This window comes from Falco punctatus (assembly GCF_963210335.1).
Source record: "Falco punctatus genome assembly, chromosome: 1".
NCBI classification, from domain to species: Eukaryota; Metazoa; Chordata; class Aves; order Falconiformes; family Falconidae; genus Falco; species Falco punctatus.
This window is the reverse complement of record NC_137580.1, coordinates 55,700,151-55,844,329: the sequence shown is the minus strand read 5'-3', so window position 1 is coordinate 55,844,329 and position 144,179 is coordinate 55,700,151. Positions and strand designations below refer to the sequence as shown.

Here is a 144,179-nt window from a genome sequence, read left to right as displayed (position 1 = left end):
CACTAGGACACAAGCCCACCATACGCATGTCCCCCAACCTTTAAACCCAGTGGACTTCATATCAGGTGGAATGGCCCTAATCACGAATCACATATTTCCTTTCTAACCTGGTGGAGCCAGATGGGGAGCCTCGAGCCAGCAAAATGCTTTCCTGCCCGCCATGTTCTCTTTCTCCTTTGCCTTTTTCCTGCAACTGTGCAACACCTCACTTCTTCCCAGTGGCCATCTCTCCCTATTTTGTGGAGGGAAAAAAAAAAAAAAAAGACCTCAGAGACAGACTCCTCTCTCTACCTTGGATGATCTGCATCCTTATTAAAACCTCCAGGGAGCAACCTGAAGAGTGGAAAATGCAGATGTCCCAAGGGCAACATGGGTATGAAGAAATGTGACAACTCACATTCCTTGCTTGGGAGTTTTGATTTTAATATATGAGGAACGTAAACTATAGCAGGACTGGGAAAGGGTTATAAAATTTATTGACTTGAGTGATGCATCCAGTGTGAGACAGCTGAGAGCAGTAGAGGTGTTTGTGCCAAGTCTAAACACAGCACTCACACCTGTGTACGTTGGCTAGTGCACTGGCAGGCAGGATGAATTGCAGGAAGACTTAGCTCCTTTGTTCCCACAACTGTTAGGAAATGGTCTCTACCAAAAATCAGTATTGCTGAAATTCAGACTCCAAGTCTGGGCTACTGAGTGACTCTTACCCAGGCATTCAGCATCCTCAACAGGTGATGGGTCCTGATCTCTTGTGGGAAATTCAGTACCCTGCAGGTTGTCTGTTTTTTTGGTTCACAATCACTGCCCACAGCAACAGATCTCAGCTACGCAGCATCAGCCTGCCTGGCAAAACTGGATCCATCACACTGCTTCTGTTAGCTGGAGCCTGGTAAATCGCTCAAGTGACCTCAACAGAGTATGAGTTCGGTAGTTGTGAGCTAACTCGATGAAGGGCATTATTTTATAAATAGTCTGTATTGTTTTAAATATTCAAACATCTGTAACTCGGTCAGTCTGTTTCTGCAGGTAATAACCAGTTCAGTGTGTTCCAGAAATACTTTTTGCAGTAAAATCCACTAATACTTTTATTCTGCAGTCCAGTGTGACAAGACAATGTGCATGGTCAGCAATAACTCTTCACGATGGTTAATCCATCATATGCTGTTGATATTGTGTTTATTACTGACTATTTATAGTAACTTCTTTGTCCTTGATAGGGCATACTCCATTTTAGCAAATAGATGCACAAGTGATTTTTTTGATAGATCTGGTGGAAAGTTTTCATCTGAGATAATTTTTTTTTCTGACAAGTCTGCCTATTTGTTCAAAACAGAGATACAAATCCCCACTCCATCTGAACAAACAGCAATACAACCTGGGTGATGGAAAACTGAAGATGAATTAGAGTTTCAACAGTCATAAAAACTTTTGAGGAACTGGAAAATCTTTCCCTCTTTTACCTCAGTATGTCCTAGAATGTGCTTAACTGGGCCACATTTACAAAAACCGAAACAAAACAGAAAACCCCCAAACACTGGTGGACAACAATTTTGGTGCAGGCATAGGCACAAGTAGATAAGATGACCAGAAAGAATCAAATGACGAGGCTGGGCTGTTTTCAATTTCAAGAATACGAAGCTGACTTAAGCTGCTGTGTCTCAGGTTTCAGTTACCTTGGATTACTGAAAAAGCATTGCATAGCTTTGTATTACTCAGAAGTATGGAGACGAGGAGATCGTGCTATTCTCTATACTTTTGAATACAAATACAAAGAACTGGGTCAATGCTTTAATCACAGGAGTGCTTGTATTACTTTGCTTATCCCTTTTCTCATGCAGTGGGCATTTTATAAAGTTACATTCCATTATTAAGGAATTTGAACTGAAATCAAATAGCAAGGAAAAATAAAGATAAGATTTTTGGTCAGTCCAAAATGTTTCTTTCATACCAATCAATCTGATACTAGACAAATATTTCTATAACATCAGAGCAATTAGACTGAATAAACTATTTTCATTATTTTCTTTTTAAGTCAGCTGTTCTTCAGATCAATTTCTAATAAACAGCAAGCAGAGAAAATAATTTTCTACCTCATTTGGATCCTGGTCCATCCCCTATCAAAGTCAATAGAAATCCTTTCACTAGATTCAGTAGTGTTAGGGTAGAGCTTTTATTGTTTGCTATGAAAAATAAGAACAGATTAATTCCTGAGGGGTGGTGGATACTATTTCAACTATTCATGAACTCTACACCAAACACAATAAAACAGTTATCAGCACATACCCCAAAAATATTAAAACTTTTGCACAAGGAGTCAGTGAACTTTGGAAAACTGCACGAGAGGAAGGGAAGTTTGTCCCTTTATCTTTCACTTGCTAATTAGTCTGGTTGGTGGATAGCCTGGGACCAAGCCTTAGGATTTTTATACTTGTGATGACTCATGATAGTCTTGTAACCCTGCCATACTGGATCATTTTGTTCAGGCACCATTAGGCATGTGCAAAGAGATGCTGTAATCAAGATATATCTGGTTTCGTTGTATAAAGCAATCATTCATTGTCATAACGGATGGAAGAGATGCCTAGGGGGTTCAGTGAGCTGGTACACTACGCCAAGAAGACACCCGAAGAGTCTCTGCTGGCCGGTACTTCTCAGGCTCCAGTTGCTGTACTCCAACTCCTGGTGTTTTTCCCTTTAGGATTTTATAACTTTCTGTGTTTTTCCTGATGACTCTGCTACAGGCTTCCTCACAGCTCTTTCTCACAACATTGAATTTCCTCAACCATCTACATTAAAGTTTTGTAGCATGGCTGGTCAGAGCTAGGCGTTGGTCCATTCAGATGAGCTAATGGGGAGGTGAGTATGCTACAACCAAAAACATTAGATGCCCGTGGGTGCAAAGGACATTTGATAATTTTTTGCCATTCCGTCTCTTCTTCTGCAGTCCTTTATCTCCCCATTCTGTCACTACACTGCTTTCATCCACTGTCCTCCCTCGGCCCACTGATGCCCTTCTCCCTACCCAACCTTCCCCAGAAAGATGTTCTTGGCAGGGTCCTGCATTATGCCGGGGAGTGATGTGCCAGCAGCAAACCGAGAAGCAAGAAGCATGCCAGCCACCTCCCATCTCTTCTCCTCCCCTCCTCTGGTGGGTGGCACTGGGAAGCTATTTAGGCAGTACCATCCCTGCTCTGGGATGGACAGGAGTGGAAACAAAGCCAGAAGTTCATGGCTAGGCTGGGCCCCCAGATACCAGATCGTTTGGTATTGTTCAGTGTGCATTTACATTTTATTGTTCGATATACAACAGAAATGCTGCTATGACAGCAATGCCTCACTCACCACACATTCCTACAGCTGCATCCTCATTATAAGTAAATCAATATATTCTGATAACTCTGGTGAAGCCATACCACCTACACTGTCTGAGTCCAGCTCATCATTAATAGGGAGCGCTGCTCACGTAGGCTGAACTCCACGGTGATGCAGAATGTACAGTTCCATCCACAGGTTCCTGCAGTAAGGGGAATTACTCTTTCCTCCAAGTCCAATAACACTAAACACCATTCCAGTGCTCAGGATGGGAAAGCAGTGCAAAAAAAAAGATTGGATTTTACTCTGAGTTACATTGCAGTAAACTTGGAGTAGGGTCATTAGCAAATATCAGTGGGTGGATCATAGGAATATTTAGACCTGAGATGTCTGGCCAACATCACATTGCTGGGCAACAGCAAGGTTTAGGTTTAAAAGCAGAAAGAAAGACAGGTTTCAACTTTCTGTGGAATGTAAAATAGCTGTGACATGCCTAACAAAGAATAGTTTGTGTTAACAAAATTGCTTTCACATTTTTAATGAAAAAACTTGAAAGCAGATTCCTTCTGGTTCAGACAAACATTAATCAGTAGAAGCAGGTACTTGTAAATAAATTAAGTGATGCCATAGCCTCCTCTACACCTTTTTCTCTTCACAAGCAGAAAAATCACAATATACCTTAGGGAAAATGGTCTTATTTGGTGTTGGAATCTAAAGAGGTCCTTGGTAAGAAATAAATACAAATCAGAAGTAGAAGAAAATGCTTGTCTCTAATGAAAAGAGGGAGACAGTTTGATTGGTTTGTGATTCTTAGCATCTACTCGATGCTAAAATTGAGGTCACTGTTGTGATGGGGATCAGTCAGTTTCTAATCTATTTCTTTAGTGCAGCATTACAAATTCATCAGAAATTTATAGGGGAAAGTCCAACAGAGTTTGAGGCTTGGGCAGCATTCTTTATTCAGTACCCAACTTTCTCTTCATGAGATGCATATTTAGTGCAGCAGTTCTATTTTTATCCACTGAAGAACACTGCTTGGATCCAAAACCTTTTCCTTGCTAAAGCTCTGAAAGGTCTTTTGGAGATGTTTACCCTAGAGCAAGTCCATACATATCCTTAAGGGAATCATGAAGTATGCCCTTATTTACTATTAAAGCTATTTTTGTGAACTGTCAATGCAATGCAAAGATTTACAACCATAGTGAGTAAACTCTGCTTACTGATCCCATGAATCATGCCTGTAAAATCACTTCCCCAAGTAATGTTTAATGCACAAAGTACATACAAGTAAAAATTAATTATTTAACCTGATGATTCTTGCTGTTTTGGTGAATGCCAGCCTTGATTTCTTCCTTTAGGTTTTATTTTTTTCTTCACATGAATCTTAAAAATAATGCACCATATGCACACCTTCTCTGTACAGCACATAGGGCAGCAAAACCACACTGTTTCCAGCAGTGTGGGCTCAGAGACTGGGCATTACGTGCTGGGCTACCCCTGGCTGCATAGTCGCAGGTAGCTCCTCTATGCTAACAACAAAATATTACATTATATGGTTGGAGGAAGTGGGTGCAGGGAAGGAGGGAAACTGAGAACACATTTCCGTTGCAGTATTCTGTCTGTCTGCTGCAGTGGATTGTATTAGGTGTGGATGTGGATGAAAGGATTTCATTGAATGCTCCTTTATGAGTGTTGTCGCTTTAATAGAGGGCATAAATATTTCAGTTTTAGTTAAGAAAGGAGTTTTGATCATTGGCTAATAAGCCAGTCATGCTTCTTGAATAATGGGAGGGTAAGAGGAAAAAGGATTTTGGGTAGAGAATAAAACACCCTTTATAAACATCCAAGACTCTTAAGGTTTCAACCCATATCCCCTTTAGGACCTAAGGCACCATGTGAGTAGTTTACAGTCTCTGCCATCACCACCATGGTTTTCACATGCAAAATGGAAGAATGGATTGAAACTTTACTGTACAACCAGAGCCCTTGTTGCTCTTCATGTGTTTATTTTTGTTTATTGTAGAAAAAAAATGCAGTTCTGTTAAACTATTTTAACAATGAGCATAATAGTCCATTTTTAGAAAAAAGAAATTGGTTTTCCACATGCATTTCCACTGACTTAAGAAAGGAAGATGACAGAATCACATCACAGATGTTGTGTGGAAGGGACATCAGAGAGGCACATTGTCCAGCCTCTCCCTTAAAGCATTACTATCCCCAGCACTGAGTTACGTCGGCCATGGATTTGTCTAGCCAGGTCTTGCAAACTTCCAAGTAGGTCCACATCATCCATGGACAACCTGTTCTAGTGCTGCACCATGCTCCTGGGAAAGTTTCTCCTGATGTCCAACGTGAACCTCCCAACCTCCCAATTTGTGCCTATTGCCTCTTGTGCCACCAGTCACAGCTGAGGAGAGTTTGGCTTCGCATTTTTCGATCTGTCCTTCAGAAAGCTGTAGACTACTATTAGGTTGTTCCTTGACATTCTTTTTGTCAGACTATGTTGCCTCCACTTCTCTTCATGGGACATGTGCTGTAGGCCTGCAAATACATCTTCTGTCTTCTAATGTCAAAATAATTCTCAATGTTTTGTTGAGAACATTTTGTTATTGGCAAAACTGCCAATAACATGACTAAACACCTGAGATGAAGCATAAGGGTTTAACATCAGGGCCTGTACGCTGTACAGAAATATCCAAAGAGTTCTAACTTGTTGAGTCTAACCTTACCACATTTTAGTGAACACTTAAAATTGGATTGTCTGCTTTTTTTGTGGGAAGCAGTCATATGACAGAAAAGATTGTTGGGTGAATAAAAAGCAAGAACTATGGCAGACATAGAAAATGTTCAGATCAACACAAAGAGCGATCCTCTGTCCTAAGAGGCATTATGAGAAGACTTCAGTTTTATCAGCTTGTAGATAGCAACATGGAAGCCACTGGGAACATTATAGTGATTCTACAACTGCTTAATTATAGCAGACAATAAATGAAGTGTTATTTGGCTCCCTTTACAAGTGGAAAGGGGAAAACTTAACATGGAACTTGCTATATACAGTATGCTGTTTCTGTAATTTCACAGCAGGACAATCAGAGACCACTTAAAACCACAAAGTTGTGGAAAACCTCCGTGCTTCTAAAGCACATATCACTCACTGGGGCCATTTTATACTGAAGGTAATGTAAAACTGTATGAAAGCATATGCTAAACTTCTGTATCGTTCAACAAATTTTGCACTGTGTATTGTCTTCTGTTTCAGAAAACAGCTGTAAGAAGTTCAGCTGTAATCAGCAAGATATAAAATTCCTGAAGATTCTAAAAAATTATGAACTCAACCCAGACGTTACTTGTACTCAAGACAAGGCATCTGGGGTCTTTCACATTACAAGTGGGACTTTAACACATACAAAAAACCAGACGTGTGCTTGAGTTTTGAAAATGAAGCCTGCACATTCAAAACTTGTAGAGTTCAAATTTCCATATAACCCTGGTGAGGCTATCTAGCAACTCTAGTCATAAACAGAAGACCAGTACACATGAATTCTGATCCAGTAAGTATATAAGTATTTTGCACAGAATACATTGGAAGACATCAAGAGTCTGCCATGTGATATAATTTCTTATTATGCTGCAGGAGAGGTAGGTCTGATTCAGTTAAGGAAAAGAACAGCCCCAAGTGTCCCCCTCCAAATATAACCATTACAGGATGGAGTAAATGCGTGGCATTACTACTTCCATGACGATACTCTGAGCACGGGTAAGTGGCAAAAGATTTTGGCAGATAACAACCATACTGAATACTGAGTTTGGCTTAGCATAAGGGACTGAATGTTTTTGAGCATTTAGGAATGGCTTGTTTAGCTTGCTGGCCGTTGTGAGCCTATTTATTGTGAGCTTAGATGCCTAACTCTGAATATGGATTCTGCTAAAAGTTAAATACCAGAGCTATTTGGAGTAGTCCACCCCCTCCATGTATTCCCTCACCAATTTTAAGGAAAACACCTCAAGTACCCCCACTTACCACAGGAAAAAGTCAGATATGTATATGATCAGAGCAATAATGGATTTATTTGCCTTCTCCAAGTGGGATCAACAGAAGGCTGCCCAACAGGTAGCCCTAAACAGTTAGTTAAATGGTACACTTCTGCTTATATTCCCTTTTTATCCCTTTTTTGCTTCTCAAGTTCTTCCATCTACCACTCTCACCCATTCCAAAATAAACAGTCTGTCCCTATTTACTCTCTCCTGTTGTCCCTAATTTTGGTACTTTACAGTATTTGTGATTTGGCTGCACTGGTAATTTCTACCTCCACCAGCAATTCTTTTCAGTTAGTGACCCCCTTTTGCTATCAACCATATTTCCCATTTCTGCTACTTCTTGTTATATGTAGCCATGTCAGAATTAGATGTCTACATATACATTACCCCCTTTTTGCTCCCTGTAGTATCTTACAATTTCTTATGTTATTTGTTAGTGTGGCTGCCTGCCAAGGCTGGCCACCTGTGCGTATACCCTAACAAGTACTAGGCTTGTCTGTGTTGTGAATCTAGTATATTTTAGGTACATTCCTTACTGCAGTGGAAGATTAATCCCTATTACATGAGCAGAGTTGTTATCTCTCACTGTTGGTTAGCATGCCAGGAATATTGCTGCCTTCATACTACCTTTTGGATATAAGATGTTGGTGCACGCACCGTAAGGAAGTTTCTGATGGAGACAAGAAGGTTATATAATCCCAAGCTGCTGTGATATGTTCAAATGAAGTTAAAGTTACTTTAAGCTGATTTTCCATATCGGGCCAGTTTACTAATTCATATTTAGCAGAAGATGATATTCAACGGTCCGTTGACTTTGCTTCTAAATCTCTTCCAGATCTGTCCAGATTGATAAAAAAGCTCTTAGGTTAGTCTGGGGAGTTAAAAAATTAACTGAGACCTGTATTTGGCTGCAAATAATCAGTTTCTTGGTTTTTATTAAAAAAGAAATTTAATAACAATAGAAAAAGATTAGCAGCTGTCTCTGCCCTCATTGAACTCTCTCTGTTTGGAAAACTACTGCTGCTGGCTTTGGCTCCTCATAATCGACTGTATGCTTTCATTCATTGAAGCTTTGGGGCTCTGTCACCCCAAAACCTCTTCCCTGAATGCTGGAATGCCCATCAGAAGTCAGTTCCGATGCCCAGCTCCATGATGAGGACTCCACCTAAATTACATGGATCACTGGTAGCGTATATATATATATATATATATATATATATATATCTCATACATATACACATATTTTTCTGCAGCAGATGACTAATGTAAATGGCTTGAATTATTCCATCTGAATTCAGTTAATTCAACCCAGATGGTGAATTCTTAAGACTCTTGTCTTCAAGGACAGAGAGCTTCTGAACAGATTGTATGTGACAATGGAAATCAATTCATGTTCAAAGAGTTTCTATTATTTGTCAAAAGGAATTATATCAAACATGTCATGTCAGCTTTTTACTGTAAAACTTTTTACTCTAAAATTGTTATTTTTTACAAATTGATTGACCAAAAGATCTACTTAGGTATTTCAAGCAAGCTCTACCAGTGGTAAAACCCTTCTGGAGACAGCTTGTAATATCAGATTAATTTCCATGGGGATGATTTTACTTCTTATCACTTTTTATCAAAAGATACATACTTTTATATTGTAACAAAATCCAGCCCTTGGTTAGCAAAGAGAAGTATGCTCAGAAGAAGGAAGAATCAAGTGGGTAACTCAGGCCATATCTGCATCGTGGGATATGGGAACCCTGCCCAGCTCTCGGGCTGTGAGAGATGACCTTCAGGCTTCCTGACTCCGTGCCAGGATGCAACCTGAGCGTACATCCCCTGCATCTGCACACCTTGATTTCTGCAGGGGCTGGCCAGGAGGGATCTGCCAAGTGCCCTGATGGGTACCTGACCTGAGCCATCAGGGATCTCAATGGCACATCAGGGTCATCTGACCTGAAGCCTGAAGAGATGTTTCTCTCCCATTCCTGTGCTCCCTTCCAGCAAGCAATTTAAGTATATGAATGCTTCCTCTCTATTCTGAAATACCTATAAACATCAAATAGCTGTGGATTGCTGAACTAGTTTTCTGTATAAACATCTCCCATCTCTTTGTCAGCTGTGACAACGTAACGTTCCCTCAAAGGGAAGAAGGATATTGTCCTATGCAGGGAGAAGAAACTCAGGAATGTTATCTGGTTCATAGTGGAAAATTTCTAACATGATTTTGATTGGTTTGGTTATAAATTGTCAAAAGATTTGATTAAATGCTTTGGGTATCTGCTCTCAATTTAAACAATTTGTTTGTTTGGATTTTAGTGGAAAATCCATGTTAAATAGTCACCTGTTTCTGTAGACTAAAACCTTATCAACACTTCATTATTTTAAAGAATAACTGAGAAAAAATCAGGCATGATAATTAATAAAAATATAATATTTAATAATATTATTTTAGAGAAAACCAGAACCCAACAATACTGATATCCTCTGCTGAGACATGCTTCTTGATGAGAAAATGAAGTTCTTTTTTTATAAGCCTATTTATACTGACAATATTTGAACACGGCTCATTTAATAAAAGCAAACATTGAAATCAATCATTAAAACTCAGTTTTTCTCACCAAGACCCATGTCTGGAAAATTATAATCTACTGTAGGATAATTCTGCAGACAATATATAATGTAAAGAATGTCATTATTGTTACAATAACTCTTTATAGAAGTATTTAAAAGACAGTTGCGTTTGTCAGTAGTTACTTTGTCCCCTTTCGCTACGAGGTAAAAGAGCCAGGTTCAGAAATATAAAAAATGGCATATATACATAATTATTCATCCTGCCTGAAGTTGCAACAGAAGTGATACATAGCAGCTAGTTTATACTCTTCTGTAGTGGAAATTGATGGAAAGAACATTTAATGTGGATAATTAGATTGATTTGCCATTTTCAATATCTTGACTGATTTTTTAATCTTTGCAGTAATTATATGAAATAAATGACAAGCTGATAAAAATAGTGCTTAAGGCAGGACCAAGTAAACAAATAAAAGCTACTTCAAGGAGAGAAAAATTGTTTACGAAACATAACTGTTTTTTAATTCAAAATTATTTTGCTATCTAATCATTCGTCCAGAATAATCAGGCTATTGAATTCTGCTCTTCTTCTGTTGTTTTCACAGTTGTTTTTTAATGCAAAGCCGATGAAGGCATGTGCTTATCTTGCAGGGGATTAACAAAAATATAACAAAAGGTAAAAAGGAGTAATTTCTGTAGTCATTGCATTTTGCTCAATAGAGAAAAATTAAGTTACTCAAAAATCCTATATAATTTGTGGTGCGTATCACAGGAGTAGTTTGTGTCACCACATAATAATAACTACATAATAGGTAATGCTCTGGTATTGTGATGTTGTAACTGTCAGCTTTTACATAACTCCTGGTTTGTTCCGTGTGTTGCTCCAAGTCATGAATTATTGGTGCTAAAAAAAATTATAAATTATTTTCTGGATATTAGCAAAGCAGAACACATACCAAAATTCCTTTTTCTTCTCTCTCTCTCTCTCTCTCTCCTTTTTTTTTCTGCTGAGGAAATGGCATAGCAGGAACCAATCTAATACTTATGCAGAACAGCATCTATTTTTAGTAAAGCAGTTTTCACTAGATATAATTTGGGCATTCTGAGTAGAATATGTGAACCATTGCAAATTTAACTCCTCTGGGTTAGAAAATAAAGCGCATAGTGTATGTGACTAAGGTGATTTTCTAACTTCAGCATCTGACCTTGGTTTTGATCTCTTGTTGCGAGATCACAGATTATAACAGACTCCTGTATAAGCAAACAAACATGATATCCAGGTATATACCCTATACAGCAAGGATACACATAGATAAACCAAGTGACCCAAGGTAATGCAAATTCATGTAACCTGTTTTCATTAGGATAGATTGGCCCCAAACATCTGTGCATGGAGGAGGCATCCCAGCATCCCAGTATTCCACATTTGTTTTTTCCATTCCCAAATATAGTGCAAAGGAAGTGACTTTTGTTTGTCCATTGTGGGTTCAGCCTATTAACTCTTATCTATTTATTTGCCTGTATACGTAGAATTTTCATATGAAGCCTGTGAAAGTAGTATCTAAGCAACAACCTGAACATTTCGGCTTTGTCCTGAGGACTCTATTCAGCATGTAGAATGGAGCATAAATGTAGGCAAGTTGTAATGGCTATGGGAAGTTTAACCACTATATTATCTTACCTTGGTTTGTGCTAAGCTGCTGTAAGCAGCGTGTTATTTAAGTGGTTACTATTTTGTGCTTGAAACAGCACTCCCACTGTTGTTACCACTAATGAAACTACCTCAGAGATGCTAACCTAGAGAAATGTTAGGAGAAAAATGATACTAGAAGCAAAATCACACAGGAAAAAAATAAAAATAAAAAAAATCAATGCTGTACTGCGTTACAGTCGCTGTGTCTGGTGGCAGGCACATGTGGGATTTACCAGGATTTACATTTTCAGATATTTAAAGCAGGTTGATAAGTTTTGAGAGCTTATGATATTATTTTAATTTTATTTTATTTATATATATATTTGAAGGGCCTGCTGTATTTTTTTACCTGTAAGCTAATGTGTTTCTTGGAAAGCTTCTCGAGAATTCCTATTCATTCATGCCCCTTCCCCACCAACACTTCAGACAGCAGGGTCCGCTACCATGGCAGGTTTGGTTCTCTCAGCTAGGCGGCTTGTGTATGAAAACCAGCTCTTTTGGCTGGCCACATATTGTGAGAAAGTTATTTGGCAGACATGTCTTGAATTTTTACCAATTGTGATAAAAAATACCAGGAAAAGTTTTTGAAAGATGAAATGAAAAGAACTACTGACACTGATGTGTGAGACAGAGTTTTCTGTTGTTGGATTCAGTTGCCACTGTTTTTGAAGGGAAGACAAATCCTGCAGTCTCAGCCAGGCAAGCAGCAAAACAATTCCCTACCTATAAAACTCATCTGTATTAGAAAAGTCATACTGGTTGTATTGCAACTTTGATAGTGGTTCCACAATTCTTGCTGCAAAATGTGGGTACATCAGATGTGAAATACTTTCAGTTTAGAGAAGGACTGGACTATCATATTCAAAACATTACCGTAGGCTAAAGAAAAGCTGAAGTTTAACTATATTAAAAGTTAGGGCATGAACTTAAGGGCTTAAAGCAAGAATTTCTTCTGCAAACAGTGGGTCTTCTGTTGGAAATGACAGAGTAGTAGAAATACTTGCTTTTCTGTTAACTCATTGCATGCCAACAGATAAAGATAAGATGCCAATGTATTGTTGCCATGAAAAAAAAAATGGAGGTTTTATCTGTGAGGGGAATCTAAAAGACTTCGTTTGATGTCTTTGCCTGTAATAACAAGCAACTAGAACTGATGTCCTGCGAATTTTCACCTGACAAATTCCCAGTCACTACATGGCTCTGGGACATCAATGAATCTTTGGACTCTCCTTTTTAACCCTTACAATACAAATAGTAATTTTCTACATATACTGTGAAGTATTTTGTAGTTTTGTGGTGTCAGAGTGGTACAGATGTACACATGTGCATCAGAATTGAATGCTCATGACATAGTTTTTTGCAAAATTTTCTGAGACAGAAAGCAAGGTGTTTATGAACGTCCAAAATTTTCATGGCTACGATGTCACCCTTGCATGTGGGATTACAAAAAATACATTTCAGCAAAGCAGAGAAACTTAAGGATAGTTAACAGAAATAAAGTTTGGAAAATTAATCTTGATTATCTTGGCAAGAGTCCATTTTTTTACTGTTCCTGATAATGACTTTGTATATATTGACAAACTTGGATTATAGCTATATGCTATAATAGCAATGAATACTTTTACAGAAGAGGTTTGATTCAGAATTATTGCCCATACTTGAATGTCCTGCACTTGTATGCCCAGATTAATAATGAAAATTTGGATATTGTTTCAATTATCCGAAGGTAAGCAAGTTACTAGTAATTCTCATTTAATTTGAAATAGATTGTTATTGGTTTTGCTCTCATACACTCTTTGAGTCCCTTTTATTATTTTCCATCTCTTTGAACAGGAAAAAAACCAAACCACTTAAAAGATATGTGTTAAAACTGATGTTCATACTAGATAGCCAAAGACTGTGGATATTGTGTTACTAATAAATTACTGCACTGATGCATAATGAAGGTTGCTGCACCACAGCAAGAAAGCAGTAGCAAGGGGATGCCCCAATAATCTAGATAAATACTGCTCAAGATACCTGGCTAAAAAGGAGAAAAGAAATTACTCAGGAAAAAAAAAAGTGGCACAAAATTTAATTGGTACAGGACAGGAAAATACCAAGGAATAAAAAAAAAAATATAAAAGGATGACAATTTTTTCTTACCTTATTTCCTTCCTAGCAACTGTATGCCAACATAACTCTATTTTAGGATTAAAAAAAAATGCCTACTTTTTTCACCAATAAATTCTATTTTAAGAATTTTTTCTTTTCAGATTTTTTCTGTTTTCTCTGCTAATTTTCTGTTTGCTTCTTAATGTCTCATTTATTCTCCTGTGCTGTTGCCATATTTCTTTCCTTCTTTACTATTTCATTCTTTCCTTCTTTGTCTGTCTTCTCAGTCTCTTTCCCTTACTCCATGTTTTTTTTTTTTTTGGCTGGCCTCCATAGAAAATACTGCAGTATATTTTTTCGTACTACTCTTGCCAGTAAAACACTATCCTTGACAAAGAGAAAAAATAAGCTGCTGCTCTGGAGGTGGCTAGAAAACTGGCATAATACCAGTGAACATAATCCAAGCCTGGCATGGGACAGACTAGATGACCTAAAAACTTTTCTTTATATTGAACTTCAAGGTTTTTGTGGAAGTAGTAAGGGAAAGGGACAGATTCCAAAATATTAAAATCTGTCATGATGTTTTAATTGTGAAGGGCTTAAGGGACTCCAGAGATACTCTGTCCTAAAACACACGTCACTGTCAGCGTTTATTTTGCATTTCATCTTGTTTTAAATTAAATAACAAGATGCCTACTTTAACTGCTTCAGCTCAACCCTTTACTTTTGCTAAGCAGATGAGAAGAGTCTCTGTGCCAGGGCCAGAGGCAGCCACTCTGAAGCAGGCTTTCCTCTGGAAGAGAGCAGCGTAAGATGTGGGGCAGCATTATAGTGCAATGCACATGGGTGAGCCTTCGGGCAGCACGTGTAAGGTGGAGGAAGGGCAATGTCAAAGATAAGGCAGAACCCAGAGAAGTTAATAGCTTGGGTACTGTAGCACATCCATGTATTTGCTCGCCTTCCTTGCCTGCCTGTTGTCAGGCTTAGCTGCACGTGCCAAGCACTGACTTCCAACACTGTAGAGCTGTGCAGAGGGGTCTGAGGGGTTTCTTCTTGCCTTTGTTTTGTGGATCCATGACTTACCTAGCCTTCAAGGAAAACTACCTATGCATGTTTGGGTATGTGCATTTAATAATTTCAATTCTTTTTTCCAATATTTTGAAATATACGCTTGTGAAAGACTGCAGAGATATGCCATATTTAGTAGAAAACAAAATATCCTCTCTCATCCAAGGTCACACTGCATCAGTCCCTCGGGAGACATCAAGCTTACTTATAAATACAAAAGCCAGATAAATACATGCTAGAAGCCACCACTGACACTGGCAGGTTAAACAGTCTTATGTAAGTTCAACAGACCTTCAGACACAGTAATGTAACATCTTATTTTTCTTCCTTCTTGTTCAGCTATCCATCTCTCCGTAACTGAAACATAAAACAACCATTTGATTAAGAACTATTATTAATAGAAAATCAAGACTAGAAACTGTGCAAAAATAAACCTAACAGCACTTGAAAAAGAGAAGGATTCATCCCAGATTTGGAGCTAGTTTGCATTGCCATTTCTAACACATAGGACTGAGCCTTTTATTCTCATATCTTGCTGTAAGTCTTTGCCAGCCTGCTTATATTCCCCAAATAGCTTCTGCTTCACTACATTTCCATCTGTACAGAAAGGGCATGGACATAAACACTGATAAACAGTGAATGAAATCTTCCCTACCTCCCAGCTAAGGCAGGATACTGGCAGGCCATATTTTTCTTTTCAGAAAGTATTATGCTAGGGATTGAGTCTTTTATTGTGATTTAAGAGGGATTTTTACCAGGAAGCTGGCAGCATCAAGCGTTTTTTGCTAGATGTTGTGCTGCTCTATGATATATAGGTGTGTGTCTTTTGGCTGCTGTAACAACCTTCCTCAAAACTAACAAAGTACCATCAACAATATCTTCACCATTTAATCTCTGCAGTAGATTAAAGTAGATTTTAGTCTTGCATATTTTTTTTTGCCTGAGTTTTCCCTTGATTAAAAACAAGATGGAAGATTGTCACATATATGCCTGTGTAAAGGAGGGAATGTAAGAGCTATACTCTCCTCCGTGTACCAGTCGCACCAGGAAGATATCATCTGGCTGTAAGTACAAAACAGATTTAATGGGAATGTTATTTCCCATGTTAAATAAGCAAGAAATACTTGGAAGGCTAGGGTTTGGTGGGATCCTGACTTCTTTCTGCCTATACCATTACTATACTGGTAACAACTGGTAGAAATTTATCTGAGCCTGTTGAACAATTAACAGAGTTATGACCCCCATCCATCTACAGCAGAAATCAAGGTCCTAAATAAGCATAACTTTAGGGCAACACATATGTAAGGTGTGGCTAGGGAATTATAACTCCTGGCAATAACAATTTGATACAGTTTTAGAAATTGGTAGAAATAGATGAGTCACTGAAAACAACACTTTGCATCTGTATTTCTGTTTTCTATGGGAGGAAATTTTCAGTATGGAATCCTTCCAATGAAGTACATATGTATCACATATCAGAATCAAGCTGCTGCAAGTGATAAGAATAATAAGGAAATAAGGGTTGTCTATATAGTATGTTGAAATAAATACCATATTGTTTTTAGCAAGCATTAGTGCAAACCGCAGGCACATCTACTGATGAAAAAAGGGTACATATATGTCCTAGAAAATTACAGTTAAATTACTTAGAACAGAAAAATGTTTTTCTATAACTAAATTAATATCACCATAGCTAAGCTCACATAATTCTTATTAATATCAATAGGAATCTGATGCCTAGAAAGAAGATAATAGAAATCGTATGTACTTATAAGAAGCAGATTTGCAGCTGATTAATTAATAAAAAAGATTAAAGTTGCTTTTATCCTCTGATCCTACACAACACACTTGCAAATGCATATACAGTCTGTGCCTTGCATTTTCATAAGTCAGAATCTATTCCTGAGTCCTGAACCCTCTTGTAATGTAGTTTCATGGTAGGAAACTAGGCAGAAGGGCAAATAATGTTCTCTTCCATCTAACTATTTCCCTTTCACTTCCAGGGTGTTCATCAGAGCCGCTTAAGTCTGCAGGTGCTTCCCCAGACATTCATCAGAGCCATGTTCAGACCAGCCGTCAAAGAGCCCCCATGGTGAGTGGTGGAGGCAGCTGTGGGAACGCGTGCCAGAACATGTTGGGGCTGTCTGTGAGAATGGGAAGACCGGGCAAAACTGCAGTTAACACAGTGCTTGAGAAAATTATTTTCTTTGTAACTGTAATAAAGGAAAAAAACCACGCTGGGGAGCAGACTGCAAGAAAGAATTGTATCCTTTCATGATAGATCCATGAATATGAAAAATATCTGGACGTCAACTCTGATTTTGAATGAAAATGAAAATGCAAGTGATTGGAGAGGATAAGAGTGATAGTTATGGTGAAGGTTTTAAATTGTCTGAAAGATAGATGCCTGAACTGCTGTTGTCATGACCTTGTGATGGAACACAAAGGAAAAGACCATAAGCACTTTAGACATATTATCTTAGCGCTGTACATTTTTCAAAACCATGGTGACTATAAATCCACATACCAAAAATCAATGTGGATCAACCTACCCTTTTGATGTGATTTGTAGTTATAGGGGGTATCCAAATCTCATTTAAACAGAGCTCTGGCATGCAAACATTGCCTTAGTTTGTCTGAACATGATGTCCTTCTGCGGCTGCACAAGAACAGAGTGCTCAAAAAGCACATTACAGCATGTCATGTGGAGGTTTGACAGTGTGGACCATGCCACTTTTTGATGTCCTACAGGACTTCTGTCACATACTGTTGAATCTTCAGACTGTTGGAGCCAAAGAACTCAGGAGTCATCAAAATGCTTTAAGGGATAAAGAAATCTCCTCACCCCCTCAAGGAAACTTTGCAAGCCTCACTGTTTGGTGAAGTGCCATACAAAGTAATCCCAGAGTAAGAGCATTAGAGGGTTTCTGTGGAGGTTTTTGACTTGGACTTCCTGCGTGTATGTCGTGAAACAGCAGTCTGTTCTAAAAAGGGAGAAATTTCTTATTTTCTTCTGGGACAACTGTCTGTCCTTTCTTGGTTCCTCCTGCTTTTCAAGTTCAAAAGGAGGTGGGGACACAGAGGAAGGATTTGCCCTTCTTACAAACATTTCCTCCAATTCTTGAAGTAAAGAAGAAAGGAAAATAGCATTTTCCCCTGTTGCTCCTATAGAAGGTCTCCTGACACTTCCATAGAAAAGTGGGAGGTCCCTGAAACTTTAAGGAGAGGGGCAGGTAGTAAGAGGAGAGTGACAGGAGAGAAAAGTGCAGAATGGGGGAATAGGTAAGGCAGGAACCAGAGAAAATTTAGAACGAATCTTACTGCCCATCTATCATGCATCCTTCTCTTGGTTACCATCTTTCACCATTCATCCATCACTTGCTAACTAGTTATTTACTTTACTGATATACTAAGCATGCATGCAGGATCTACTCATTGGACAAAACATATTCAGTTCATATTGTTACCTTTAACAGCCATATTTGGTCTTTAATTGGCTTGCCTGTTCTCTTTTATACTGTACAACATATGTACAATAACTAAACTTTTAATTTTTAAAGTGTTTATAAAGTATCCTACACTAGGGGAAAAAAAAAAGAAATGGACAGAAAGAGGAAAGATAAAATGGAGTGATTTAATCAGAAAAGCTGGAAGACAAATTCCATCCAAAATACAGATTTAATTGCTGGATACTAATCCCCATGGCCAAATCTATGATAAAATATACCTGATTGATAAAATGTTCATGATTCTGTGGAGGAAAAGGGGCTCACAGAGTCTGGCCATTTCTGCTAAATGAATAAAGAAATGCAGTTATTGATGCATACAAAGCAAAGGAAACTTTTTGCAGATTTCTGGAGTAGGGGTAGGGTTCCTTCTATTGGAACAACTGATCCCTGTTTGTTGGCATCTCACTAAATACTAATTAAATTCAGTTTTTATTTTTTATAAAATCTTTTTTCTGTACTATCTTAAAAGCTCTCAAAATGTGGGAAATTGCACTGCAATTACAAGAATATCTAAATATAGTGAAGACAACTTTGTTTCCTAGTTTATCAAAACATTTCTTTTTATAACAAGAATAAGGAAGATGTACCCATATGTAGTACTTTTCTATCTGATTTTCTAGATCTTCATTTAATGAGATCTGATAAAGAAATCGGACTGAAAGGGGCTATTATTCTGTTTACGTGTTAAACTTCTGCTTTTAAGAAGAGACTGTGGATTGGCTTGGTGTCCTTTTTTTTTTTTTTTTTTTTGTGTCTCCCAAATGTCTTTGTAAGAGGAGATCAGGCAAACTGGGTCAGTTAGGATTTTTAAGTTAAACACCCCTGGAAGTACATTACCTTAGCTTCATTTAATAGCTGTTTGGATTTGTATTACTGTATAAAATATCCCCACCACTTAGTGATACGATGTTGTTTTAGATGTGTTATGTTGATAGCATTCTGGACCATGCCTAAATTAATCCTGACCCTGCATTTGTAGTTTTGAAGAGCTGGTCTAGGTGGGTTTTGTAATTAGACCCTCCCAGGTAGCAGGAAGCTAGAGCTTTGGCTCCTTAGTTAGCAGCTGTGTTCCCAGCTGGGTGTGTTTATTATAAATTAAAAAGACTCCTCAAATTTCCATTCTCGGCATGACCATGCTTGGCTTCTGTCTCAGTTTCTGGACGTCACTGAAGATAAACATTAAAGGCGGTCTGAATGCTGCCTCATAAAGATTTGGTTGACATAATGTACCATAATGATATATTTCTAATCAGGCTATTTAGTGCTATCAAAGGATCTTTTAAAAAATGAATCATGTCTTGTCATTTGAATATAAATGTAACCTAACTCAGACAACTCTCTGTATAACGAGCCTATGCAATATAGCCACTGAATATGAAATGAAATATTTGCCTAAAGCATGCAGGTGATAACAAAACAATGGAGCCTTGTTGACCCGTGGCGAGAGTGATTTTATTGCTCATTTGAAGAAAAAATGACTTGTATTTCAATCTCATTATAAAAAATGGAAAATGCGCTCTATGGCATTATGCACTACAGTGCACAACATTTTATTGTCTCAGACCCAATTTGGAAGGTTTAAGGGAGATTTAAGGAGTACATAGGCCCAGTACTGGTTCTTAACATGGGAGGATATCATCATTAATAACTAAAGATCAGACATACACCTCTACAAAAGCAAGACATGGAAAAATGGCATTTAAATTAGTTTTTCCTAATGTCTCTAGAGTATATTTTTGTAGAGTTGGAGGTTTTTGTTTCAGGTTATATTATTAGGTTTTCAAAAAATATTCCTTTCCACTCTCCCATCTATTTAATTCTCTAACAGGCAATCTTTCCCTCTGCACCTCCTAGCACTTTCACTGCTTTTTTGCATGATTCATTGAGCTTTTTGTCTCACATATTTCATCCAAGTGTAACAAATCCCCTCAAGCCAGCATTGGTCTAGAAAAGGCTGAGGATGAGAAAGCAGTTATTTCATACCAGAGTTAAAGTCTTTATTGTTCTGCATTATAATAACTACGAATTTGTCTACTTAGATTTTTTTTTTAAAAAAATAAAACCAACCCAAACTTCTAGTTGAGATACACTCTAGATTTCTCAGGAAAAATCCTATCAGGGTAAGTAAGAGTTTTGTAGCTAATATCAGGGGGGCTAGGTTTTCACTCAAATTCTTTGCTTTTTAAGTCTCTAAGGGAAAAATCTCTGTTCTGCAGTCCTATTCTGCTGCATTCTCCTTTTTTGTCTCCACATGGTCATTCTTAGAGATCAGTGGGACACAGAGTTCCATGCTATTGAAAGCAATCACTTTATTCTCTAGGAATATGCCTCCCAATGACTAGGTAGTCAATCAACTATTTAGGAAGTATTATTACCCATCAGTATGAAAATGTATTTGATGCACTGCTCTATCAGGAATACCTCTGGTCCACCACATAATTTATTACCTCTCCTCAACAGTAGGCTTCTCTTGCCAGTGTGCATCCTGATGTATGTCCTGAGCCTATTATCACTACTGAACTAATACAAGTAACACTAAGCATAAGAAAACTATACTGGGAAGCTTTCAAGAAGACCAAAGGTGTTTTGTCTCTACCCTCTTCCAGATACAAGAGTTTAAAGGTGTTAATTCTTTGGTCATGAGACCATTAAGATGTTGTGTTATGTGCTCCTAGGTAGGCTGCTCTCAACGACAGATATTATGAATATGAATTTGACACTATCAACAAATTTTCTTTCAATTTAGTAAAAATGCATGGATGGCAGTCACCCTCTCTACTCCATCTGAAACAGCCTGTATGATTAGCTAGCTATGTAGTAGAAAGTTGACTATATGCTACAGCATAATGCCTAAAGGATGAATAAACTGGTTGAGAACATATTTCTTCCACACGTACAAAGTTTGGCCACACTCATTCCTTGTTTAATATTACTGAAAAAGGTGTGCTTTTTCTCCCAGATAGAAACACGATACCGTAGGACAAATTATTCTCTGATATACATGCAATGCAGTCTCTCTGGGCTAAATAATTAGGATATGCTCCTTTATCATATTGTGCCTTAGCACAATTCTATTTTTCTATCATGCATCTTAGAAATAAGATATATTTCACTTCGGAAAGGTGAAGTTGCTCTTGTGTGTGCAAGAAAAACCTGTCATCAGCTTGGCAGAAAGGAATTAAACCAAGAAAAAGCATGTAAGTATTCATGTAGATCACAGTCTGAAAAAATAATCCACAAAATTATACTGAAGTTTTTTTCTGCTTCCTTCTTCAATTCAGTTACAAAAGGTGTTTGCAGTAATTTTTGCACAACACTAAACCACATAAGAAATAAAGTTAGTTTTAGGTTAACGTAGGCAACTGCAAAATTTTAAAAACCCTCTGAACTACTCTGAATTAATGGTACCCTTGAAGAACTGCATACCATATTGTGATGGGTTGACCTTGGCTGGACACCAGGTGCCCACCAAGCCGCTTTAGCACTCCCTCCTCAGCAGAATGGGAGAGAAAATAAGATGGAAAAAACCCACGTGGGTCAAGATAAAGGCAGTTTAATGAACCAACAGCAAAAGTTGCATGTGCAGAAGCAAAGGAAAACAAAACTTCCCATCAGCAGACTATGTTCAGCTACGTCCTGGGAAGCTAGGCTTCAGTACGCATAGCGGTTGCTTCAGAAGACAGACATCATAAATAACAAATGCCTCCTTTTTCTCTTCCTTTCATTTAGTTTTTATATCTGAGCAGACATCATACAGATGTCTGTATAGCAAAAATAGATGGGAGAAGTGAAGAATTATCCAATAGATTCTTCTGCATAGAGTTGCCACAGTTGTTGCTACAGTACCCTTTGTTACCCAAGTGGTGCAAACGTCCCACAATAGAACTGAGGACCTTACTTAATAATTTTACATTACAAAAAGCTCTGAGATGATAAAAGCCTCTTCCACCTGTTGTGAGGAAGATAGATCTTATATTCAGCTAAGGTGATGGTTTCAACTTTTTTTGATTAGCATCCCCTGCAAAGTAGTATGACCTATTACATAGTAAACTTCAACCTCATAGCATTAATTCTGCTTACCTTAGTCACCTTTTGGTGACCCTAAGAGCTGACAGAATACAGACTGCCAACCACAAGTTTAAGATGCATTTGCAACATACACAACAAATAAATAAATAAAGGTTTTTTTAAAAAAAAGTCAGTTTGAAGATCTGAACGTTTTGTGGAGTTTAGGAATATGATCCTTCAACTCCCAATTTCCAGCAGATGGAAAAATGAGCGACATCTGTAGCATTTCATAATTTATAATATGAAATGTACTTCATAAAACTGAAACCAATGTTAGGACAAGGTTTATTATTGAAATCCAAAATTAGTTGGCCATGTTCTTAATTCTGTTTAAACACTTTATGTATACTTTATGTATAGGTATTTATATTACATTTATTACCTACTGGAAGCAGCGAGTACCTTTAGTATACTCAATAATTGTATGGAAATCTCTTTGTATTCCCTAGTACCTCAATCCATTGGATTTTAATTATTAGTTCCTGAAATGTGTTGGTTTGATGTTTAATAGGGCACATCTCTGTTTCACCTCTATTTTTTCTTTCAATCTCAGGTTTATGCTTGATATACTCTATACTTACATCTCCATATTTGTGTGGTTTGTCATTCCCAGTCATATTTGTGCTAAAAATGTTTTGAAACTTATTACGTAGAAAATAGCGGCTGCGTTTTATCTCCACATACATCTAGCTTCATTTCTTCCACTTGAGTCTTGCAAACCTATGACTAGATTAAGAAAATCTCCCATTACTCTTACAGCTCTCTTGACCTTTCCATATGCCTTCTCATTTACTCAGTCATTTCACACTCAAGCTGTTGTTTCTGGAGAAGGCAAAATATAGAATATTCCCGTAACTAGTTTATTTTCTGACACCAATTCAAATCCAACCCCAAATGACACTGCAGCCTGAGGAATGACCAGGTTGCCACTGTTCTCTGCTCAAGGAGCAAGCAAATCGATGCCTGTGCAAAGAGCTGCTGTGGGAAAAGATGCAGAAGGGAAGCCTTTGCCCCCCTCCCCCTTCCCCCCGCCTTCTCTCATAGTGGGGAGTGGACCAGATGGAAGGAAAACACAAACATCTCCTCTCCGCATTGAATTTGCTGGCTGATTTAAGCTGGTATTACAACATTCTTTTACCTTTCTCCAGGTTCTCTACCCCTAAGTAAAAGGGGATGGAGTAGTCTCATTCCTAAAGGCTGTTGCTCATGAAGAAGATGCAGGCTTCCCGTTTCACAGACTTCCCATTTCACATTTCTGCTGGCTTCATCTAATCTGTATCTTTTATTGTTAATAGCCCAGTTAATGTAATCTTCGAGCTAGATTTAAGTTATGCCTGTAATATCCTACTTCTCTGCATATGACTAGCTCTCTCATTCTCCTACCTACTTCGTTAGATTTCTATTTTTGCATAGGCACTTTAACAGCCTTTTATTATTGATCTTATGTTACTGTATATTATTTTCTGTAAATTCCCCATTAATCTCCTACACAGCACTTTTCCACCACAAAAAAAAATAATAATGTTTTCCTGTTAGCATTTACTCCATCTTTTTGTTTTCATCTTTCCTATGTACATATTTGTTAGAGAGGGCACATTCAGGAAAAGATCTCGGTTTGCTTGAATCAGTTCAGCTGTCTATAAGATACTGCCTTATTGATGATAAGGTGTTCTTATAACAGTAGAATACCAAAAAATCCCTGGGTTACTGATGCATTCAAATAATTTCTAGAAGTCTTTCCTCCCTCATTCAATATATTATATCAGAAAGTGTCAGCAGGAATTGAAGGAGTAATTCACAGTAGACAGGGCAGTTGCGTGACCTTTAATATCTTAAATATATATATATATATATATAATACAATTGCCTATTTTGATATAAAACCCTTGTAACAGTGAAGTAGTTATGTACAGGTCATTAACAGCATTTTACATCCCATACATTAGTATAAAGAATATATGTATTTTTATATATGCCTGTTAATATGATTGTTCTTTACCAAAAAAAAAAAAAAAAGTCTGTCAATGGCAACATAGAACAGCTATAAACTATCAACATGACTAAGAGAAAATAATGCGGTAAAGCATCTCAACTGAAATATGCCTTTTATGGTGTTATGTGTTCATGTGTCTGGTTTTGCCTGTTTTCCCTAACAGCTGTGAAAATCCTGACTTTTTTTTTATTATTATTATTTATTGTCTTCTCAGACATGGGAGGCAGTCATCTCTAAATTCTTTTGGGCAGCCACCACTAAAAATTTTACCTTATTCTTTTTCTTTTATGGCTTTTGTTAATACTAGTTTGATAGCGCCAACAATTTCGTTGGCTGCAAAATCAAATGTACATTGTTATTAGTACCTACTATCGACTTTTGCATTCACGTGTGTTAATTTCTGTGCTATTCTTTGGAGTCCTGTCACTTTAATAAATTTTCTTTTAAAGCTATCATTCATTAATCATTATAATACCATCTTCAGCTTGCTTTTGTGAATGCAGTCCCCTGCATGACAAAGAAATTCTGTCTTTATATTCTGATTTGGTTCTTCAGTGGAACATCAGGAAGAAAATATCAAGTACACAAAGAAAGAAGAAAAAATATATGGAAGTTACAAACATTCATATTTTACTGTGCTATTTCATCTCTTGCAGAATTAAATGAGTAGACAGTAAGCTCTAAAGCATTATTATTTTATGCTCTATATAAATATTTTTCCATACTTTAAGAAACATCTTTATATAACTGACACAGAAGCAAAGACTTAGTGTACCCTCTGATCCTGCATTGCATGTGAATACTTTTACATTGATTGGTACTCTCATCATAGCCAAAGATTGCAGAAGTGTTTATATGTCCCGTGCCAAATGGTGTTGAAGCACTTATCTCCTGTTTAGGCACTTCACTCATATTAATTTCAGTGAATCAGGATAGGTTCTTGTATATTCTATTATAAATCTGGCCTTAAGTATTTCACTTAGCCAACAGGAATGTTGACATACAATATGGCAAGTTAGGATATTACCAGAAACAGGAGATTTCTTGGTTTTGTGTATTTAAAAACTCAAGTACAATCTTATACTGAAAAAGTATTGTGTATTTTATTTTCTTTGATATTTTCTCCCTTAATGAGGAAGGAAAAGATGGTTACAATCGTCCATTCCAATATTAGATAACCTACAGCAAAAACGAGAAATCTATACTGAGTTTAGTGGAGCCATAATTTGTACTACTGTAGGGAGTTCCTGAAATAAACACTGCTGCATTAATTTCTGTGTGCTAGGCTGTAGATATATACCCACTCAGACATTAAGTGCCTACTTATCAGAACTCCTGAATACCAAAAACACAAGCTGAAGCCAAAGGGAGCTGTGATTATGTAGAGTCTACCAAAATACAAGAAAATCAAAATCTTCATTGACAGAACAATTACAGTCAGATTGTAGCTGCTCCAGGACAAGTCTGTACCACTACACCCATGCCCTATCGGCACCTGAGGTTTCTGGATTTGATTTAACTTAGGCTCACAAAGAAGTGGTGGCAAGAGAATATGAGATTCCCTGTTCCAATGACAGCAAAAAGGCGCATGATTACATAAAATCTGTTGCTATACCAAGTGACCATATTATACGCTTTAATATTCAGGAGCCGGGTGTTAATGAAATATAACCTAACTTCACTATAATGAAACAATACGGTACCAGATATATACATGTGTTCAGTTGAGCTGTTAATTTTAGCAGGCTTTGGGAAATTGCTGCTTGAGAATAAAAAAGAAATGAGCAGCTGAGCAGAACATCAATACGCAGTACTTCTATGGAGATCACTTCACATTGATCAGCATTCAAAAAATGTTTTTGAAAAAGATAAATGAATGAAGAAGGAAAAAAATAGTACATTCAAATGCTAAGTACAGCCCACACTGAGAAAAGTAAGAAAAAAGTCATTGTCATACTCAGGATACACGCATAACTTTTCAGGCCATTAGGCCTAATTAACAGCAAGATAATAGATTGTTGCTATGGGGGTGTTCATATGCAGAATACGCTAAATGTAGAGTTTAATACATTGCAGTTAGAATTTAGTTAAATTTAGGTTAGTGTAACTTCACATAGAAGACACATTTCTGCTCTGAAATGGAGCTATGAGCCTAAGTTATTTGGGAATGCTAATTCTGAGTGTAATCTTGATGGAAAAGAAATTGTGCATTTTTTTTTTATGGAACAAATCCAATAACATAAAATATCAAATTATTCTCATGTATGTTTGGATAAAATAGTATAATTGAAATATTTTAAATGAAGCTAGACTGGCTTATAATTTCTGGGATTGTTCTTTCTTTTATTTTTGCTTTGGTATTGTAGCATAGTGTAGGGAACACTCCAAACAGCTACAGTATGAAAGAACAGGCTGTATTTTAACTTTTGTAAATTACTCTGGACCCAAAGAACTCATCAGGTAAAGCTAATGCAGCTGTTGCTATGAATAATTTAAACAAACCACTTCAGCCACAGTATGACAGAGCTGACTTCACAGTGGTAACCTACGTAAATACTGTCAGAAAATGGATACACTAGCTATTGGTGACTGAAGCTTCCCGTCCTTGGGAAGCAAAGCTTGCTAAATTCTTTCTTGATTAACCCGACTGTCAAAATTTCTCACCAAACCTTTCTTTCCTGAGAATGCACCATCTTTGAAATCTTAATAACAACTTCCTATGTTTCAACTTGGATTAGAGCAATGAATTACTATGGACGGTACAGAAGAAAGTTCCCATAGACTCAGAATCCAGCATGCAGACTTATTTCTTCCGATTTCAGTCCAAGCAGTGTACCTAAATAATCTATAATACTAACCTAAATGCATGCAATGTTGTTCAGGTCCTGAATGTACAAATTCCCACAGCACTGATTTTACACGTACAAATGCTTCCATTTAACTTTGAGAATTACATAAAAACATTTCTAAATTCCTGTAGAACAGAGATCCAATCATATTGGAATAATGCAATGTTATATATAAATACCTTTAAGATTCAAAAAAGATGAATCTTGGGACTAGAAGGAAAATGTAGTATGGAGAAGAGCTAACAAGGAACAAACATAACATACATATTGAAGTGATGACTGTTGGATCGAATATTGACAAGCTCAGTCTTTAGAAAAGCCATTTCTTCGGAGTGATGCTTTGTTGACAACAGAGAATAAGATATAAAGGAACAAGTAAGATCTAAGAATTCTTAACAGGAAAATATTAATAACTAGCAAAATGACAGAAATTACTACCAAAAAGGGGAGAGGATGATGAAAGTGGCCAAAACTTCTAAAGCTTACTGAGCCAGAGTACAGCAGTGTTAGAAATATGATTCTGCTGGCAGTTTGTCACACTCTTGTCTACAATTTTAATGTCATTCTCCAAGGCTGATTAATTTTTGAAAGACAACATAATCATCTTAAATGCTTATTAGGTGATTTCTGTAATTATTGCATACTCACTCATAGTAATCATCTGGAACTTTTGCAGCATGATGAACTACTCTTCTTGCCTGATCTTGCAATTCAGGACAAAGGGACAATTCCCTTTGACTTCACTGTGAGTCTGCCAGAAGAATCTTCTTACTAAAAAAAGTTCACCTAATTTACCCACTTGCTGGGATGACAAAATTTTTGTCATTCTCTCTCTAAGAACCTCAAATGAAGTGTCCAGTTTCAGTGTTTGTTCTTCTCCTATGAATTATCCTCTACTTTGTTGTTAATTTCCAGTAGAAATATAGGATGTATTTTACACTTTAATTTGAAAAGTGATTATGTATCCTTCATTTCATGTTATTCAATGACATTAAATAAATGGTAGGAATCACCTTGGATCGTATTAGTGATTTTTTTTTTTTTTTTAATAATGCTGAAGTGTGTTTTTAAAACAATTCTCTTGTGAAGGAAACTCTAACTGGCACCTCTCTCCTTCTCAGAAACTCTAAACACTACATTTAACAGTTTTTACCAAGTACAATTTCATAAGAGATTACTGAAGCATTTTTAAAATGTAAAAAAGGTTACCTTTTGCCAAGTATATCAATTCAAAACCTGACTAAGCAATAAGCCAAGTAAATGTATTAATCCCTGATATTCTAATTTCCATTTGAGAACTGGACATTCTGAGCAGCAGTAAATGTATACTTTTATTTACATGATTTTTTCATAAGGATACCCTGGTAGGGTCTGGATGATCTTCCTGACCCTTTTCTCTGTTGTTTCCCCCTCTCTCAGCATGACTCTCTCAGGTAAGTCTGCATGTATCAGGTAGCCTAGTTGAAACAGCACACTGGCTGATTCCAGGGCACGGACTACAGTGCAAAGAAGTTTTTTTTGCTGAGGAACATGTCCTGCCTGTGCCCCTCCAGGCTGCTTTCCAAGGGGGTGGTGGTGTTGCCTGCTGCTTACACCAGTATCCCTACCTAACGGAACTGCCAAAATAAATTTGGCGTCTCTTACATGATGTCTTCAGCCCTGTCTCAAAACACTCCCACAGATAAGGAAACAGATCATGACAGATTTACATCTGCATTTTTTCTCTCTGCTTTAAACATCAGAAACCCTCACCTAGCAGAAGCTTAGGGATATTTACTTATGTACTTGCAGATTTACTTATTTTCATTGTCCTGGCCTTAGACTTTACTCAAATGGCGCTGCGGGAGGCTGTTGGCACTACACATCATGTAGGCATGTGAGAAGATGCTTCTTACCCCACAGAACACAAATATGTTCTCTTTGCCCATTCTTATGAAAAATTACCTTTGGAGATTATATGAGCTTTTTTTGCCAACTGAAACAAAGGTTGGGCCTAGCATATACTTACTTATTCACAGAGGAAACCATGAGCTGACCAAGTAATAGGCAGGAAACAGGAGCTTAATACAGAAATGCCTGCAAGTATTTGGCATATTTCACACATTTCAAGTTCTTCAGGCAATGGCTGTTTAACCTAGAAAGAATGAAGCACTGATTCTCCCTTCTTTCCCTGAAAATCCTGAGAAGAAATTTCTTATTTCCCTGAGTGATAAGTTAACAATTATTTTATGCATGCCTTCCATGCAACCTGCCAAACTTAGGCAAACCTATGTGGTAAATGATCTCACTCTAACATTTGTCTAGCTGTGTATCCTTAGATTACATATCATTACAAACACAAGTCACTATAGGGAAGGTTTAAGATACAGTTATGCTGCAGCCATGGGCTTCTGAAAATGAGAAAGAAATGCAAATGCCCCCTTGCTAATAGCACTGCACTAGGTATGGCAGTAGCTCAGTGCTACTCATCAGTGCGATGCTGCAGTGTCACAGCCGTGCAGTCCTCTGGCACGCACTGTCTTAGACATGGGCGAACTGTTATGCCATATTACACAGAAGAGGGTGGACATGAAATCTGTCCTCTTAAAAATCAGTAGAAACACTTCAGCTGCATCCTCAGGAGTGCCAATATCCCCTACAGGCAAGAACAAAACAATAAAAACTGTCTCCTCTTGTGTCTCAAGGATTTGAACCTAAAGAAATACGACAAAATGGTCAATAAACGACGATGCCCTGCTTTCTTGTTCCCCAGCAGTTTTGATGATTTTTCTGACCTTTAAGAGTATTTTCAAACAAAATAACCAAGGAAAGAGAATTTAACTTAGTTTCTTACAGTCATAGCCATTTTCAAAACTATTAATTGGTTTCAGTAAGTGGTCAAGAAGGGGCACTGCAGAAATCTTTCCTGCACATTTGTTCTCTGTTACAAGCCCTTTCGCTCCCACATAATTCTTGTTTGAACCACAAACTATCTAGCTTTCTAGAAGTCTTTGCTCAGTCTTTCCAACACTCCCTACCCAACAGGTGGATGGTGGACGTGCCTTCCCTAGCATTAGCCATGTAAAAGCTAGGAGTTCTCTCTAAACATAGATTTAGGGTTTGTCTATAGCAAATTGAGGGAGGAAAGGAGCACTGTAGACTGATTCATCCCACCTTGAAAGAGGTGCCTAAGGTAGGTGGGATGAAGTGCTGTAGAGACGTCTGTGTGACTGCTTTAAAAGTGAGAAGTCTATGCGAGTGTTTTAAAGAAGGTGACTAAGCTTTGGATGACTGGTCGTCCTGATCACCACACACTAGTGAGGAGGTAACAGACTGCAGCTGTATCTGCCTGCAAACTGACCACTTTTCCCCCCAGTCCTGAAGTGACCCTTGTTTAAGTGAAGAACAAGTTGGGCTCCTGCCCCTATGTAGCAGAATTAAGGGTTGAAACCTTAACTTATAAAGGATTATAAAAAACAGAGCTAAAGTGTTCTCATGCATGAACCACCCAGCACAACAGTCACACTTGGATCTGGCACTGGTATTCGGAGAAATGCAGTCAGGTTTAGGCCTCAATTTTTACTGGCAAGAGCAATCGTACTTTTCTCATCCAACACATGGGCACAAGTCTGTGCTCTAATACATTCCAGCAGCACAGCCTGAAAGTACATGCATCAGAAATCTGGATGCAGGTGAGCTGTGCTCCTGCTAAAAACAAATAAGTAAAAATTAAAAAAATCTACTGCTTAAATAGAGTACAAATTTTGTTGCTTCACGGCCAAGGATCCAGATGCTAACACATTCCAAAGCAAAATCTGTGCCTGGCATCTGGATCCTAATGGCAGCTGACTTTCTTTTCTGCTCTGAATCACCCCAATTCCATTGTCAGCCTAGAGAGCATGCCAAACTTCTCCAAGAATCAAGATCCTGTGTGCCATGCCCCAGCGAAGCAGCAGGACACCCAATACAGCATTCCTGCCCCACCGGGACCTGTTAGGTTTGTACCACCAGCACAGTGCAACACTGGTTTCTTTTGTGCCCTCGATTAACTCCCCCCCCCCCTTCCCTCACGGTAAAGGCAAGCTGGTACAGGGATGACGGTGAAAAATGCTGCCATGTGCATCCTGCTGGATGCCACTTTTGGAAGCAGGACCGTTACCTTACACCTGCAAGCGCCGATCGGAGCGACAGTATCAGCGAGGCTGAGGGATTTGGGGGAGGCTGGGAGGTTTTTAAAGGCGGGTGGGGTGGGGGGTGTGTGAATCCAAAACGAACCAAGAAAGACACCCAGCCGAGGCGAGGGGAGGAGCCGAGGTAGGGGCTTGGCTCTTCCCTGTCGGCCCGGCAGCGCGGCAGCGCTGTGCCAAGTGGCAGCCGGCGGTGGCGGCCCCCCGGCCTCAGGCCAGCGCGGCTGCGGCCCCCGCGCCCCCGCCGGGCGGAGCGAGCGGCCGGGCCAGGCGGAGCGGGGGCAGCGCTCGGCGCGGGTCGGGTCGGGTCGCTCCGGGCCATCCCAGCCCAGAGCCCAGAGCCCCCCGGCCACAGCCCAGCCCGCCCCGTCCCGGCGAGGGGGCGCGGCGGGGCAGGTGAGGGCCGGAGCCGCGCCCCGGTGCCGTGCCGCCCGCCGCCGTGCCGGAGTGCGGCGGGAGCAGCGATTCCGTCCAGGCGCTTCCGGGCGCGCCGGGGGAAGGAGAAGGAGGAGGAGGAGGAGGAGGAGGAGGAGGAGGAGAAGGAGGGTAGGGGTGGGGTGGGTGGAGGGGAGGGAGGGAGGGAGGGAGGGAGGGAGGCCGGCTTTTTTAGGAGGGAGACCCTCCTTCGCGGCCGCCCGCTCGCAGCCATGGCTTTGAAGGAGGCGGGCGGCAGCATCCTGCCCATCAGCGACATGGTGTCGGGGCCGTCGGGCTCGCCGTTCCCCGAGGTGGTGGAGCTGAACGTGGGGGGCCAGGTGTACGTGACGAGGCACTCCACGCTGCTCAGCGTCCCGGACAGCACGCTGGCCACCATGTTCTCCCCCTGCCGGGGCGGCCCGGCGGCGGCCCGCCAGCTGCCCAGGGACAGCCGAGCGCGCTTCTTCATCGACCGCGACGGCTTCCTCTTCAGGTACGTGCTGGATTACCTGCGGGACAAGCAGCTGGCGCTGCCCGAGCACTTCCCCGAGAAGGAGCGGCTCCTGCGGGAGGCCGAGTACTTCCAGCTGGGCGACCTGGTGAAGCTGCTTTCGCCCAAGGTCACCAAGCAGAGCTCGCTCAACGACGAGGGCTGCCAGAGCGACCTGGAGGACAGCAACTCACAGGGCAGCAGCGACCGGCTGCAGCGGGCGGCGCTGGACAAGCGCTCGGGCTTCCTCACCGTGGGTTACCGCGGCTCCTACACCACCGTGCGGGACAACCAGGCGGACGCCAAGTTCCGCCGCGTCGCCCGCATCATGGTGTGCGGCAGGATCGCCCTGGCCAAGGAGGTCTTCGGGGAGACCCTCAACGAGAGCCGCGACCCCGACCGCCCCCCCGAGAAGTACACCTCCCGCTTCTACCTCAAATTCACCTACCTGGAGCAAGCCTTCGACCGGCTGTCCGAGGCGGGCTTCCACATGGTGGCTTGCAACTCCACCGGCACGGCCGCCTTTATCAACCAGTACAGGGACGACAAGATCTGGAGCAGCTACACCGAGTACATCTTCTTCAGTAAGTGCTGCCCGCGCCCCTGCCCCCCGCCCCCCATCCCCGGGGGGCGCATGTTACAAGTACACCTTCACCCTCGCACTCCAGCCCTTGCTGTCCCAAAGCAACATGTAGCTGGAGAGAAATTGGGGCTGCCCCCTTTCCCCCGTCATTTGGCGCTGCTGTCACCGCCAGAGTTCACATTCTACTTCGCGCATTGGGGGGGCGGGACAGGGCTGCCTTATGCCCGGTCCGGAGCGCGGCGCGGGAGCAGCTCCCCCAGCTCCTTGGAGCAATCGGGGCTGCTCCCACCTTTCGGTGGCGAGTGTGCCGCGGGGACAGCCAGCGCCCCCGCACCGCCTGCCCCGCGCCGGGGTCTCGCGGGGGGGCGGCCCGCTGGTGCCGGATCGGGGGCTGCGGCGGCGGGGGGGTCCCAGCCCCGCTGGCCGGGCGGGAGGCGCGGGCGCGGCGCTGGCTCCGCCGCCGCCGTTGCGGCGCTCCCAGAGGTTGCAACGGCGGAGCCCGGAGCAAGGAAGGGGTTTAGTATTTCATCCCTGCGTTTCCTTCCCAAGTGAGAGCACTGCGCTTGGGCACGGTCTCCGTGAGGGAAGGGGCAGCGAGGGCACGGCCAACTTCCCGAGGCGCAAGAAAGAATCTGGCTCGAAGGGGGAAAATAACAAGGAAATTAACCACTCCGTAGCCAGGGCATAGCTCCTAAGCAACTTCGCTTGCTGGCTGTGGGTAGCCTTAAAGGTTTCAGGTCACTTGCACATGGGAAAATCGAGCGATGACGAATGAGTTCCAGTCTGGCAGAGTGTGTAGTGCTATGTAGGGCACTGGCAGGGCAGCGGTTTCAGGTAATGAAACCGTAGCTGGATGGAGAACGCCAGCCCCTGGCAGAGATTTGTCTTTGAAAGGCAGAGGCAGCCTTAAACGTTACAGACGCGTTTGAGAGCCGGGTGAGCCTGTGGAAGAGCGGTGTTTTCCATTCGCTCCTTTCTGCTCCTGCCTCTGTGTGGTCTCAGCTCCCTGAGCGCAGGAGGGAGCCTTTGGTCGAGCATCTGCCTGCCTCTGCGGTGATGGGAGATGCAGCCTCTAACTAACTTCGCCAGCAGGGCAGCTGAACAGGAGCAACCTGTTTTGTGTGCAAAACTGGACCTAGGCACAGTATGGAATAGACGAGGGAAATGTGAGTGGTTTCCTACTCAGAGGAGAAATTAATTCAATAGTTTGCGTTGCTGTATATTATATAGGTGGTGACCACCCTTTGCTGAGCAGGCTTAGGTACTTCAAATCAATCTTCAAAACTACAGTAAAACAGTTTTTGAAGATCCATTGCATAATTTACCAATGATCATTTTTCACTAGGATATATAAAAACTGAGCTGTGGAGGAGCTTTACATTCTTCTGGTGGACTTTTGTCAAGTATATAACATGATTATTGAATCTCCTTTCTGAGAAAAATAGGTGTACTGATTTTCTAAATAGCAGAAATTCCTTATTGTTATTATCAAGACTATGAAATAGTCTGTTCTGTTTGCTCAGAAATAGATTTGTAGGTGCATAATTACTGGTGTGCATTTGTGATGCTCATAATGTTTTGGGTTATTTTTTATGCGTGCATTATGATGAGGTTGCTGTATACAACAGTGCTCTAATTCAGATCAGTGTTCCAAATTAATCCCTCGTGTAATACCACTGATTTATATGGAATAATGCCAGGGATGAATTGAATGTTATACATCATGATTTTTGTTTTGATTTTTAGTCTTCCAGCTTATGATGATACAAAAAGTGAAACAGTTGGTTAATTACTTAAACTGATATAGTTAACTGAAAATTTATGGTTTTGTTTAATGTGTGGTGGTGATTGTTTTTTTTTTTTTTTTAACTTCTGAGTGTAAAAAATTGTAGAAAGTAGGCTGAAAAGATGAGTAGCATATTTTAATTTTGGTTGCTTGTTATGCATTTAGCAACCTTGTTTAGCAATTTTATACATTTTTGTATGTAGATTTTTCTGAAATATAACAACACAGAGACAAAACTTAAAGAATCACCAAAATGGGAAGAGAAACAAGCAAAACACAATGCATGAAATAATGCTTTAGTATTTTTTTGGGGGGGCGTTGTTTGTTTTGTTTAAAATGACTAAATGTCCACTTGATGGAGACTGTTGATGAAACAATACTTTACTATTATTAAATGCTCTGGGTGGATTGGGTGCTTGTCATTGCTTTGCTGGACTGCTGCACAAGAATCCATTGAAGGGAGAACAAACCTTGGAAGCTTTAGTGCTCTGTACCAGGGGTGAGAAGAGTGGTCATGGTTACTTGGCTGTAGGCTCTCCAGTAGCATTAGCCAGGACTGTACTCCTTCCTCACTCACAAACAGAACTTAATACACAAAGAGAAGAGCAGTCAATTTATTTCTTGCCACATGTCCCCATGAACCCCAGAAAGGAGGCAGTTTTGGTTGAGATTTGCTGATTTCAGCAGCTCTCATGGAGAGTGTCCAACCCTGGAGTGTGCCTCAGAGACACAAGACAAAAATATCAAGACAAAAAACTTCTTGGAACTTCTGGTTTTGGCTAGTGCCTGAGACTTAGTTCAGTGCTAGCAGAGAAGAAACCTAGTTCTGTGTTCCACTGGAAAAAGCCCTAGCAGCATTTGCATTTGTTACTCACAGTATGAGCATCTGCAACCAGCAATGGTATTAGGCGTTGGTCTGTAATTCGATAGCAGCCACACAAACTTCTTTCACCATTTTCTCCTGAGGACTTGTGGACAGTGCTGTTTTCTAGCAGTGGTAGACAGCAAAGTGGTTGGAAAAATATATGAGGATACATACATTCTGCTCATTTCCTTAGGTCATGAGTAGCTACATGAGTTTCTCACTGGGAGCTACTAAGGAATGTTTGATGGCCAAGGGTTTAATCTATGGTTTGTAGAACAGATGTCAAGTCTGTTTCTAGCGTCTCTCAAACTTCAGTAGGTATTTTGGGTTGAAATGACCGTCTATTGCTTTTTTTAAAAAATTGAAATTACTTTAAATTCTTAAACATTGCAGCAAATGAAATTCACCTTGGATGCTACATATCTATTGAATTAATTTATGGATTGCTTAATACCTAGGGATGGATTAGTTGTTGCAAACTAATTCTGATTGAAGAAACAAAAGTAATTTGAAACTGCTTACCAGGAAATAATGCTTCAGCTTTTGGCAACATGTCCTGACAAATACAGAGACAGACTTTCCTCCTTTGTATGCATAATTCTTATGAAAAACATTAGGTTCTTTTCCCCCTGTGGCGTGCAAACTATCATGTATGCAATGACAGTTTAATTTGTCTACACAATTTCTACATGGCCAGAATTTAACTTGCACATTGCATTGGTAGCTCAATTCCGAAACGTGCTCATAGATCTGTTCCATGTGTCTGTTACAAATCCTGTCTGTTAATGGTCAATAAAAGGAGTAAATTTTTATATAGTAGTGAAAAGACTCTACCAGAGAGTAACACAAACTTTTCCTTCTCTGCTCACACCCTTGATAGCTTGGCTCCATGCTATTGGTGCTCTCGCCTTAGTACACGTGAGGATGACTTGGGTCAGTTAACATGAAAAGCGTATGCAGGTTGGGAAAGAGGCATAAACTCTTTTGCTGCTTACTGTCCAGCTGCCATAGAGGACTGCTGATTAATAATTAATAACCTGTTGGTGTGCAATAGGTGATGGTCTTCACAAAAGTTGCTTCTATCTGGAGACAGGAGACCAGAAGCCAGGATAACTTGCTTCATGTGGCTGCAGGCAAAGTAATATGTCTTCTGATAGCTTTGTGAGGAAAGGGTGTGATTTACGTTTTTAAACTTTTGTCTTTTGGTTTTGGTTTTTTTTTTTTTTGTGGTTCACTGTGTCTCTCAGTACTGTTATGTAATGCAGGATTGCCTGTGCTTGCTATTACTATTTTTTTTTCTTCTGTAGAATCTAATTGGTCTTAATGGATTTTACATTTAACATCTGCTACGCAATCTGACTTACGGGTGTTGAGAGCATCGTGCTCAGCTGGAAGCTTTCTGTGCTGAACTGACATCTTTATTGTAAGAAGAATGCAGTAATATTTCACGAAAAAACTTCTACATGTATTTTGTTTTGACATTTCTGTTTCACATGTGACAATTTCTGTTTCCTTGTATCTTGTTTTTGTTTGGAACAGGTGATGTTTGCATGAATTTATGGTGCTTATTTTCCACTTGAAGTCACAGCTCTCTGAGACTATATTGGTTGCTGTGGAAATTGTCATAAGCGAGTGATAATAATTTTGTAATCAGTGGGGAATAAGCAGTTGGAAGCAATGAACTTTTAGGAAACAATATGGTATTTTGAAAAAACAAAACAAAACCCAACCCCCCTAAACTCAAAACAACCGCACCACCCACCCTGCAAAAAAACCCAAACAACTCACAACAACAACAAAACTAAACTGACATGGTTTGTGTCTTTGCAATAAAAAGGAGAAGAAAACAGAAGGTAACACTTGAAGCATGGGGAACAAACATGTATGTACAATACCTTGAGATGTTAGGTGCTCTTTGAAAGGCAAATCCAGTTCAACATCCCAGTGGGGCAAGGAGGGGATGGCAGGTCAGCAGGTAAATCTAAACTGCTCTTCTGAGGGCAAAGTGGGTATGAGACCCATCCTGTAGGTGGTTTCTGTGACCACTCCAAGCTGCTCTCCATCCATTACTGCTTATCTGGTAAATGTTATGTGGAGTGTGTCTGTGCTATGCTGAAACGTGCTAGGCTGAAGAGAGAAAGGAGACCAAAAGTAAAACAAGGGTATTGCTTCTCTATGGCATGTTAAGGTAAAGTTGGACAATTTACTTTGAGCCTGAACTAGAGCCTCAAAGATTAGAGTACAAATTTTTGGTGGTACAGGCAGATATGAAGGATTAAACCAGTATCACAAGCACAATATAGAAAAGCTTCAGGTTTCTGACCCTATCAAAATCTAGGAATGTTGATTCTGGTAGGACTATTGAGCAAAGCCCCCACCCAAATCTCTCAGAGAGATTTGGTGGACAGTCGTGTGACTTGGGAAAACTGACATAAAACTTCAAGATATTCTGCCTTATGATTCCAGCTCAATTTTACATGAATTCCAGCTCAACAGTTTTAAAATAAATAAATAATAGGCTACTGTTTATCTTGTCATTCTTCCAAAATAAATGTCCCTGGATGTAAAGGGGTGAATCAAAGTGTGCAGTCATAAATCACTAATATGAGAAAATCTTTCTTGTGCCACCACTTGATGCAACGTGAGATAATCTAGACTACTGAAACTGGTATTCTGATTTTAGTCATCATTTCAACCAACAGAGTCTATTTGAGAATGATTTTGAAATGTGAGATTAAAAAGAAGTTTGAACAAATATGTCTTTTAAATAACAAAATAATGAAAGCAATCTGCGTTCCACCACAGCCAGTGTAAAGGCACTGCTACAGTGAAAAACTGTGTCAGGAGCCTTCTGATCTTTCTTACACTTCAATAGAAACATACAAGACTCAATACAATGATTTGTGATCAGATATTAATAATTATATCCAGTTTATTGTCTTTGTACCATAAAATAATATTTTTAAGTACTGTAGAGCAACTTCAGTATTTGGAGCTAAGGATGGGAATTGTGCAGTGTTTTAAAAGTAAAATTGGAGGTTAACTTAGAAAATCAACTATCTTGGATATTATATACCAAGATCGATACTAGATAACCAATAAGCACCTTGATATAAGCAGCTGTTATTTCTGATGTCAGGAAATGGAAACACACAGGTTTTGTTATTATCCCAGACTTGTACTGCTTGTGGGTTACTTGGGAACAAAGTAACGGTGTTGGGGAAGCTGACTTTGCTGGATTTGTAATATTTTGCAACAAAACTGCTTCTTGGTGTCAGATAACTTCATACATTTTCAAGGATTTATGACAGTAGTTGCAGGGAAATGTTTGCTTTTCCACAGTACGATGAGCAAATCGTATTTTATTTTTTCTTTATTGTCAACATGAACTTCTAGTTATCTACTGTTCAAGTGCAGAATTTATGCATACCAAACTTTTCTGTATAATATTGTTCCAGGCACATGATTTAAAATTAAAACATTACTGCTAATAAAATATATTTTGCAATATATTTGCTTTCTCAGCATGATATGGCTGGTCTTTCACTGCTGGTTTTCTCCTTTGCAGCAAATACCACATTTATTATACTGTGATGAGAATTTGTGTGGCAAACAAAAATTCTCTAAGCATTGCACCAAGAGGGAGTTCATCATTTCTCACATTATCCTCTTTCTGCCACAGTTCCACATTTAAATGTAGCTCTCCAGAAATGAAAAACTGCCTAGGCAGCTCTCACAGATGTCAAAAGTAATATACTTTGGGCAGGAGGAGAAACGTGGCAGAAAGAAAGGCCCTCTTGTTGGTCTTGCTGAACATCATTGTGGCCTGAACAAAGTGACCAAAAGTAATTTGTTATGTTTTGGTGTGTTACCAGTTTAAGGGTGAGAGCTTTGGTGAGACTGATACCTAGATGGGCAAACGAGGAAAGTGTGTGAGGTGGTGTGCATCCATATACCTTGGGAACCTCGGCTGCTCGAGGCTGGTGTGGTGCCTGGTGTAGCTGGCAGCCAGCTTTGCATTGCCCTACATTGTCTCAGCAGCTAGGTGTATCCTGGGTGTTGCTGCTGGAGAAACAAATAGCACAGCCATGCTCTGGATTTCCCCTCTGATTTTCTGTCTCCAGTTTTGGATTACTTTACTGCCAGTGTCAGGGAAGAAGCCTGTTACAGAGCTGAGGCGACCAAGGTCATGTCTGCAGGGCTTTTCCACGCCACAGACCGATTATTTGGTCGGTGGTTACTTCACTTGATTTAACTGTTGGAAAAAGCTGGAGTCACAATACTAGCTAACATCTTAACCTGGCAAGCAGATGCTATTTTTATATCCAAGGATGATTTTATTTCGTTTCTGCTTTCAAGATCTTTATTTCGTAAAGCAGGTGGAGTATTAATGGTACTCAAAGCATGGCTCTTTTATAAACTGAGCCACTGGAAGTCCGGTGGAAAAAACCCTAAAAAAAATTACCAGGCAAATTTCATTTGGCTTTAGCAAATCAAATGCTTCATGATGGACTTCCTGGGGAGGTCGTTCACTCCAGCTTGATAAAACTGAATGTTCTTTTTGAGAAGAGGTAATTTATACTCTACTTGAAATTCATATATTGTCTAAATGTTAGGAGAAAAAGGTGGTATGACTAAAATGAAATTCTCAGTAGAGTTTAAGTTCTGTTCTTTAAATGATTTTTATGATTTTTATTTTTAAATTAGTAATGGCCATTGTACGTTTAGCTTTTGCCTCATGTAAATTCAGAATTTATTTCTTCTCTTTTTTTTCTTTGACCTAAATAGGATTAATCATATAAATAGGGACTAACAATGTGTGAAACTCACACTCAAGTCCCATTCACAGCTGCAAGGCAGACCTTCACTGGGACTAAAGCAGCAAATAGTCTTGGGCTAATCTTTCACATAAAAGTGAAATTCAAATTACATGAGTGATTATTTGGTTTCATAACTTGTTTCTAGTACAGGAGGTAAGCAGTGATGTTTTGTAATTTTCATGGCACTTGCAGAAACTAATACTGTTCCATTTTGGTTGCGTTTTATCAAATTGTGGTAACAAAACTTGTCATTTGTTATATTTTGACAGCTTAGCTTCAGAAGACATATTTAAATGAAAGAGTACATCTTGCTGCAAGGTATCACTCCACTTGTATTATCACAACTAAATATTTTCAGGACTTGACCACACATGCAAAAATCACGGTGGTGTTAATGAGAGGTTCACGTTTCTGGCAGCAAGGTGATTACAATGCTGTAGAAATGATTATGCATATATTATTTCTACTTTATGGAATGACTTCTGTTTTGATACTGTCTTTCCCAAAGTTGCTCAAAACGGGATTAAAAGATAGGGAACAGTGTGTTTACCCATTCTTTGCCCTGTGGGGTTTGCCTAGCCATAAGCACTATTAGGATTGCTCTTGGTTACAGCTGGTGCAATGATTCCCATCAGCATTTTGTAGCTGAGAGTAGCTGGGTCAAAATTTAGTGGCACCCTTTCTCATTGTCCCCTATACGCCTGAACCCTATGGCAGGGTCTCTGAGCAAAGGAGGTGCAGAGGCAGGGGTGGCTGCCTCAGGGGGACTGCCACCGCCTCTGGGCTGTGTGCACGTCAGGTTTGCTTTGTACTGCTCGAGTCGCATACCCTGTGCCTGACCTGTTTTCTCTTCCAGTGACATGCACTTCGTGAATAAAGAAAACTAGAGTGGCTTAGAGAGTAAAAGAATAATTGCACTTCCTTATGAAGGGAGTACTACAACACTTTAAAATAAATACTGTGAATAACTCAATCACAAGTGCAAGTGCACAGAGCGACAATAACTAATGCATTGAAGTAGATATACTGCATATCTCTTTGTGGGGAGAAGGAGTGGGCTGAGAAACTGCAGGGAGAAATCAACACCATCATTAACTTTTATTAATGAAATTAAATATTTCAGGTCTTCACTTGGCCTACGTTCAGTTTTATTGTACTTAATACATACAGAGTTGTTCTCTTTGCGTTAGCAGAAAGATATGATTCAGGAACAAAATCAGTCAGTATATCTTATTTTTTATATAAGCAAACAACAATAACCTTCAGTTGCATTTTTATCTTTTCTCTTTCATCCTTACTGGATTTTACCCTTTAGTAGTAATAACAAATATTCCCAAAGAGAGAAGAGTTAGTGCTCAGGGACTCCTGTCACATTTTGTTGTAAACAGCCTCCTGCAACATAAGTTAATAGTGAAATTGTTTTATATTTTATTGAACATAGATGGTTAGAGGTTCTTGTAAGGATTATAACTATGTCAGTGCATTCCACAGAGGTTATTAAGTGTACTATCTTTCCAAAGGCTTTTTATCAGTGAGTATTTTATACATCTCAGGTATCTGTGAAGCTCTTTATATTTGTTTAATAATAGGAAAAAAGGCCCAGAATTGCATATATACATGATTATATAAATAAATCGTATGCAAAATAGTTACTTTCATAACCTCTTACTAACAGTTTAATTAAACCAGACCTTTTATCTCATCTGTTACTCAAATCCCCATTAAAACTGCCATACCTGCAGAACTATAAGAGTAATGACAAATGTCTATTTTGTGTATATAGAAGCATTCTCTCACACTTCTGGTTTTTAATCCAGGGTTCTTTCATTCTCATTGAAACTCATGAATACAAAATAATATGAAAATCAACTACAAAAGGGTTGGAAGGCAGAGAAAATAAGTCAGTAAAATGTAGTGCCAACAAATTAATCAGTGCAATGTGTAGATAATACAGTGGAGAAAGACTAAAACTAAACAACGCTTTTTGCTAGTTTTTCTTAATAAACACATTTTCTTCCCATTTCTTCTCACAGTCACCCATTTACAGCCATCACTTCTCAGTATTGTTCTCTTCGGACAGCTGTTACTATTTCTGCTGTTAATGCCTACTGTGGCTTTTGAGCTGGTTTGAAACAAAGCGAAGGCAAGCCTACTCTTGCCTTTCCACCTATTTTTGTCTCTTTTGGGTGTTTGGGAATATAAATATCACTCATTTGGTTCTTCTAAAAATACCAGTATACAGCCTTATAAAAGTGTGATCAATATGGCTGAAACTATGTGGACTTCAGGGAAAAAAAAAACCCAACAAAATAATTAAGCTGTTTATGATGCAAGATAGAATGGGATTGGTGTTCAAGAAAGGTTGTATCTGTCATCTCTTACTTCCATTCCACTTACCCATTCAAAGTACACCTTCTTCGGAAGAGGGACTGTCAGCATCTGTATGGGTAGATAAGCCTTATCACGTTAAAAACAGTAAACCAAAATTATATAAGGAATATAACTAGGACCACTGCAATTTTTAATTTTCTGTTAGCAGTCCCCCATAAAGCTGTGCTTATTTACCTGTTATAGTGTTGTCATAGGTCACTGATCTTCACGCTGTCGGTTTCTGATCTTCACGCTGTTGGTTTGTCTCTGGGGATGTAATAAATGAATATAACGTTTCTCGATGTTATAGACAGAGGTAGATAAAGTCTGTGTGGTTTTGCTCCCCAAAAACCATCTGAGGTAACAGATAGCAATATCCTTTGTCTTCAGAATAATCCTCCAATTCTTTAGGATAGGAGGCACAGACTTCAGAAATGTCTCGTTTATTCAGTATGTGATACTTTGAGGGCTATTGAAATTTTTGAAGCTGTACCTCTTAACCTCCTAAGTTTGTATCTTCCTATGAGTTCTAACTGCCTAGTGGTCCAGCCTCCAGTCGTAACAATACTCACATTTTTATTCCTCTCCTTTCAGCGTTCACTTTTTCCACCTGCAGCTGAAGTAGTTTGGTGTCTAAATTAGTGGAATTATGCCCCTAAATAATTGCATCTGTGATCACATTTAATTACAGGAAGAAGAATGCGCTCACGGTAGAGGAGATTAGGTTAAATGCTGTCTGTCTAATCAGATCCCCAGTGACTGACTTCTGGCAGTGCTTTCTTCCTAAATCCCACTGCTGCGGATGCGATGAATAAAAGCTACACAGCCTGTGCGAGTCTGTGTCTTCAGAAGGAGGTTTTGCTTTTCCGATTTGAGCCGTACGACACGGACTTAGGAGCAAGGCTGGAGATCGTTCACCGCCGCCAACCACAGGTGCCAGCCTCCTGGTGCCTTTGGGTGGCCCTGGCTTGACGGGGCAAGGCAGGGCTGTGGTGAGCTGGAGGCCGGCCCTGCCGTGGCCTTGGGAGCTGCTGGCCCCAGGGTGGCGGTGGCTAAAATGGGGTCCTGGACAGGGTTGGGGGAGCCCCAGGGGGTCTCTCTTGGCCAGTATCACCTGGTGTGGTGTCCCCTTGGGGCCTAGCACTGTGGTGGCTGTGTCTGCTTTCTGTGAATACCAACAAATAAGCCAAGAGCTGTGTCCTCCGAGGAGCTCTGGCCTGGTGCCAGGATCTTGGCTGTGCTCCAGGGCCTCAAAACACCACAGCAATGATGCGGAGTAGGGTTCTTCACAATTTTGTGAACTTTTTATAACATAAAATACACGAGAAATAACTCTCAAGTTATTTTTATGTAGAAACAGCAAGGGGTTCTTTGTCAAAGACACCAGTAAGGGAAGAGTTGCATCTGACTAATACTCATTCAGTGGCATGGCACACTATTTGTGTTTCTGCAACCATGCTGCTGAAGTACTGTAAATTTAGTAGTAATCTTCAATTTAATACAGTTAATCTAAATGTTCTTTACATTTGGCTGTAAAATACAGAGGGGAAAAAAAGCACCTGTTACGAGCAATTAGTAACCTGTGGAAAAAAATTGGAAAAAAAATTGCCTTTTAAAATATTTTATTTATAATAAATATTAATGATGTGACTGTATGCAAGCCTTTCTATATTGTCACACTTATGATGCGTAAAAGGTATGAAGGAACTTGGGAGGGTTGCTTAGCAGCACTTTCAGAAAACAGTTCAAATATTCTGAAGTTCAAATATTCTGAAGAAGATACATGGTTTTTATATATTTTAATATATGTTTTGCAGTCAGGGTTATCCTCGATCATCAATGGTGAGGCTACTAGCAAAAATGGTTATCCTTTTTAATGAACCATATAATGAATCACATTTGAGAATAATATGAGTCTAAAATTGACCTCCAAATCAATGCTTGCAATCTTGAATGTGTTTTCAGAAAATCCAACCAAGTTCAATGAAAATTTCCATCTGCACTTTGACTACCTGGCAAGCAGTAGGGATAGACAAATTTAAATTTAGGCTCAGGGTTTGGAAAATTTAGTTCTTATCACCTCCATGACTGGCAATAAAATGCACTTGTTTCTCTTCTTTTTTATCCTGTGGTTATATTAGAGGTTTAGCAATAGAGAAATCAATGTTTTACCAAAGTTCACCTTGATTTCTAGTAGTGGTTAGCTCTCAGTCATTAATTTGCTTAATTAATTCTATTTATAACAGTGAAAACAATAGTGATAAAAGCTATTTACTGTATTGAGCAGTCCTGTAGCGAGAATATAGCAAGTTACTATGTAATTACTGCTGGTTCAAGAGTGGGTTGTCATAATTTCTGGTCAAGAAGGTGTGTGGTGTTAGACTGTGGATCAGTAAATTAAGACTATTAAATGTTACATGTGATAGCCATATAACACTCTCAGCTTTTAAGCTTCTTATTAGATTTATAAGTTCCTTGATAAAAGGAAAAACATTCTCCCCATTAAGACAGTCAGGCATTGGAACAGGCTGCACAGCAATGCTGTGCATGTTGTACATCCTTGGAGGTTTTCAGAATTTATCTGCATCAAGCCCCAATAACCTGGTCTGACCTCATAACTGACCATGCTTTTGAGCAGGAGGTTGGACTAGAGACCACCTAAATTATTTGGTGATTCTCATCTCTGGTGTGATTTAAGTTGGCATTGCCTATTTGAAATCACTACTCAGGAAAGGAAGAGTAAACTCCTGCAGGTAAATGAAGTAGATGCTAGAGAGCTATATATTCTGATTGTTTTGAAAATCACAAGGTTCAATACCTCAATCTTATGTTATCTTTTTACTTACTTTAGTGTGTCCTACTTGTAGTCAGAATTGAAACAAATGCTTCAGGAGAAAGTTTCTTACAGGACTTTCTGGCCCAAATTCAAAGCCATAGAATGTTAAATAGGCCACAGTTAAGAAAGTGTCTGAAAAAATATTCAAAATGAATTTTGGATAGCACTGCGGCTGTTGATCACATGTTGCCTGAAGAAAGAAATCTCAAGAATTTTAGCTAATCAGCTCTGTTTAAACCTTTAAACATTTTTATTGTCTTTAGATAGATTCTGGTAGTATCTGTCACAAAGGTTACAGACCACCTTGGATTTCTTCAGGTTTTTCTTCATTTTGTTATTTTTCATCAGTATTGAGTTCCTTTAATGTGACATATTTTTTTGCTTGATTTTTTCAGCCTCTGTGTTTTTCCCCTAGCATAGCTTGAATCAATTTACGTAGCAACTGCAAAAATGCTGAACAGGATTTTTCTTTTAGCCTGGAAAACTTGAAAAATAATAACCATAAAGCAATCACAAACAATGCTGAGTTACTTTTTAGTAATACATTGCAGAATGAATGCATAGCATAATGGCAAGGTAGATAATTGTTAGGATATTTAAACAATTTGGGTTTTTTTCCTTCTTGACATTTTAATGTAAGAGTGGAACATGGGGCACTAGTAACTATGATTATATTTAAAATGCTGGATGTTCCTCTTGCTTTTCTCATGTTACTGAAAGGATTGCAAAAGTGATGTGTCTGGAGACTGCTGTTAAAATTCTCTTATGACAACAAACTAAACCAGGGTATTAGTTGCACTGATTGACACCTAATAGATAAATATACGTATATAAAGAAGACAATAAAAAGATCTTGAGACAGGTCTTATGTCAGTTGTGGGTTTTTAAACACTTTTGATGTCAATGAAATTATGTCAGTTACTCCTGGTAATATGTTTTCTTCTCTGAAGTTATTCTCCTGGGCAGGACGTGCTTTATTAAGGTACAGTGTAGTTCCACTGGCATTCATGGTGATGGAGAGATTGGGCAGATTGGTACTGATAGCCCTGTTATGAGTTCACCTACATCCACTTAGAGAAGATTTGGATGTCTTGATGGTGTTAACTTATGTCCACATTAAACACAATACAAAACTTATGTGACATTGTATTCAAAACACTGTGTCTTGGCTGTATTTTGCTTCTGGGAAAGTGGTGGAGATGGATTTGCTAAAGAGGGGAGGAAGGGATCATGGGGAACAGCAGCCACAGGGTTTCAGCACATCCGTTGTCTTCCTAAGCTGGTGTGGTGACCTAGAAGCAGTGGATCATGGTATTGGCATATCACAATTGTCATTATTTTGTACATTTTTAGGAAGTTAAACAAATACCTCAGTGATCTGTGGCAATTATTATAATGTTTAGAATGTTGAAATTGTTTGTTTTGTGGTATGTCTTGCAATATAAAAGAATTCCTGAATTATTTTACACAAACTAAGAACTGTTTGTTCCATCTTGGTTCAAAGCTTCTTGAAGTCTTTGCATTCAGTTCAGTGATTTAATATGCATATGTAAAGATCCAGTGTCTATACAGTTACCAAAATATTGATTTAGTAATCATTCTATGTAGTGCTAAATCCTACATCAAATACATAAGAATTATGTTATCAAATATAGAAGATTACACTAAAGTAACTTTGCTTTTTGTGTATTGTTCTTTCTGAGTTGTACTTTTTAAATAGGATTTTCCCTCCACATTATTTCTTTTAAGAATGTGATGTACCAATCCTTATTGGATAGGAAAGTAGTCCCACTGCCACATAAGGCTATTTTCTCTTTACTGTCTTGTTCTCCAGATTAACAGTGTTTCTCCAGCATTATTGGAGACAAAAATGACCATCTGTTTATCAGGTTTAGAATCCTGCTATAGGGACTTTCAAAGTCATTGATACAGCTTGTATTCTAAACAGGGTTTTGTTGTGGTGAAGACGATATGGAGTATCTGCACCAGCCAAATAGTATATAACACTGTCTTGCTACAGTTCTGGAAAGTAGGCTGGAGTGTTATTTGAGTACTTAAACCCCTTGATTAACACAGTGGTAATACAGAGATTACAACAAGTTGTAGAAATAATAAATAGTATAAAGGTGTTTATAATCACTGATCTTTATGACAGCTCTGCAAGTTTTGTAAAATAACATATCTATGCTCCACTGGCTCACGTCACGTGTACTTCATCTGTACAAAGTTGGTTGAAGCAAAACAGGTCAGATCCTTTGCATGTCCATTGAGCCATTGTAGGTAAATGCATAGGACACAAAACAATGGAAACTTGGGGCTGTATGGACAGGAGTGTTCTTGGAAGACAAGAGAAAATCTTCAACTAGTACAGATGCAGAGGCAAAACTCCGAAGTTCCTGATTTTCTGGTCCTGCAGACTGTTAGGCTGCAGTGCTTTCCACATAATGTGGATTAGAGAATAAAATCTTGATAGTATAAATTTGCAATAAAATATGTGGTAATTAAGAAAAAGATCTTTTCTACGAAGAGATTTCTGTCATTAAATACCGTAGAATTTAATTTTATTTTCACCGAGTTGCTCCAAATGAGGCTGCTAGGACTAAGGTTACTGCTGAGCCTGTCTGACATGATACAATACAATCCTATGGAAGCCATAGGAAGTCTATCAAGTCAGGGAGTTTCCTGTAAAAGGGAGGGTTGATGTATGTTTTCTTAAAGCAGAATGATAAATGTTATGTATATGATGTGTAGGTGTTCAAAATGTTTGATGGAAGCTGATAGAATTTCATCTGCCATGTTGCAACACTCTTTATCTTTTTTTTCTTCCCCCCCCCTCCTCTTTCTTTGTTATATTGATTTTCCACACTAGATGGCAGTGCCTTAGCACTAGTGCATGAATGGGGAATTGATTTAATTTGTCCAAGGGGGAAGAAATCCTTCTGTTTCATGTTTGTTTTTACATACATAGCTCAAGGAATTGCAGATAGCAGACTGGATTATGATTAGCCACATATGGATGGGCAAAGGAAGATGCCAATTATTTCCCCTCTTCCTTTGTACAAATGAAAATCTATTCCAGTTGATCGAACCAGGCTTACATTGGCTATAGGTGGGATGAACTGGGGCTCTCTCTCTCTGTGCTGTCTCCAAAGAATTGTGTTTATAGAAACTTCACATGAAACGCTGTATTAAGTTAGAGCTGAGAGTGCATCCAGACTCTGAGCAGATTGCCTCACAGTTTTGAGCCATATGTTGTCTATACTGAGAAGTCAGTGAGAGAAAACACAGGCTTCCTTCTCTTTCCAAGAAAACTGGGTTCTGGAGATGTGGGGATGGAGATCTGAGAGGTGCTGGGGTGCACCTAGATATTGCTGTGCTAGAGCTACAAGACAGCCAGGGTGCATATATGCACCTGTGAGCTGGGATGCACTTCTGGACTTAGTGTTAGGTGAAAGACTGGAAATTTACTACTTTGAAGGTTTTAACTATGCAAAAAGTCTGTGAAGCTCTGATGGTGAGGACTGGGGAGATCATGGTTAGAAACAAATGGGCTCTGGAAGTATATATGTAGCAGTAAAAGGTGAAAGGTAAAAGCTGGAAGCATGGAGTTGAAACTCAACTTGAAATTAAGATACAATGTTTGAAATATATGGATGAGGTCCTTAAAAACACAGGGTTATTAAAGCAAACACACACCCTCCTCCCTTTTTTAATTTGTTTTTTGAGTCTCTAGTGTTCATATTTTCAATCTGGTATTCAAAAGCTTGAAAGAAAACCTCCACTTAATCTTGTGAGAGGAGGAAACAGGAGTTTGAAAAACAGCAAATGTGAATAGACTCTGCAGTTAAAATAAAAGAAATGGTCACATAACATTATCAAGAGAAATTAAATACCTTAAAAGACAAGTAACAGTAGGGGGAAAAAAATAGGCCTGACATAGGAATGAATGATTGTATGAGAAACAGCTGAAAGGAAGAAGGTATAAACAAGCCTGAATAAAAGATGTCAGGTAGTTAAGAACTGCTCAAAGAAAAATTTTCTTAATGTAAAATTCCAGAAGAGTTTCTTCATTGTTGAGTTTGTTCAAAAATAAGATCATTGTTTCAAGTTTCAGTCCAATTTATACTTAACAGGAGATAAACTTGATGCAATACCTTTATCTTGCTTACTGAAGCTAAAGATTCAAAAATCAGGAAAGCTCTTGCCTGAGGCTGGGAAGAATACTGCCATGAATACATTTTCTTAAAGAAATTTTAACTAAACTTTGTGTCTCCTGGGACCTCACTGCATGCAGCTTTTGCCTTATTTATTCAGTTTTATTTTATTTTTTGCTACATCCCTACTGAATGAGCTGGATAAAACCAAATTGAAATACAAGAAAACAAATTTTCTTTCACTGTTTTTTACTGGTTCTGCTGTAATAGCTGAAATTTTATTAATACTGCTGGAAGGAAGGAAGGCCAAAAGAAATGTTTACCTATCTTCTACCACAACATTCAGAGAAACAGAACCCTTTTGCAAAATATGCCGCTGTCATTTGCTGTCATTTTTTGCATGTCACAGAAAGTGATAGTCCTGCCTATAATTTATGACATAATTCTGCCAGAGAAGAAGATGCAGATGGCTTGCTATAAAAATGCAATGTGAATTATATTTGATAGTACCACTTAGACAATTCCTTATTAGTTAGGGGAAGCAACAAATGGTGCCAAGTTGGGTTTTGTCAGGAATTTGGTGCTGGAGAGTGAGCCTCATGCCTTGGGCAGTTATGTGGGAGGTAGAAGTTGCCAGTTCTTTAAATCAGAGAGAACAAATGATTGAATATAGACCTCCCACCTCCCAGATGAATTTTCTAATCATCAGATTAGGTTGTCAGGGGAAATACCTATTCACTTTGCAACAATGATTTTTTTTTTTCTGAATTTGAATATAAATATCTTGCCTTGAAGGTTTTCATAAAACAGAAACTTGTTTTCCAATTAGGTTTCTTCACATCAGTGTGAAGAAAGCTTGAGACAGAGTTGTTTGAGGAAAAAGGTATGAGGTGTCTTGAGAAAAAATGAATATTTATATGGACAATATTATGCAGAAATTTGAACTTGGGGAGGTTTGTTTTTGGGTTTGGAAGGGTTGTTTTTTATGTTTTGTCTTGGTTTGGTTCTCTTTCATCCTGTGGTTAGATGAAAAACTGGGATATTCCCTTTGTACAGGTCTTTGAGAAGTCTGAGAAAAGGAAGTCATATGAAGAGTAAGTGAATTCCTTCCAGAGTTTTAGTGTTCCTGATCACACAGTTTCACAGACTAGATGATGTATTTGGAGATACAGGGGCCCATTGGGTACCCCAGTGCTAGGTTTATCGTTAACATAACAGCATTTTCAGGGACTCCTCTAACCAGTCTGTGTAGTATGCAGATCAGATTCCAGTTAAGAAGAAGAAAGATAATTTGTAAACTTTTAATGTAAGTACCAAAGGAACATGACATCTATATTTTAAAAATAATTGGGGAGTCTCATTAAAATTAGATTATCTCATCAGTAGTGCTGTAGCTGTTTTCACTTTTTTTAACAGCCGTGCCCAGCACTTTGGGAAGCAAGAGGAACCCTCTTTTTCATCGTGCAAGCTAAGAGCAACTTGCTCTAATAGGAGATTTTTGTCTTGCATGGCATTTCTGATTAGATCTCAAAAACGAATGACAGGATGCTTCAAAGCACACAAATGACTTGTCTTTACGCATATCCATGATTTAATTGTAAGCGGTAGGTCTGCCTTCAAGAATCAGCTTTGTACGCGTAAGGACTACCCTTGCTAACACCCATAATTCCAAATTAATTTCTTCAAAAAGGCATTGTGCTCTTCCAGACTATTTTCTTGGGTTTACTGTGGCTGTGTTTTTGAAAAACAAAACCAAACGAAATGTCATGACTGTCCAGTTTTGACAATCTGGCATTCATAAAGAAAACATTGAAGGTGTGTTCTCGTTAGACAGTGTTGCTTAGCGGTTTGTACTACTGCTTCCCCTCCCCCATATTTTGTTTGCCTTCTCCTGATTCTGAAATGACATCTCCACAACAAGAACAACAAAGTTGCTACTGTTGCTAAATTAATGTTAGCATTCCTCATTGCAGCTTTTATACTGTTCACTTACTAGTCAAGTTCTGCAGATTGCACTTGAATTACTCCAGCCATCACCTGGAAGATAGCCTTCTGACTCACTGTACTTGGGAAAAGCATCCAATCATAAATTCAGTTTTGAATGGCTTTTCTTGTCATAGATACTTGTCATGTTAAGAAGGAGGGTTTCCTCCAACACTTTATATTTGACCAGCCTGTCAGTTTCCCAAGAAAGAAGAGACCCTCGTGTCCGACCAGCCTGTCCACTACCTGCGTTTTGACAGCCCACTGTATTGGAGGGTGATTCGACCAACCTGTTTGGGGACCCCTGCTGACAGCATCACTGAGTCAAATCCCTTGTAACAACTCAGATCTCTGGAGATTTATACAAAATGAACTTCACGTGAAGATTTTTTATTCTACAAAATACAAGGTAGTGACAGAATAAGGTTCAGAGATTGCTGGTGAGAATTTAAAAAAAATAATAAGATTGCAAGATATATCTTAATTACAAGATATATATCTATATTATATCTATCTATCTACATATATATATTATAAAATACTTAATTATAAGATACTTATGAATACTTATAAGATTTTTTAAAAAATAAGATTGCAAAGCAAGCTTTAAAATAATACACTTAGTAACAGCTGGCAGGGGTTAGTCATAGAATAAAGTTCTACCCAATAGGCTTCCCTATGGGGAAGAGGACAGGTTCAGCTCGTCGACTGATCCCAGAAGTGACGATGGAATCTTCCCTAACTTATCCCATCAGCTGTCCACTTTTTATACTTCATAGTACATTGCATATTCATTGTCATACACCGGAATGGTTACAAGTTCCTTTCTTCTAATGTAAATTAGTACATGTCCTCAGATAGCACTATTGAAGTTTTTCACTAACTACGCATGCTCTCCATGTGGGGTTTTGCCCTCTTTCAGGGGGGCTATTTGAGTTGGAGGTCGCGATCTCCCACTACAATTACCTTTGTCCTACTTTCAATGTATGGGGGTTTGCAACACCTTATCCCTTGTGGTCAGAACTTCCTTGCTTGAATGCTTCTTTCTTAGCTTCTCTCCTTCCAAAGACTGAGTCCCCTCCCTTTGTTCATCAATATTGAAAACTTTAGAGAGTGGGTCATCTTGACCTAACCTTGTGACCCTAAATCGGAAATGTGGCAGTTTGGGAGTTGCAGCCCTGGAGCTGTCCATTTCCTTTGCATTTAGGTGGAGCTTGAGTGACTCTAGTCATACATGGTTTTGTTACTGATTGGTATCATGTGCCCAGTGAGGTATGGTAGTGCCTTGGGGGTGGGTAACTTTGGGGTGGAGGTGTGCATTAGTATTACAATGAGATTATTTCATCTGAGGAAAGTAATTTTGCCACAATGGTTGGCTCAGCAGTGGACATCTTCTCATATATTCTTCATGCAACAGCTGCTATACAGCTTCCTACAGGGAGCACAACAGAGCCTGGCTGCTGTGTCTCTACTCTGCTTCTCCCTCCGTCACTCCTATCAGCATGTGCTGAGCTGGCAGGGTGTGTTGCTTAGGGAGCTGTGGTAACGTATGTTCTGTGCATGCCAACCATCCTGAAAGAGATAGCTGTATTTTATCCTAAAAATCTTTCTGTAATACTATGCTTCTATTAGGTCCCAGTTTTCTCTAATTCCCTCCCACAATTTCCCACAATACTCTTGCAAAATACTCGTTAAGCACTCCTGTTATCCTCACAGTTTTTGCCTTTTTCTTCCTTACTTGGACCTATACAGCTGGTTTTTGTTTGGCTTTTTGTTTCCCTTTTACCATCATAGAAGCATAGAATGGGTTGAGTTGGAAGGGGTCTTAAAGATCATCACCTAGTTCCAACCCCCCTGCCATGGGCAGGGACATCTTCCACTAGGCCAGGCTGCTCAAAGCCCCATCCAGCCTGGCCTTGAACACTGCCAGGGATGGGGCATCCACAGCTGCTCTGGGCAACCTGTTCCAGTGTCTCACCACCCTCACAGTAAAGAATTTTTGCCTAATATCTAATCTAAATCTACCTTCTTTCAGTTTAAAGCCATCCCCCCTTGTCCTATCACTACAGACCCTTGTAAAAAGTCCCTCTCCAGCTTTCTTGTAAGTACCCTTTAGGCACTGGAAGGCAGCGATAAGGTCCCCTAGGGTCTTCTCTTCTCCAGGCTGAGCAACCCCAACTCTCTCAGCCTGTCTTCAGAGGAGAGGTGCTCCAGCCCTCTCTCTGTCTCCTTCCTCTGGACCTGCTCCAACAGGTCCATGTCTTTCTTATGTTGGGGGGCCCAGAGCTGAAAACTGCCCCACCTGAGGTGGGGTCTCACCAGAGCAGAGCAGAGGGGGAGAGTCGCCTCCCTCAACCTTATGCCCACATTTCTTTTGATGCAGCCCTGGATGCAGCTGGCACTCTGGGCTGCAAATTCACATTGCCGGCCCATGTTGATCATCTTCCTATTTAGAGGCTTAAAATGAATCAATTATCCTTTCCACTGTAATACCATTTTTCTTTTACCTTTCTTTTCTCAGTTTTGATTTTTGTGTGCATTTTGAGTTTTTTTTCTGTTACTATTAATGTCCACCAGTGTTTTGCCCTTGCTCTTTCTTATCCTGTTCTTTAATTACCTTGAAGGTTTTATTTGACTTAAAAATCTTCCTTATACAATTGCTTCTAAATGGAACACATTGTTCTATCAGCAATCGAAGACTGTGTACTCGTGGTTTTTTTTTTTTAATATGTAGTTCACTCTATTGCATTTTATTTAATTTTGAGCAAAGTTAAAACCTTTAAAGGACAGCAGCTTTTGTTGCTTCTTCATTGTCTTTGTTTTCTGATCTCCATCCTGCTAGACACATGGAAAACATCTGGTTCCTGTTCCCTTGTTTCCATTCCTTAATTATTACTTCCTAGGGTCACATGCTCTACCAAATCAATGCAAGTTTGTTGGGTGGCATAATAGAGATAAGAGGTTGGTATTTTCTTTATAAAATGCCATGGTTTCTTTTTTTTTCCTTTTTCTTTCAATTCATGTGTTATAAAATTGGGGCTGAAATATGTAATTTCACTGTTTAACTCTTCCTTATTCTACTGCATTCACAAGTACAATTCTGCAACATACTCAAATCCATCACTTCCATTAACTACTTTTGGTTGCTGCCATAGATTAAAATCCTCAGTCCAGCTGAAAAGTCAAGGTGGCTGCTGGAGAGAAGTTTCAGATGCAAGCAGAGAAGTGAGAAACTTCTGCTACAATCTGCAGAGCTTCTGTGAATATGTTCTGCTGGGGGATCTATAACAATAGCCAAATTAGCGTTTTTCACGCTATCATTTTAACTGCCCTGGATTAATCACAGAGCCAGTATGCTTAGCTGGCGGTACATGCAGATCCCTTGCTGTGTACATGAGGACAATTTCAAATGGATGCAGCCTCTTTTCTAAAAAAGACCCCTCAAGATGTCTGAGTTTGCACCAACCCATCTCTCTGGTGAATGGCAGATGGTCGCAGCAGGTCCAGCAAGGCGACTGTTTGGCCCTCTGATTTCCCGTGCTTTCTGTGGCGACTCCTGTCGTTTAGAAATCAACATTTAGGTGTCCTTTTATTATTTAGCCACTTCCTATTTCCTTCACATGTAAAGCAGTTATGTCACCTTTCTATGTGAAGACCTGAGCATTGACAGGATATATGGTTCAAATGCTGGTATACCTGGTAAACCGTGGCTGACCTTGTAGCTCACAAGTAGTAAAGCTTTATGCATTTTTTTTTCCTTAACACAGAAACACACAAAAACACGCAAAAGACTAAATAACAACTAAGAAGATTTTAGAGTCTGTATTTTTGCCCATTTTGTTGTTCATTCCAGTTTTTAAACTTTCTGCTAAAGCTTCACCATGATTTGTGTATATATACTATCTAATAATAGCAGCAAAGGTAGTGAAGTAGATTTATGTCCTTCCCGCTGTTAAGAGGCAATAACTTATAAAACTGAAATGCAATATTTTCTGTGCTAATATTACTACATGCTTATGCAATTATTTTTCTTCTCTTTAAGAAGCCTCTAAGAAATTAAAGGGAAAATGGCCAGTTTTACCTAACTTGATTTTTTTTTTTATTTTTAAAAAGCACAAAAAATGCTATCCTAAAAATTATTGTCCACCAGCTATTTTTATTCCCCATCCTGTAATCTATAGACTGGATATTCCAGTTTTAGGTGTGTAATTTTAGCATTGCCTCACTGTCATTTTAACTTTGCTAAATGTAATATTAAAGTGAATGTTTTAGAAAATACTGTTCTCTACAAAGACGGCAAGGGAATTAGGAAGCACTAAAATTCAAGAGGAATTGTTTGAGGGGGAAGGGAACATCATATTCAATCATGCCATTTCTTAAGAAGTCAACAACAAAAGACAGTGGATATTTATCTGGAATGATCACAGCACTGTATACAGACAGGAGGCAAAATCAGAACTGGCATTTTAATTTAAATATCCAAAATTGCTGGACCTGAGGAACCCAGTTACCACTACTAAAATTATTCTTTTCCGTACTTCAGAAGCTCATTACTGACAGTCTTAAGTTTGAGATGCTGAGTGTTGTCGTTGGCTGCACAGCTCACACTTCGCCACTGCTTCTCCATTTTTGACGTTCGGATACAGTTGGTAGCTTGAGGTGATGCTGTTTATCCTGGGGCTGGCATGGGCAAAGTGAGCTGCTGTCCTCAGCAATAAACTGAGGTGCTTTTTTTGAGTCAAAAAATCAGATCAGACATAGGAGGCTGAAAAGAGGAACAAGATGATGTGAGAGAAAACTTCTCCATTTTTTAAGTGAATAAGGATGATTCATTTGGTCAACCGGTGGTACAAACCCCAGAACAAAATGTTTTCACACCTGCATTCCTGTTGGACTTGATGGACAAGCCTAATATTTTATCATTTCAGAGTTTAGTGTCCTCGGTTTCCTATTTGACATTTAAAGTATCAGTTGAACTCAATGTCACAAAGTGGAACATCCACCCTAAAACTTTCAGTTCCACTAGCTTCTTCAATCCACACCTTTTAGTACTAATCGCTATTTATTTACTGTATCAGGGAGACCAATTGAAAATCCCTCAAAACAGCTACACATTTTTGTTTGACACAATGAAGAGGCAAAATCCCAATTTCTGCCTGTTCTTCCCAAAGCACATCACACTTTTCTCTCCATTTGCAAACCATGTTTCATATATTTTTCCTCTTGTTTGTTTACATTTTTTAAATCATTTGGGTTGGGGGTAATGTTAATTTTTATTTGAAGTATTTTTAGGCAGAGGTTGCTGAATTTTTACTCTGAGTTCATAATTCATTCCATGGCTGGAGGGTGGAACTTGTTTCCGAGTATGATGGGTTTTGGAAAAGGAAATAAAAAATGTTACCTCTCTTCCTTCCAGCTTACAAAAGATTTTGTGTTTTCCTAGTGGTGGACTTGGCAATGTTAGGTTAATGGTTGGACTCAATGATCTTAAAGGCCTAAATGATTCTATGATTCTATGAGTTTAAAATAAGATTTTCTTGCAAGTGAAAATGGAGTGCATAAAAAACCAAAAAACCCAACAAACTGCTTATTAGGTTTCCATAGTAACATGTATAGAATATTTGCAAAAGTTTGATTTTATTACACGTTGTCTGGTATGAATAGATCAGTTTGGCATCCTGAGTTTTGCTTCATATTTTACCGGGTTCTGACTTGTCATGGCAATATAGACAGCAAACAGTGTGATGTGCAGATGAAGGCAGTAGTATTTGGTGGCAGACTGTATAGACAATTTAACTTCTTATTGTCATAAAAGTTTTATTCATCTACTATGATTATTGAATGGAAAAGCCTGGTGAAGAAAGCCACAACCTTTAGCTTTGTTTTGTTACAGACCCCTTAAGAAAACATAAGCATCATATATAAGGTATGAAATCCTATTTCTGTTCCTTAACTATTGGTGTTGCATGTCTTTATGTTTCAAAATTGCCAATATGTGTTGCCTGTTTGGTGACATAAGGATACATCTCATTGATGTTCTGTTCTCTGGGAGTGAAGTCTCTGAAAAGTAATACCTGTGGGGATGGTGTAATTCCTGGAAATACAGCAGCGGGCTGCAAACCTGCACATTTGTAATTGCTTAAGTAGTTCTGCTGAGGAGTATGAAGGATTGGATCCAGCTAAGGTCTGATGAGGAATCAGTCTCAGTCTGATGCATTTTTTACGTATTTTAAAGCGTATGTAAATTGATGTGATACAATAATTTTATTTCTGTGAACTAAAATGGAATTGATCACACTCATTATGATGTGGTCTGCAAAAATTAGAGATTCTTAGTTCTTTCTAGTGTGGCTGCGTAGGAGTGCCGTGACAGTGCCTTTATTTCTCTTATCACAGGATCAGTTTCCTTCCTGCAGGTTAGTAGTGAACCTTAATTTTTGTAAGATTTTGTGAATCTTCTTTTATAGGAAGGGTAAGGTAACTCAAATATTATCCAAACATTTCATTAAAGAACAAAATACAATTGATAATCAAATATCACAAAAAACTGGGTGAGGTGGATTATTTCCTCTCTCAGTCTTCATTTAGGAGTACATTCTTTATCTTAAGACCAAGGGTAAAGATAAAATAACAGATTTCCTCAAGTAACCCTTTGAGACATCTTTAGCTTTCTGTTTTATTGTCCTCTCTGTGCAACTTTCAGTTGTACTGGTTGGCTTGTAGGAAAGTAGGACATAAGCACGCGAGTGACATTCCAGATGCTAATGATCCAGTACTTTGCCTTAATAAGTAAATGTGCATCATCCTGTTAATACATCTGTATAAATGTAAAACCTAACATTTTGCTCACTATCACTACTTTTATTGGTTAGAAACCACTTTAAAATGTCCAGCCTTCGCTTTAGTCAGAGTCAATTTATTCTTTTTGTTATGTGCTGATACTGCTTCAGTTTAAAAGGTCTTCTTGTTCCATTATAAAGAACAATCAATTTTTTTCTGTGTGTTGGTTTGCTAAAGGTGAACAAGATAGGGTTTTGTCATGTACTGTTATTTGATAGTATTGCCATTCCTCTGATCTTTCTAGTAGCTTAATTTTCTACATCTGATCCTGTTTAACTGTACATTTTCTGAAGAAAGGTATACTTGTATATTCAATGAGATTGTATCATTGCTGTGGCATTTACACATTTCAGGATAACTCATTATTTTCACAAAACCATATCATGCAGACATTAGTTTACCCAATTAAGATAACTGTATCTTTCTCTTCGTTTTCTCCAACTGAGAAATTTCTTGTCATTAGCCTAGCAATCAGTTCACTTGGTAGTATTACAATTCACCCCATTATATTTCACACTACCTCGATTCTTCTTTCATGATATTCTGATCTTAGCTTATTGACTTGTCTGAATCCTCTGTTGTCTAGAAGGTTTTCTTAATTTCTCCTTTTTCTGTTTGGTTTTGTTTATAAGCTGTTGTGTATTTTTGCAACCACGTCGCAACCACGCTGCAATGCTCACAATCTAGAGATCCAGGATAAGTATGGCCAGAGTGAATGCAAAGCTGCTTTATTTTTTTTTTATTATTTCCTTTCTATAAACTATTTCTTTGACATGTGGTTCTAGTGGTTACTTGAGTGAGGTAGTCCAGATACTTCTTCACATTGATTTAGATCCCGCCTTGTTTGTCGTATTGTGCAGATGCTTCAACAGTCAGTCTTCATTGGTTTCTTGGCATTATTTTTACAATATATACCATGTAAAACTTTTATTATTTTTTTTTTTCTCTATAGACAGTGTATTGGGGAATAGAGGCCTTTAAAAATAACTTTTGGACATCTGTTATATATATAGCTGATCTCAACACCTGACAAGATTACAAAAGGAATTTTGGGAGGAAGGACTCCATAAAAGGCAACACAAAATCACTGACTGGAGTTTTTTGGTTGTGCAGCAGAACATCAATATGTTGCCATACACAGGCTCTACTCTTTGTGGTATGTTTATTCCACCAGCAGATAATACGGACAGGTGGGACAGCTGACATTCTGATTAATCTCACTTTATTTTACGCAGAATTAAAAGCAACTGTAGATAAGAGCAGCCGACTGGGGGATTTCAGAAGTTTATTTTTGACTATTCTGGTGCATAAACTGCTGAGCACTCTGTAGCTATAAAATCTCCTTGCTCTTTGAAATTGCCAAAGCTACTTTAGAAACTATGTAAAAGGTGCTTTTAAAAAGAATTAAATACTCTAATACAAAATTCCTTACAATGTGATCATCATAAAAATCAGAGACAAAATCAGCATTTTTCAAATTTTCAGTGCATTTTTTTTTTTCCTCAGGAAACATTGTTTTCCATTTTTGAGTCTTTCAGTACAGTAAAACCCCTGTTCTTCTATCTCAGGTGTTAACAGAAGGGGAAGAGGAGCCATGATGAATGCCAAAATGAGCTGTAGGTAAAATTAGGCTGAGAATAAAAGAACAGCAAACACTTAGTGGCATTTATCACAACTTGCTATTTAAAAATAATGTTAGATATGGAAATCTTATGGTAACTACAGTTTATTGCTTTTCCAAGAGAACTCCTTGGTTATACAATTGAAAAAATCTAGAAATTGAGCAGAGTGGCCTACTATGCATCTGCATTACATTTGATTTTCAGTCCGTTACCAAATAATGTGCTTTGTCACAAAGAAAACCTCTCATCTTGTTGTGTATTAAAAGGTGTAGAGTGGTTATGTTAGGGTCAGTGATGTTCAAAAGTGGAAGAAACAGCTGCGTCACACTTTCACCCTTTCCTACTCAAAACAGTGTTTCTTGTATTTTAAAAATCTAAAAAGTACCCAAGACTTTTCTATAGAGGACTTTTTTTATTTTTTTTAAATACTGGGTTATCTATGGGACCATAATATATCATGCAGTTCGACTTAGAATCTCAGCATAAACTGAACTCATACATAAGCATTTCCCCAATTCTTTGTGCTTTTTCCAATTTTTATATGTGTATTTGTGTATTACTGGTAACTAAGAATCTTGCATCATATTATTACACATAGCTTGAATAATTTGTAACATTTATGCTTTCCATGATTTAATATTTGCTGCTCTGTGGATTGCCTTGTCCTTTAGCTTAATATAAAATTACTTTAATTATATCTTGAACTCTACTTGTTCCTCTTACTTGAAGCTAAAGATACCCATTAGAAAGGAATGCTACATTTCCAACAAAAATTGAGCAACAAATTTGATACCTGCTGTGAGTGTTCAGAGAACTGCTCCCAGCTGTGATATTAATATTGCATTGTTTATCAGGAAGGTAACTTGCTGAGTTATTTCAAGTTAAAGGCCGGGGTTATCTCCCACTGAGATAACAGTAGCATATTTCTTTGTACAAAAGTATCGGTCTAATTATGTTTTTAACTGTGCTACTAACTACGGTAGCCAGACTTCAGGGTCAAAATGCTTTTACATTGTACATTTGGCCCTAAATTATCCTCATTTAAAAATGTAAATTTTTTACATAATAGCTTGTTGCCTTGGTTGTGAATTTTATTGATACTGAACTTTAATGTAGTGATTAAAGAAAATTAGTGGCACTAAATTCTTAAACATTTGAATGTTTTAATAGCAAAGTATTTTTTTTGTGTGTGTTAATGAATGGTACAAATTATATGATTTATTAAATATGAGTAATTTTAAGAAGTTACAAATTTAGCATGTGTTAGAGTGAAAAGAGTGTTCTAGGTTGCAGTCTGTCATAATTTTACATTTTGTAGAAGTATATAAAAATTACATTAAAAAAATATTTAGTGAGTTAGACAGTAAATTCAGCAATATTCTTCAGTCATATTGTTTGTTTGATGTTCCCACAGTTTGTAGTAAAAATATTTCTAGATCCTTTAACTGAAGCTAAACAGATAGGTTGCCAGCATAGTTTGTTCTCCACTGGAGACAATGGTAGTATAATATTATAAGGAGGTGTAACAGCAATTAGTTGTAGAATAATGAAGCTGGGTTAATTAGCATTGATAATATACAGCTGTGGGCTGGCTTCAGGGTTGTCGGGTTGGCCGATGTAGATAAGGTGCAGCTGTGGCTGGTTCTGTTAAGTGGTTGAGAGCAGCTGAGGAGGAAGTGAAGGGAGGAAGAAGCAGAGAGAAGAGAGAACACAGGCCCTGGGTGAGGAGGGATGAGGAAAAGGCAGCAGAGGGACTGTATGAAGAGTGTGCTGGTATGAGATGGTAAAAGATCTTGTTGCAGCTTGATAGTTTGGAGAGTGCTGCGACAATTGGTCTTATTTGTCTTGGTGGTTATTAGTAATAAGGTTTTAAACTTCTGTAGTCCCTCACACTTGAAGGTTTTTGTGCACCTTAAATATATGATTTAGTGCTCACATCTTTCTAGGACATGTGGGATTAGCATTTCCTTTAAAAATAGTTTAATGAAATCAGAGAAGAAAATACAAATCTGCAAGGCATTTTCAAGTGCTATGCTAAGCATGTGAGTAGCTGGAAATTGTAGTGCTTTGCAGAATTAAAACTAATGTGAGGAATTGCATGAATAAATTTAAGTGTTTGAAATAGAAGAAAAGGAGTGTAGAAAGCAAATAATTTGTCAGTTCAATGCAAACTAGTTCTCCATGCTGAGCTTATGTAAAAAATTGTTAACAAACAGGAAGTAGCAAGATAGCAGGCTAAGGCAACATCCATAACACTGGGTGAAAGTTTGTTATGAAAAATGTTACCTTAGTCTTTAAACTGAATAAGCAGTTAATGCACTGAAGATCTGGACATTTGAACCCCATTCAACAAACAGCATATGGCAAGGGAAAAGTTTCCTGTGCTGGTTGTAGCCACAGTTACAGGTGACCTGTTTAATAAATGGACTCAGTTCATCCAGATACAGTCAGTTCTTGATTATCCGAGGACTAATGATTCAGTCTCAGGGTTAAGTCTGCCACTGATGTGGAGACACCGGAGCTGGCTCTGCACGAGCCAGTTTCATTTCGGGAGGAGTGCAGGCATGGCCGGGCTGAGCGCACAATATGTTGTTGACTGCTTGCCGGGTGCCATCTGGGGGATCTCCCTGCTCCATGCTCATCAGCAGTGCTACCCTTTTTCCACTGCACCCTTGCTGTGTGTTCTTATGTCCAAATCTTACATGCATCTTGTATTATGTGTGGGTTTGGGTTACCCAGGTTATCCAACCGCTTCAGAGTCTGGAAGTGTATAATCAAGAGTTGGTTGTTGCCAGCTGTTTCCTCTTTACATTTTTTATGTACCAGTTTTCTAGGAAACTATATTAAAAGTAGGAATAAAATTAAAAATGCTAATTTTAAAGTTATAACTTATATGTGACTTGAAAATTAGGCTTACTGCTGCGTTTTAGTAATAGGATTCATTATCTCTTCTAGGGGCAAAAAGACATTCCTACTACTAACTTAGACATTTTGCTTGCCTTGGGCTCTTGGTGCACAGTGAATTTAAACCATTCCTGCAGTGTAATTCTTCTGCACAAAATTGATAAGACCATCTACTTCAGAACTTTGCGTGGAGTAGATGCACTCTGCAATAAATAGGAAGTAGCATGAGATTTAGATTTCACATGGTTTTATTTCAGAACCTTTTCACAAAAAGTATTAATTAAGTCCCACTTTATGATATTTTCACATCTACATTCAGAATTTTAAAATTCTCATCAGTTGTTTTCAATGCTTTGCCATAACATGCCATGCATTTTTGAGTGGCAATTATAAACATATATTCACATATGGTAACTTTTTGCTATGAACTATATTTTATTCTGACAGAAGGCATCATTGACACTGTCAGACCCATTGATTCTCAGCCACAAAGTCCAATCTGTGTCTTGTGAGTTGGCTTTCTATTTATAGACTTTTAGACACAGTCATTTGGGAAGAATATAATGGAAATCCACTTATGAGACGCACTCCTGTTGCTATTAAATAAAATTGTAAATTGTACTACTAATATGTAGGTTTTTAACTACTTTTTTTTTTTTTAAAGACAACATTTTAAATTCTTACCATAACCATTTATATTTGAATTCTATTCCAGAATGTAAGAGCTAATCAAACTTCCACTTCATGTAAAAAGCTTTATGCTTTTTGGTTACTTCCATGGCAGATATAACAGCATGTTAAAATATTCTGCCCAGGATTACTTTAACTACCAGGTTAAAGCTTTGAAATCTTTCATATTCTTTCTGTGAAATGTCTATAATTGAATTCTTGGTCAATCAATGACATTACCTCTGTAATCATAAGATGTCATTTGTTTCATCAACATTATCGACTGCTTCACAAAGAAATAAGACATTGTAATATCACACTCAGTGAAATCATGTGAAGTAGATACCTGAAAGGTTAAAATCTACATTTTCACCATTTCTACCAGGGAGTATCTAAGGGAAAAAAAAACCCAACATTTTGAGTAGTAATATTTTTCTCTGGCCTTTAGTTCCACATAGTATGCTAAAATGAAAGTTACTTTTAAAATACCAAGCAATTTTTTCCTTGAAATGTTTCCAACTTTTTTATATAATACGTAGTATCAGGCTCCCGTTGAAATGCAAATAAGCTGGTATCAGTATTTTTGCCTGTTAGTCCACCTGTAATTCAACCCATCTGCATAAGTCTCTCTGGACTTGGCTATAATGTGCAAGCTGGTCTTTTTGTTATGAGACCAGGACGTTTTCTTATTAATATATGTAACTGTGCTTGTGATATATTCCCAAAGGCTTTGAAGAACCTTCCTCTGTGTCTTTAAGCCAAATGGAAAATGTAAGACTTCCACAAACGGTTTGAAAGCTTTGATGTTGCTGGTAAGACCATAGGTAGCATTTGTTTTTGGAACATGTGGCAATAAAGATAAGAGGGTGTTTCATATTTAAATCTTTAGTTTTCAGGATTCCTTACTACCAGCATACAACCACCAGTAAAGTCAGTAAAGTGTCTGCCCTTAAAATGAACTATTTGTCTTCAATTTCCTAGCCACTTTCATCATAATCTTTAGCAAATTGTTGTATATAAAAGAAGAATGGAGGGAGGAGATATATACACTTATTTCCATTATGGGAGCACTTCACTGGTAATCCACACTCATACATTTGCTCAGATTTTAGACTTGTGACCCTTTGTCTCACAGCAGGACAGGCTTTGGTCATTTTTCCCATGCTACTTCGTGCTGTTGCAGTTGTGACCTATTATCACACTTGTTTCAAGCAGCTTTTCTACAAATAATAAGTTCATTTGAGGTGTGTGTTCGCAAAGATTGTCTCTTGCTGAGTAGCTTTCAGTCATTGAATCATTGTCCTTCCCAACCATAAATAGCTGCATTTTATTTATGCCCATTTGTTTAATCTGCCTTTCTCTCTTCTATCCCTACTTGCAGCCTGTCAACATTAGTGACTACTCTTTCAACTGCAGCCTTCCCATTCCCATGCACTGTTGGTAAAAACAATTGCTTTACTACATTTTCTGCCTTCCTGTGCCCTTCCCTCCCGTTAAGGTCAATCTACTATCACTGTCCTCAACAGTTCCCATCCAGCATGTGTATTTGCAACTTCTTGTTGACTGTATGTTGTCAGACTTCCCCTCTATTGATTTTAAGAGGGTTTCAGTTGCTTCAGTCCAAAGACAGAAAGATGGGAAACTAAGATGCAGTTAAACACCTCATGCAGTGGCTACTTTGATCATTATGCAGCTACTTCAGACCAGATGGGCAAATTCCACTGTACACAAGATGTACTTGAGAGACCTAGGCATCCATCTGGAGTAATACCGCATCCTTTGGGCTCACTAAGATGTGTAAGCAGCTACAAGCCTGTAAAGTGTGCACAAAACACACAGAAAGCAGAGGTGCAGCACTGTCTCAGTGGTTATGTGGTGATGGTTCAACTGTCTTCTTACTGATCAGCTTCACCTTATGGATGCTGACCCAGTGGACTGGTGAGCTCCACACCACAAAGGTATTACCAGAAGTGTACAAAGCATGGCCAAGCTGACAGGAAGGAGAGAAAGAGGGAGAAGGCAGGAGTGGAGTAAGAGTTCTGAAGGATCCTGGACCATGATCCTCACTTTTTTGCCCTGTCTTTAGAAGCAGCCCAAATAAAATTCATAGAGTTATAAATATTTTCAAATGTCTCCATCAATAAAAAGCCTTCCAAACAATTCATTTTATTCCTTCTTTCTTGCACTCACTTTCATCACTTTCAATACTTGCATCTTCACCTTTTTCTGCAACTCCTCAAGCCTGCTACAGGTGTCTTGATTTGCTATTAAATCTGTTGTTTCTACTTACTCCTGCAATGATTCTCTGCTTGTCAACAGCTGGTAGAGAGGCACACATTAAGGTCTACTCATCCTTCCTGGCTCTGAAACTATATGGGACTGAAGTGTGTGTCTCTCTCATCAGTGCACATTTGTTAAAGGCCCCTTACTGAAAGAAAAAATGGGTGAGAATTGGAAGAGATGGTGTTTTCTCCTCTCATGCCCCAGGTATTCCCATGCTCAACACTATAAGCACAGAAGAATGATGTAAACCATCTGGACAGCCTTTGGTTCCTCTAAACCAGATCATGTGGAAGAACCACAGGTTTCCTAAAGTTTTTGTTGTGTGCTCCCAGATTCTTTGAAACCTGCAGTGCACATGCTGGCAGGTTTCCTGCAGCAGAGTGAATAAAACCTTCCCAGCTCTAGTCTCTCTTAGCCAGGACCTTGGCCATTGGTGACAGGAGTGGCTCCGCAGTGGATACACAGGGCTGCTTTACTAGAGCAACTTGGTGATTAACCCACATGCAATGAAGCTCAAATATCTGCACAGGGTAATTCCACACATAGCCAACTCTACACCACCACTGAGGCGGTCAGCAGTTGTACAATTGCTCACAGCATGCAAAACTATACGTACTAGGTATGTGTAACTTCCTATTTCCTGCCTCTGCTGCCTATCTGGGAGGTTTCTAGGACAATCTTTAAATCCAGTTTTACCTCTTCCATCTGTATTTTTATTATCCCCCTACCTGCTGTGTAGACTTTCATCCTATACACCAAAATTGTAGTCTCCCTTGTTATAAATATTGCTGCTTCTCCTGTGGAGTGCCCATCTCTACAACATGGACATGCAGTACGTATCTGCACTATGTCTACTCCCTCAGCTAGGCAAGTTTCTTGGGAAACTGCAACTCCCCATGTACCCCAAGCAGAGCAGCAATGTGTCTCTTGAGTAATAAGAATAAGGAGAGTCAGGCTGTGAATTAGGGCTGCTCAGTGCTGGAATAGATCCCCAGACATTCAACAGAGATGTAGGTGGAGTCTGTTTTGTAGCACTGGTGTTCAGAGGCCATCCTTGCCCAGCTCTGGACATGACCTGCCACGGGTGAGGGATCTGACAAACCTTGTTGGCCAGTCTCCCTCAGGAGTTCTTTATAAGGCAGTCTCAACTCTCTGCATCATTTATTCAGGCTGATTGTTTGATGGTGATAGCTTAAGTGAGTTTTTTTGGCGAAGTCCTCAAATTCATTATAAATGCAGGTGTGTCACTGGGTATGAAAGGACCAAAATAACTCATTAGTCACACCTGACAAGAGCAAACACTACTACAGTAGGTGGTTGTGATCTTGACTCACTTCAAGTGAGAGTCTGCCACTGTTTGGCGTTCATTTTTGGAAAACAGGGGCATCAACTCAGTTTCAAGACAACAGTTTCTTGGATGGCGTCTTACATGTCAAAGAATAATCTGTGTAGTGATACACTCATTTCTCACTTCCTTCTGGATATGATTTTAGTCTCAGATTTTTTTTTTTTTTTATGTGCTGCAATATGGCTAAGATTGCTCAACAGTCTTCTTCAAGCACAGAGATATGAATTTTCCCTTCTGAATAATTTTTCAGTTTTTCCTCTTAATGTTCAGGGAGAACACGTTCTGGTGATGGATATGTGACAAGTATTTCTAAAATTTGGTTGGCCAAGGAGGGAAGTGACTGTCCAGACTTGCTGCAGGTAGAATAGCACCATCTGGAAGCATGTTGCAGTGGTGCGTCATGAGGATGGTGATGAAATACTGTGCAGATGAAGCACAGACCTTGCAACATGTAGTTGAAGGAATGACCAATGGTGTAGCGTTCAGTGATTCATTAGAGCTCAGCGGTGGGGGCAGCAGTACCCACCTCAGTTTGCCCAGTTTGTGGAACTGAAACATCTAGTCAATGACAGATGATGTCAGCAGAAATGTAACTGGCTATGAGATCATCTTATGCCTTGTTCTTCAGCACAGCAGGTGCAATAAGCGCCTGTAATGACAAACATAGGCGTTTGAAAGAACAGCATGTTTTGATTTAGGAATAATCTCTCTTGTTTCAAAATTATTTGTGAATTCAGAGAATTCTGAAACCAAATCCCATGATGCAGAAGCACTTATATTGAGTTGCTTAATGTATCCCAGCTGTGTTGATCTGATTCCCAGGCTATTTCAGTGACTGCGGCAGCCCTTTAGACTGCCAGTGCTTGCTTCTTGTCCTCGGGACTACTGCTTCCTTCTCTGAGGAGCAGTGCCACACTCTTGCTGGTTCTGCTCATTCTTCCAGTTACACCCTTCTTGTCAGAGCCTTGGAGTTGTGTTTGTAGAGTGAGACACACCAGGCATAAAAAGTCAGCAGCAAACAAGTGTGACTTTTTGTGGTTAGCAATATGAACAAAACCACACCAGCTGCACTTTCACAGGGAAGAACTGTGCGTGACATTGTTTCTTCATAGGTCAGAAACAATATTCTGCATATACAGCAGTGCCATCTCATCTGGATATTCCTACCTCAAATAATTTACGTGGCATTTTATGCATACATAACATTTTCTGCCTCCTGCTTTAACTTCCCTGCCTGTGTAGGAGTCTGCGGTCTTTTTCAGAGAGAAAATCAGTACATCCATTACCACCGTGGCTATTGCCTCTTTCTTTGCATTTATCAGTACCAATATATCTCTTCACCTTTCTTTCTCTAATCCTTTCATCTGTTCAGAAACCCATCAACAGCCTGACATGGCAAATGCTGACTTTGGTTGTTATAACGTCCCCTTTATTGTTCACTTGCCTGGTTGCCAGCTAGCAGCCCGTCTGGTTTTGTCCTTGTGTCATTTCCTGACTGGCACAGAAAAAAAGCCCTGTTGGAAATAGATGTATTTGCTGCTTACTGATTTCCTTTTGTATTTCTTTAAAACTTGACTGTTTTTTGCATAAATTCATGAAAAATATGTATAGTAGTGCTGTTAATATTACTGACACTTTTTTAAAAATACTTAGCTAACACCACTAGTAGATCATTACTATAGCTAGTCACATGCTCTACATTACAAGTAACTATTAAATTAAACAATATACAAAATATAGCTAAGATAGTACACTACGTCGCCATAAGTATATCACCAACAGTGATCCATAGTAATGTATGTAGATGTCAGATCTTGCCATTGGCCTTTGAAAACTACACTAAATTTGAAATTTGAAAACTGTTCTTAAATAACAATATTTCTGGACAATATTACACATGCTTTGTTAAATTGTTCCTACAGAAAGCTGATTATTCCACTTGGTATCATGTAGTCATAGCTATTTGGAAATGCTCTGAAACGAATTCAGTAGTTTTCTCCTTTCAGAAGACTAAAATTTAAGCTACTTGAGTGGTTTTACTTATTTATATAAAAAATTACAGTCTTAGCTGGGAATAGCTAATGGTTTCTGTTTCCAGGAAGTCTGTAATAAGTAAAAGGAAAGGCTCTTGTATGAAAAGTATGAGATTCTTAAGGGAATTTGCAAAATATCAGGGCTTAATAATTTAAGTCCACTTGAGAATTAATTTAACTCATGGTTTAGAAAACGGGAATGCCAAGGACATTTAGTTTAGTAGGTTCGGAGATAAGATATAAGCTTTAGTGACAACAGTGTCACTAAAGAGCAAATCACTAACTTGTTTCAACAACTGTCTCTGTTGCCTTCATGAACTATGTATACAAAGATTTACTTTTCATTCTGTTTATTCCAATACTGTATTGTTTTTAGTGCTACTAGAGCTGTCTTTTTTGCTTGTGACCTTTTTGCTATATCTTTCAATATGTAACTGTGAACCAGCAGAATAGGAAGAGAAATGGAAAGTACAAAGGAAATTGAAAGTTCAAAGCTTTCACAGAATGCCTTTAGGTTCTTCAAGTCTTTCATGTAGAAAAGTATGATGAAAATTAATTACTTGCTGGTGCTAACACATAATTAAGAAATAATAATGGATAATGCAATATACAAAATTTAAACAACAGTTATATTATTAATATCTAAATATTTATCTAGAAGCAATTTTTCAACCACATCCCAATATTTTGTTTCTTAGGTACACCAATATGATTTTAATGAATGCTTGCAAGTGGGAATTGATGGCTTTGGTGCTACTGTATTCTTGCATTTAGGTCACAGTCCAAGTAAGGTCTTCTTCACTAGTAAATTCAAGCCATTGAAAGTTGGCTATCCTATTTTAATTGGGATTTTAAAACCTTTTTGTTGTATATGAGCTTGTCCATTCTGCAATTTTTGCTAAACTGTATCTGAAGTAATGTTCAAAGGCTCATGTTAATCTTCACACTGCAAACTTCAGGCTACCTTTAAGTATCTAATCTAGATAAGGTTTAAAGCATCTGTGTTTAGTTTTGTATAGTCAGTGGAGAGATACCTCCAGAGGAACCTCGAAGGATTGAAGTTGCACACCTATTTTAAGATAATGAGATTACCTTCTTTAGCATTAACTTGATTTCAACTGGGTATAAGTTCATGCTCTCAAGTGTAAAACTTTGTCTGAATAAAACTAATTTTTTTAATAGCTCTTAACTATTTTTAAGAGGTGAAATGAAACTAATCATAATGTTGTAATACAAAATGAACTGTTTAGCCATTTAGAAGACATAGAGTTTGGATGTATTAAAATGAAAAAATCTGCTTTTGGCATCATGTAGGAAAATGAAATACACCTTGCCTTAAAGCTTGTGCTTCAAAGGAGCATAGTGTCTGTGCTGCATCAAACCAAGCGTCTGTGTAGGCCAGTACGTCTGTCCAGAACAGCAGGCAGTAGCCCCATTTTTGTGCACGAAGAGGGTATTTAGTCAGAGGTGCATATGAATGGTAGAAGTTTCAGAGAGAGGTATGAAGAACAGATGAGATCAATGTCAATTAGCAAATGCCCAGAAAAGTGTATGGATACTGGTGATCCTGTAGTGATACTTACTCTTGCTGATATATAAAGACAGAAAAATACTTTGCTTTAATTTTGAAATGTACATGCTGGCCCACCAAAGCATGAAGCCTGGAAATAAATGTCTGGATATACTTTGGGAAATAATTTTACAAACTATCTGTTTTCCCTAGAATTTAGTCTCGCCAACAAAAGGTAGACAATTTTGTTGCTACTTATATTCAAGCCAACATTAAACTTTACCTACCTAAAATACTTTTGAAGTAACTATTATTCACAGATCCTTTGTAATACCTTTATGACTTGTTAATTAAATTTTAAAATATGATAATGTTTTATGTTTAAAGAAGAAAAAAATTACGACACCAAAGCACATCACTTGGTGTCCTGAAAAGAGCTGAGAAAATTAATAATTTAGTTGCAGGATTTAAATATTTTTTTCTCTTCTTCATGAATATTCACATAAAACAGTTTCCCAGTATCAAATTTTTAGCTATCAAGAACTGGGTTAGTTTTAAATTAAGTTCATAATTTTTCGTGAGTATACTTCTTTGTCAACAGTTACTGAATTTGCAAGCACTCGACATGTTTGGACTGATAGGATATTTTTGTCCATTAGCTGTAACTCTGTACACCACTCTTCTGTAGAAATGAGAATAAATAATCTTTTTTTTTTTGCAGACGTTAGCATCTCAGGCTTCAGATGTCTCTGTGATTTCCTATCTGGAGTACTGATGTCCATGACTAATGATACTGAAATTCTTTTATTGGAGAATGTTCATTAAAAACAGAATATAATATTTTTTACTCTAAAAATAAGAAAATGCTATTATGTTTGTGACAGTGAAAAAGAGTATTAAGTATAGATGTTTATAAACTTAGAACAAGTTTGTTGTGGGATAAATGATAATATGAAAAGTAGAGGAAGAAAAAAATTTATAATCGAAGGATAGAGACCAGTAAAAGTGTTTTCATAGAATTCAGGAGAGAGAGAATTTCCCACCCTTATGTTTTCTTCATAGTATGAAAGAGAATTCACAGTCTGAGACGTTTATTCTCACAGAACACTGGCACTGATTAAAGTCTAGTTGGTTGTAGATAAGCATCTGACCTTGAGAATGATAAATAGTCTCCTGGTTCTTAATAATGATATGTGCTTGAAAGTTTTAAATGGCATTAAGATGGTGAAGGATATTAACGTAGTCTGCATAAGAAAACATTTACACCCCTATCTGTATTTGGTTGTAAAGATATTTGTAAGCTCTCTAGCCTTATTATATATGTTTATTTAAATGGTATGTATCTTTTTTCAGGTACCTACTTTTACTTAGAAAATTAGGCACATAGTGTTTGTTCCTGTGCAGTGCTTCCACTAGCACCAAGTATTTCTTCACTACCAATCAGAGATTCATTTCATTTATTTGTTCTAAATGCTCATGGGCAAAGTGGGAAATAATTGTTTCTTGCTGCAGCTAGTTGAAAATCTCTGACTTCAGGGGCAGTCCATCTGCACTGGAAGACTTGCCCAGACCAATAGTTTGCACTTCATACCTTAATGATGATTACAACAACATGTCTTGCAAGGACTGTTCCTAATATAAACTAAACCTATTGTTCTTGAACATGTATGGTCCTACAACACAGAATACCCTGTATTACTACTGATTTCAAATATCAGTAACATGCAATGGTACTTGTTCCTTTGTTGAAGTGCACTTAAAAATGAAACCTATTTTGAAAAACACATCTTGGAAATAGAAGACACGTAATAATAAAGTGACTTGTAAAGAATTATCTGTATGAAGCAAATTCTGTATAGTTTTCTCCCCCGCAGTTTAGAAAGCATTTGCCCAGGAAAAATGCATACCTTGGCAACTGGATGCAGCTGACAAGGTATTAAATGCAGAGCAGTATAAACCCCAAGTAACATCTACTTACAGTTGCAGTAAGTTTGAGAGAACCTATATCTGAAATCTGGGATTTAGTACTGGGTGACATATTTTTTTTTAGTTAAAACTCCCTCTGAAAAGAGTGCTTCTGAGATAAACTGGCCGTGAAAAAAGGTTGCAGCAATATAAAATATTAAAGTGCAATTATTTTCTTTGCAGATACAGGTAAAGATGTTAACAAGTTACTTTAGGGTAGACAGCTGAAAAAACTGGAGTAGCTTTTTCTTCTAGTAATTCTTGTTACGGTCATGCTTATGAGAATTTGATGGAGATGGTACCAATGTCTAGTCCCAGCTCGCTGGTTACAGGCAATTCCTTTGGGACCTTGCATTTCTGTGATGTACCACAGCTAGGTCTGAGCTCCTACCATAGGTATGGGGGGCTACAATCAACCGTCAGAAACTTCTCTGTCCTCTGATTCAGTACTAAGCCCACTTGGTTTCACAGTTGGTTTAAATGAATAAGAAATAAAACCTCATGTGTCTAAAGGTTACAGGTTTGTAAGTATGTCTGTAATTACTATAACAAAGTATCTGAGCTTCTGTGGGTGTGTATTTGCCTAACTATTGAAAACCTGGTGTCTCTTGAGTATTTATTGCATAAGATCATAAGCAAAAGCTCAATTTCTGATTCAGATTCTGTTGTGCTTTGCACCACTGCCACTTTACACTTTGTTTGTTTGTTTCTTTGTTTGCATATGCTGCTTTAATATTGGCAGAACAATGCAAGTTTTTTACCTAAACCTTTTCTTTGATGTAGATGACAGAGATTTTTCTGTCATTAGAGGAACATTTAGGGTGGGAAGAAACCTAATGCTTTATACACCTTGCTTCTGCTTTCAGCTGCTTGTTTTTGTTATGGCTTTGCCTGCTATAACTAAAAGCATAGTATTGTCAGCCTAATTATTCCATGCACCTCTTTCAATTTTCTGTAATTTTCAAATTAAAGCCCATGAGAGCTTTCCTTTTGTAGGACTTCATGACACCTCATTTCTTGCCCCTAGAGCCAAATTCACCATTGTGAATAAAATTATCTGCCAACGGTGAATTGTCTGCCAGAGCCTTTCTGTCGCGACTGTGTTTCCGAGCTTAATTGCTGTGAGTCAGCAGTAGGAAATTAGAAACATTCTCCATAATGAACGGAAGCCGAAGCTGTCTGTGAATACTGTCTTTTTAAAGTACAGTTGAGCCTTTACAAGTAAAAGCTGGTTTTTATGCTTTATTTTTTAGGGACATGCTTTCATTCAGATGGTTTTTTTGGCTTTCAGAACTTAATGGCTTATCATATGTGACAGGTCATAGCTAGGCAAGAGTTGTAACCTGTAAATAATCAGTCAATATCACTGAGATTTATAAACTTTAGCAGTAATTCTGAAAATTCTGATTATTCTCATGTCCAGCTTCTTCTGTGTGAAGTGTTAAAGTGTTCTTGTGCACTTTCGGAAATGTTGCCTTATCAGCCCATGTGGTCAGAGTGAGCTTCCAAGACAAAGTTCTTATTCCAAAAGTAATGATGTTGATACATTACTTTTATATAGTGATGCATTCTTTTATGTCACAAGGATTAAATGGATGACTCAGACATGATCCCAAAGATTTATGCACACTGTAAACTTTAAGCATTTGAGTAAATTTAAGTTTGCATATAAGTCTTTGCAGGATTAAATCATAAAATTCAGGGGCTGGTTGCCAAATATTTACACTAAATACTGACAAAGTGTTTTAATTAATAACTCAGTTTAATGATATGCCACCACTTGATTTTTCCCTTGCTGAGGGCAAAGACAATTAAATGTTATTGAAAGGGAGATCTTGGTGCATTGCGTTGCCTAACTAGCAACAACTGTGGTATGGGTGTTTCTTCCAATGATTTAAAGTTTTACTCTGTCTTGATGACAAATAATGAATTTAATCATCACCTTGAAATTATCCTTACTACGTTTCCCTTCCCTTTCTGTACTCTGCCCTTAATTCTTTGGGTGTCAAAGACACAGAGTCAAAGCAATTAGAATTTGTTTGGTGTATTTTCACTCTAATTTAAGGCTTGAAAACTACATATTCAGAAAGACAATATGAATTTTATATTTATATTTAGATCAGATCTGAAGCTTGCAGAAAATGGTTCTTATCAGGTAGATATGCAAAGCATTGAAAAGATTTTAAGAAAAAATGTACGAGCGATTTGCAAGATACTGCAAATAACAAGCTGCATGTTGTTAACTTGAACAGTTTATTGTCTATAACTAAAATCTGTAAGCATAGACATGCCTCTTTTGGGATACTATTGGGTAAGGAATACTTCTGTAGGATTTCTGAGATATAAGGTCAATATGAGGGTGTTACTGGATGCTCCTTTTGTCAGGCAGTTTCAGTCTTTGTGTCCCAGTTTTTCCATCTGTAAAGTAGTTGTACAGATTCTGATTACTTTCATGAAGTGTTTTTATATCTATTTATAAGACAATGTCTTTAAGAGCCACATACAGTTAGTACTTTATTAGTATAACATTCAAAAATATATATCTTTTTATGAAAAAATCAAATAATCTAACATTTTACCCACCCCAAATTCTATGACAAGTCCCATGATTTACCAAGAATCCTCACCCCCCCACCCCCCACCCCATCCCATCTTGGTTTTCTTCCTCCAAAACTCAAGCCCAAGCTCCTGGATTCATCTGATTACCCAGAATTTAGGCTTTGTTCATTATTATTATTTATTTTATTTTAAAATAATTACCGGCTTTTGTAAGTTAGAAAGAAAAGTTTGACAAGTGCACCTCAGTAGGATAAAAATGAGATGACAAATCCCATTGCCTTCTTCCTGTCAAGACTTTAAAGTCAATGTTGTGATTGTAGTTTTATCTTTTGAATTTGGATGCTTGGAATTGGTATTATTTGTTTAAAAATTCTTTGTCTACCCAGACTAATCATTAAATACCTGACTCCAGTACAGTGTATGTTTCTGGACTTACATCCCCTTATGTTTCATAAATGAGGTGGATCCTAAAAGTTCATCTATTTAGTAAATCTATCTGTTAAAATATACTAGAATAGCTCCATCATGTATGGACAATGTATTGAGAACTGAAATATTTCTTAATTTTTTCATAAACCAAAATGGTCAAACCGCTGTGGAAGAACATAGTTATCAGGGAGTAGATACACCTTTAGGAAGAAAGACATGTTCAGACTACTAGAACTAATACGGAGGTACGTGTTCAGCCATGTGTCTCATTCTGTAGAACTGACAAACTCTGCATTAAATTATAAAAAAAGTCATAAAAATTCAGAACTGTGTTTTTGCTGTTTCCAAAAAAAGTCTCAGATAATTAACCATTCTGTGGCTTTCAGTCTTCTCCCTTTTTTTGGCAATGTGGTGAGCTGTGAGTGATATCAGCTACCTGCCATCCACTGAAATTGTGCTGAGTTGCTTCGATGCGTTTTCTGGAACGTAACAAGAGGCAAAATTTAGCTGCAAGCATCTGGTCCTCCTTTATCTTCCTTCTCTTTATGCTTCTGACTTTCATCACTGAGGGGGTGGGGAACACTAATTGTGGTTTAGTATTTGTCCAGGAGGACAGTATTGGAAACTTCAAGCAACCTGCCCCAAGCTGACACAGCAAACCCTGCTGTGAAATTTTGTAATTCTTACTGAACTGAAACTTACTTGAAAAGCAACCATATTCATATGACTTCTGAAAGTCAGGGGTTTCGGGAAGATCTGCATGCAAATGAAAACAGAACTGGGTACATATATAGAGAAGAATGGTGTAAAGAAGAGCTTTTTAACAGTAAATCTAAAACTGTAAAAATGGCATTCCAGAAACCCTACTCAAAATCAAGGCCACACACAATCCTATCAAAAAAGCGCAGAGGAAACCAAGTCATCACAGACTCCTGTGATGAGTGAAATTTGCAGTAAAAATAGCAGATTCTGAAGTCAAAGGAGGGCATTTTGAAATTTAATAACATTTATTTGAATAGTCCATTAACATCACAATACTGGCTCATTTCATCCTAGAGAGAGATGTGACAATAAACCAAAATCTTGGACTGGCACAGTGTCAATCCTCACATTTTTACCAAGGTGGGTGGAACCCAGTCTCCTTTTCTTGGCAACTGTTTAGTGCCAGATCCAGTGCTTTGTAATGAGGCTGCGTTGTGTGTGCCCTCTTACTTGGACTGGGGCTCAGATCAAAGCATTTGCTTTTTCACAGTCTGTCCTTGCCTGTGTCAAAACGTGTCCATTTGGCTCTGCTCAGCATAATTGGTTCTCCTGAGCTTCAGTTGCCTGCAAGTACCACAAACATAACTTTTTATAGTGAGTTTGTGGAAGTCTGAGGCATTTAAAAAAAAAAAAAAAAAAAAAAAAAAGGCTGGTTTCATTTGCTGGCAATTAAGATAAGGTTATTCATGCATGTAATAGCTTGTGGGTTTTTTTTTCTTCTTCTAACTAATTATCAAAGGTCAGTTTTAGCATCAAAGTCCTGGGTATCTCCATAGTCACTGACTTTCCACAAAGTCAAAGAAGTTCACATAGACGGGCAGTGTTCAACAGTGCTAAATGAATGGTCCCAAGGCTTCCGTTGAACCTCTCGGAAGAATAAATCTTCCCTGAAAAGGGAATATACATTCAGTTCCTTTTCTGTGTAGGTTTGTTTCTAACTTGAGAACTAGTCAGAGTACATCAGAAATGAGTGATGAATGCATGAACAAGACATATATTACTTTGGGAAGTTTTCCAGCCACTAAAAAGAGTAAAGGCAGCCCTGTTCATGCGTTCGTAAGTTCCATCTGCTACCCACTGATAGCAGGCCTTTGGGATTTGTTTCAGAATAAAATATTAGCATAATGGACAACAAAAATACAGTGCATGTATCTATTTAATGTATCATAAAGAAGTATCACTCACTCTAGAAAAATTATACAAAAAGGAAATGGCTTTATTATCATAAAGTGATGTTAATAATAGCAGTATATGTAATAAGATTAAATGAGGTATGAAATTTGTCATTTGTAAGTATCAACAAAATGTCTTGTGTTGAGGAAATCTGCAGTAAGGTTGCTGTCAGTGTGAAACGATTTGATAGGCCTTACTGATTGGTACTATTACATATGTTTTTTCCAGTTTCTTGTTAACATGTAAGTTTTCTATCTTTGGAAGAGACCTACTAGTTGTTGCTTAACTTTGCTCTCCATCTTAGAAATTGAACAAAAATCTGTTTCAATGGAATTATTCATGTATAGGAAATTGTTTGTTCATTCCTACAATATTTTTTTAATGCAGACTTGTAATTTCATGATCTACAGAAATACTGTAAAGAACTTGTAACAACCCTAACTGAAAAAGTGATGTTTGCGGCCATTTCAGATAGTCAAATATCCTATGTGGCAAGCTAAGGATTCTCCTTAACAGAGGTTCCCCATCAGACATAAAGCTGACTGGTATAGCTAAGAATGAAATCTCAAGTGTTATAAAAAACAATTAGCTATAAAGTCATGTGTACTTTATTTCTTATTTTTTCAGATTGTATTGCAAATATGCGTACTTTTCTACAAGAAACTGAAAACAATCCCGTGTGTGTGTACTCTCATGTATATGTATTTCAGCAGGAGTTTCTGCATGTGTGTGGAGACAATGAGGATGAACCAAGGAAAAGAGTTAATGTTGCAGTTTCTTATGAATATGGCCCACAATAATTTGATGTTTCTTCATGTAGAGAGTTCATTTATCTTTTTCTGATTTCAGTGAAATATGTAGTGTCTTGTATTCAGAATACTTTTCCTTTACCATATGATTTCACCATTTCAGAGGAACCCAGCTATTGTAGAAAATCATCATGCTTGGGAATAGAAGGGAAAGGTGGGAAAAGTCCTACAGGAGTGCTCAAATTCCAGGAAACAGAGACGTCTGAGACACTGTTCAGTGAAGAAAGCACACAGGGAGCAGATAATTATCATAGTATCTTCATAGTCTTGTGTTACAATGCAAAGTTTGTACATGAATTGGGATAACTAAGTCTGCAGCTCATGGCTGTGGTTAATCATTATCTCCAGTAGATCACATGATAGATAAAGCATTTGTTACCTGAGCAGTCATATTTGGAAATGAGCACTTTTTTTTTCTGTTGTGGATGTCTACGTGGCTGGTTAGCATTGTGGAATCCAGAAGACTGTTGGGTTGTTTTTCAAGAAGAAAACTACTGATTAATGAATTACAGGGATGTTACAGTAGATTGCTACCAGTATAACCAAGGTCAGAAACAGGTTATAAGGTTTTTTTAAAACATTGCATTTAAAAATCTGTTAGTTTATTAGTGTATTGAACTGTTGACTTTAGCAGGAACTATATCCAATTCTCTGTTTACAGGATACCCAGAACAGTATGGTCTGAACTGTGATGTTCAGAGCCGTTACTATTCAGTGCTGTAGTGGCATATTATCATTTTAAGGCTGTTTTAGTGGCCATACAGACATCATGCCCTCATAGGTTGCAGAATACCGGTCTAACACCGTGTCTGTGCTTCTGACCTCAGCAATGCTGAGGGCTTTCATATAACTCATTAACTGTGAATAACTTAAAGGGGCTGACAGCTGCCAAAATTTAAAGGGATGAACCAAGTTCACACCAAAGCAAACACTGGGAGAGTTCAAGAAAACCTTTGCAGATGCTCTGTGAAAGCTTAGCTGGATTCAATGTATAGAATGAGTGACAAAATTTTATATTTAATATTAGCTTCATGTCTTTTGTTGTAATTATGCAAATGCTCTTTTGTATCAAAATGTTATTAAAATTTTAATCATATATATTATGTTATTCAACAAAATGAATCAAGCTAGGACTGCAAGATGTTTCATCCATGAGGGAAAAAAAAATCTGGAGAGAAAACTTGGTTGTTACATAGTTACAAGTTGCTTGCATGGGTAATTTTTAAGTCAGTAATTTTTAAGTCCTGCTTGAACTTATGCCATAGACTGGAGAAATGTTGGGCTAATATAGGAAAGGAGACATATGCCGAGGGACGTGTGAACACCTGGGCAGAGAGGGATGTATTCAACTGGAAACTGCTGCGATGATTGCTTTTAATTGGAATGTAAAACTAGTGTGGCTTAATCCTGGAAAATGAAAAAATACACCTGACTTATAGGGATAAACCCCACACAAAATATTTAATTTAAATGGCATTAGATAAAGTATGTTAGTATCAGAATTGCACGTTAGCTTCACATTTTAAATTCCTCAGGTACGATTAAGGGAAATGCTTTCTAAGTATATGAATCCATATATATATATATATGTGTATATAAATTGCCTCAGTCTTTAACAGTAAGACCAGCCGTTCTCTAGGTACCCAGCCCCCTGAGCTGGAAAAAAAGGACAGGGAGCAGAATGAAGCCCCCATAATCCAAAGGGAAATGGCCAGTGACCTGCTACACCACTCACACACAGGTCTATGAGGCTGGAAGGGATCCACCTGAGGGTACTGAGGGAGCTGCCAGAAGTGCCCACTGAGCCACTTCCCATCATTTACCAGCAGTCCTGGCTAACCAGGGAGATCCCAGTTGACTGGGGGTTAGCAAATGTGATGCCCATCTACAAGAAGGGCCCGAAGGAGGATCCAGGGAAGTACAGCCCTGTCAGCCTGACCTCAGTGCCAGGGAAGGTTATGGAGCAGATCATCCTGAGTGCCATCATACAGCATGTGCAGGGCCACCAGGTGATCAGGACAGTTAATATGGGTTTATGAAAGGCAGGTCCTGCTTGACTAACCTGATGTCCTCCTATGACAATTGACCAGCTTAACGGATGAGGGAAAGGCTGTGAATGTTGTCTACCTAGACTGTAGTAAAGCCTTTGACACTGTTTCTCACAGTGTCCTGGAGAAACTGGCTGCTCACGGCGTGCACGGGTGTACTCCTTGCTGGGTAAAAAACTGGCTGGATGGCCAAGCCCAGAGAGCGGTGATGGATGGAGTTACATCCAACTGGTGGCCCGTCACAAGCGGTGTTCCCCGGGGCTCAGTACTGGGGCCAGCTCTGTTTAATATCATTGTCAACAATCTGGACGAGGGGATCGAGTGCACCCTCAGTAAGTTTGCAGATGACAGCAAGCTGGGTGGGAGTGTTGATCTGCTGGAGGGCAGGAGGCTCTGCAGAGGGATCAGGACAGGCTGGGCTGATGGGCCAAGGCCAGTGTATGAGGTTCAACAAGGCTCCATGCCGGGTCTTGCATTTGGGTCACAACAACCTCACACAACGCTATGGGCTTGGTGAAGAGCAGCTGGAAAGCTGCCTGGAGGGAAAGGACCTGGGGGTGCTGGTTGACAGCCAGCTGAGTTTGAGCAGTCAGTGTGCCCAGAGGGCCAAGAAGGCCAAGAGCATCCTGGCTTGTATCCAAAATAATGTGGCCAGCAGGACAAGGGAAGTGTCTGTCGCCCGTGCTCGGCACTGGTGAGGCCGCAGCTCAAATACTGTGTTCAGTTTTGGGCCCCTCACTACAAGAGGGATGTAGAGGTGCTGGAGCATGTCCAGAGATGGGCAACGAGGCTGGTGAAGGGTCTGGAGCACAAGTCTTATGAGGAGCAGCTGAGGGAACTGGGGGTGTTTAGCCTGGAGAAAAGGAGGCTGAGGGGAGACCTTATCACTCCCTACAACTACCTGAAGGGGGGTTGTAGTGCCATGGGTGTTTTTTCTCTTCTTCTAAGTAAGAAGCAATCGTACAAGAGGAAATGGCCTCAAGTTGTGCCAGGGAGGTTTAGATTGGATATTAGGGAAAATTTCTTCACTGAAAGAGTTGTCAAACACTGGAAAGGCTGCCCAGGGATGTGGTTGAGTCACCATCCCTGGAGGTATTTAAAAGATGTGTAGATGTGACACTTAGGGATGTGGTTTAGTGACTTGGCAGTGGTTGGATGATCTTAAAGGTCCTTTCCAACATAATCTTTCTATGAGTCTACAAACAACTTCAATTTTCATAACTGATTTTATATTGTTAAGGAAACATTTCTCTCCATGTTTTGATCTCCAATACGCATGCGTATTAGACGATGATGGTAGTACAAATACTAAAATAAAGTAGCTGTTCTTAACAGATGGAAAGGAAAAGATGACAGAGTTAGGCAGCCCCTGTTCACCACCGTATTACCACAGGCTTAATCTGAAGAAGTAATTCTGCAGTTATAGGAGCAGCAACAGCCACATGGCAGTTACTCAGATTGAGAGCTGCTTTACTGCAACTGTTTTTTAAGAATATATTGGAGCTTTTCAGTTTATTTTCTTCTTTAGTCACAATGGTGCTATATATTTTTGGTGGTACAGCACCAACCTGCAATATAACTGAAATTGGAAATCTTTCTGGCACTGCACCATGAATACACACATACCAAAACAATATGGCTCAAGACTCGGCTGAAGAAAATTGCTTTTTGGCTATTCTGGCAAAAGAACTGCACAGAATATGAAAGGGCAGCATTAACCTTTTCTGTAGGTCTTAATAAATGAGAAATTATTGAAAGGTGCTACACAGGGAGCTCTGGGATCCTCAGGGAATAGTTATATGGTTAGAGATATAAGTAAAGTTTAAAACACCTCCATGAATAAAATTTACAGCTATACTGTTGTGATTTCTATTGCAAATTATTCATTATCTGTGATTACACAGAAACTTTCCAGTCGTGTATGAAAATTCATGGGACTTAAGAACATTTTTTAGATTATTATTTGCTTAAAATTCATATCAAAATCGTATTAGTTTCATCTGTTATTCACTATACAAGGTATGTACAGGGGAAAATACACATCTTAAACCTTAGTTTCAGGGTGTGTGCATTTTGGTAGGTACCTCTTGAAAAACAGTTACATAGTCTCATTCTCTATTTTCTGCTTCGTGGTTTCATTATTAACAAATAATTCCAGGAACTGTGCCAAAAATAAGGAAAAATGCAGCTGAGGAAGGGTCTTCATGATTTTTTCCCAGCAAAAATATATTCAGCTAAATTGAGTCATGAAAAATGAACATGCTTGGAAAATGTGCGCCTACAAACATTTCATTGTCTCAGAAAGGGCTTACCTACATTGGTAAGGATATATTCTCTAATGAATATTTAGCTCTGTGGTTTCAGCCACTCAAAAGTGTCAGTCCACACTGCCCATAAGAATAAAAGCACAAGATAGCTTTTTTCCCCTTGACTCAGCCAGATGTGGCTGTGTTCATTTCCAAGACAGGATATATGAACACATTTAGTTTGTTCCTCATATGATATAATCTAGTCTTCGTCGGAGGTTCTACAGGAGATAATTTTGTACTCAGCTCATTATGAATAATTTTTTCCTCTACAGTACAACTTTCATTCATTCTTCCTTAATGTTTTGCTATAGCTGACAGATGCTCTGTGATTATGAGCTTAATTAATAAAAACATTGCCCTAAAATAGCATCCAGAAGTGACTTGCTCTCCCTTTGCTTGCTGTATTGCATACTTTACTATATTTTCTCATTGTCTTTGAAGTCTTTCTCTTCATTGTGGAAGTCTGTATAACAGAATTATTTTTGACATAAGAAGGTGACATATATGCAGGGGTCCATTCAGAAAAAAATGAACATACATTGTTGCTTTTCTTAGAAAGTTTTGAGTATTTGTGGATTTTCATTGGAGTCCTATTTGAGCAAAAAAGCGGCCCTACTGCCAGATTCAGTAAATTTTTGATGGATCTTGTGTGTAGGCAGTCCCAGAACCTTTGTCCTAAAAATGCTGAACCTGTATTTACTGGTTACCATGGGAAGTTTTTGTTGTCAATCTGAGCTGTCTCGTTTACTTTGAGGGTAAAGTCTATACTAATATCTGGAACTTATGTAGAAGTGATGAGCTGTCCTTTTTTCACTTAGTCATGGAACAAAATATTACTTCTTTCTTTATCTTCACAATTTCCTTTCTCTTTTTCAGTGTAACTGGAGATTTCCTTTCCTCCCAGATTCCTTTATACACAACATCCAAAAGGGTGAAGATCAGGTATATTTACACTTGGCTGTTACAAGAAACCATATTTTAGCAAACACAGGGTGCCAGTTTACTTCCTTTTCTTCTTTTGAAACTTTCAGAAAAATCCATGTCCTTTCAATGACCTCTCAAAGGCTAAGCATGCAGGTAATGTGCACCTTAAGCAACATCTGCTAAAAAAGATGAGAAAATTCACTTCCTTTTGCCTTCCCAAGGACTGTCCGAGCAGCTCAGAAGCTTCTCTTAGGGCAAAAATGCAGAAAGAACAGCTGTGTTAGTATTGGAGCTGCTGTTCTTCCCAGATGGGTACACAAGAGAAGATATGGGGGATTTATTAATTTCTGCCGCTCTGTGCAGCTTCACAGAGAGCTTGCACCATCTGACCCCTAACTGCTCTTTGAAATATACATGTCATGTAAATTACTAAGAAGCTGCCAGATTTTTATTTGAGATGTTCATGTGTGTCTCCTGAAACACCTAAAAGCAATGGACAGTGCAAGTCTGCACTAAAGGAAAAGAAAGAACTACAAGCACCAAGATGGTTTCTTTATCAGTACATCTTTCCCCACAATTTTTCTGATTACTTGTAATGACTAGCAAGTCAGGCAGGCAGCCTTGGACTCAGGTTGATCACAGTTCTTAAGAAAAAGAGGAATCTTTCTTATCTATGAAATTATTCACGTGATTAACAACTTCTTTACGGGACTTATCTCATTGCAGGTAATAGTCATCTTTTCTGCTTCAGAGGCAGAGAAAAGGTCGTAAAACTGAACAAACAAGACTGTACCAAATTGAAAATGTAGAAGACACCTAATGGGTGCCTAAGTTTTTTAAAATTAATCAAGTTTCAGATATTTATTATTCAAATAAGTACTGTCAGCAGGGTAGCATCTTAAGTAGACATCAGTGTGGTAGCATTGCTACATCTGCAAATAACATGTCTTTATTTTATCATGTCTTCGTAACAGCTTGGCATTCCCAGACCTCCCAAATACCTATTGGTTTATCCATTTAGGAATAGGCAAACTTTTACTATGTTCCATTATAGCATTTCAGAAGGACTGATAAAACACAAATTCATAAAAAATATAAAGATTGCACTGAGGTGAACTAAGAATATGATCTCTCCTAGGTGTTTGCAACAAGTCTTGACAGGGACAAAACTTGGGTATAAATAAATATATCATACATAGGTTCCAAAACCGTTCTACATGAAAAATTAGTGTATTTTAAAATGGTTTGTTTATTATCTCTGATTTATATACTTCTAATAGGAATAGAGAATGATATTTTGCATAAACAGAGTAATTACAGAAAGTTACTTTTTCTAATATATATTGACAATTTAAAAGTCCATGGACATCCAGTGAAGTCTCAGTAATTATTACATTGAAATCTAACTTTCCAAACGTTTGGATGTTACATAGTTTCACAGCAGATCCTTATGCACAGAAGGCATAAGGCATTTATTGGCAGTTTTATCTAATTTCAGAGACCCTTTTGAGAATATTTCTGTAAGTAGTAAGAGATAAGAGCAAAGGAAATTCATAAATTGAAATCAGCTGGATTGCAAGCAAAATCATCTCTTGCAAAAGTCCACTATCCTGCCTGATAACTTTCCTGAAGATTTCCTTCCAGGCTAAAGGAGCTCTGCCCATTTTTACTCTTCTCTTGAACAAAGCTTTCTTTAAGAACTACAGAGGAGGTAATCCTTTGTTATTTAAGTTCAGGTAGTTGCTCCTTGAATGGATTCTGAATCTTCTACATATTCAAGTCTCCAAAGTGGCATAAACCACTAATTTTTGTAGCTTTCTCTGTTGCATTGCTTCCTGTACCATAGGATTATGTCATTACTTGAAAGTTTTTTCTTTTTCTTTTTTTTAATCTATAAAACAATCAGAGCAGTGGGTTTTAATTGATGCATATGACCTGAAGACTTTATTCAAATTCAAAACTGGTGGTTTTGTATTTAAAAAATTGATGGATCAAAGTCTTAGAACTAAGGTGTAGCTCTAAGTACACAAAAAATATCAGTACTGCACACAAATACCTTTAAATGCCTTAAATGGTAATTTCAAAACAGACTTCAAACTTTAGATTTAATTGAAGTTATATCCTTTTGGGTATATATTAATTTTTTAACTTAACTTTATGTGATTTTTTTTGTTATTACAATATTATTTTCTAAGCATTATTTTTATGAAGAACTCTTTAGACTTCTATGTTATTGTTTAAAACTTCTGATACTTGTCCCGTAATACTATATGTATTTGAGATGAAAGAATGTCCTTTTTATTCTCATTTATGTTGCTAGATCTGTAATATAGCTCAGGTGTGACATTTTAATCATCTGATAGAGCATAAGATTTATTTTTCATTAAGGTGTTACTCATCAGCAAATTGACTAAATCCTTTATTGACCTTTTTTTCTAAATTTCTTTTTGAGATTTCAGAAGCTTTAAAGAGTTGTTGTTCATTACCCTGATCTTCCAAGATCTGACCTTTACTCTGTGTTTAACATCTATTCTCTTATTCAGAGAATCCCATGTTGTAAAATACTACTTTAACATTTTTCTTCTCCTGTCAAAGGTACTATCTGCAAACTATATTGATAAGAAAGCAGAGGTCTTTCCACAGAATGCATTTCTTTGTGTTCATACTGTTACTAAGATGCTGCAGTGCAATGGTTCTCCATTCTGCTTATGCAGAGTTAAGTGGGGTTTGAAATAACTGTGTCCTGAATTAACCTGAGATCCAAGGGTTGCTTGGTCTTATCTTACATTGGCAAGACAGTCTGACATTAGATTACTAATGTTAATTTTTCAAATTACTACCCACGGTTAAATTTCTTGATTGTTTTACAGAAGATAATGAATTCTGTCAGACAGCATTTTGATGAATGTTTGGTTAAAAACTACAGTCTACTGGTATAACAGTGAAGTCCATTCAAGGGTTTGCCATTCCCCCTGTAGCTTTCGACATGAAAATCAAGTCAGTCTAAATTTTCTATAAGTATTTTGCTCTTCCACTTTCCCTTGTTATCAGTAAAAAAGTGGATAATACAGAGTGAGCAAAGGGAACTGGGGTGAACGAATTCCTTTTGTGTTTGTGGTTATCAGACAGTAATTTCACTGCAGTCACCACTTCTACTATTACCTGTTACAATAACTTCGAGTGAATCTGCAGATAGCAGTAGCTCTGATGAGCGTTTGCTTTTAACCAGTAACCTCCCTATAGCTGTTAGCATTAGATCAGTTCTGATTCTGCATTACAGTTTTGTTCAGCACTCAGAACAAAACTTTGGGTCTGGGTCAGGAAAAGAATACCTTTTCAAACTCCTCTCCTCTGACTGGGTATCTATAATTACTCTTTCAAATAGCTTATGCAGGACAATCTCATTATTATTATCATCGAGCTCTTGATGAAATGCAAAAACAGTACTCAGTCCTCTATGGCCACTTGTTTTTCCTCAGGCACCCTCAAGCTGTCGCAACCATGTGTTACTGAACACAGGGAGGGGAAAAACAGTCTGTTGCTTTGTGTTGAGCCTGATATCCAGCAGATGAAGTCTTTTAGGGTGCTAAAAGAAAAGAATGTCCAATTCAGGCTGAACAGGTACTTAGCTCAGCCTGGTTTAGTGTTGTGCATGAGAAGCAGTGGATCTGAACTCAGAACAGTGAGTTTAGGAATCTTCAGTCGCCAAAGAGAATTTTTGGGATGAAGCTTTGGGTGGAAATACCTCCACTGTGCTGAGGTCCCATTGTAGATGCCCATTTTCACAGGATAGGAAAACTCCAGAAGCCAGTTCAGATCTATCGTTATGCTTGTGTAAGCGCACATCAAAATGTTCTACTTGCAACTCAGAAACAAGTGTGACCAATCAACAACCCACTAGTACCAGGGCAATGGCAAACAGTGGAACAGGCTTATTAGGGATTTCTGAGAATGATTATTGTGATTGTCCTCCAAGCCCCCCACAGCTAAAGCTGTCTGGAATATAGAGCAGCAGCGTCGCCAGGTTTGTTCCCAAACATACTTAGGATGTGCCTTGGCGTTGCTATTTTTGCAGGTGAGATTAGAGCCCTCCTAGCTTCCTTTCTCTTGCAGAATAACTTTCTGCAGTAAAGAAAGTTTGTCTAGATAGTGGCCAGGTGTGATGGCAGCCAAAATGAATCTTATTATGGGCTGCCTTCTCCACATTACCTTGACATACATGTCTACTTCTAGATGTTGTTGACTCTAGTATCTATTTGGCTACGTGTTAAATCATGAGTGGGGAAGGATTAACTGTAGAAAGCCACTTCAGTTCCCTTGTAACCTTAATGCAACGGCAGTGCTTTTAATGTGTAATACTTGCAGACATGGGTTTAAAAATTTCTCAGGGGAAAGCCTGGGGATTGTTTAAAAAACAAGTACAAATCATCTGCTTTATTTGAAAAGCAGAATTGCTGATTTTTTTAATTCTTTTAAATTCAACCTGATGGTTCCCGCAATTACTTGCAAATAGATTCCACTGTGGTTTAGTATTATCAGTGGGAAGAGAAGTGTGAAGCTGAGCAAATCTCTTGCCATCTGGAATGTAACCCAAGCACCTGATAGTTTCATTCTGAGTCCCCTCAGGAAGCTTACAATTATATAAAATGTTTAATCAAAGCTGTTATGCCAAGTATAACTGCAAAGCTGACATCAACATAGGAAAAGAAAAGTTAAATGGCTCCACATGAGCTGTTCTTTCCACTAGAATTTTTAAGATGGGAAGAAGAGATAATCCCAACTTTGCTTCCTTTATCTATGAGTTATTAAAATCACTCCTTTAGAATAGTGTTCTTCAGCTACTTTACATTGTTATTGTCACTTATGTTAATTACAGAATTAATGCCCATAGATATATGGCTGTTTCATGAAGACTGAATGCTTACTGAGTTGCTTACAAGCATGCTAATTTCTCTATTCTAACAGTTAATCATTCAAAGTCGATTTAAACCCAACTGGCTTAAAGTGCATATTTTTATTTTTCCATTTCAGTTTTTAAACAGAAAAAACCCAACAACTTAGAAGCAGTGATTAAAAAGTGACCACATCTATTGAGCAATCTTCATATAATATGTATTGTTAATAGAAAACTGATACTTGGGTATTACAAATATTTTATCAGGGAGGAGTGAGGAAAATATCCCACTTCTTGAAAAGGTTCTAGGTAAAAACTATTTTAAAATATTTCTAAAAAAAAAATAAAAATGTTGGAATTTATGTCCACTTGGGGTGAATCTTCATTTATAAAACTGTTGTCATTTGGGGATAACATTTTTTTCATAACACCCTGCAAATGTGTGCAAAGCTAGTGATATTTCAAGTAGATTTAATTGGAAAATTACTTGCATAAACAGTCACTAAAAATCAGTTTAACATTTCTTTACTAGAAAGAATCAACTTCAAAAATTTTTTAAACGTCACTTATTTAAAAAAAGAATATAATTATAGATTTCAAATAGATTTCCAAGGTAAAATATAAATTGACAAAGAAAAATGTTAGCATAAGAGAAATGATCTTTTTGTTCTTTTTGGAATGGAATTCTATGAAGCTTGTAACTTCACAACACTTTAGACATACGTCAGGATATTTAAAAATTACTACTCAATCTAAAATGTTTCAAGAAAAGTCTGAATCCTTTGAACACTTGCTAAAATAATTATAAAATATAGTATTTATGTCTTCTGTATTTTCCTTATTCTTATGTTTACGATGTGTGCCACAAAATCTTGTGGTGCTAAACGCTTGGTCCTCCAGAGCAAGAGACTGGAAATCATATGTGTTCAGTAGTATATATAAATTTCAGCTAGGCTATTCAATGAACCTATTATTTATATAGCTGTATAAATAATTGTCTTTATACAAATGTTAAATACTGATAAATCTTAAATGTTCCATAAGATGTGAATGTTATATCATCAGCTGAGGCTTCGTGTGCCATATTATAGCTAGTTATTGTTAAAATATGGGTATGAGAAATTCCCATTCAGGAAGAAAACTTGTCTGTTACCTCTTTGCATTGTGACACACTCTGCATTGACAATGATTTTAAAAACATGAGAAAGGATTACAGATCTCATGTTCTCAGACTCACTAAGGGAGCTACAGATTCCTTAAAGCTAAAGCTTTATCTTGCTAACTAACTTGAGTCCATTTTAACTGTTTGATGAACATCTGGACATACTTAAAGACCTAGTTAGAAATAAATCCTAAAGGTGGCACAGGTAAGGAGCGGATTCAAATGCTTCTGTACCATCTGATGGTTCCACAAATACGGTTCCACTTGTTGCCTTAAGGCATCCAGCCTGGCCTGTCTAAGTGTATAATGCTCGTAGAATGTTAGAAGTGTTGGTTGGAAGGGCCGTCCCGAGGTCATCTAGCTCAACTTGCTGCCTGAAGCAGGACTGTCATCAAGCTCCTGTAAGGTCAGCCTGGCTTTGTCTGAGTCTTGAAAACGGCAAAGCAAGGGGTTTCACAGCTTCCCTGAGCAATGTGTGCCAGTGTTACTCTGTCCTCCTGGTGCAAACGTTTCTCTTAACATGCGACCTGAACCTCCCAAACTGTAATATGTTCCTGCAAGGTTACATCATCTTACTACCTTATCTGTCTCTACCAGGAGGGATTTTGTTCTATCCTGTGTATACCTAGCCATCTAATAGCTGTGGGGTCAATCAATCTCCTCTCCTTTACAGGTGTTGGAGGAGAAGGCAGTTATTGCTAAAATCCTTTCTTTCCTCAAACTAGCAGTAAAGACATGGCATCATGTCTTACTTTTATAATTCCTTGTAAGAAGACAGAAGAGGAATCTGTACAGAATGAGGAGAAGATGCAGTAGTGACTGGTTTTGTGGACTGTCCTTTTTTTCCATCAGGAAAAATTCAGTTGTCCCAGGCAGCAAGGAAATCTGCACCTTCATCCAAAGACAGTTTGGTTCAGAGGGGAAGGAGCATGGTTAGATCCCACCATGTAGTGGATGGAGCGTACCATCTGTGCTTATTTTGAAGAGGAGATTGGCTTGAAATTTTCTAAGCCCTTACAGCTCCCTCGGAAATTACATTGGCCTAATTAAAGCTGTATCAAAACTTCACCTACCACCATTTCTTTTTCAATAAGCAGGCCGAAATTTCCGTTAAGCTAGGCTAATAGCAGGTTTATCCTGCTGCTTTAAGGATTGCTTGCATTTCAGTCAGTGTGAACTCTGAAGACAAGCTAACAACTTTCAGATCAGCTGGACAAGGCACATTGGGTACATCTGTACTAAAAGGGAAGCAGGCTGCTTTAATGGGCTTTCAGAGAAATCTATACATACTGAAGTTATTTAGGTTAGCACTTACCTGTTGTGAAGCTATATTTGAGAGTTACCAATATTAGTAAAAACTTTGTATAATTCTGTTGTTAGCACTTGAAATTTGAAACGTTAAACTAGTTAATTAGAAGAAACAGAACAAAACAAAAAAGCTCTTCATAGTGGCTTGTGAAAGTTTGGGCAAGAAAACTGAAAAATCTCAAAGAACTTAAGTGGTTCTTTCTGTTATTTTTTAAAATGTAAAGCACCCAATCCCCATGCCAGTATATATCCATTAAATGGTGAAGAAGGTAAATGCTATCGTTTCTCTCTTTCATGTCTCTGTGCCCTTTTAGGAACTCTCCAAAGACTGGTGAAGTAGCCCATTCATCTTAATGAGATACTGCCAGGCAAATGAGAACAGCTCGGGGACATGGGTACAGACAGAAACCATCCCTGGGATGTCTCACAGCTTCATTCATTTCAGTGGCTCTTCTTATTTTCCCTACTTTAGTTTCATCTCTTGTGAGCTTGCTGGTAATTAGAGCATAAAGCTTCATATTGATATAAACAATTTCTCAGCGTTTGATCTTTCTTCTGGTGTAACAATGTTTTATAAGACTGCTGTGTGCATGTGTATGCATTGGAGAGAAAAAAACCAGCTCTTATTTATTTACCATTAACAAATCAAATAAAACACAAGACAATGTTCCATAGTATTGCACAAGAAGTTAGTGAGAAAATCAGGATTTAAGGTACTCCATCTTTACTTGCATGGTATCTTCATACAGCATCTATTTTCTGACACTTATACAAGACCACATGAGCAGTGTAAGACCCTCTACATGTTTTCATCAGTGAGAGACCTTCAACCACTAGAAGTACCTCAACTTATAACTAAAATACTGTTTGCAGGCTGCCCCATTTTGTTTTCTATGTCTTTTGGTTCTTTGAATTCATGTCTTTCAGTTCTCTTTTTTATTACACTGTTAATAACTATTTTCTTCTAATTGGCAATTATTTTTTATTTGTAAAATACTAGAAATGTGCTAGCCACAATCACTAAAATGATTTTACACCTATCTCTAACTACTTTCTTGTCCATTGCCCTTTCTTTTACCTAGGATTTGAATCCTTCTCATTTACCTCTACCAACTGTATTAGATTCCTTAAATTCTATTAAATTTACTTTATAGCTTTGTCATATTCCATGACAGTCCTTTGTATAAAACATGATGTCATTTGAATTATGAATGCTTCTATTGCTTCTTTGTAGTGCTTACTCTTTTGAGTTTTACACCTTCAGGTAAAATAAATTCAGCCTTGTTTAGTGTGATCAAAGAGCAAGCAAGGCTTTAACTGGAATTAAGATCAGCTTCATCTCTAATGCTGCCAACAGCAAGGTTAGACCATCTGGATTGTTCCCTACAAAATAAGGTCAAAGAAGTCAACTTCTGAGCCCAATAATGAAGCCTCCTATTTGCTAAAGAGCTGAGGTAATTGTAGCAATTAGAAGGAACTGTTTTATCTCATATATACACGTTTATGGAGATAACATCAAACAAACTAAACGTCTTTGCCACGCATTAATTTCTACCTAATCCTACCGATCAGTGCTGGTAGGAGTTGAATCAGTCTTTTCTAAACTTGCTAGATTTAGTCATGCAAAGGCTTTTAACTAAGGTCATAGGTTAAATTCATTTTTTAGGCACTTAATTGTTCTGATCGTCTTGAGATTGTCATCTACCTATTTGAATTGTACTTAGCACACCATGGCCATTTGTTTTAAGAGATTGTACGGACTTTATAGAGCTTTCCTAGCTGAGGAAGGAGTTGTTATTTACTACTCTCTCTATTCAGCTAGTATAACAGGACTTGAAAATTGGAGTTTATCTATGAGCATTTTACTATCATTAACTTCAGGCCCCGATAAGAACTTGAATTCACCTAAAACTTTCTTGGAAGTTAATGGAAATCTAAAGCCAAATGGTAGGGACTGAAAAGCTTGAAAGTCTTTAGGCCGTGGTTTTCAAGCAGCCAATAGTGTTTTTTAAAAACTATTATACAGTTGTATTCCATTATGTTAAGGTTCAGTTACCTCTGTCATGCTTACATCTGGACACAGAAAACTGCTGCCCTGTTTTATCTTTTGCCCCCATCAACTAATGTACAGATTTCCCAGGGAAAATGATGCATTTTTAAAGGTGCGTCTTGCCATGTCTTCATGAAATATTTTACTATTTTAATATGTCATCACCAAATGGAAGAGGTTGAAAAGAAATTATATAGGAAATCTTATCAAAAAGGAAATGCAATTCTAACAAAGTCTATCAGAGGTGGGTTTTTCTTAATACAATGAAGTATTGTTAATCCTCATCCTGTGGAATGCTTTAAATAAAATATTCTCCCACTTTAACATGGAAATACTTGAAAATGCATTACAGCCTACACTGAACACTGTGAAAAGAAAAACATCAGAAGTAGTTATCACATTAAAAATATAACTCTTTAGGCCAAATACTTTTAGAAACTGTCTGGGGTTTTTTCTGTTTTAAGGATTAAGAGATTTTGCACTGCATGAAAGAATTCTTATTTCAGGCCATCTGCCCCTATTGCTTTTTTGGTTTTGATTGAGTGTCTAGACTTCTATCTCTCCTCTTGTAATTAGGATTCTAAAATTGATTTGTCTTCTGGTTCCAGTAGATAAAGATAGAATTTATCTGAAAATGATATTGTTTCTTCAAGAATGCTCATAAATCTTCTTATAAAATAAAGCGAAACATATTAAACACTTTAGTGAAATAGAACATATGAAGACTTTAGGGTTAGCCTCTTGGGCTCCTTTTGTAGCTTTTGCTGATGTTCAGCTGGACTTTTTCTTAATCTTCTTGCATAACTGCTCTGACAGAAGAACCTTTACCGGTATGTGTTTTGGTACTGAGAATTGCACCAGTAGAGTTGCTGATTTTCAGAAGTCATTTCAAGGCAGGTGGTGGTGACTCTGGGGTACTTTGAGATGAGTAAGCTGGAGGCCCCTGGGAGGTGCATTAAAGAGACCCTGGTCTTTGCATCCTTGTTGCAAATGGTCTCTGTACCAGGGTAATTTTCCCTCTTAGACCAGAGATGGTAGATTTCAGGCTAATGCAGATGAAACCTGCTCAAGTTCTGGGCAAGCTCCTATCCAAACATTGCTCAGCATTTGGCGTTGCAACATGTGCTGACTCTGATTTAACAGAAATACAAGCTCTCTCAGCAAAGCTCATGATCTTGGACATGTGTTCCTCTATGCCACAGTTTTCCATCTTGTTTTGGTTCGAAACACGTGACAAGTGCAGTGTGCGTGCACCTGTGTGTATCAGTAGGAAATCTGCTCATCTACCATTAGGGGTTCTCGAACTTTTACATGGAGAGTTCACATGAGAAAACTGGCAAAGTCATATGGTGCTGAAAATCAGTATCTAATACTATATTTCTATTTCTAGCGATTTATAGTGCTTTGACTTTGCTGGAGGCCTGCTTGCTGTATGTCATTTGAGTTTAGCCTACACTCCAATAATAAGATACTGATAGGTTTTTGCCTCCTTTACAGGCAATAAAATCCAGAATCATCCATTTAAGAGTTACAAATATAATCCTGTCCAAGTTCCACTTTGATGCCTGTTTCATATCGTTGGTTTGGACTGGGTTTTTTGTTTGAGTTTTTACTCCTTCTCTCCAGCAAATTCTTTCCTTGTGGGAATATATTGTTCCTTTAAAATGTTTTTGCATCTGATGCTACAGCAGCAGATGTGAAATATTTCTTATTCCACTTGAAGTACAGACTATTTTCAGACAGACTGCACAGACTCACCACTTTTAACAAAATCATACTATGTTAATCTTCCTCCCTACAATGAAGTGGCCAGAGAACTACCAAAATTTTATTTGGTGACAGATCCAAAGGGTTACTATTAAGCTTTGGTATTATAGTACCTATAACTGTGGGGGTTTAACTGTAAAAATAAAAAAATGGAACCCCTTCCCTGAAGTTTGCCACTTAGAATCTGTTTCTATAGTTTTTTTAAAGAAATGAAATAATAATGAAATGGGTTATAGAAAGATGTAAGTTAAGATACATTTCTTGTGCTGGTAAAATGACATAATTGCTTGGTTATGTCAACATTGGCTTGGAGTTCAGAATTTCTTTTACTATTTGAATATGTATTGACAGTTTTCTTAAAGTGGAAGTGAGCAGTAAGTGTTTGTGAAGCCTCTGTTTTAGGAAAGAAACATGTCAGCAACCTGTTGCTGGATGACTGTCCTGGGTTTGGGGCTGAAATACAGTGGGGAACAGGAAAAAGAAGTTGAGAGAGAAACCCTGGCAACACCATTTTTTAGTTTTCTACCAAGCACATGATCATTTTGGGTTATAAAATATACTTTGTAAGTCCTTTATTTAGCATATTATATAGAAAAGAAAAATATCAGTCTATCATCTCTTTGAGACCTGCCAATCTAAGCTAAAACTAATCAAATACATTTCTTTCATAAGGTGGCTGATGATACCACCTGATCTGAGAGGATGCTTCCTTATTGCTTGAATAGCAAGAGCCAATTTAATAGTACTGGGATGGAGTGGGCAAATAACTATTCTTCCTGAATCAGTTCTCAAGAGAAGGACAGCCTGAAGCATTAATGAAAGTGAATTACTCCTCTTTTATAGTTTTTATTTACTTATGATAATTTAAACGTTCTTGGTCTATCAGTTTTCATTCCTAAAGTGTAAATCTCTTTTGAATTACTGTGTTTGGTAAGAACATAAAACTTAACATACCCTCATATCAAACACTGCTTCTTGAGAGCTAAATCTCTCTGACAGCTGTTTTGCTTCTGACTGCAACACAAGTTCGAATTTACTTCAGAAAGATCCATTTCATAGACCAATACCAAACTACTCGTTCATTTATCAGCACTATTAAGTCAATAGTTGTCTCTTATGCACCAGAAAGGTGAATACAAGGAATTTCAGGGTGAATTCATATTTTTTCCCACCTTTCGAACTGAAGATGTTGAGACGATGCTGCAAGATTTATATTCCTCTTCATTGCTCTAGTAAACTTAACACCTTTAGTGCCCTCTTCCAGGAAAAGGCTTTTTCTTTGCGGTCTTTGCTGTTCTTTTGCCCTGACTGAGATACAGGGTTTGTAGCTGTGAGGTTCATATCATCGCTCAAGGAACAGAATTAATTCTTTGGTGTGAGGCTCACTGAGCTCTGCTAATACAATTAGATGCCTAACAGAATATGATCTCAGTATCTTAAAGTTAACTGAAGCTAAATTATTTGCTTCTACGCTACGGTGCAGTCACCATTGATTTATATATTGATCTCTAACGGCAGCTTTTCCATACCCTTGCAATGTTTGCCATCAGTTCTATATTATGCAGAGTTTCTTGGATTAGCCTGAGAACCCAGTCTGGGTCACACATTTGCTATTAGGTTACATCAGGTAAAAAGTTATTTATTTATTTGATGTGATGGATGTATAGTTATAAATGTAGTTAAGGAAGCGCGTTTTCTCCTGTTCTGGAGAGAACTTTCCATGACTGGAGTTCACAAAACAGGGAATTGAGAGTTTGAAGCTACATGCAGAGAATTCAAACTCTCTCTCAAGGACTGCATTTATAACCTGATTTTGAAGAAGGCAAAGTACCTTTTGGTCTCACTTGTATCCACTGTTCAGGAAGAGATTCAGGACTGAAATAATCCATTTCAGCTGGTTTTTTTTTACATTTGTGTTCTTGTCTTGCGATACCTTACCTTACCTGATGCAGGTAAGTGAACTGTAGCGACTGGTGGCATAGTGGGAAGAAATGAGGTATCTAGGATTGAGCATTTCTGATGACTGTGAAAAGCATAACGTTATTGTGCTTCAGTTCCCCATCACTGCTCTGGTCTAGCAGGTGACTGGAATTCTTGGAGTCTTCATCAGTAAAGCCTTTTGTGCCCATGTGCTTTCAAAGACGTATATTGGTTTTTTTCATGAGAGGGTGGGAAAGCTTCACCTCTGTTTGGATGACATGGTTGTCAGGCAAGAAAATGGGTCTATTTCAAACAGTCCCATCATGCAGGCATCTAAATGGAAATAGAAAAACATGATTGCTGCTGCTGATTATTGGCACAATGTAGTGGCAGGCATGATGTAGATAAGTGTGAATAAGTGAGATCACTTGAACAGGATTTTTAATTGCTCTGTTTTATATAAAAGTGAAATAATTATTTCCAAGATATTTCTTTAGGATATGCTGGTGCTTTTTCAGGCTACTGAGTTCAGGGGTCATAATAAAGAACTTAGCATTTTTGCCTTTCAGTCCAATTATATTGTATTATTTCGCTATTTTCAGCATCTAGAATATAACCACAGTAACTAAAAATCATGAGAAGAATACCAAGTTATTATTGCTAGAAACTAGATATTTTCAAAGTTAGTATTCACTGTAAAATTTACTAAATTAACAAGGATTCTTTCTATAAATTTCTATTATCAATTTACGAACCCCTGAGAGGAGATTTACTTATTAGTATTATTAAGTATTGTTTGAAATTTCAATGAAATATTAAACATCTTGTTGGAGTATCAGTTTTTATTGGTCATCACTGTCAGGATGGAGATACCTTATTTCTTCAGTTCATCAGTATTTTAAGCAAGCAGACTGCTGCAGAGATCTAAGGACTACCTGTGCAGTATAGCCCTACTCATCAAAATTGGGAATGGTGACATCTGGCTTAATAAACAAATATAATTAATTTTCTGTAAATATCCATAAGCATTCTTTGTGTATTACATTTTCACTTTGCAAAGATTAGGATGTTTAGGCAGAGCAGAGCCTGTACAATTTTGTTGATCTAGCATGTAGATGTTTGAACAGTCAAAGGAGTTTATCCACGTCAGAGAAATTCTAACTCACATTTTTCCACACAATTGAGTTAATAATGAGCCAGTTAAGCTGTATATGGATAATTAATAAGGAGGAAATAAACACCCATTTCGCCAAAACAGTGCTCATTTTGTGGTGTTTATTCTGCAGTAGTTGTTGACAAAATTTGGATTGAGGTCCTAAGAGTCAGCTTGTTGGTACCCTAGTGCTGTGACTCCTTCAGCCTGTACTTGCTGGGATAAGTTCTGTAAACTGGAAGGTGTTTAGTAAATAACCATCCTCCTCCAGGAAGGGGCTTTCTCAATATTAGAAATCTAGATATTTTGCATGTCCAAAGAAGGGCAATGAAGCCAATGAAGGGTCTAGATAGCAAGTCCTACAAGGAGTAGCTGAGGAACTGAGGGTATTTAGCCTGGAGAAAAGGAGGCTCAGGAGAGACCTTATCACTCCCTACAACTATCTGAAAGGGGGTCGTAGTGAGGTGGATGTCAGTCTCTTCTCCCAAATATCAAGGAATAAGGCAGGAGGAAATGGCTTCAAGTTGTGCCAAAGGAGGTTTAAATTGGATATTAGGAAAATTGTCTTCACCAGAAGGGTTGTCAAGCATTGGAACAGGATGCCCAGGGAAGTGGTTGAGGCACTGTCCTTTGAGGTGTTTAAAAGATGTGTGGATGTGGCACTTTAGGGACATGCTTTAGTGGTGGACTTGGTAGCGCTACAGGTACAGTTAGACTTGATGAACTTAAAGATCTTTTCCAGCCTAAAAGATGCTGTGATTCTATAAAACTATCTTCTCATTAACGTTTTTGCCCTTTTTACTTGTAACTTCCTCTATAGAATTCAGTCTATTACATCTAGGAAAATATACTAGGAAAAATATATACCTATATCTGTATATTGAGTTTGTGTGTTCTTTAATACATATTAATTCTTTATGTTTTCTCATTTATTTAAAAGGCATGAGAAATTGAGGCTTTTATGAAGTCTGTATTTGATGAACAGATTAAATGAGAATATCCCCAAACTATAATGATTTATCATCAAATGGTATAGCTATCAGCCTTTTTTTTATTATTTATATATGGTTGTCTGACTCAAAATATGTAAAAAATTGAAGGCATAAAAAGAAAACCTCAAAGATCTCAAAATATTACCCTGTACCTTGTACATATAACTCCAAAGTCATGGTCTGCAGCCTACTTCATGTCATCCAGCCTAGAAAAACTCCTCCAGGCTTCCTGTGCCCTGCAATTTTTTATTAAATATTTCTTTAAGCTTTAAAACCTTCAGAACTTCATAAAGTACTAACCTTCAGAATTCCTCAGCTTCTTACAGAAGGACCACTACTGGGAAATTGATGCCTCATTATCTACAAAAAAAAACAGTATTCAGGCACAAATTAAAAACTTTACACCACACATGGATAAAACCAGTTTCTCATCATGGAGTTTGTCTGGATGCTGATACTAGTTAGGTAGAACAAATGAATGAATATGTGCCCCAAAGGAAAAGCACTTTCCTTCTGAATATTTATAGGTGTTAAATTTGGTTTTATTAGAGCATCTCATTCATATTATTTGGATGAACAGCTGATGAATAATAGAAATGAGCTGTTATGTGTAACATTCAAAATATTTCCAACAGGCACTGAATTCAGACTCACTTATTTTCCATTTTCTAAACAGATGTTCATTACCCATGTTCCTGTTAGTAAATAAAGCATTTCTCTTTACAGTACAGTAGTGAAGCCCTATAAGCAGTGATACAGTGACATGTGGGTACCATAGATACCAAAAGGGATACTTAAACCAGGGATACTTTGAACTTTATTCTGAAGCTCACATTTCTGATGAAAACAGGTAGGGTTAGAGAAATGCATATATTTTGAAAGAAGTAGTGCTAGGTGTGAAGGCTGCCCACATGCACACACTGTTCCTCATCTTTGTATTTATCAGGTATGGCTGTTAAAAATGGTTTAATATTTTGACAGAAACAGCAATTTGACAGATGTTTTCATTCCTTACAGCTATTAGTTTCAGAAATATCAAAGCATTTTACTTCTTTATCTGAAAGAGAGGTTAAGGAAAACATAGGTGATAGGGAATACAGTAACAGGAGAATAGAAGGCTTTGAAGGAAATGCAGTAACTGTGACAACACATTAAGTAGTAAAGTTTATTGAGATAAATAATGTAATAACCTATTAGGACACTCCTGTATCTCCTCCCTTTTCCTATGTCCTGTACTTGAAATGGAGACTAGAATTACCGGCTCCTCCCTGTTCTCTCTAAAGCTAATATACATGGTTTGTAAATTTTGATGAATTGCCAGCAGCCTGACAAATGGTAAGAAGCAGCTGCTTTGGTGGCCGCCTCTGTCATGAATCTCCATGAGACAGTTGTCAAGAAAGCTCTTGCTTCTCTCCCCTATCACACCTCTTACATTAACAGCGGCTTTGGGTGCAGCTTCCGCACTGGGATACAAAAGCTCAGTATCTGCGTGCATGCTGTCTGCTAAGGGTGGCCCCAGTGCTGACTGGAAACCAATGTATGCTACTGGTTTTCACTACAAGCCAGTAGAAACGCCTCCAAGCCTGTAAACCTTGCCTGAATGCATTGGCTTGTTGGCACATGTGCTTGCTCGTCTTCTTCTGGGGCAGCCTCTGAACAGAAAGTGAGCAGGCTGTGGAGAACGGGATGTTTAGAGCTACTCCAGAGGATGGTCTCTAAGTGTAATAGGCATCCAACCCGGTGCTGTTGTTGGTGTAGCTTACGTAAAAGCAGCAGAGAAAAACTGAGGCAGTAATCATCACTGCCTAATTCAAAAGATCAGGCTAGATGCAGGAGGACTGTGCCCCTCCTTTCACAGCGTAGCTCCTTTTTTTTTTTTTTTTTTTTTTAATTTCAGTAAATCACATTCTGATCCAGGAGGGAAGCATTAGCTGGGATTGCATATTCCAAGCTGTACCTGGGTGGCTTTGACAGCTCTTCCTTGAGTCCTTTCTGGTTTTCCACATGGTTCTCTCTCTAACAATGCTGTGCAAAATTCTTGACAGAGAAAATGAAATTGGAAGTTATTTATCAATTATAAGAAATATTTTTAAATTATTTCCATTCTGAGTAAGACCTTGCACCTTTACTGCTTAGTTCAGAGAATAGTTTGCTGCCAGTGTGATACAGAATTCTGGTAACACAAGTAAAAGCAATATCATACATTTTTCAGCCATTTAGTTTGAAAATAATTAAATGAAGCTGCATAAAACTAATGAATGAGCAGGATTTAATAATAAAATATATTAAAAATTATATCTTCATAGGTTAAGCACAGTTTCAGAGTCTCCCATGAACCACCTATTATCACCTCTAATATAAAGAGATTCAAGAATATCCCCGAGTAGCAAACTTCTTTCATGCATAAATGCCTAGGATACATACTGAACACTGCTCAACTGCTCAGCTCTGGTGAGACACGTCTGGAGTACTGTCTCCTGTGGTGGCTCCCCAGTACAAGAAAGACATGGACATACTGGAGAAAGTCCAACTACAAAGATTTTTAAAGTCTTTGAGCATCTGTCACGTAGGAAGAAGAAGAAGGAGCTGGAACTGTTTAGCCTGGAAAAGAAAAGGCTTGGGGGGGATCTTACCAATGTGTATAAATACCTGGTGGGAGAGAGTAAAGATGGAGCCATACCCTTCCAAGTGGTGCCCACTGACAAGATAGGTATGATGAGCGCAATTTGGAATTCAAGGAATTCTATTTAAACATATGGGATAAAAAAAACCAAAAACCAAAAAACTTATTACCGTGGGAATGGCTGAACAGTGCTACAGGTTGCCCAGAGAAGTTGCAGAGTCTCCATCCTGGGAGATATTCAAAACCTGACTAGACATGGCCCTGCGCAACCTGCTGTAGTTGACTTTGAGTGGAAGTTTGGACTAGATGATCCCCAGAGATTCCTTCCAGCGTCAGCATCTTGTAAATGCACTTCAGTCTTGCTGAGGATTACGAAGGTAATTTCTAAGGGTTAGCTAAACAGCTCTGGATCATACAGGCACACTTACATTCAGTCTTTGTTTTTTGTAGCCTAAATAGCTTTTCTTCTATTACCAGCAAATGCCTCAGAGGTACCACTGGAGGTGATTTGGGTGGTATATGCTGTTCATTGTCTGAATAAGACTCAGTTACAGAAAATATCAAATAAACTTTCTTTTGGGGTAATTTATGTGGTTATTAAAAGATGCAATATATGCAGCAACTTTCAGTAACCATCACCAAAGTGGTTCCTCAGCTGGGTTACTCTATCATATATTGATCAGATCTAATGGTGTTGTTTGTTTTCATTTTTTTCTTATATGAAAACAGCTTGAAACAGAATTTAAATGCCAAATTCTCCCTTAAATACTCAATTCCCACTAGGCAAATAATTTGTAATTATTAATTTATTTAATTAATGTACAGGATGATTTGCAAGCATCAAATTATACTTAATTCTTGTTCTGTGACTTTGTAAAGAAAAGTTCAGTGTAAGGTTTTTGCAAGAAACAGACTGATTTAGGTGAGAGTTTAATGTCCTTTTATCCCTCAAAAGTTATAAACCTAATTATTTATTTTGCAAAATGTGACAGTATTAGTAGAATTTAGTAAAACACTTATGAAAGCACATCACCAAACCTAGGCTACTATACATAATTTTAAACAGAGCAAATATAAAGCACTCTATCATAGCAAGGTCAACTCAGCAAATTATTCTCTACTGAAATGGAATTAGTTAATCAAACTAATTAAATCCTCAAGTTAATACTAAAATTATCCTATCTTTATATGTGTTCTAAGTGAGTCTAAGGAAGTGGCTGCATGTGTAGGTTGCAGATCCTAACTAAAGAATTTTCCCAGAGTTGTTTCACTGAATACTTTGAGTAGGTATGTGCTTTAATGCTGTCAGAAGAACATGCTCTAACACCTAAATTATATTCTTAAAGGTAATAAAAAAAAAATCCAACAGATAAACTTGTAGATGTAAACCTTTCCCATATATTTATCCAACAAGAAAAAACACCAACTTTACCAGGAACTTACTGAAAAATAGATGTTTATCAGACCTTATTTATCAGAAGGTGCCAGGTGACAAGCTCCAGTCTTTGAAAAACTGCAAAATACCAACGTAATAATTGAGCAAATTATCCCCCTCTGTATGGACTCACTGGTTACTGATAGTAACACAATAGTAGTGCATATAAAACATAGTAACGATGCAGAGGTTGCGTGAACACACTTCCATTTCTATAAACTGCAAATGTAAAGGACATCTCCAAATTAATAAAAATGAAATGAAGAAGAATGAACTGCTTAAGGCATAGTGGAGCTTGGACACTTTCCCTCCTATAGGACAGGTCTACACATTGCAATGGAGCACATCTCCAGGCAAGTGCTGATGAAGCTTGTCTGATGCCAGAAGTGATACACTTGATGCATGTTAGCACTGTCCTGCTGCTCAGGTGTAGCACTGAAAATATGCCATAGGTAATTCACAGTGTAATGTGTTAGCTGTCAGTAACACGGAGAGTCTCAAACTGAAGCATAGTGCAGATCCAGTGGTTGTTATAACGGTGAAATAATTTTGTACATAAGCTAAGAAAATAAATCCCCACTCCTAGCTGGAGCACGTTACATTAAGCACTACTTTTGATCTTAGTGTTGCAGACTTAGTGATGCGTGTGTTTTGGTGTTCTGGGTTTGAGGTACGGCACTTCACTGTGAGGAATGAAGCACACCTGGAAAACCAGCATCCACAGGAATCTGTTCTTCTGAGCAGACAGAGCACATGCTTTGTAAAGCATGGAGTTAACAGTCCAGACCCCTGCTCGATGTACAAGATAGCCAGTCCACCCCTATTTTGAACTTTTTTCCTTGATAAATATGGCTTCTTTGGAGAGGTCAAAGTTTCACAGGGGAAACCACACTGGTGTCCAACAGAGAGAGACGTGTTTGTAGGAAACAAATGAAGATCAGTTAATTAGTTTAAAAACAGAGTACAGAATTTCTCTTCCTTAATTGATTTCATCCAGACCTCAAGCATGACTATTAAAAAGTTGATACAGATGGGTTAACATTCAGTTTTAACTATTTTTGATATGACATGAAGGCAATCTCACACACACAGAAAGACAAATTGGGAGTTTACAAGACTACAAATTAAAAGCTTATTTGGTGCTGCTATTCTCCATTATTCACTGCTAATCACTGTTCCAGTTAGCATTTTTACCACTGAGCTAATTTCATAGAATATTAATGTACAGTTAAAAAAAAAAAGACAAACAGAGGGTAGTAGTTAAATCCACAAACACCTGTAGAACTTTGCCTCTCACTTCCTCTCTTCTCAGTAATTTCACAGAGGGCAGATTAGGGCCAGAAGTTTAAAAGAATGTAAAATTTTTCCTGAAAGACAAAAAACACAGAAACTTTTTTTCAACCTTCCCCTCTCACCAGTCCCTTTCTATTTGTAACGTGCAGACTAAATGCCTGTTTTAGTGTCTAATGCAAACTGTCATAGCATCACTTTTGAATAAATGAAGACTTTTTATTACGCTTTGCACATGACTAGAGCAGGTCTAGCTTCTGGGAAATGACAGTCTGTGTCAATTCTCTCCTACCCTAGTTTCATTAGACCCATTTGAAATAACAGTAGAAATCATGATTATTGTGATTAGTTTAAAAAAAAAAAATCAGTTGTTATTTTCAGATTTAATCAGAAAGTGTGTTTTCTTGTATCGTCTCGTTACTATCATGCCTTGGCCTCCTCCAAACAGTAACTCAAAATCGCCCCTTCTTTTGTTTCCATGTGGTCTGTGTTTCATTTGCTTTTAAAGCTTTTTAAAATGTCATGTGCTTCTTTTCAGACATCTTTTTAATGAAGAGCTGACAAAAGCCATGTAAATATAAAATCTTTTTGTATAAAAGCCAATACTATTGGCTTTTCACTCTTCAGTGTTACAGTAATACAAGAAATACTGCTTTTATTTTATCATAGTCATATCCACACTGTCTACTTGGTTTTGTGCATTCAGCCAATGCGTGTTGCACTTGCTACTGTTCTGCCCTTATTCTGCAAATGTGGCTGCCAATTAATTTGCATTTCATTCTCCATTCATGCCCTGTGAACTATAGGTTTTAATCCAGTTGATAGTGTGTACAGAGGCAGATACATGGAGCCCTGCTGAACATGGGGTGAAGCTTCAGCTTCAGTGTCTGCGTGCTGCACGCTAATTATCAGTTTCCAGAATGGGGCTGTGCGTAAGCAGCCCAGATTTTCAGTCTAGTGCTTCCCTTTATTCAAATCTTCAATACTTTTTTATGATATCAATAAATGAGATCATAATTAAAACCTGAGCAGATCAACAGTGCCTTTAGATTTTCATGTGTAATCGCTTAATCCTGTACTAATATTAGACATTGGTCTTTTTTTTTTTTTTTTTTTTCCAAATCCTGTTTAACATGTCTGTGCTGGTTCTTCATTTACCCAAAGATTAGCTTTGGTAAACCAGCCCATGAGTGTTTCACAGCAGTCAGCTGATTTTCTTTCAATTTGTCTTTTACATGATTTATTGCTTGCTGAGAGAGCCTAATTAAATCTAATGGACTGCTGGTAGACATCTATTGGAATATTGGCATTTTATCACCAATTAGGCTGTATTTCTTATCTTATTATGCTGTTAGCTGGCTTTATATCACTTTACCTTATAGGATTAGGATATGCTTCTTCCTCTGTTTGTCAACGTATTTGTTTTCAATTAAGGTGTTGAGGTTTTTTTATTTGGAAAATAGAAGCTTTACGTGTCAGAAGATAAGTATACAGGGCGTGAAGATATATGTTACTGGAAGGCATAATCATCTGAAATATCCTCTTTTTCTCCACCTGTATGCTCTCTCTTTCGAAAATACATCCCACAGTTTGATAAATTAAGCTTCTGTATGCAAATTATGCAAATCTGCTTTCAAGCTAGAATTGCTTTCTTTTTTCCAAACCGTTTTGCAACAAGAAACTTTTAATGATTTCAGCTGCAATATGTTGCTAAACTGTAATGCACACTTGTTTCATTTGGAGACAGCGCTGCAGAAAAGACTGTCCCCTCACTTCTCATCCTGAGTGTCTTGTACCAGTAGGTAAGTTTAGACTTCACTAAAGAAAAGAGTGACTATGTGGCACAGAGCAGCATTAAAGGCATGGGGGCTGTTGTGGAAAGCTTAACCCAAAGCAATGGCTGTGAGTGTCAGAGCTGCTGTCGGCTTACTTAATGCCTGTTAACTATCTGTCTCTGAAGCTGGTCATTAGAGAAAAACAGTAGCAAAGCAGATATAGGCAGATGTGCTTGTACAACACCTTTTAGATTGTATGTTTCTGATCCCTCATGAAGTATTTCTTAGGCTCCCCAGCAAAGGAATGTAAGAAAGCTATGCAAAAGTGAGTGCTAAGTCACTTTTGGGTATCTGGACCGTGTTTATCACAGCACCTAAAAAAACCCAACCAAAACTGTGCCTGAGACCAAAAGTCCCCATTTACACACTGAAAGTCTCTTCACACAAAAACATTGTGGCCATGTGTAACCGACCTAGTGGGAAGAGACCCTAACCCATGCTCTTTCCTAAGCCATGTCCAGATGTTGGGAAAGAGCTTGTTGGCATTGGATATAACTGTTGAAAGACAGCTGCTAGCAGTTACACACTCTCGCCAGTCCTTGACCAGTAGCTGAGTTTTCTTATATTTACTAGTATGTATTTATCTGTAGAAGTTTTCTTTGCACAATTCAGCCGTATGCTACAATCTAAAGTTTTCATTGTAGTTCATTAATTTAGGTTATAGAGTGAAGCAAATCAACACTGAAATGTCTGCAAAGTAGTAAAAGTGAGGCTGGACTACATAAACATTTGAAAAAGAAAAATAAGGCCAAAGGAATTTCTGCAACAGTTATAACAGCACCAATATCAGTAAAACTGAGCTATAATACATAGACACTATCCAATATCTAGCATCCCGATACAAGTCGTAATAGATAATCTTCACAATATATTTCCATAATATACAATATCTTGCATTTGTGTGGGACTTTTGCACACACTGTGATGCAAATTAATGAGGTGCTATAGTTATCTACTTTTCTCTTAATTTTCAGTAAGTGTTAATGATTAAATTATTTATTAATATGAAGCCATTATATTAAATATATGCTATTATGGGTAAAGTATTTGCTACATATCAGGAGACTTGATCACAAAGACTATTATCTATGGACTACAGGATTACTGGGCAAAACAGCCTGTGAAAAACAGGGAATATAAATTAACAGGCTGCACTGTGTTTACATTAGAAATACAAGGTATCTCAGTGATACAGGTAACATCTCTGATGTACCATGATGGAACCAAACAAGAATTGTATTTATTAGTGCAACACTGAAATTGTTTTTTTATTAATTGATTTGGTTATTGGGCTCTGATCTGAGGTAGCTGAGGTGCCAGCATATTACTTTCTTTATTGTTTCAGGGGGCAATAACCTCTTCCAGAGGTGCAGAGAGAACAAAAGAGAGTTTAAGCTTTAGAACTCCTGTCCTCCTGTCCCCCTTCAGCAAGATCTACCAGCGATTGTCTGGTTTTGCTACTTTTGTATGTCCCTTGAATTCTGATCCTGTTGGTGACCACTTGTGTTGCTGTATGCTGCTGTATGCCCTACAAATATACTACAAAGAAAAGATAAATTGCTTTGGCACCCAGAGGGTTTGGTAAGTCTGTTTCCCCCCTATAATCATGGCACTGGTGGATAAATTTAGGGTTTTCAGGATTAATATGGAAGAAACCTTCATATCCAGTCCCAGTGAATATTGTATTCTACTCATTTGCTGCTGAGACCTTCAAAAGAGCAAAGTATGTTACATTTTGCCCCAGAACAGGACACAGTATACAATTTTTTCTGAATGGAGTAACTGATACGTAATGCAGATAAACTAGGAAAATGTACAAGTCATTAATATAACCCCAAAAGAGTTGCCTTACTGAATTACACAAAAGTTTTTCATATGTGTTTGTGAATTTACTTAATAACCTGTAGCACTAATGACATTGGAATACAATTATTTGGTTTTGTTCTAGACTTACAGGTGGCTTCAGCTGTATTGTAGTCATGAAGGGAAATGAACTGTACATTAAAAAGTGTTACTGAATAGTTCTTATATAATAAAGTAGCCTGCTTCATAATGTATTATTATTCTCATGATGATATAACAACTTGTACCACAGATGCATTAGCTGAAGTAGCAACAGCAGCAGAGATAACAGCATAAACGTCATGCTCTGCTGCCTGCCCCATGCTAAAGAAATTAGAGTGTGGGAGGAAGAAACATAACATTGCAAGTGCTGAGACTGACAGCCATGGAAGTGATGAAGTCTTATGAAATCAACAGCATGTAGGATACATACTCACCAATTATGATGCCAGGGTTTCACTAAAAGGTAGACCAACTCCCATTACACACAAACAGAGCTGTTAAGACAGTTTCCAAAGGAACAAGAGCAGCATATATAGTTTCAAATAGATAAAAGTTAGTTGAATCCAGCAGCTCTTCTAACACAGTCTCATCCTGTCATCTACCCATATGAAGTCTGAACTGTGGAATATTTTTTTTTTCCATTTTGAGTTTGGATTATTATTCTCATCTGGCTTCAAAATATTTTGTAGCCTCTTCTTGTCAGGGATGACACACTGTCTTGGTCCCAGACAGAGTACTGAGAGCCTGGTTGATAGCACCATGTTTGCAGCACCACACGTGTAATACGTGTGCTACTGCCAGCAGCAGAACAAATTCACAGCAATACCTGTTGGGTAGGGGGTTTTGTGTGTTTGTTTTTTCTGATTAGAATGCAGGTTTCATAAAAATTATTTTGCATATAATTGACCAACGTCATTGTGAGGTGTGACAGAATGCATGTTGCATTTATTTGTCCTTAGGCTGATATGTTGTGCTCTTTTACATAGGCTCAGCAAAGGGAGGAGGATTGTTTCTGCGTAGTGCCCTCACTGGGTGTACTGAAGGTGGAAAAGCTCTGCAAAGCTACTAGGTGTGCAATTCCCAGAAAAAAAATGGTACAAGCACAGCACAAGCAATTCAAGTAAAACCTGGATTTGGGTTTGTTCTTTTTTCTCCTCTCATTTATTAAAAGCTTTTGAGATGTACCTATAAGGAAATTATCTAAGCACGTCCAGCCCAGAGTTTTAGCTGATTTGTGGATCTCATCATAGATGTGGCTGGAATACAATTCCCAGTTTACTGCATTTGTACTACCACCAGCAATCACACATAATCCTGTGTATAAACTTATCAAACTGCAAAACCTTGTTGTTTTGCTTGTTAAAAAGCTTCTGAATTCATAATTGGTTTAAATCAACTTATTTTTGGACCAGCACTGTCAGTTCTGTTTGCATTGCTTTTTCTTCTTTTGGGCTTTTTCAAATGAAAAAAAAAAAAAAAGGCAAAAAAAAAAAAGCTAGAAGCACTTTCTTTAGTTTGAAATTGTCTTTTACAAGCATGAGAAGTCATAATAAAACACAGAATTCTGGGTCAGGTCTTACCTTTACCTTGTAGAGCAGTACAGTAATTCCTTCTGGGTATGCCTCACTCATCATGTTCTGGAATTGCACACAACTTTTTCTTTAATGACTTTTACCTTGTTCACAGGAACTCTGATCAATTAACACAACCAATCCTTTCCTCTCCTTTAATTTCCACTCAGATGCTTAAAGAAGAAATTCTTGCTAATAATGTCCAAGATGTATTTTGTACCATTAAATTTTATCCTTTTTCTATCATTTAAGTCTTCAGCATCACTTCACTTCTCTGATGTGATATCCTGATCTTCCCTCTTAACGTAATATTTTACAGCTTTATGTCAATGCCACATTTTAGCAGCATGCTTCTGTGCAGAGATCATTACTACAAAGATTAAATGAGACTCATCTCAAAGACGATTCCTAACAAAAAACACTTGTCAGTTTTCTCTAGCTCAAGAATTTAATTTTCAGTGCATCTTCACCTCCCATTTACTCAAGTCTGTAACCACCTTTGTATTCCTCTATGAGTCCTCCTCTTGTGGCTTTTTGCAGATCATTGCTGCACAAGCTTCACAATACTTCTTAAATGAGTGAGAAGTTGTACCGATGTCTTAGCAAAATATTTATTGCTTGGAATTCATCTTTTCATGCAGCTGCAGATTCTATTCCTATCAAAGTATTTATAGCACACCCATTACTAAAGTCCAAGAAACCCATGGCAAGCGGAAATAAATATGTATTTACACAAAGCCCGCTCAGAGGACTGCTGCATTTAAACACTGTAAATTTTTCCTTCATGTATATAATTCTGCAAAGCATTTAAGGATTCTTTATACTTAAATTCTCAAAGAAAGTAAATGATTATTTATATTAATTCTTGTGTAAAACAGTAGGATAATTCAATTAAATCCTGGAATTTCTCAAGTAGCTTTGCCTAATGCTTGTTTATACCAAGCCACACACGTGAGGTCATATTCATTTTACAATCACAGTTAAAATAAGTTCAATTGAAGAACACTTTAATAATGCATGAAGGGGATATGAAGGGAGTTTAAATTTTTAGGTCTATTATATTTTTAAGCTCCATGACAAAACTGGTTAGTACCATTTTACAGCACAGAGAATAATTCTGCCACTGTTTTATGTACAGTCCCAACTGAGAAACAGCTTTTTTCTCCTTTACTTGGTGACATTCTCTTTTTGGTTATTAAAAATAGAAAAGGACAGCTGCATACTTAGATGTGCATTAACTTCATAAATTGTTAATCCTGAGAAGACATGCTGCTCACAGAGGGGGTTAGTTTAATGCTGCAGACTGCCATTCAGTGACTACCACTGTTTCTTATGTCTGAAATCGTCCACATCAGGCAATATATGCTTCTCTGTAAATTGAGCCCATTCTCAGGGTGTCCCTTGATGCAAGTGTTTCATTTATTTCTGAAAAAACCCCACCCTCAAGTAAAACCAATAACTGAGTGGGAAGCAGGTTTGGAGCTTGTCTTAAAGGTCAGCACTGATGCTTCTCCTTAAAAAGTGTAGCTCCCAGCTCTTCCCGGAGAGTACCTTGGGTGGCCCTATCTCAACACCCAGGCTGGGCAAGCGTTCAGGCATCCAGCCACGTGTCAAACGCCCATCCAGCCTGGCCCCACCGCCCTCACGGTCAGCACTGGAGTGGACCTCTTTGAGGAAGTAGGTGCCCATTTTCCTACATGGATGCTTCAAAGCAGGGATGGACAGGCACCACCAAGTGATGTTACAGTGGGAGGCAGGGCAGGAAAGGAGCATGGCACATTCTTGCGGGTACTTGTGTCCCAGTCAAAGCAGGATTTTGTGATGGATTTCATCCCGTGTTACTTTGTTAGCTTTGCCTCTGATCAGCTCCTACATATACTGTCGTTTCCAAATCTCTTTCACTCATTCACTTCCCAGCCATAAGCTTTTCCCTGTGTTTTCATTAAATTGAAATGCTCAATGTGCTTAGCAAAGTCTTTATCAAAAAAACGTGATGGGGGGGAAACCTTGAAATTTTTCATTGGTTACGTGACAGGAGAGTAGCAAATGCCTCTAAGCTGTGTTCCACTTAGGGGAAAACCGAAAGCCACATCAAAAAAAGATTTAGACGTATATAGTGGAACTTAGACCGCTAAGCCCAAAATGTCATCCTAAGAAATCTGTCTCGGCTATTGCTTTCCTCTGGAAACACTTGCAGTCTCTAGCAGAGTTTCCCACTTTCCAGACATTTAGCTTTCCATGTGTGTGTGTGCCTGAACCATCTACTGAGGTTGTTCCTCAAGGCAGAAAATAATTCATCATCTAAAAATGATGAATCCTTTCCTAGCATCTGTGTTTTATAAAACATATCAATACAGAAACTGTAAAAAATGAACTGCAAGAATATAATCTTAACCGTGCTGTTTGATGATGACCGTGAAAACATTTCTGAGGTTTTGGAAACCAAGAGGTTTTAGAAGGTGCTAAAAGGAAGAGAGGCTGAGAACCTGGAGGTCCAACTGTAACATTGCTGAATATTGGAGTGTGTCTCTCTCACACATATTCAGGTTAATGTATAAGAATAAAAGAGATGAGCTCCCTGAACCTAACTTCTGTTGTGAGCGTGGTGAAAGGCCAGAGCACCTTCATCAGTGCTGCTAAAGTGAAGCTGGATTCACAGCAGTGTAACTCCATTCAGAATCTGAGCTAGGCTATCAGAAATGTATCCATACGAATGTGCCAGAATTGAAATTCTCATTATTGAGTGCAGCAATAGCAGTAGGAAGCAAAGGACACGATGATTCTAAAATAATTGCCTGCCTCCACCCGCTGAGAAAAAAGTGGCATTTTTTGTGTTATACAGATATATTATATAATGTCTTGCCATTAGTAGAAATTTATTTATGGATCTGTATTTTTAGTACTGTATCTGTATTATCCATAGATACTGCATAATCCACAGATACTCTTATTCTAATTACCATACATGTTAAAATTATTCTTATTTTTTATTCCTTTCTCCCTTTTATTCTTTCATATAAAGACATCGAAGGGCTTTAGACAAATATCATAAAAGTGATTTGTGGGACCTTTGGTTCAGTTGTGTCACAGACACAGAGTGGTGGAAGATGTGGAGGACATTTATGGCATTGGTTGTATTCAGAAAAATCTAAAATATTTTTTCACTGAAAAATATGCATTTTGTCAAAAGCTAAAACATTTTAAGCATACGGATTGAAATATTTATTTTTTTTAGATAAAGCAATTTTGAGAAGAAAAACAGGTGATTTCCAAAAGTCAAGTTAATTTAGTAACTTTGATTTTTTTTCCACTTATCTGAATTTCCCCTCTTTCTTTACATTATTGTATAAATATAAAAAAAACATCTTACTTGCTGAAATGGAAGAGCTTATGTCTTAAAACAGGAGACAAAAGTCAAAACCCACCCTGAACAAGAGAAGAAGCAATTCTGTTGTAGACCTTTATATATTTAAAAAAAATGCAATACCTCCAACAATGATTAGGTATTGCGAATACTTATGTTTTCCACTTTCTTATTATGAACTTCTGCTGAGGAGGATAAATTATAAGCAAACAATGCCAATGACAACGTTGAAAAGTAAAGTCAAAGAAGCTATTAAATTTACTGTGAAGAATGCTCTTTTATTTTTTTTTTTTATACAAGGAACAGTTAATGGCATTTGTCAGAAAGCATTTCATGATTGGCTTAAAGAATCCAGTTTAAAGACTTTCTCTAAAGAAATAGAACATATAACCCCCCAGATTATACCTCTTGCTTCATGTTAGTATAATATGAAGGACACACCCAGCTGGAATAATAAAATGGTCCTGTACTGCAGTCACCATTCCCAGCCTGTGAAACCCCTGACCTTGCTTGTGGGGACATGGAAGGAAAGAGAGTTCTCTCTACGCATTTCCTTTTTTTTTGTTGTTTTGTTTTGTTTTAAATGCAGCCAGTCTCTTTCAAAGGAAATCTCAAAGTTTTTGTTCTGTCAGTAAGTGTTCCTGACAGTGTTCATCTCCTGTCTGTGACCTTGCCGGGAATACAGGCAGCTCTAAAGCTCTGCCATTCGTGCACACTAAGGATAACACGAAAGCTAGATCTTAAGCGTCATAAGTTACAGGATCATGTGTGAAGAATATAGGACTCTATATCAGCACATTTTTCTTCCTCCTTTCCACACTGTATACTCTTTAAGGCTAATAAAAAACACACAGAAAGGGATAACTTCATAAACTTTTGACTGCAGAGTGAAAATCAGACAAAGCCAATCAGAAGCAGTGAGAACAACACAGTGATCACTAGATTTAGATTATTTTTTTCCACTAAAGACTTTGACTTCCTTTGCTTTCCTAAATTTGCCAAGCCACAGTAATACTGTGGCACACCATGCATTAGCAAACCAGAAATATCAGTAAGAATGTACAAGAGAGACTTCTACAGTCCCCTGAAATGAAGATGTTACTTAGTTTATGATCTTGATTTTACTTTCTTTTGCCCTGGCTGTACTTTATTTTGTAACCTCCAAAATAAATTTTGAATTTATTTTGTAAGAAATCAGTGGAGTTTATTCTGGTATATTATTAGTATCCAGTTGTCATATAATATTTTCAGCAGTAGGTCTTGAAGTGTTTTACAGAAGGGACAACTCACATTTTACAGATGGAGAGTCAGGCACCGAGACAGAAGGGCCCTGACTTTCATATTGACATTGAAAAGCAGGAGAAAATTACATTTTCAGACACAAAAACAATTTGTTCAGGGTAACTGCCTTGTTGTATTTGAAAGCTCAGTGTACAGCTGAGTAGAAAAGATAGACTATCACTGATATAGCTTGCCTAAATTGAGCTAGCTATGTAAGCGAATCATGAGAAAAAGGTATGTAGGAAGTAAAATATTTCACTATGAGAAGCCTGAGACCAGTGAATGTAACAACAGAGAAGTATTTTGATTCTGGGTTCCTTTTTGGGGAATACAAAAAATCAGAAGAAAAGGCACACACAGCCCTTTCACCAATTAATAACTACAGTTTGCCCTCAGAAATCTGAGTCACTACAGGTGCATTTTTGGCCCCTGACAGTCCTTATGCACATAGGCTGGTCTTTTTTTGTCAGCTCTGGATGGTGACAGAAAAGAAGTGCCATCTCAGCTGTCATCAGAAGCAGGTTTCAGTTTGGGTTGCTGTTGGAAACTTTCAAATACAGAACTACAACTGTTATTGCAGACTCATGTCGACTACTGTAAGGCAACAAGTGAGTCTGGTATTCTGAAAGAGTAAATATTCCCAAGACTTATGGCTATTAGAAGAAAGATGTCGTTTTTTATCAACTGCCATGTGTTTTTTTCTTAATTTTCACATTTTGTGCATTTTAGTGTTTTGTACAACTAAAATATAATAGCTTTTACATGAATGCAATGAAAATGTCAATTGATACAAAATAAGATTATATTCATTATAAATGATTGCTTACAAAAATGCATTGAATGCTGCTTTTCTGACTCAGTGACTTTTTTTTTCTTTATTGTGACAATATTCCAAAGTAATTTTTCCATCTGCTGCTTAATCGTATCTTGAGCCAGTCAAAGATGGGAAAAGAAAATATGACAAAGTAGATAAGTTTTAATGAAACTCTAGTAAAACAATTATTGACTCTGCCTTTGGCCAAACTGAGGTAGAACTATTAGTGATAATCAGAATGAAGTTATTCTCTTCTGTGTAATGTTTTTACCATAAGGTAGGTTACAATGATAAAATGAAAAATGCTCAGGTTTGTTCGGCAAATGAAATTTGATGTAAAAAATTTCAATAGTGCTGTCTGTTCACTCTCCCAAGATGATTTTTAATGTATTTTTCCTTCTGTTCTCATCCTTTTTTTTTTGCTATGCAAAGCTACAAAAGCCACTCAGCTCCTAATGGAAACATTCTTCAGGTACTTTACTGGAATGTAGGATTGTGATGAAATGTGTAAATAAATGTGTATTTCTCCTCTGAAATTCTCACACTTATTCCTGTAGGTCTTTTTTTATTGTTTTCTTTTCCTCCATTAGGGCTACATTAGATATCGACTAATAGTATCTATTTCAGTACTGCTAAGACATGTTTTGTGAATCTCTCAAGATTTGATATATTTTATTTTAAAAAATCTAAAAATAATGTAAGAAATGAAATTTTCACTAAAGAACACTTCCAGCTTCTTTAGATAGCCTTCTGTATCCATTTGATATTCAATTTGCAGGATAGTAGAACATCAGTCCATGTTTTATTATTTAACATTTTTATTATTTAAAAACTTCGCAAATTTAGTTAATATTTTAAGAAAGAATAAGTTTAAACAAACACATTTCAGTGAGCTGGACATAATTTATTCATTGCAAACTGTAGTAAGTGATTAAATATCTCAGTTATGTATATTGATCACATTTCCTGACAAATATCTGAAACTTGAAATAAGAGGATGAAATCTTCCTGTTCTTTCTAATGCTGGTTTCACCTGGGCTAGTAACCAGAGTCTTTGTTACTTGGTCAGGGGTGTAAATGTCACATGTAAATGCAACTGTTGGATTCAACTAGCAGTCACCTTACAGAAAATATTTCTGTAAGGGATAAGTGATTTAAGGAATAAACAAATATTGCAGACAAGATCTCTCTGCTAATAAATTACACATCATGTTGAACACGTAAGCAAATTTGAATCCAAAGGGTATGTAGTTTCTGTAAGACCAATTTTACAAGCCTAAGACTGCTCAAAACATGTCTGGTGCTGTTTATCCCTTGAGTTCTGCTGCAAGAAGACGGGAGGAGTTCATTGGGAAAAGCTAGAGTGAGGGATGGAAGTGTTTTAGAAAGTTCTGAGGAAAGCATGGAAAAGTCAGCCAGGATATGGCTGTTCCATAGACCTATGTAGCTGCTTAACCAAGGACAGAGGAAAGTCTTCTGGAAAATATTTTCCGTTATATCCAAATTAAATTCAGATACTCTGAAGTAGCAGTGTCTTATGTTTGGATGGAAACTGCTTACAGGCACTTTTGTTTATATGAAAAGCAGCTTGGATTTTAAGCCTTAAATGAGCTTGCTTATAAATGTGAGGAATTAAATTATATTTCTAAGAAAGGGGCTTTATTTTCCACCTCTTCCATCCAGACTTTAAGTATCTAGCTGTGGAAAGTACTATTTTATCTGCTTCCAGACCATCTGCTTTGTGTTGTTAAATAAAAATAATCTTTTTTGTGGTTTATTGCTTTGACCTTATTTCTCAGTCCCTACATTAAATCTCTCATTTTTATGTCAGACACGGGTTGCTTGTCCTCACACTTAAGACCTTTGGTTGTCTATCCTCACCCAGCCCCTACCATCTGCTGCTGCAATGGTAACTCTTAGCCCCAACCAGACCATGGTGACTCTCTATTGCTCACATTCATGTCACCTCTGATGCTGCTTCTTATCTGAGGGAGAAGATACCACCAACATCTGAAAAGCTATTGTGTTATTATCCTTCAAAATCCTCCTTAAAACTCTGTGGGTTTGTGCTGATCATATAAATTTTGACAAAAGATTAGACAGCTGGAGGCTGGAGACAACCATCCTATCGTGCTGACCAATATTGCATTTTTCGGTACTTTCCCATCTGTCTGTCGCTTCCCATCTGTTGTTTCTTGTTTTGTTCTTAGATTTTAACCTGTTCCAGGCAGAGGTCGTCAATTAATGATGATGCAGCCCAACTACATTGTGCACAATGTAGCCTATTACTAGAACATATAGTCTGCAAGGGAAATAAAATGAATATTAATAACCACCTCAGTAATAGCAGTAAATCATTTTTAGACTTTCCTTTTTAATACATTTATAGGATTAAGTGATGAGGAAACATTCAAGTTAGTTCAAGATACCTAACGTCACTTTTATCTTCAAGTATTATCTTAGAAGTGTCTGGATAAATTTTGCAGTATTTCAAATATTGTTGTTAGGAATCCCTGTGTATTTTGAATTTCTAAATGTGAACAATGTAGTCCTGTCCCTTAAATGCTGTTGGTTCTGTCTTGTCAAAAATGAAGTTTGCTCTGCTCAGCAATCTCAGGATTTCTGTTCAGAACTTCACATTGTCTTTACTATACTGTAGTTGTAATCTGGTTTCACTGTTTCCCAAGGGGAATTAATTTAATGAATTCAACCGCCAGTTTTTTTATCTCTTTGTGGGCTTATGTTGTATAGTCATAATATTTTGTTTGTATGGAAATATATTTTTACATGCAAATTATTTGCAGAATATTTTGATTTTTGGAGAGGACAAGATGTTGTGTGCAGAGTGATTTCATTATCCTTTAGGTATTCAATAATTTTTATTTTATTTAAAATACATACCTTATAAATGAAATTGGTTTTCTGCATATGTTGTCAGGTTTTCTGTAGTTATTTATTTGGAGTGGATGCTTTGAGTGTTCCATAAGGCTGATCTAGGAATTTGGATCTAAATATAGCATGTTATTATCAGCATGTGTTTACATACTTTAGGATGCAATGCCCCATTAATTTCAAATTGGTTTACTTTATTTTTTCATGTACCAGACCTTAATGATATAATAGTTGAAATGTTATTTTGAAATGTACTTTGTGTTATATACACAGGAGTAAGATCTCATTGATGACCATCATTGTTACTTAGGGAAAGCTTTCAGCAAACATTTCTGGTCTTTTCACAGAATTCTTGCAGATTGAGACATTTCTATTATCCCAGGGACCAGCAAGGAAAGGCATAGAACTATACAAATATCATCTGAGTGTGTTCTGAATTGCTTCCCTTTTAGTGCTTGAACCCTTAAGATAATTCACTGTGGACTCTTACCCAGTTCATATAATTCACTGCTAGTTCTCAGTAACCAAAAGTAAAATGAAAACTTGATTCAAGCATGCATTTCCTTGTTTTGCACTTGCTTATTGCCTGAAGTGCTATCATAAGTGTCACGTAAGCCTGAGATTTTTAGTGTCTGAAATATTTCTTTCATGTGAGACTTTTTCTAATGCCAAAGCCAGTGCATGGTATTTTGACAACTTTTTACTACCATGTTTTATACACATTCTGTAAATTCACATTAATATGAATTTATTTTGCATGCCAGTAGAAAAGCAACCTGTAAAATTGAAAGAGCTGGAAGGAAAAAAATGAAGATTACACATTTTACCTGAAGTGATTGAGAAAATAATTGACAAAGCAAAGTAGTATGAGATCATAGTAGACAAACAGAAATTAAAATTAGCAAGGAAAAGATTTGGTTTAGTATCTGAAGTTGAATGGGGAAGCAAGCCACAAAGGTTACAGTTGATTCTGTCCTTTTTTTATTGTTCAGGTTTTTTTCCTGTTGCTCATACTGTTAGAACAAAGTAACTAAGACTGAGGCCACTGACAGTCCCCAAAGAGGAGAGTTCTTACCAATGAGTTATGAGTGAACATTTCTTAAAAAATAATCTCAGAATGAAGATTCCTGAAGTTGCTGTGTTAATCACTCTCATTGCCTGAAGTCCCACTGAAATATATTTCTGATTGGTAGACCTTACTTGAGATGGCATTTTTTACATTCCATGTATATTTTCATTGAAAGTAAACTATATTTGAAGAGGACATTATTAAGTCAATATATTTAATGTACACATGTGTCACAAGAAGGCAAGAAATTGCTTCACGTATGTTTCAAATTGCTGAAAGCCATCACTGAGAGGTGTAGTCCCTTCCCATGAATAATTTTTCTGGTCTCTCTGGTACCTTTTGTTCTGGCACAAGCATTTAGGTTGCCACATAGGGAGCCACATCTGACAGCTGAGAAGTTGAAATTAATTTTATGAAAACCAAAATGTGAGTGGTTCAAAGAAGAGCATTGCTTATCTAGGTGGAAAGAGATTCAGCTTCATGTTGCCTAGAACTCTGATTAGGGCTTTGCCAAGCACAGACCTGGTGGCTAAAAGACTATTTCACACTTCAGCAGATGCCCAACCAATATTAATATTTACAAAGCAGAAGGCAGCAGCCAGCAATGTGGTTGACAACAGACTGAAATTCCTGATTATCTTACAAATAAATATGTCCTTAGAAGAAAGGGGAAGGGAGTGAGAAAGGAGAATGATAATATCTGGCAACCTCAGAGGGACCCCCAAGGATCAGGAGCTATATCAGGGATAAACAGGGATAGAAGTCAGTATCTTTCCCCAGCCCAACAGCTGTTTTCCCTGAATGTGGTGTTAAGGACATGGAATAGGAAATGGAACTGAGCCTCTAAACCCACATGTTAAGCCATCATTTATGGTTTGTCGTATGAATCCAGAGAGGGAGAGGCATCTCGGATGTGTTTCTGCAGTGCGACAGTGGGGTGATTTTCTTTTTTGTCACTTTGGCCTTACAGAGATTTCGCAAGTGTGTCATTGGCGTTTAATTTTTTTTTCCTTCTTGTAACTTAAGCCTGTGTTAGAGGTGATTTCAAGAAAATGATTAAAAAGGAGCAACTTAAAGACTTTTACATCCTTGACCCTGGGATTCTGTAGTAGTGCCCAATCTCCTGGTGTTGAAACAATAAGAAGTTACCTTTGCTTCTAACTACAGTGGCTAGAGTAGGAATTGGAAGACTCTCTTCCCACAATCAGCATCAACAAAGTAAACTTTCTGCTAGGACCATCTAGGGGAAAGAATCTCTGAAGTCTTAAGGGAGTTTATGAGAGCAACATGATCAAATGTCCTGCTTTTGATCATTCTCCAGACTTCTTGTTGTGGTAAATTGAGAATATCACTCTAGATAAGTCTTACTAATTTTCAGATGCTAAATTTATAATTTGAACATAATTTGGTGGAGTTTAATGTAAAGTAACTATTTCTTTAAGGGAAAATATTGCATCTAATAAGCAACTAAGAAGCATTTTTCATGGACAGACAAAAAATTTTAGCTCTTAACTGATAGGCACTGAAAAAAACCCAGTAAAAAAAGGCAAATTAATACTAGTATACAGTCTTGAGCATGAACCTACTTTATAGTTTGGAAATTAATGACTAGTGCATCTACCAGATGTTGCTGAGATGTTACTGCAATACAAGCAATTGGGGCTACTCACTGTAGCAAGTGAAGTTGCAGAAGAGGCATGTTTTTTATAAAAGTAGTTCTCATTTGTCAAGTATACAAATGCATTAATTTCTGAGATTTCCTTCAAACATCAAAATTATTTTAAGTACCTACATTTTCAGATGTTGGGCGAGGGAAAAATAATTCTGCAGGTAGAGAGAGAACAAGTCAACCATTCTACGTGCAAAATACATTTGTGTCAAATTGCTTTCATTGTAAAATAACAAAACCCCTCCAATCTCAAGTTCAATCTCAAGTTCAAGCTCAAGTTCTTACTGCTACTAGTATAATTTTTATTTTATTGCTATTACTCTACTGTTAGTGGAGATTAATATAGCATATGACCACCACTGAAATTTAGTGATGATTTACCAGGATCTTGCTTCAGGAAGAAAATTCTGTACTGCTTCAGTAAGTCCTGTTTCTCCAAGTAATTTACATGCAAATCATGAACCATCTGGTTGACCCTGGAAGTTTGTGTTGCCTGCTAGGAACTTCTCAGATAACTTTACAATATTCCTTTACCTGGGATCGAATTTTAACTTTTGTTTCTGGGATTCTGCAGAAGATCTTACAATCTGTTTGCTAAACAGTGGTCAGGAGGGTCGACATCTTTGGCTATGAAGTATTGACCTAATGATATAGTCCTGAAATGGGTAAAATCTGTCATGCATCATACACAGTGGGTGGATGTTGGCAGTATTGGTAGTTTCCTGACTTTTAGTCTTTTGATGTTGATTCAGCTTTATCTTATCTAGTGCAAGCATTTCATTTTCTTCTTATATCTCCAGCAGTGCATTAATGTGGTAGCCGTCTCTAACTCCACAAAAAAAAATATTATCTTCAATATTTGACTCAGTTTGTAGCTGGAAATGAAAATAACTGGTCATTCCTGTTATCTTTAGGTTATCTGCTAAGAAAAGACACTTCTCTGAATGACTTCAAAATTTTCAGGCTAATATATATTTTTCTTGAAAAAAGATGTGGACTCTTAATTGGTTTTACTGGAATGCAACAAATTGTCTATGTCAGAACTTCACTGGTTCTGTCCTATTTAAGTACTGTTTTGCCTACCACAAAACCCAGCTGGAAAACTAACAAATGAAAGCAATGTCATTTTGTTATTTGTTCAAAACAAGATTAGGACGAAGTATCTAATGAATTCAAGTTGGGCCTGTGGCTGCTAATTGTGTATCTTCTGTCATTCCAAATAACAGAAATAGTTCCCTCTCTATATATCAATTAGCCTTTTTATGTTGTGAATAATGTTAACATTTCAAATACAGCCTAACTGGAAATAAGCAAAGACATTTTCCTCATTGATTTATTTAACTCATTCTACTGTACCATTTCTAGAAGTTAGTTTAACATCAAGTGGTAGTAAATGTGACAGAAAAATATTTTTATGTTGTGTTCTGTGTTTGGGTTTTTTTTTTTTTCTTTTGAGACAAAGCACTTATCACTTACAGGCATGTGGTCCTAATCTGAAAGATGAATTGGTTCATTCACTTCAAGTACCACATAACCATTCACACACCATCGAGCTTAATGCTATTAAAGGGTAATTTCCCCTGTGGGAGCTATGCCCAATAGAGCTGCAATCTCTACACAGTGTCTTTTTATCTTTCCGTGGCAGGTAAGGAGATTTAAATAAAAGGCTTCATCAAGACTGCAATCACAGACATATTCTTACTATTGGAATATCCATGGAACAGCAAATAAACACTCCTAAAGATCTTAATCCTCCTAAACATTACCAAGATTTCAGTGTACAGTTCCCACTTAGAATTTTTGTGTTGGAATCAAAACATGTGAGATGCCTCATGGGCTTGGTAGTAGAGGGCATGATATATTTGAAAATTTGCATTTCCTATTAAATTCTGAATGTAGTAAAACATTTCAGAATAATCAAGGAGCATATTTTCCCTCCATCTCTCATAATCACCATTTTTTTTTCCAATTTCCCATCATTTCTTTAGTTTGTCTGCAGTGACTATTATTATAGGTTCTATATTCTAGCAAAGAAGATAATTAAGTATATGGTGAGGTTTTCTTTAGAACATAGCATTTTCAGATCTTCTTGCTCAAATATTTTGGGGCCAAATTATTACCTGCAGTAATTTGGCTTTGTTTCATCTAAAGATGAATTTTCCATGGATACCAATAAAATATGCTTTCTGAGTAAAGTGCTGAAAAGTTATAGAAATCATTCTAACTTCCCTTTTTCTGTAAGAAGAGAGAGTACTTTTTCACCCTTTCTGCTTTCACTGTTAAATTGCTTTCCTTCTAAGATCTTTTTTTTGCATTCACACTGGAATGAACAGGCTTTATATTTTAATTAAATTTTGTAACTTGAGGTCACAGAGTGTGTTGGTTTTGACTTGAATGGGGTCAACATTTAAGTCTAAAATGTTTTTTTTAAATGAATGCAGTTTTGGATCCAGACCCACAGCTCAGAATCAGCTTAGTGAAGCCAAACCAATTTACATGCCCTGTAGATACAAATTTGAAGCTTTGCCAGAGCATAAGGCATATTTACAAAACTGCTTTGATAAAATGTGAGTAACCTTAGTGCTATTCTTCATGTCAGGGAAGCCCTGCTGAGATTCACAAGACCTCTCTGTGGCAGTCTCATCTGCAAGCCGACTTGCTTGGCTTCCTTAAATCACATAAAATTCAGGTTCTGCTCGAAGTACTGAAGTTGATATGTCAACAGTGTTGGCCTTTTACCCAAGAGTTCAGGACTTAGCACATTAATATATCAAAGTATCGCTGACACTAATTCTTTCTTGTGCCTGAGGGAAGTTAACTCACTTCTTCCAAATGAACATGTTACCCTGAAGTAATGGGAGGTGAAGAGAATATTCTTATTTTATTGAAGCTATTCTACTTTGCATTGACTAAAGTCAAGTCTCAGCTGGGTCAAGAAACATGAAAGTGTGAGCATTTGGCTATCCATAACAATTTGTCACTCATCTGAAAGGAGGAAGAAAATAGGAAATGCTGAGTTTCAATCCTCCTTTCTGAAAAATACTTCACTGTTATATACTAAGCATTCTCTGGATCAGGCCTTTAATCCAAAAAGTGGTTTGAAATATTGTGCCAGATGAGACCCAAATTGGAAACTGAATGTATTTTTTTTACTTGATTTGAAGCCACAAAGCAGAAAGACTCCCACACAAAGTTTTGTTCCACTGAAATGTCTACACTGAACTCTTCAATTTCTCCTGTAAGTGCAAGCTGTCAAGAGCAGAGCTTGTCAAGAGCACTTGGATATTTCTCACATTATATACTTAGTTATTAGTATTGTTTGCTTGGAATGTTCATGATGGTTAAAACTGATCCATAGGCAGAGGGACAGCTAAGGGCTGCGTACCACTTAATTCCTTTGTAGGCCTGCATATTAACCTTAAAATACAAGCCAAGTGTGGCAGGGCCTTCCCTCTCCTCCCACCTCCCAACAGGACTAAGTTAGATGTAAATTGCAATACCTAAAATAAGTAGAAAAGTTTCCTTGACAAACCATATAGAGTTTTAAAAAAACCCAAACATGTACAGTCTCACTGCTAAATCCAAGCAGCGCATTTAGCTTGATTCTGTAGCTAAATTAAAGAGGACAGAGTGCAGTGGTCAGGCAGTCCCTTGTAAATTTGCCTGCCATAAAGCTAGTTTTAACCTACAGCTCTAGTGGTAAGAAGCAATCTGAATACCTTGCTGGTCTCAGGGAGTGAATTCATGTGTTGAGCTGGGCTCTAAGAACAGGATTTTCTTTTAAAACTGGAAATATCATTAATATGCCACAGCAAATGTCAGGGGTTTAGAGCTATCGTTTTATAGCTCTTAAAAATAATCTTTTTAAAAAATAAAATCAAAGTGAAATTAGACATAAAAGATAATCATTTACCATTGAAGTGTGATATTAAGTAGTCAAAAGCCTGGTAATGAAAATGTTCCCACAGTAGCCATAACCTGTCATCAGATTTCACAGATTACTTCTCTCTTAAGAATTCAGTTTAGTGTAATACTTTGAATGTTGGTGAAAGCTAATAAAAAAACCCCTAGTTATGTAAAATAGATAAGTCCATAATACTGTGAGATTTGATGAGTATTTTTCTATAATTTTATATTAATTATAGTTAATTTTATTTAAATTCTTAAGATTAAACCATAAAACACAATAGTATTCACCTTATAGTCACTCTGAATATAATGTAATTTTGAGAGTAGGTAGAGGAAAAATCTATTCAGGGGTTTAACATAGCTATGTACCAGACTGAAGGTCCTGCGTAGCCTATAAAAAGAAGGATTTTTCCCTGTGTAAAGAATGCAAAAAGATTGCATTTCATGCAAAATTATGTGCAAATCACATACCACCGATGTTCTCAAGCATGCAAAAATTATGAGTCTAACTGGAAATAGTATTGTTTCTTCTACAGATACAAACAAAAAACCTTGTGTTGTCTTTGCTATTATGTTTCTGAGACATCCAACATAATCAGTCAGTTTTAAACCCTGTTGTTCTCCTGTTTTCATTTTTTATGAAATCATTTAAAAACATGGAATGTTTTTACTGCATCAGTATTTTTTTACACCATAATTTCATTGACAAATTTGCTGCAATGTTTTTAAGGTGGTGTTCTCAATAAATGTAAAAAAGATCTGCTAAAAATTTTTTGTTTATGCAAGAGTTGGTTCCATTCATACCTGTAATGGTTCAAAGGAACCCTTAATTGGATTATTTGATTGATTCATTCAGTAGACTATATCTAGAACTTCTGGTTTTTAAAAAAGTACATTTGAAGAAAAAGAAAATGATGAAGATAAAATATCCCCAAGAACTTGGTTTTCACTAAAATTACATAATAGAAAAACTTTGGTGTTGTTGGTTTGTTGTTTTTTTTTTAATTGGTTTAGTCTTTCATATAAACCAACAAATAGGATTAATTTGATAGTGCTGGCAAAAGGACTAGTAAAACTCGAACCATTTAACTTTTTTCATGTACATCTTCTGGGAAAGCAGTGAAAGATAATGTCCTGGTTTCAGCTGGGACAGAGTTAATTTTCTTTTCAGCGGCTGGTGCAGTGCTGTGGTTTGGATTTGGTGTGAGAACAGTGCTAAAAACACACTCATGGTTTTAGTTGTTGCTGGGTGATGTCCATACCAAGTCAAGGACTTTTCAGTTTCTTGGCCCTGCCCGTGAGAGGGCTGGAGGGAAATGGGAAATTGGGAGAGGACACAGCCAGGACAGGTGACCCGAACTGGCCAAAGGGATATTCCATACCATATGACGTCATGCTGAGTATATAAGCTGGGGGGAGAAGAAGGAAGGGGGAGACATCTGGCATTATAGTGTTTGTGTTCCCAAGTAACTGTTAAGCGTGCTGGAGCCCTGCTTCCCTGGGGATGGCCAAACAACTGCCTGGCCATGGGAAGTGGTGAACAAATTCCTTGTTTTGCTTTGCTTGCGTGCAGAGCTTTTGCTTTACCTATTAAATTGTTCTTATCTCAACCCTCGAGTTTTACATTCCTTTCCGATTCTCCTCCTCATCTCTCTGGGGGGGGGGGGGGGGGCGGGGAGTGAGTAAGTGGCGTGGTACTTGGTTGCCAGCCAGGGTTAAACCACGAGATAGCATCTCTTTAACAGATTCCATTTTTCTTGATCGAGGTACCACATATTGAACACATTTCACATGTTGGTTATGTTTTGTTCCCAAATGACTATATTTATATCAGCTTCAACTCTTATCTACATGTCTTATATCAAGCTATAACTGTCATAGTCCACAGGTAAGATTTTCCGTTCTTCATGTCAATGCAGTCAGTTATTAAAATAGCTAACCACAGCAATCTGTGCAAATGTTCACAACTTCTTTTGCATTCAGCAGTAAAAATAAACTGACTTATAAACAAGCAAATGATATTAAGACACTGTAGGAATAAAATAGCTGACTCAGGAAGAGGTTAATTTGTGCATCTGTACTACACGTACAATAACCCCAGCATTTGACCGACAGAAAGAGAGAGGAGTATCATAGAATCGTAGACTCACAGAATGGTTTTTGTTGGAAGGGACCATTAAAGGTCATTTAGACCAAACCCCCTGCAATGAATGAGCAGGGACATCTTCAACTAGATCAGGCTGCTCAGAGCTCTGTCCAACCTGACCTTGAATGTTTCCAGGGATGGGGCATCTACCACCTCTCTGGGCAACTGTCATTTGCAATTACCCTCATTGGAAAAAATGTCTTCCTTATATCTAGTCTAAATCTACCATCTTTTAATTTAAAATCATTACCCCTTGTAACAGGCCCTGCTAAAAGCCTTGTCCTCATCTTTCTTATAAGCCCCCTTTAAGCACAGGAAGGCCACAATAAGGTCTCCCTGGAGCCTTCTCTTCTCCAGGCTGAACAACCCCAACTCTCCCAGCCTTTCCTCAGAGGAGAGCTGCTCCAGCCCTCTGATCATTTTTGTGTCCCTCCTCTGGACCCGCTCCAAGAGGTCCATGTCTTTCCTGTGCGGGGTGCCCCAGAGCTGGATGCAGTGCTCCTGGTGGGGTCTCACCAGAGCAGAGCAGAGCAGAGGGGCAGAATCACCTCCCTCGACCTGCTGGCCACACTTCTTTTGATGCAGCCCAGGATGCAGTTGGCTTTCTGGGGTGTGAATGCACACTGCCAGCTCATGTCCAGTTTTTCATCCACCAGTACCCCAAGTCCCTCTCCACAGGGCTGCCACCAATCCCTTCGTCCTTCAGCCTGTACTGATATCAGGGCTTGCCCTGACCCACATGCAGGACCTTGCACTTGGCCTCATTGAACCTCATGAGGTTCACACAGGCCCACTTCTTGAACTTGTCCAGGTCCCTCTAAATGGCATCCCATCCCTCAGGAATACCAACCACACCACTCAGCTTGGTGGTGTCTGCAGACTTGCTGAGGGTGCATTCAGTCCCTCTGTCTACATCACTGATGAAGATAGTAAACATTACTGGACTCCTGAGGGACACCACTGCTCCCTGATCTCTAGCTGGGCATTGAGCTGTTGACCACTACCCTCTGGATACAACCATCCAACCAGTCCCACATCCACCAAACAGTCCATCTATCCAATCCGTATGCCTCCAGTTTAGAGAAAAAGATGTTATAGGGGACCATGTCAAAGGCCTTACAGAGGTCTGTGCAGATGACATGCATAGCTCTTCCCTTGTCCACTGATGTAGTCACTCTGTCACAGAAGACCATGAGGCTGGTCAGGCAGGAGTTACCCTTGTTGAAGCCAGGTTATGAAGCAGTCAGTTTAATTGGATTTTAATATGATTTCCTTTATTTTAATCCTGTTGTATTAATATTTAAGAAAATAATTGTACACAAAACCTGAAATATTGATAAGCAGAATATTTTTATGTGTTTAATGTTTCCAATGTGGTATTTTTCTCAGTTGCAAGAGACAGAGCTAAAAAATCTTCAAAAAGTTATTCAGACTGCACTTCATGAACATCCACAAGAAGTTTAGAACTAAATTTTATTGACTTCCAGGATTACATGGTTACAATTTTCAACCAATAGTTATTGGCCAGTAGATAATTTTCTGTGGTATTTGTCATGTTCTGTTCCTGACTGGAGCTCTGTTGCTCGGTTATTGCTTGACAGGGAATTCAGAGAGGACTTCTGTTTTGATTGTCATAACTGGTAGAAGCAGATTTTCACTGCAGAGAATTAAGTTTATAAGTTTCTAGTTCATTTCCCATGAATATTTTGTAGTAATTGCTTGAAAGTGATCCTTTTATCAGTCAGTTCTGCCAGGAAATGTTAGCTAAAACGTGTGCAGGGAGCAACATAGATGAGGAATAAATACAGTCAAAGTAAATGTAATATGCCTTCTCGATCAGAGAAATGTGTGTGTGGTATTTGCTCAAGTCCACTAGACTTAGGTGTCAAGTAGCCACCATAGTAGAGGCTGCAAGTAAGCCCAGGTAAAGGGCGAGCTCACTTTCTAACTTCTTAAGAGAGGCACAACCATTAAGACAAATAAAGGAAAAAGAAGTAGGAAGTTCGGTGTCTACTGAAACTGCCTGGACAGGAAGCATTACAGGGAAGCTGTTCGGAGAACTGGGCAGTGGAGAGGGCAATTGGACGTGCTTGAGTAGAGGAGGATGAATTGGAGAGGACCAAGGTACAGTGACTCATTTCCAGCTTCTCTAAGTTGGGGAACCAGCAGCAGGTGGGAGATCCTAGAAGGGGCAGGAACATGAGTCATCAGTTGTAAGTCAGTAAAGCTTGTTAATGTTATGTGTGGACTTAGCAGTATTACATTAACAGCATCCATGATCCTAAAGGTCTTTTCCAACCTAAACAATTCTATGACCCTGTGTGCACAGGGGAGCAAATATACTTCCTCTGAGTTTTTAAGAACTATTCTGGACTCCTGGAAAGTTAGTAGTTTCAGGTAGACTGAGATATTTGAAGGTCTTTGGTGTTATTCTGGAACGGTTGAGAAGGTACAGTGGAGACAGCATCCCATCACACAATCCTAGCCACAGATGAGTGGGCTAGCATAGAAGACAATAAGGAGATGTTTTCCGACGTAGAGGTGTAGCTAAATTTATCTGATAATCCCTGATGTTGAAAATTAAACAAATATCTTTTCAGGATTTTTTCTTACATATTTATAAATTCTTTTGGGTTTCAGCAGATGGAAAATATTGTGAGAAAAACCTCCCCTCTAGCAGAACTGTTGCTTCTGTTAATAACACGCTACTGAGAAAGAACTGCAGGAGGATATAAAGAATTCTTTGTGAGGGAGGATTTGTTAATTTTTAAAAGGAGATGTGTGGGAGAAACCCATGTTTGGATTAAAGTCATTGTGGATTTAGGCAATTCAGTGAAGCATACAGAGCTCAGTGCTGTAAGGTACTGAACCTCAGGGCTGTGATCCAAAAAAGCATTAAAATACTGCCTATTGTCAGGGTTCTGAATAATCTTGTAGCAGAAAATGGATATTTTTTTTATATTCTTGAAGGTGTATTTCCATGCTTTTTTTTGAAATAGTTCCTTAGTACATTCCAGGTTTGAGCCCTTCAGAAGCAGAGAGTACCAATAAAGAAGTAAATATAAATAGGCCAACTAAGTATAGTATTTTGATCTATGAAGTTACAGGACAAAATGAGCAGGAAAGGCAGAGTTGAAGACTACAGGGCATTGCTAACAGAAAACTTCAGTTTCTTAGTCATAGATGATGTTGTTACATTTGAAAAAGCTAAGATTGTAAACTAGATTAGGTATTGATGTTAATCATGTTATTGAAAATCAGACTAACAATACTGAAATCACTGTCTGATTAACTACTCAGTTTTTTAATCTCACACTGCAAAGCCAGAGTAATTCCTTAATGCCAGCTGACTCACAATTTAGCATATTCATATAATGGTTTGAGGTATGGAATGAAATGCCAGATACAACAATTGACGGAAGGCATGTAAATCTGTTTAAGAAGGTGAACATAATTCTGAACAAAAAAAAAAAAAAAAAAAAGAAGGGACATTCTTGCAGACATGTGCTAAATATTTGGGTTGATTATAATGAAGTAGAAAATCGCTTGTGTTTTTCACTATGAATAGTGTAACTACAAACCCTGATGGATTGTTTCTCTCCTCTTTGGATCTTGGTTATTTATGGGTTTCTCTAGATTGACTACAGAAATGTGACATAGCTTCCTGGGATGCTGGCTAAAACAAAAGAAAAGCAGTTTGTTGAATGCTGCTGCTGTTAGATTATCGTTTATTTACTTTTGTGTTTTGCTGAGTTTTGTTTTACCCTGTGTCTCATATAAAATACTGCAATCTACTTAGATTCCTATAAGTCATAGAACTGCACTGTCAAATGGACACTAGAGTGTTCATATTGCTCCTGCATTCTTTATAATTGTAATTATATTTTTCATTTTTAATTCTGAAAAGACAGACTAGTAAGTGACTCAAAAATCTCCTTGCAACTCTGTCCCAGTAACTCCAGGTTGAGATGTCATACCCTGAATTTTTGATTCTGGCAAAGGCAGTTAATTGATGCTGGTGGTGTTTAGGTAAACTGTAAGGATAATCTAGTTTTTGTAAGATATTTAGATACCTAAACTGTTTGGACACTTTTGGGATTTGTAGCAGACACACAACCGCCGCTGAAGCCCTGGCCTATATTTTTATTTAGGTTTTTAAACATCTTTGAAATTTTTCCCCTTGGTCTGATTCAACACCTCTTAAACTCTATAGATATTTCTGTGAGCTTTAGATAGTGTCCTAATTTAAGATCATGATGTTTATGATGTCAGCATAGCATCATTTCACTTCACAGCTGGAGTTTTGAAATGAGGCTTCAGGAATGAAAATGCTTGTACAGATTTAGCTGCTACCACTTAATTTTCACATTCAAGTTCTGCTTAAGACTTCAAAGCAAAAGTGATATCTGGAGAGAATAACAACGTAGATCCGATTTTCAGGCATGTGAAGTGCTGAGCCATGCCTTATGATAGGCCATCAGACCGCTCTCCCTGCCATTGCAGGGTGCCTCTTTACCGATAACTTCATAACCTCCTTTTCCCTGCCAGCTTGTGCAGTAAGAGGTGTACGCTGAATTCTGAGTTTGCACTGAGCCAAGTCTGGGATAATCACTGACAGTAAGAAGTACGGTGAAATCACTATAGGATAACAAAAAAAAAAAAAAAAATAAATCTTAAAGACTCTGTCATTAGTGAGTGATCTCTCTGTTATTCTAGGATTAATACCACCTTTTCTGTACAAGGCTTCTGCAGAGTTGACATCTGCAGAGCATATCATCAGTAGACTGTTCTGGGAAGGTGAGTCAAGAGCTACCAAAAAAATTTGAAGCCCTTGGAATATTTTTAAGCAAAGAGTTTGCAAATTGTATGGTTGTATTTTTCTAATACTACAAAATCTAATTTCTCGTAATAAACTTCTTGGGGTGTAATAGTTTACTAGCTCATTTAAACTTGCCTGAAGGGATTTCTGGTGCAGATAATCTGCGAGCATTATGCAAATTTCATTACCTGGATTCTTAGGCAGGCAGAATGTAAAGTTACTCTTGCTGTAAGCATTTTTAGGATTGAGAATTTTGAGGGCCAGAGCTTCAACCTGTGTACCAGTCTAGTATAGTTGTTTCGACTGCAAGGAATTGCCACCAATTTGTGCCAGCTGAGACTTTGAATCACATTTTTCTAAATGATGTCTGATTGGTTTTCTGTGGAAACCAGTGCTTTCTTAACACTTTTTCTCCCCTGCCTTGTATTAGGGCCTCCCCAGAGAACCGTTTCCCCCAAACAAGACCACGAAGAAAGGAAGCATGACAAAGTCTTGGACAAGGGCAGTGAAAGTGGGACTTCCTGTAATGAGTTGTCCACCTCAAGCTGTGACAGCCACTCGGAAGCAAGCACCCCTCAAGAAAACGCCACCAACACTCAGCCATCCACAGCCCACCAGCCAAATACTCTGACTTTGGATCGTCCGTCTAAGAAGGCCCCGGTGCAGTGGATGCCACCACCAGACAAACGCAGGAACAGTGAACTCTTTCAAACTCTCATTAGCAAGTCCAGAGAAACAAATCTTTCCAAAAAGAAGGTATGTGAGAAGCTCAGTGTTGAGGAAGAAATGAGAAAATGTATCCAAGATTTTAAAAAAATCCACATTCCAGATTACTTTCCAGAGCGCAAACGTCCCTGGCAGTCTGAACTCTTACAGAAGTATGGGTTATAGTAATCAACTCTTTTGTGACGTATCTCTGGGGCATTTGATGTTTATTAAGTTGCCACTAACTTACTGATGTCCTCTTTCTGGCCAACTCTGCCACCAGAGCTATTCCTGCTGCTTATTTCTTTCTGTGAACAGTGGATGTTGGATAGTACATGGTTTCTTTAAAAAATATATCTATATGAAAAGATAGAAACTTTAAAAATATAAAAGGCGTCTCATCTACACCACCTCATGATAGCAAAGAAAAAAGTGCATGGTCAAGAAAGATGGTTTTCGAACTGTAGTCAGTTGAGCTTCATTATCGTTTTGGAACTTACCAAATAAAAATCTCAATCATCAGTTAACGCCTCATTTTATGTCACCAATAAAAATTACTCAGACTTGCTATGGATGAAGAGAAACAGGGTTTAAAACTTGATTGAACTGGTTTCAGAACTAATTCCCAACGTTGTTTCAATGTTAATGCAATAAAGCAAATACCTATTTTGCATGAGCACAATGTTACAAATAAATCACACAAGAACAAGAGGTTGTCTGTTGCTTGGAGAATTATTTGTTTAATACCAAGCCTATAAAAGTAAAATGTCTAAGGGATTGAATTTACTTTGTTCTGGATCTGTGATTTTTTTGTGTGTACAGTGTTCTGTATGTAAAGATGGTGTAAATATGCCTTACACTGTTTTATTATTGCACCAACAATGTTCATCTATTAGTGCTTGTCGGGATTATTTCTGTGAAATGCAAATTTATGGCAGATTGTGAAAACTGGTTTGATGGTCTGAAAGTTTCTGTTATGTTAGTTGCTAAAATTGGAGAAAAATAAAAGAGACTTTAATGTATTTATTAAAAGAACCATCTGGTAGATTTTCTTGACTATCGTTATCTCCTTTCTAAAAATGGAATCCAGCAAATTGTTACTTTTAAAATGTTTTCATAAGTACCTTGCTGAAAATAAAACAAAAGAAAAAACATGTTTCAAGAGTGGGTGAAAAATAGGGTAGTGCTGTTTAATGGGAACTACCAAACAGACTTTCCAAGAGGAAGAGAGTTATGCTAAGAAGCAGCAGCGAATGAACTAAAAAACTGAGTGGTTTTACTAACAGAGCAGAAAGCGCTTCCAATTTGACAAGTTCACAAAAATCAGCTTAGAAATAGAAGATTTAAAATATCACAACAGAGTGTGCTACATTTACAAAAGAAAAGCTTTCTATGAATTGTCAGCTCTATATGGCAAACCTATTTTCTCAGCCCAGGTACAAGAAAAACCCATTACAACACCACCAAGATGACAACTGTGGTTCAGATAGCCATAGCTAGAATGGGTAAGGACTGTTGGAGTCTGCAAGAGAGCTGCTGAGTTCTTATAGACTTGAAATTATTAGTGTGTGCATACATGAACATATACATACACATTTAGAAGGATTCATCCCCATATGTATATAGAAGGAACTGTAAAATTGTGTCAGATGTTTTACATACGATGCTAATTTTAACTGGTTTAGCTAAAGTAAAGATAATTTTGTTTTAATTTCCAGAGTTATGCCTAACGCCTGCATTACTTTTCAGTCCTCTGACAGGCCATTTTAAGAAAAGGGTGCATACTGTTGATAGTAGCTCAGCAACTTTATTCACTTTTTTTAAAAAACACCTATCTAGAGCTAATTACTCTCCTATTCAGTTAATCAGTTTGCTCCAACATTCCATCTTTTGACAACATTTTTATAACTTGAAAGAGTATATCTGGCATAAGTCTAGTCTGAACTGATGCAGTCCAGTGTGAAACCATTTGGCTTCTCAGCTCTGCCTTTATGTTCCTTGCTTGCTTCTTTCTCTGGGGTCCAAAAGACCGATTCCTTCTTTTGAAAATTTCTTACTTCTTAGACATGTTGCTTTCTCTCTCTTTTATAATTTTCCTAGTCTTTACATGTTGAAATTTCCACCTATTTAACCATGACTTACTAACCTCCAGTAGATACAATTCTGGTTTTATTTAATCTAAAATTAGGCTATTCTTGAGAGCTTTTGAAAATCTCACCCTGAGTTTTCTTCTGGCCTTTTGAATCTGTCTTCATTGCACTTCTTACACCTTATGCTTTTTTCTGTTACCTTTGTTGAGGCTAAGTTTCCATCTGGGATGATACCGGGATCAAGACAGCATCCTGAACCTTCCCATTAAACCTTGCCACTAAGTTTGGAGATTTGTTTTGCTTTCTTAGTTATTCTCACTACTCCAGGTAGTATCTGCCTGAGGTATGCTTATGTGATTGTCTGACCTGTCCTTCCATTTTAATTTGTCTATATATAGAAGGTTTTATGAGCTTTTTAAGTGTGGGTTGTTTTTTTTTCTTGTAACATACTACCTAAAATTTCTCAGAGCATTTTTGATTCATTCTTGAGGAGAACAAAATATTATCAACACATACCTTAATACTTGGGCAATGTAAGATTTCTGATAACCTTAACTGCTTTCCACAAGACATGTTAGTAATGTGGCAGATAAACTACGTTGTTGTTACTTAGCAACCACACCGGCATCTTAAGATTAAGTGTTTTGGTTTTGGAATTGCACAGTGTACAATGTCCTCCTCCTTGCAGAGTGAAAAATTGGTATGTGTTATAGTCAGAGAGAGAGTAGGAGAAAACAATGGCTCCTGTGAAACTTTTGGTCATGTTCTCTAATTCCCATCACACTTTTCATCCAGGTCACTCACTCAGAGCTCTAGCCCTATCTATAGGGTTATTAATCTACAGTTTTCAGATTCCAGCCAGTAATTGGGGAGAAAGTAAGCTGAGAAATTTGGTGGAACAGAGGAGTTTGTAAGCAGTTACATGGCTAAGGCTGGTAGGAAATTCCCAGGTGTTACAAGAGAACTGTGTATTAGAAGTACGTTGAGGGTTTCATTTTTCCCCTTTGTCTTCCATTTTTCTTACTTTACTATGATAGCTACTTTTTCTTCCATTTCAGTGTTCAGTGTTCTTTTTCTCTTCTTTCCAGCTATTCACTTTGTTACAAACAGGAATAAGCTACCATGTGTATCTATGCCTTTTGTTGGACTTCAGTGAGGTGGTCAGTACTTTAGAATTCAACTTCATATAAATTTTATGCTTAAAAAAAAATCCCAATGTTTTTTCTGTAAAGAAAGTTCAAAATACTGACTTTTGTCAATCTTAAATTAAAAAAGGAATGTTAATAATAAATAATTTTGTCTTTTACTTACCTTAACCTGTATTGATATAAGGGCTTGCCCTGACCCACATGCAGGACCTTGCACTTGGCCTTGTTGAACCTCATGAGGTTCACACAGGCCCACTTCTTGAACTTGTCCAGGTCCCTCTGAATGGCATCCCATCCCTCAGGAATACCAACCACACTACTCAGTTTGGTGGTGTCTGCAAACTTGCTGAGGGTGCATTCAATCTCTCTGTCTACGTCATTGATAAGTAAACATTACTGGTCCCAATACAGACCCCTGAGGGACACCACTTCTCGATGATCTCCATCTCAACATTGAGCCACTGACCACTACCCTCTGGATGCAACCATCCAACCAATTCCTCATCCACCAAATAGTCTGTCTATCCAATCCATATGCCTCCAGTTTAGAGAAAAGGATGTTATAGGGGACCGTGTCAAAGGCCTTACAGAAGTCCATGTATACAACATCCATAGCTCTTCCCTTGTCCACTGGTGTAGTCATTCCGTCACAGAAGGCCACAAGGTTCATCAGGCAAGACTTGCCTTTGGTGAAGCCATGCTGGTTGTCTCAAATCACCTCCCTGTCCTCCCTGTGCTTTAGCATAGCTTCTAGGAGGGTCTCTTCCATGATCTTCCCAGGTGGAGAGGTGAGGCTGACAGGTCAGTGGTTTCCAGGGCCCTCCTTTCTACCCTTTTTAAAATTGGGTGCAATGAGTGCAAATTTAATTTAGTGTCATTAAAGACCAAGGAGTTTTTATTCAGCATTTGCTATCATAGATCAGAATTGATAAATGCTTTGATAATACAGATTTTAAAAAATAGAAAATAAACTACAATGAGGGAATATAACATGGAAATGAAGCACATTACAGTATTGAAAGTAGTTCTTGTTAAAAAATTGAATTATTTCTTTTTCAGAGTTTTTTTCTAAATCAACACAATCCCTTAAATTATGGTCCCATTCAGAATTCAACATAGAATACATATCTCTTTATGTTTTTCAGCCAGGTTTAATTCATAATTTTTATCATGTTCAGCAATATAGATTGCTACATTCTAGATTATGTTTAAGGATTTGGATCTAATAAAAGAAATCTTCCTTCACAAGTAGTCTCCCAGTTAAATTAATATTTCACAAGAGTAACATATCAGAATCTGCTGCAAAAATACCATTGTTATTATTGCCCATGTTTATCCACTATAAAAGTTAATTTTAAGACCTCATAATGGATGTTATTTGTGTCAATTTCCATATACTTTATTGTTCTAACCAAACAGATGGGGACTAGCAATATAGTTTTGCCATACAATGATGTTTACACCTTTAAAATGTGTGAACAAAGATCAGAATCACATGGTGGACTGATTAGTCATTAATCTATTCCTAAGGAATATTTCTGAGCTCTTCTTGCACTAACAAAAATTTACAAGTCTCGGAACAATTGAAATTAATTCTGAAATAAAATTTTATAATTAATTTTGATTCACTTCTAACAACTTACAAAAAATATGAAATTGTATAAAACCCATCACTTTGTGGCCTTCTTTAAAAAAAAAAAAGTGCTTATGCAAAATCATTTGACTTGCTAATGCTGACTTTGTTCAAGTAATGACATGCAAAATTATACTTCCTACTGGAGGTGGAAAACCAAATTTAGTATACTTGTAGCAAGAGGGCAATGTTGGGTTCCCTCTATGAGTGACTCATGTCCCAAACCAAGCTCTTTAGGATGCTCAGAAATTCTCAAGAAATCTTTAGCTTTTTGCGGGATCACACCACTGGTATGGCTCACCGTAAAAATAGCATTCACACTTGACTTCAGCTTATATATTACAGGCCGTCAAGTAATTTCTTCTTTTCCAGGATCTGTTATCTAGAAGTAATTTTCAACTTGTTTCATACTCTCCACACTACCTCTCTCTTTTCTATTGTTACTATGGGCATTTGTACAATCACTTTTATTTAAGAGCTTATCTGTTCCTTACTTGAAGACATGTGTCCTAATTTAGAAGGGACTACAGTAGTCCTCACACTGGGCAATGTCATGGGAAGCTGGGCATCCAGGAAATGTTGCTGGTTTGAATAACCTTCAGCCCTGCTAGCAAGAAGACGCCATAAAGCACAAGATGGAAGGTGAAGTCACCCACCCTACAGCTCATGTTCTCTGTCAGACTGTCAGGCACCAAATCCCTTTAGTGCTGCCCAGTCACCCAATGAAGGGGGCCACAAAGACATTACTCACTCATGAATGAACTGCCGATGCTGTCAGCATCCAGTTTGCCATCCACACCTGCAGCTAAATCAGTCATCCTAGTCCAGATACGGTGGTGCTGGGCTGCACGAGGCTGGTACCAGCAAGAGCTGTAAGAGCTGCTACTCATGCATTCATGGGGATATACTACTTATGGCAGGCTGCTGTAGTGGATACGTGCCTTCACATAGATACACCCTGCATCACTGTATCTGAACTAGGATTGTTGTTTTATTCTGCTGGAGCATCACTATTTGCACAGAAAACAGCTGTCCTGTGGGACCAAATCCTGGTATTCTTCACAGAAGATGGCAATCTCTGCTGCTTTAGCACACTGATCCTTCTTTGAAATCGGGTTTGTGACAATGTGAAATGGGGTGCTGTGAAAACAAAGTACGAATGGTGCCTGGAAAAGAAGCTCAGCACCAACAGTGCTCCCATCTGTTTGGAGTGTGGCACCCTGGCAATCTTCAGCTGCAGGGATTAGATTGTGTAAAACACTTCAGGGAAAAGTACAAATGGAGTCAGTGCAGTAAATGATGAATATAAAAGAATACATATTTGAGAATTTTCTCATCCCCTAAGGACTTCTTCTATTCTTCCTGAGCCATCTCTTCTCCTCAGATAATAAAAAACGAGAAGGAATTGTGGAAAACAATAGGCCAAATGGAGATAGTGGGAATTTCTGTGTCTTTGTGTTGCATTGCCTTTAAAATTCCTGTGTTTCTTCACAATGCTACTTAATATTCCTTTACACATGGAAAAAAGGAATGTAGAAATAGAGTGATGGGATTAGGTCTCAGATCCTAGATCATATAATCTTTCGACATGTATTTGATGAAGTTCTAGTATTGAGCATGTTAAGTATTTCAATTACAATGCAATGTAATTTTTAGCAAGAAGTCACCCCAGAACAGATAAGTGCCAGCAACATGAAGTAAATTAAATTAACATAAAAGGAAGGGAGAACACAAACAGGCAATAAATAATCTTTACAGATTTCAAAGCAACATTTAATGCTGAAATACTATCACTTTATCTACTATCTGCTTAACATCCATGCAAGTCATTAATTTAATATTGATCAATTCATCATGTGCCCAAAGCTTAGATTTCTTACAATACATTTCTGAAAGATTGCTTGCTTCATCAGTGTATACTGTACACATTAAATGTAAATTTTGGCAGCAGGTAACACCTGATGGAATATTTCTCATCCCTGCTAGATTGCTCGTTTGGCCTAGGATGAAGTGTGGAAACCATCAGTCAAAGACCCTAAAAAGGCTCTTTTCTGTTTCTCTTCCTATTTAGGTGAATTATGTGTTTCACGTGTATCATTTTTCTGTAGAAGGTAGCATTAGATTCAACACAGCACAAACCACTCACTGACACTGTGGCCCTGAATTGTTCTGATTTATACCTATCCTTGATTTAAATTACATTAGTAAGCTTCTGACATCAGCAGTTGAGATGCCTGCTGGGTAATTGAACACCTGCCGTACAATCAAGAAATGAGCTTAAAGAATATAAGGTTAAACATAGCCCTGGGTGCCACTGTGGATTTGGGGGCATCCCGAAGGGTTAGAAAGCCCCAGCCCCTCCAGGACATGGCATGTGATGTTTCAGTCTCTGGACAGGGAGGAAGGGGAAGCCCTTGCATATCCTTCCCCAAGGGAAGTCTTGGTTTCACCATCTTGCAGAACTAAGCCTTGTCTTTGGGAAAAAACAGTTGCTTTTTCACAGGTTTTATGATGCTAGTCCTGAATGTCCTCGTGGAAAAATTAAGTAGCACCCTCTTGGTCCCTGAAGACAAAGTAGGCTTGGCTCCCATTTTTGTGACTACAGTCACTAAATTTACATGAATAATTACCTGCAATTTCCCTGGCAAGTGTAGGTCTGTCTTTTCCAATATGTCTTGTTACTCTCCTTGAACGTCTTCCAACTGTTCAATACTCTTTTGGGAGATACCCGCAAATGCACATATTTTAGTTTTGGCCAGTAATGGAAGGACAGAGGTAGAAAAAAAGAGATTATTCCCTTCCTGCATGTGATGGGATGCTTCCACATATAGAATACATTATTGCATGCTCTTTTTTACTGCATCCTTATATTGCAAACTTATGTCACTATTCTTGACTTTTTTATATTTTTTCTTAAATATCCCTTTCTGCTGGTTACTCCAGCCCTCTGGAAATGCACGGCACGGATTTCCAATTATTTCCAACCAGACCACTTTCTTCAAAAGTTCAGTCATTTTACCTTTCTCTATGTTTCTAATTACTCGTGAGCCTTCCTTTTTTTTTTTTTTTTTAACTGAATTTCATGAACATCCCACTTACTTTATCTTAGATAATTAGAGAAGGTGGCAAATAAAACATAGGAGATTTTCAAAGGCACACAGGTGAGAGATTCCTAATTCCCTATGGCATTTACTGAGATTTGGGCATGTAACTTTTTTTTTTTTCTGTCTTTGAAAAACTCATGTTATCTCTGAAGTGATCCCTACGCCCTTCCCCTCATTTCAACAGGAACTGTCAGTCATCTTTAACTGCAGCTTTCCACTTCCCCTCCAAGGCAATTTGAATTAATTTTACAAGTAAGTTTTCTTGAAACTGAAATCAGGAATTATTATGCTGTCCTGTTCCCTTCATTGACTAATTCTGTAGAGCTTACTGAAAGGAATAATCAAGTTTGTCTGACAAGAGCTATGTTTTAATACTCCTTGTGAGTCTGTCTCATTCTCACACTGTGGTAGACAGCAATTGCCTGAGCCAGTCTGTGATAGGCATCTCAGCAGGAGGTAAGCAATGGTGCTGCACTGTGGGGTACAGAAATGAGAAGAGCTCTTACGCATATAAGCTTCCAATAAATTAGCTGTACATCAGTGTTTCTGAAAATCTACAGAAGTTTTCCAAAGGCTTCTTCCATAAGTCTACACACAGTGAAGCTGTCATGGAGGGAACAGAGGGAAATCAAATCAAGTACAAGACAAGAAGCTTCTCTATGGCTTTGAAAGTGATTTGAGTGGGTTTTTCCTGTTTCCAAGTAACTGGGGAGCAGTGGGATCTTTAGGTAGTTAACAGTCATCCTTCCCACGTGATTACCTTGATTGTCTGCTGATGGACATCCTGTGGGCTGGGGCTCCCTGATGGTTGAATAGTTCCTAGCTGGTGCTCAGGAGCTGAGATTCTGCTTTACTTCATAGCAGCTATCAAGAGCCTCACCTAAATGCCATCAACACCCCAGTTTAGAAAACAGCTGTAATTTCATAGATCACACCTTAACAACATGAGTGCAATATACTACTCCAAAGAATTAAGTTTTTGGATGTGTGCCACATCCCATCATGATCTTAACTGCAGAAGATCCAGCAAAACTGCCATATTATGCAGGACCCACATCCACAATTATCGTATCTTGTTTACTGTAACTCTTAAAGGATTATTTTCAGCTGATAAGATACCAGGGTTTTAAGCTGTACACGTGTTTATGTGATTATCTGGTTGATGCTTCCTCCCAGTTCTGGAGATGTTTACTTCTTTTTCTTCTTCCCTGCTGGTGCCTAAGTTACACAAGGAGATTCAGTAAGAATGATTATTGATGCAGTAGGCATGTGCTGACTTACTTAATATCCCAGAATGCCTGTAATGATCCATTCTTATTTATTTATTTTACATGAGATGCATGGTTAGTGCTTTACAGTTAAACATAAAGACTTGTCTCGTGGCCCAAGACAATTGGAAATTGCAAAACAAGCACTGGGAGCATTGAAATGAATGTAACATAAATGTAAAGAGATTGGTTGTCCTCTGTAATTTCTATTAGTATTCCTTAGAATCATTCTGTTTAAACTCTATTACAGTGTGGGCTAATATCACAATCTCTTTATACTCTTGTTTTTAAATCAACGAAACTCCTTAAAGGTGAAATTGTGTCTAGACCATGCTTTTCTACACCAAATCTTCCTAATTACCTCTCTTGGTTTTTGACACTTTCATATTTTTAAAACTTATCAAATTACTTTGCTCTATTCTTTGCTCAACAACTGTGTGATCAACTAACATAGAAATCATATAATGTGAATACAAAACTAGAGGAAAAAAAGCACTTACATACAACCTCTTCCCGTACTGAACATTCTGCTTGGTATGTGATAGCTGAGTTTTGTCATGTGTCACTAAGCAAGAAAGCTCCTGAATGGATAAGGATGGTTTCTCATAGGCAGTTCTACAGCCTAATGTTTAAGCAAGGCCCTGTTGGTTGGTCTGCTGGTATGAATGTGGTCCTTGCCCACGGGTACCAAACTGCAGGATTAACGCCTTAAAATCGAGTCCTTAAGCTTCCCATCTCTTCAAGTTCTAGCAGCGCAGAGCAATATTCTGATGCAGCTGGTGGCCATGAGATTTTACTTAATGGAAGAGTAATAGATGGAAAAGCATCCTATTCCTTAGAAAGACTGGTTAAACAGCTAAAAAAATGAACATTTAACAGTTTTGCAAGTGCACCTACCTGTAAGAATGGAGACCCAGACCTTCCCAGAGACTCAAGGCAGGGTCTCTCCAGCTTAATACCACACAGCTGAATTCTCCAGGTAACCCACCCACCAGGTGGGTGGAGGGCACTTTTCTGCTCCCTGACTACATAGGACATTCCACCTAAAGTTCTTCAAAGGTAACCCTGTGCTCCGCTGTTTTGTGTACAATCCAGGTGGGAAAACAAGCTGATTTTTTGGAAAGCAAGAGCTATTTATTTCTGGGAGTGGCAGTACTTTCCAGCAGTGTTATAGCGTATCTTCTATAAGCCATCAGCAGCAAATTCCTATTTTCTTCCTCTTTTTTCAGGCTCTAATTCCTGCACTGCACAGCAGAGCCATATAACTAACAACATTGCTCCCGCATGGGATTCTCAGTTTATTGGGCACCACTAAAGGAGAGAGAGTGACTGCTGCTACTCTCCCCACCACAGGAGAAGATAGTTATAGCCTTAACCTCCTTCCCGGTCTCCGATGTCTTATGTGGCTGAATGATGCCAATTACATAGTCTGTGAATTCAGCACGGAATTAGGGTTGGGGTTTTTTTATTAGTTTGTGGGGTTTTTTCCCCTCTGTAAGCTTTCTTCTAGAGACACCAGCTGCAAATCTGGGCTGGCAGCCAACTTCGTCTCTCCTTGAATAAAAATAAGACGGATCTAGTGAGAAGTGCAGAGAGGGCAGCGGAAGATCATGCAGTGACTTGTATCAATCACATGACGCTTGCCCGAGGTGCAGCGAGCTGCTGAGGTGCTGCCCCAAAGAAGGAGTCTTAAACAATATCCATATGGACAGATTGGCACCTGTGGACGTGTGGCTCCTCACCAAGCAGAGCCCAGCTGGCGATGGCAATAAGGTGATCTCAGCTTCTCCTGAACTTGCAGGGCACAGAGCTGCAGGAGCAGAAGACCTACAGCCCCTGGCACTGGCTGGGCCTGGGCTCTCCTTGGGCCACCATGACACCTGGGCAGGCAAGCAGAGGGTCCTGGAGGGAGCAGAAGTAGGTGCGGTGTGCTCAGAGAGCATAGTTTTTCCCAGGCTGAGGTGGGAATCTTCAGCAGATGCGCTGTGGGGAAGCCAGCAGCACCTCTTGTTTAGGGGAGGCTGTGAGAGGGGGCTTGAGGCTGGAGTCAAGGGCATGAAAATAAGGAGCAACTGCTCGGTAGGTGGATGAAGAGGGTGGAATGGGAAACAAACTGCAATTTCTTCCCTTGCAAGCTGCAGAGGGTAGAAACACGCCTCCAGAAGGAAGCTACCTTGAATAGTAGGGAGATGAAGAGGAATTTCTGAGTTCTGCCGACCTCATCCGACCCAGGAAACTTTCTCTCTTATTAACCCACCCTTTCACTGAACTAATGATTGCCTCCCAGTGCAGATCTTCCCTTGCCCCTCCTTACCCATCTGCTCTCAATTCTTTCCTCAACAGCTGCCTTTCGACTGATTGCATTGCAGCAGTGCTGCGTATCGGACATGGATCTGTGATGGGGAATGACTGCTCGGTTCCATCATCACTAACTGAGCCATCCCCAACAGCACAACAGGTGTGTCCCTCACATCATTAACAAAAATTAGGCTTTCAGGGAAATCCGGAGCAGCAAAGGGATTCCAGGGGGCGGAGATGTGACTATCCAGATGTTCTGCTGGATGAGCTGGAGACTGTTCCTGT

The 144,179-nt window shown here is 38.1% G+C and overlaps 1 protein-coding gene across 1 annotated transcript; it reads left to right on the top strand.

Annotated features, from left to right (window-relative positions):
- The first annotated feature begins 31,918 nt into the window (after nt 1–31,918).
- KCTD8 (potassium channel tetramerization domain containing 8) lies at nt 31,919–138,021 on the top strand. Its single transcript, XM_080404311.1, has 2 exons — nt 31,919–32,840; nt 132,079–138,021. The coding sequence occupies exons 1-2, from the start codon at nt 31,997–31,999 to the stop codon at nt 132,537–132,539; spliced, it is 1,305 nt and encodes a 434-aa protein (XP_080260437.1). The 5' UTR covers nt 31,919–31,996; the 3' UTR covers nt 132,540–138,021.
- Nucleotides 138,022–144,179: the final 6,158 nt, after the last annotated feature.

Bases quoted from the DNA above. Each gene is read 5' to 3' on its own strand.
- KCTD8 (XM_080404311.1), top strand. From the start codon at position 31,997: ATGGCTTTGAAGGAGGCGGGCGGCAGCATCCTGCCCATCAGCGACATG. The intron at 32,841-132,078 runs GTAAGTGCTGCC...GCCTTGTATTAG, and splicing joins CACCGAGTACATCTTCTTCA to GGCCTCCCCAGAGAACCGTT.